Source organism: Gopherus flavomarginatus, chromosome 2 (assembly GCF_025201925.1).
Source record: "Gopherus flavomarginatus isolate rGopFla2 chromosome 2, rGopFla2.mat.asm, whole genome shotgun sequence".
NCBI classification, from domain to species: domain Eukaryota; kingdom Metazoa; phylum Chordata; order Testudines; family Testudinidae; genus Gopherus; species Gopherus flavomarginatus.
Window position 1 is genome coordinate 154,678,509 of NC_066618.1, and position 144,179 is coordinate 154,822,687.

The 144,179-nt window shown below is 45.0% G+C and overlaps 1 protein-coding gene across 2 annotated transcripts; it reads left to right on the forward strand.

Annotated features, from left to right (window-relative positions):
* Positions 1-2,303: 2,303 nt before the first annotated feature.
* Positions 2,304-117,075, forward strand: TACR1 (tachykinin receptor 1). Of its 2 annotated transcripts, XM_050940093.1 has the most exons (6): positions 2,304-3,021; positions 56,836-57,030; positions 105,332-105,482; positions 106,641-106,837; positions 109,726-110,039; positions 110,222-117,075. In XM_050940093.1, exons 1-5 carry the CDS (start codon positions 2,477-2,479, stop codon positions 110,015-110,017), a joined length of 1,380 nt encoding a protein of 459 aa, XP_050796050.1. In that variant the 5' UTR covers positions 2,304-2,476; the 3' UTR covers positions 110,018-110,039; positions 110,222-117,075. The 2 variants fall into 2 exon arrangements, with proteins under 2 accessions (XP_050796050.1, XP_050796049.1); XM_050940092.1 differs by having other exon boundaries at positions 109,726-117,075.
* Positions 117,076-144,179: the final 27,104 nt, after the last annotated feature.

A 144,179-nucleotide genomic window follows, 5' to 3' on the forward strand; every position in this document is an offset into this window, starting at 1 on the left:
TGATGATAAAAGCTGGACATCACCATATGATGTGAGCCAGATTCACTCTATCTGGAAAAGTTCCCCATTAAGTATCCTTTGCCATTGCACTGCTTCTGGTACGAGGGCCTAGAGCAGGGATGATGAGCTTCTGCTGCCATGGGCACAGCTGGTGAGTTCAACAAGCATCCATACTCATACGGGCAATGTCTAGCTGCAAGCTTCCCCCATCACACCCAGGAATGTAGCCTAGACCTGGCAGCATCAAAGCAGACACAGAAAGGGTCACTCATGTAAAATACCAGGGCAAATCTCCAAATAACTCCAGCAGACTCGGGGAAAATTTGGATCAGAGTTGTAGCTGAAGCCAATCTACATTATACACCCAAGTAGGTGGCTAACGAGTCTACAGGCCAGTGGCAAGGTAGAGGGAGGGCACAACAGAAAGGTGTTTATAGTACATCCTCCATAGCATGGCACTGGGCAAGCAACACAAGCAAAGGTCCTATCAAAAACACAGAAAGCCTAAATTTGGTCCATTAAAACCAGTTGAACATGAGAAAAAGCTGCAGAATCTGTGCGTGCATCTAAAGTGTGGGTTACAGCCCACAGATGCGTGTGCATTAACCACTGTCAGTTGGGGAGAGTAACAACGCCCTTGCAGAAGCTCTGCACAGGTAAGTGCAACATGTCCAATCACCTATGTACTGGGCACGTACAATGTCCATTCCCAGAATCAAGACTCCATACAGTGCAAGCAGTGATGCATGTGCAATCCCACTGGGCAGTATGTCTGGGAATTCTACCCACTCCCCAGAGAGACACCAATCAAATATCCACTGCAGAATCACAAAGGAGTCCCAGATTACAATTTAGTCTGCAGAAGAGAAGAATGAGGGGGGATTTGACAGCTGCTTTCAACTACCCGAAAGGGGGTTCCAAAGAGGACGGATCTAGACTGTTCTCAGTGGTACCATATGATAGAACAGGGAATGATGGTCTTAAGTTGCAGTGGGGGGGGTTTATGTTGAATATTAGGAAACACTATTTCACTAGGAGGGTGGTGAAGCACTGGAATGGGTTTCCTAGGGAGGTGGTGGAATCTCCTTCCTTAGAGTTTTTAAGGTCAGTCATGACAAAGCCCTGGCCGGGATGATTTAGTTGGGGGTTGATCCTGCTTTGAGGAGGGGGTTGGACTCGATGACCTGGTGAGGTCCCTTCCAACCCTGATATTCTATTACTCTGAGACCAGCATGCAGCTGAGATATCCAGGTGCACAACCTATCTCCGCTGTGCACAGTGCAGAGAGGCACTTGCCCAAGCAACCACCAGAGAGGGATACCATGTGGCATACCCAGACCCCTCTTTGGGGGACAGATTGATGCACAAAGCTCACTCCCTGCATAGCCTGCAAACCTCCCACACAGCCTGTATCGAGATGAATGCAGAAAGCTCCCTTCCCCAGGCACACTGTGCACAGAACAACAGATGTATATGCAAGTCTCCCTATCTCCCCCTCCCCCTACCCCCCGGGCACAGGGAATCTCTCCTTCCACTCCCAAGCCGCATGTGCCCATTGTTGGTCCCTTGCAATGGCATTTTCCAAACTGAGCTGGGAAAAGTCAGCTCCAGGAAGTGTCAGCAGGAGAACAGGGACAAGCTGCCTGCTGTCTGTACTGAACGGGGCTGCTGGAGGCGGGGGAGAGGGTTGTTTCCCTGTTAGGCTCAGGCACCTCCAGCCCAGACACTGTCAATTCCAGAGCGGCAGCCTCCGCTTCTGTCCCGCCAGCCACTAGATCAACCTGGGAGGGTCCCGCCTGCCAGAGCTGCCCGTGGCGGTCACATCTGGCCAGGTGTTGCACCGCTTACTACTACTCCCCCAGAGAGGGTGGTAGAGACCAGATTTAGGCACCAGCAGCCACCTCTGCCCAGCTAATGCAGCATGAGGCTGAACCAGGTTTCTTCCTCCAAGGATTAGCCGGCGGAAAGACCCGATTTCAGCCTCCCGAATCTGGCTGCCTTCAAACTGCATCGAAACCACCCAGCCCAAGCGCTGCAAGAACCGGCTTCGCGGCACCCCGATCCAGCCATATTCGGGTTCCGGATCCCCAGATCCTGACGTCTCTAGCAGGATCCTGGTCGAGCGAGCTTTTCCCCTCGCCCCTGGCTGGCTGCGGGGAAGGTCCCCTCCAGAGGTGATGCCCTCGCGGCCACATCTGCCCAGCTGCTGCGCCGCAGCTGGGAGGGAGGGTTCTGAGCGCCGGCTCTGCCCAGCTCCCCTGACGTGTCAGCGGTGCCTATATAAAACCCCTCTCAAGCCCAGCCCGGCGCTGGGACTCGGAGGGAGAGGTGATGAGAAACAACTCCCCTACCTCTCCCTGCGCATAGCTGTAGCTTGATCAGCGACTGAGATAGCTGTCCGGTTTCCTTTGGAGAACAATCAGCCACGGAGGCAGGCTCCAGAGACAGAATTTACAGATGTGCCCCACAATGACAGATGTGCTACAGCTGTAGCCGACTCCCTCTCGCTCCACCTAACCCAAACCTTCATGACCAGTTGCCATCTGGCTCTAGCACCGCTGGCCAAGGAGGACTCTCCCCCACACACCGCATTTTCTTGGAGCGGAGGAGAGAGGGGAAGATGGATGATGACTTGTATGCGGAGGAGAACATAACCTATCTATTGTCCCACAACAGGTCTGTCAATGAATCCGATGCCAACCAGTTCGCGCAGCCCGCTTGGCAGATCACCCTCTGGGCTGTCGCCTACTCTCTCATTGTGATCGTGGCGGTGGTGGGAAATATCGTGGTGATGTGGATCATCCTAGCGCACAAGAGGATGAGGACGGTGACCAATTATTTCCTGGTGAACCTGGCTTTTGCAGAAGCCTCCATGGCCGCCTTCAACACCGTCGTCAATTTCACCTATGGCATCCACAACGAGTGGTACTATGGGCTGCTCTACTGCAAGTTCCACAACTTCTTCCCCATCGCCGCAGTGTTTGCCAGCATCTACTCTATGACAGCCATCGCCGTGGACAGGTGAGACCAGTTGGGATTGCCAAGGAGCATGAGCCAGAAGGGCTGCGTGAGTAGGGTGGTGGTAGAAAGGGGTCCAGGAGTTGGTGGTGGGATTCTCAACTACAGGCAACAGTCACCACCTCTGTTTTCAGAGCATGGGTGGATTTTTTTTTAACCCGGTCCTTGCTCCTCTTTAGTTAACAGGTCATAAAACATAAGGCTGCAGGCACTAGACTATAAAGACCTCAGTCCAACCTGCCTGGCTATAATTCTGCAGCAGTCCAGTTTTGAGGCTCTGGATGGATCTGGGAGAGGGGGGAAATCAGGATATGTGAAAGAGCTGGCTCATGGGACATGAAAAAAATAAGAGCATTTATTATTCAGTTCCCTAGCGTTTGGGGCTCTCACACTTTATATGATAAAGTTCTGTAGTTCAGTAGCTCTCAACCTTTCAGGAGTCTGATTTCTCTTGTGTACCCCACCTTTCACCTCACTTAAAAACGACTTGCTTACAAAATGAGAGCAAAAAATACAAAAGTGTGACAGCCACAATGTTACTGAAAAATTGCTGATTGTTACCATATAATTATAAAATAAATCAACTGGAATAAAAATATTGTACTTACATTTCAATGCATAGTATATAGAGCAGTATAAACAAGTCATTGTATGACATTTTACTTTTGTACTGATTTTGCTAGTGCATTTTCTGTAGCCTGTTGTAAAACTGGGCAAATATCTAGATGAATTGATGTATCCCTGGAAGACCTCTGCGTACCCCCAGGGGTACATGTACCCGGGTTGAGACCCATGGCTGCAGTTCCTTCAGCTGCCTTAGCATTCTGTTGATTTCTCCTCCCCAAATATGGCAAAAGAGATAATGACCAGTTTTTTAAAAAAGCACTAGAGATAAGAGATAACTCCCTCCCCCACCCAGCCTGATAATTCTCTTCAGGAAAATGCTGTTAGCTTAATGAAAAGGTCTGTTTTAATTGAGCCCCAGAGAAGCCTGTGGCTATTTTCTTTTCTTTTTTAATCAGAGGAAATCTATAGTCTTTCCCTCTACAATTTCACTTCACTGTCTCATTTAATTTTCCTGATTTCCTCATTTCAGACTAAAATCTATATTTAAAACAGCATGGTATAATCCAATTACATGAGATATATTTATAGTTGAACATGCATGAGATATCTATGGGCCAGATATGATAGATCTTAACCATATTCCTGATTTCAGTTGGAGAAAGCCTATTTAAAGACCTCCAGTATTTAACCCTCTGTCTGGAAAAGGTTCTATTCAATATTTGCTGCTTTATATTGTTCTGAGACTGACTTGTGCAAATTTTAGAGCTGAGTACAAATGTGTTAACTAAAGGCAACTGGATTGTTGAAATAACGTTACTTTGATTACAAAGTTGGGGATGGAAAATGCTATTATCTATCACTGTTCTGTTTGTCCTGTGATTTGTGCAGCTTATGGTGAGTGATGGATACACCTGTTTTCTCTGTGGCTTGCCAGCACATACCAGCCTCTCGCTTACATTTTGTTCTCAGAACACAAATTCAGCAACCAGCCAATGTGTTGCTGAGGCAAGGAAGCAAATGTCCAGACTAGCACTTAGGGTTTAAACGCAGGTCAGTGGAGGGATGAATTGTGATCTAGTGGTTAAAGAAAAGGACTAGAGGTTAGGACTTAGGTTCATAGATTCTAGGGTCAGAAGGGACCAATGTGATCATCTAGTCCGACCCCCTGCACAAAGCAGGCCACAGAACCCTACCCATCCAGTTCTATAACAAACCTCTAACCTATGCCTGAGTTATTGAAGTCTTCAAATTGTGGTTTGAAGACCTCAAGCTGCAGAGAATCCACCAGCAAGTGACCCATGCCCCACACTGCAGGGGAAGGCAAAAAACCTCCAGGGCCTCTGCCAATCTGCCCCGGAGCTGAATTGGGTTTTGCTTTAGAAGATTTTTTTACTGACTTGCTCTGTGACTGAGGGCAAATCAGAGCCTGTCTCTGCCTCAGTTCACTCCTTTCTAAAATGATGATACATTTCATTTGTTGGTACTTCCTAGAAAATGTTGTGGTTCTTTGCTGACACTTGGTATCTAAAATTCAATATATAGAGAGAATGATGTTCTAGAATTTCCCTCTTTCTGTTCTTTTTCCTCATCTGCACGTTCTGCAGTAATTAGAATCGAGATCAAGTAAGATTATTTTTTTGCTGAGGGCATGTTGGCTAACTTGTTAGAATTAGACTGACTTGAAAAGTAAAATGCAAACTGTTAATGGAAATTTCTGAAGGCAATTGACAGTGATGTCATTACTCATTCATCTACAGCTTGTGAAATGTAGTTTAAGACTTGTTAGCTTGTTTTTAATGATGAGGAGACGGGAAGTCATTGACAAGTTTAATCTCTTTATCATGCCGGGCTTGAGAGAATGAGCCTGATTCTCCTCTCACTTTTCCCTGGAGTAAATCCAAAGTAACTCCGCTGAACTCAATGGAGTTACACTGGTGGAAATAAGAGGAGACTCAAACCCCAAATGGCAACGCCACCTGCAATTAGGAAAACATTATCCTAAGGCAGTGGTTTTCAATCTTTTTTAATTTGCAGACAGCTAAAAAAATTGATTGGAGGTGTGGACCCCTTTGGAAATCTTAGTCTGTGGACCTTCAGAGGTCCATGCATCACATGTTGAAAAATCACCCATCTACGGTAATGACAACCATAGTCTGTGGCCCTGCAGGCGTCTGTGGACCACAGGCTGAAAAGAACTGTCTTAAGATCATAGTTGCTCTGCATGGAAAATGAAGATCCCATTGCATTTTCTGCAAAAGAAGATGGGTTTTGTTTGCCCTAAGATCTTTGCCCAAATTCCTCCCTCCCCAAATATTATGTAGTTCGTGGTTCTCCTCCATCTCAAAAGTATCTGTATTTTAGGGGTGTTGTACCTACAGAGCAACACTGTGGAAAGAGATCCTTTGGCTTCAAAGCATTATAAATGTGACGCTCTAGTAGTAGCTTGTTTTTTCAGTTAGTGCACAGTTCTCAAATAACCATTGACTGCAAAGATAACTAGTTTGTAAAGAGAACCTTCCTAAAGAAAACTGGAAAATCTGCACTACTTGCCAATGAGTATTTTCAGTTAACGGAACACAAGTAGGTTATTGGAGGCCAGGGGCTGAACATCTGTTGAATTAACATTCCAGACTTTGACACACACAAATACTATAGAATTATTTCTGGACTCACTTTTGTTGGGGAAAGACAAGTTTTGGAGCTCCGCACAGCTCATGTTCACATCCTGAAGAAGAGCTTGTCTCTGTTACCCACAGAAGTTGGTTCAATAAAAGATATCATCTCACCCACCTTGTCTCTTTCATATCCTGGGACCAACATGGCTACAATAACACTGTAAACAATCATGGGATCTTGTCAGTTGCTTAATCTAGCACTCAGACAGTGGATCTAAATTTCAAAAGCTCCTAAGTGACTTAGCAGCCTGCATCCCATGACTTGTAATAAGACTCAGGCCATGTCTACACTTGAGAACTCAGAGCAGCATAGCTGTACTGATACATTTGTGCCAAGAGCGGATTTACCATGAAACAAACTGTGGGGTGGCATGGGCCCCCCAAAATGCAGGACAAATATCTGACACTCTGCCCCCGAGTCCCGGCCAGCAGTGCAGCAGGGCTCAGACAGACAGGCACGATGCCTGCATGCCATGGCTGGTGGCCCCATGCTGCTCCCGGAAATGGCTGACAGGTGGCACATCTCTGTGTGCCCCTGGCGGGGGTGGGAGGCAGTGTACGGAGCAGTGCACCGAGACCCGCTGCCCCCTCCCCGTAAGGGGAGTGCAGAGACTGCCATCAGCAGGGCAAATGCAGTTTCCTGCCCACTCTGCCTTCCTCCCTCCATGCTGCTTTGCTCCCAGAAACAGCTGGCATGTCCCTGCAGACCCTGTGTGTGTGTCTCTGTCTCTCTCTCTGTGCGCTGCCACCACCCCTAGCACTAACTCTGCAACTCCCATTGGCCGGGAATTGCAGCCAATGGGAGCTGCGGGGGTGGTGCCTGCAGGCAGTGGCACATGGAGATCCCCCGGACCTCCCTCCGCCTAGAACCCACTGCTGGAGGGGTGTGTGTGCTGATCGCTTTGGGAGCTGCATCACCCGAAGTATGCAGCGCTCCCCTGCCCCCTCCAGCACCCCAACCCCCTGCCCTAATCAAGGTACCTCACTTTATTTTCTATTCCTTTCCATTACTTATAATATAGGAGGAGATAAAAGAGAATGTTCTTTTTCTTGGCTGGGTCCTGGGTGGGGAGGGGGTGAAAATGAAGCTGCGCACAGGGCCCCACTAACTCTAAATCTGCCGCTGCTCTGTGCCACTGTAAGAGCTCCCATGTAGCCAGTCTATGCCGACAGGAGAGAGCTCTCCCATTGATGCAATTAACCCACTCCTAATAAGTAGTGGTAGCTATGTCAGCAGGAATGCGTCTCCTGCTGACTTAATGCCGTCCACTCCGGGGCTTCTGTCAGGGTAACTTATGTTGCTCAGGGGTGTGTTTTTTCACACCTCGCCCTGAGCAACAAAATTTATACTGACAAAAGTGTTGGTGTAGACATAACCTTAGTCTCTCAAGTACCTAAATCATTTTCCAAAAAGGCTCTTGGGCTTTTAAGGTGCTGTTGAAAATTGTACCTGGTAGCTTGCTAAATAACTAATTAAATTTAATGTACAGAAACTCTAGTGCATGTGGTATCAGTATGTATGTTCTTAGGTGCTGCATCACACAAGAATTAGGCTCAGGCAGTTCGAAGATGTGTGAGTTGAGGGAAAAAAGATACTGATCAAGGAAATCTGCAATGACAATAGGCAAATATAGTAAAGGCCGCAGTATTACACAATAAGATGCTGAGGGCAGTGAATTATCTGATTCATTTGTTGATGCCAAATCTCACATGAGTTATTGTTCTTTGGAATGTGGATTCAGGGTAGCCTCTGTTTCTTTTTTCCCTTTGGTCGAGAAACATGGATAACACTACAAAATCACTTGTTATCTTGCGATTGGATCTAGCATCAGTAATTAGATGAAATGGTGGGTGGGTGAAAACATTCATCTACTTCAGCCAGGTATTTCAATCCAGATTTGTGTGCTTGAGGAATCAGTTTTGAGTGTTGTGTGATGTTTCAAGACAAGAGCTTATCGCGTGGGTTAAATTAAGTATCTCATTCCAGTAAGGGCTAGGACAAATGCTTCCCATTCAAGCCGCAAACCTAAAGATAGCCCATGCATCGAGGATGAAAACATGTACCGGAATTCCACGTACCCTATAAGATTGACACAACCAGCGCCAGCTATGTAGTCTCAGCAAAGCAAGGGATGGTTTACAGCTAGGAAAATACACTTGAAATCAACTTATTTTCAGTAGATGCGGGGGGGGGGGGGGAATAAAAACGTACAGAATTGAATATGGTTTATATTCCCCAAGTGGAGTGATTCATCTCTGTCTGTAACTTGTATATGTAATCTAAAGGATGCTTGGCATATTAGCCATCAAGTTGGTCACAAGAACACTGCTTTACAAAAAGCTGTTAAGTCTATTTCAAAATGTGCCCTCTGTAAATAATTTCTATACCACATTTGCCAGAGGATGCGAAATTGTCTTCTAAAGAATGAACAAACCCTATGCGACAGTCAATCAGCAAACATTTTACAAGCTATGATGTTTATGTAAAATTCATGCATAATAGAACTTAGGTATACAGAACCCTAACTGTCAGGGTGGTTAAACACTGGAATAAATTGCCTAGGGAAGTTGTGGAATCTCCATCTCTGGAGATACTTAAGAGTAGGTTAGATAAATGTCTATCAGGGATGGTCTAGACAGTATTTGGTCCTGCCATGAGGGCAGGGGACTGGACTCGATGACCTCTCGAGGTCCCTTCCAGTCCTAGAGTCTATGAAAGTGGATTGTGCAAGTCGCTTTAAAAAAAATTATTTACTTGCAAATATAGTGCCTGTTTTTTTCAGAGGTGCCAAATTTCTAGTATAAGTTAACGGGAGCTGCAGGTGCTCTGAAAAAATCAGGCTGATTATCATCTCCTGTGGAAAATATCTTCAAGTGCCACAGCATTACAGCAAGGCTCGGAGCTAATTGTTACAGCAGATAAGGAGGCCTGCTCCTGAAAGGTAATAAGTGCATTCTTAACCGCTGCCAAATTTAATGGAATTGAGACCACTCAGCGCTACACAGGATTGGGCAGAAGCATTGCAAGGGCTCCACAGATACCTCCCTTTAGATTTTTGGTAAGAACCTGCTGCCCAAGTCTGGTGCTGTGCAGCATTTCATTTCTATGCAACTGGGAACACAGCAGTGCTTGCTATCTGCACAGTCATTTCCCAGATTCCAGTTTAAAATTCTTCCAGTGATAGAATTCAATACCAGGTAAATTAGTTAAAATGATAATTACAGACGGAATTATAAACACCGAGCTAGGAAAGGACAAGCCAGCACGGCTCCTGCCTAGAAAAATAATGCTTCTTCAATCTATTATGTGAGCTAAGAAAGCCCTGGTTCTCCTTTACTCACTAGTTAATACAGTTTATTTTGTCTTTTTAAAAGTCTTTGACAAAGTCCCTCAGAAACAACTGTTACATCAGATGGTGAGAAGTAAACTACCACCATGAACTAGAAACTGGCTGAGATGAAAGGAAAGAGTAGGAATAAGTATATGGCATCAGTGGTCAGTTTCCAGCATGGCTACAGGTTTGTAGCAGAAGGTCTCCAGGCTCTGAACTCAGATCAGTGTTTCAGTTTATTGGTCTGGAAGATAGGTGAGGTGGCAATGCTTGTACATGACAATAATTTGGATTCTAATTCTAGTGTGTTGAAAACAGTGTTAAAATTCTCCTGGGTTTTCCTGGGCCTGCTTGCAGGCTAGGGGACTTTATACAGAAGTGTGCAATCTAGGTCTTCAGCAGTCAGTTTGCAAAGAGCCAGTCTAGTTCACCAGTGGAGGAAGGCAGAGAGGTAAGTTTCCCCTCCCCCCACTTAACTTCCAGATACTCTACAAGGAAGAACCCGCAATGGGAGGAAAATGGCACATTGCCAATATCACTGCTAGCTCTTCCTCTGACTGCACCTGTGGGGGTCCTGGCCAGACAGGCTTCCTGACTCTGGAGATTTCTGCCCAGGACCTTGTTTCGACTTGCTGGGAATGCAACCTGCATGCCCCTACCAATGAAAGCCAGGCTGGGGGAACCATCTTGTGAGAAAGGTGTCTGTTGGTGGAGTCCCTCCAGAAGCAGGTAAGAGCTGCAGGAGGAGGTGGCTCATCTGCGCAGCCTCCAGGAGCGCGAGGATTTTATTGGCAGGATGCACCTGGAAACATCTGGAATAGAGGATGCTAGCTAGCCACAGATGGACTACAGTGGCACAGGAGTAGGTAGGAGAATCAGTTGCTCTATGGGGAGGAAACTGGCTGCTGGCTCACTCAGCAGTAGACACTGTTGCCCCCCACCGCCGGTCCCCTGTCCACTGAGGTGAAGAACTGGTATGTTGTACTGGCAACAGAAGGACAGGAGCAGATCCCAGTGGCTGAGTAGGAGCTGCCACCTGTCCCCAAGGCTGGGAGATCATGACCACTACATCCAACAGGAAGCAACATAGGGTGCTGGTGGTCAGGGACTCCCTTCTGGGGTGGTCAGAGGCATCCATCTGCTGACCTGACATCCTGGGAGATCTGTGCTTGCCTAGAGCCCATGGCTGAGACATTACAGAAAGGTTGCTGAGGCTCATCCATCCCTCTAGCTACTACCCCATGCTACTCATCCACATAGGCACTGATGATACTGCCTGCTATGACCCTGAGCCAATCAGCTGTGACTACAAGGCTTTGGGAGTGAGCATGAAAGGGCTGGGGTGCAGGTGGCTTACCCAGTTGAGGGTAAGGGTCCAAGCAGGGACACACGGCTACAAGATGGTGTTGATGGGAGGACTTTGGCTTCTGAAACATGGGATGCTGTTTTGGGAAGGAGGTCTGCTGGAAGAGATGGGGTCCACATAGTGCTTAATTTGTAATGAAATAGGTGCCAGGGCTCACACAGTTTTTTTTTGCATTCATAGCTGATGAAGCAAGCCCAGTTTGTAAGCACCTAGAGTATAACAGGGTTATAAGTAATAGCCAACGTGTATTTGCTAAGAGCAAACCATGGCAAAACAACATAACCTAACAAATTTCTTTGGCGGTAGCTGTGTATTTGTACACAACTGATGCACTCTGCTTGCTCCTGTAGTTCTGTCTTGTGACACTCTTTGTGCTGAAGTTTTTATACCCCTCAAAGACAAGGTATACACCACCTGCTGCTAGCATGTGTTCAATGAGATTCTGAAATTGGTCAAAAATTCCTTAACGATACTGCGTACTAGCCAATGTACAGTCCAAAGAACTGCAGAAACATCAATGACTGTGCAGGTAACTTCTTGTGAAGTATGTATACTTGACACCTCTGTCTGCAGCTGCTTCTTTAGATTTAGGTTAGTGGTTCTTCTTTGACAGGGCCACTGGCTTAGTGGATTGGGCGAAGTTGTAGACGTGATGTAGCTTGATTTTAGTAAGGCTTTTGACACAGTCCCATGTGACATTCTCATAAGCAAACTAGGGAAATATGATCTAGATGAAATTACTATGAGGTAGATGCAAAACTGGTTGAAAGACTGCGCTCATAGAGCAGTTATCAATGGTTCACTGTCAGACTGGAGGGACGTATCTAGTGGGGTTCCATAGGGATCTGTCACTATTCAATATTTTCAATTACTTAGATAATGGAGTGGAGAGGATGTTTATAAAATTTGCAGATGATGCCAAACTGGGAGGGGTTGCAAGCACTTTGGAGAACAGGATTAGAATTCAAAAGGACCCTGACAAATTGGAGAATTGGACTGAAATCAACAAGATGAAATTCAATAAAGACAAATGAAAAGTACTACCTCTAGAAAGAAAAAATCAAATGCACGACTACAAAATGGGGAATAACTGGCTAGGGGGCAGCACTGCTGAATAGGACTCGGGGGTTACAGTGGATCACAAATTGAATACGAGTCAACAGTGTGATGTAGTTGTGAAAAGGTTGATGTCACTCCAGGTTGTATTAATGAGAAACTGCTGAACTTGAATTAATATGCAAATTAGACATTATCATTTTAGGCTTGAGTAGAGACTGGGAATAGCTGAGCCATTACACACATTGAATCTATTTCCCCATGTTAAGTATTCTCACACCTCTTGTCAAACTGTCTGTAATGGGCTATCTTGATTATCACTTCAAAAGTTTTTTCTTTTAATTAGCCTCTTAGATTTGGTAGGACAACTCCCACCTTTTCATGTTCTCTGTATGTACATATATCTCCTCACTATATGTCCCATTCTATGCATCCGATGAAGTGGGCTGTAGCCCACGAAAGCTTATGCTCAAATAAATGTGTTAGTCTCTAAGGTGCCAAAAGTACTCCTGTTCTTTGTTTGTATTAACAGGAATGTTGTATGTAAGAAATGGGAAGCAATGGTCTTTTTCTACTAGGCACTGTGAGGAAGCAGCTGGAGTACAGGGTCCGGTTCTGGGTGTCACACTTTAAGAAAGACGTGGACAAATTGGAGAGAGTCCAGAGGAGAGAAACAAAAATGTAAAAAACAAACAAAAAAGTTGAAAACCTGACCTGTAAGGAAAAGTTTTAAAAAAATAAAATCCTGTAGTTCCCGGATCGGCGGGTAGTGATCGATCTATCAGGAATCAATTTATCGTGTCTAGTGTAGATCCCCGATAGCTCTGCTGTCTACTCCTGTACTCCATCGTGGATAGAGGTGGAAGTAGAGTCGATGGGGGAGTGGCGGCAGTCGACCCTGCGCCGTGAGGATGCGAGGTAAGTCAACCTAAGATACGTCGACTTCAGTGTAGCTGAAGTCGACGTATCTTAGGTCAATCCCCCCCAGTATAGACCAGGCCTAAATGAAGGGAAAAAAGACACTTATTTCTGTCAGTGAAGTAGTCAGCTCTGACTTTGAATACATATAGGGTACAATTGCCTCCTGTGCAGAAAGCCAATAGAAGACCTATGCACCACTGAAGTTCTATTTTGAGGACTTAGGTGGTGCAAATTTGTGCTGGCCTTGTGCACAGGGGTAAATTTCACCTAGGGAGCATATTTGAGTAGGATTTCCAATCATTTTTCTGAATATTTTGAGGTTTATTAACTTCAGCTCTGTTCCAACTCCTTTGTCCACCCACCTGCACACCCTGCTGTCACACCCGCTTTCAGTTTGACCCCCCGTGCTGTCATGGGATGTGCTGGAATTCAGCAAGCAAAATGAGAGGGCCATTAATGTCATACTATGCAGCTAAGTGAGAAGTTTAAAGGCTCTTCAATGTGCAAACAGCAATCAGAGAGGAAACAGTAAATCTGGATAAAGCTTTATTCCACCTATATGGCTAATAAAATTGTTACTGCCTGCAATCAGGAACTGAGGCTTCATTTTTTTGTTTGCACTGTTTGAACCAAAATGCACAAATACAGACTGGGGGATAACTGACTCAGCGGCAGCACTGCTGAGAAGGATCTTGGAGTCATGGTGGATCACTATCGCTACATGAGTCAGCAATGCGGTGCTGTTGAAAAAAGCAAATGAAATTTTGGGTGGGATTCACAGCGGTATAGCATGCGAGTCATGGGAGATGATAGTACCACTCTACCTAGCACTTCATTAGGCTTCAGCTGTGTCTGATTTTAGTCACCAGTGTATAGAACGGATGTAGAGAAACTGGAAAGGATCCAGAGGCGAGCAACAAAGGTGATCAAAGGGATGGAACACAAGCCATATGAGCAAAAGCTGAAGGAATTGGGCATGTTTAGTTTGGAAAAGAGGAGATTATGGGTGAACATAATAACAATCTTCAAATACTTGAAAGGCTGCCATAAAAAAGTTGTTCTCTCTTGCCACAGAGGGCAAAACAAGAGGAAATGGGTTCAAACTACAGCAGAGCAGATTTAGATTAAAACTCCGGAAAAACTTCCTAACTGTAAGAACAGTAGGACAAGGAAACAAACTGCCTAGGGAAGTCATGGAAGCTCTTTCATTGGAGGTTTTCAAAAAGAGACTGGGTAGTCTTGGATGGTTTTGACACAACAAACCCTGCATCTTGGCAAGGGGTTAGACTAGATGACCCTTGCGGTCCCTTCTAACTCTATGGTTCTATTATTCTATGACTGACTATGCAATTAAGTCAGTAACTGATTGCACCTTTGAAATCCCTTTTCTCAATCCCTAGACACTTTTAAATCGGTGTGTGACACATCACTTTTTCTTAGCCATAAAGCCCCCTCTTTTGACTGTTTAGCTTTCAAAGGCACTTTAATGAGGTACGTTTGAATCATGTAGCAACGTGGGTTTTATTAGGCCTCTCTCTAAAATGCAACACAGCGTCTGCACACAAGTAGCTGGGCTAATCTTGTGAATCAGCTGAATGTCAAATGTTTAATAATGAATTCATAGATGATCTTGCAGATTCTTTGAAAGGCGATAGATTCATCTGGCTGTAATTTGACGTAAAATGTCACCCTTGACTTGTTTAGTTAGTCATTGTAAGCCTCTGCGTAGCTCCTTTATCATCATGTCTTCATCAGTTTTTATTGTCAATCTGAATAGCACATAGGGCAAAAGATTGCAGTTGCACAGGTGCTGGAAAAGACGGTTACTCACCTTTGTAACTGTTGTTCTTCGAGATGTGTTGCTCACATCCATTCCAGTTAGGTGTGCGCGCCGCGCGTGCACGTTCGTCGGAAACTTTTTACCCTAGCAACTCCAGTGGGCCGGCAGGTCGCCCCCTGGAGTGGCGCCGCCATGGCGCCCAATATATATCCCTGCCGGCCCACCCGCTCCTCGGTTCCTTCTTGCCGGCTACTCCGACAGTGGGGAAGGAGGGCGGGTGTGGAATGGATGTGAGCAACACATCTCGAAGAACAACAGTTACAAAGGTGAGTAACCGTCTTTTCTTCTTCGAGTGATTGCTCACATCCATTCCAGTTAGGTGAATCCCAAGCCATACCTAGGCGGTGGGGTCGGAGCGAGAAGTCGCGGCATGGAGCACTGCAGATCCGAAGGCCGCATCCTCTCTTGACTGCTGGACCAGGGCGTAGTGGGAAGCAAAGGTGTGGACCGATGACCAGGTCGCTGCCCGACAGATTTCCTGGATGGGCACACGGGCGAGGAAAGCCAGCGACGACGCCTGCGCCCTGGTAGAATGCGCAGTCACACGGCCCGTAGGGACATGGGCCAAGTCATAGCAGGTCCTGATGCAGGACGTTACCCAAGAGGACAACCTCTGGGAGGAGATAGGAAGCCCTTTCATGCGGTCCGCTACTGCCACGAAAAGCTGGGGGGATTTGCAGAAGGGCTTGGTCCTCTCCACGTAGAACGCGAGAGCCCTACGGACATCAAGCGAGTGGAGCTGCTGCTCCCTGCCTGAGGAGTGAGGTTTCGGGAAAAAAACCGGGAGGAATATCTCTTGGTTGACGTGGAAGGCTGAGACCACCTTGGGGAGAAAAGCAGGGTGTGGTCTCAGCTGCACCTTGTCCTTGTGGAAGACCGTATATGGGGGGTCTACCACAAGAGCCCGGAGTTCCGACACCCGTCTAGCTGAGGTGATAGCTACTAGAAAGGCCGTCTTCCAAGAGAGGTAAAGCAGGGAGCAAGTAGCTAACGGCTCAAAGGGGGGCCCCATGAGCCGGGACAACACCAGGTTAAGATCCCAGGTTGGAGCAGGGGGACGGACGTTAGGGTATAAACGTTCCAGCCCCTTAAGGAATCTAGACACCGTCGGGTGAGAAAAAACAGAGCGACCATCCGCACCCGGGTGAAAGGTGGAGATAGCTGCTAGGTGGACTCGCAACGACGATATGGCCAGACCTTGCCCTTTGAGGGACCAAATGTAGTCTAAGATGTCGGCTACCGAAACTCCAATAGGGCGGAGATTTCTCTCCACGCACCAACAGGAGAAGCGCTTCCATTTGGCCAAATATGTCGCTCTTGTGGACGGCTTCCTGCTGCCCAAGAGCACCTCCCTCACCGGCGTGGAACAGCGCAGCTCAGAGCCAGTCAGCCACGCAGGAGCCACGCCGCTAGGTGCAGCGACTGCAGGTCCGGGTGACAGAGGGTCCCGTGCTCCTGGGTAATCAGGTCCGGATGAAGGGGCAGGGGAACTGGGTCGGCTATGGTCAGGTCCAGCAGCATGGAGTACCAGTGCTGTCTGGGCCATGCCGGGGCTACCATGATCACGTGAGCCCTGTCCCTGCGCACCTTCAGAAGGACCCTGTGGACCAAAGGGAATGGGGGAAACGCATAGTACAGGTGGGTCGACCACTGGATGAGGAAGGCATCCGCTATCGACCCGGGCTCCCTGCCCTGAAAGGAGCAGAACGCTTGGCACTTCCTGTTTCCCTTGGACGCGAAGAGGTCCACACGGGGATAACCCCACCTCCGGAAGATGGAGAGGGCGACATCTGGGCGAAGGGACCACTCGTGTGACAGGAAGGATCTGCTCAATCGATCCGCCAGCGTGTTCCGTACTCCGGGGAGGAAGGAAGCCATGAGGTGAATGGAGTGGGCTACACAAAAGTCCCAGAGTCGTATCGCCTCGTGGCACAGGGAGGAGGATCTGGTGCCGCCCTGCTTGTTGATATAATACATGGTCGTCGTGTTGTCGGTGAACACCGCGACACAGCGACCCTGAAGCTGATGACAGAACGTTTGACAAGCAAGACGGACCGCTCTCAACTCCCACATGTTGATGTGTAGCCCCACCTCCTCCTGGGACCACAGGCCCTGCGTCCTCAGGGTCCCTAGGTGGGCCCCCCAGCCGAGATCTGAGGCATCCGTTGTTAGGGACACCGAGGGCTGAGGTGGGTGGAAGGGGAGACCCGCACATAACACCGACTGGTCTAGCCACCAGCCGAGGGAATCTAATACCCTCTGGGGGATTGTGATTAACATATCTAGCGGCTGTCTTGTCGGCCTGTAATGACTGATGAGCCACAACTGGAGAGGCCTCATGCGGAGCCGAGCGTAATCGGTCACAAAAGTACAAGCCGCCATGTGGCCTAACAGGGTTAGACATGTCCTCACTGACGTTAAGGGGGCTGTCCGCAGCCGTTGCACGATCGCCGACAAGGCCTGGAACCGCTGCAATGGCAGCAAGGCCCTGCCTACAGTGGCGTCCAGGACGGCCCCGATGAATTCCACCCTTTGTGTGGGAACCAGGGTGGACTTGTCTGTGTTTACCAAGAGGCCCAGAGTGGCGAACATGTCGGTGATCACGCGGACATGGCTGCAGACTTGTTGTTCCGACGTGCCCCGAATCAACCAATCGTCCAGATACGGAAACACGTGGATACGACTGCGCCGAAGCTGCGCCACCACAACTGCCATGCATTTCGTAAACACCCTCGGGGCCGTGGACAAGCCAAATGGGAGGACTGCAAATTGATAATGAAGAGACCCCACAACGAAGCGAAGGAAACGTCTGTGACGTGGCCAGATGGCAATGTGAAAATACGCGTCCTGCATGTCGAGGGCGGCGTACCAGTCTCCCGGATCCAGGGATGGGATAATGGTCCCCAAGGATACCATGCGGAACTTCAACTTCACCAGGTACTTGTTGAGCTCTCGCAGGTCGAGGATAGGCCTGAGGCCCCCCTTGGCCTTGGGGATCAGGAAGTAGCGGGAATAAAACCCCTTGCCTTTCTCGTTCTCCGGCACCGCCTCTATAGCTCCTTTGCCGAGGAGCGTCTGCACCTCCTGCCGAAGGAATTGCTCGTGAGAGGGGTCCCTGAAGAGGGACGAGGAAGGGGGGCGGGGAGGAGGAAATGAAACAAACTGCAGGCGGTATCCCGACTGCACCGTGCGTAAGACCCAGCAGTCTGATGTTATTAGGGACCACGCTGGGAGGAAAAACGAAAGGCGGTTGGAAAACGGGGGGGAAGGATCCATTGGGGAAACTGTTACTGCGCCCTCGGGCGCACCTTCAAAATGAAGGCTTAGGTCCAGGCGGGGGCTTAGAGGAGCCTTGGTTCTGCCCCCCTTGGTTCCCCGAGTGCCTGCGCCTTCCGTTCCTGCCGCGGCGCCTGTTAAGGTCCTGCCGCTGGCGGAACTGGGAATACGGCCTGCGCTGTTGTTGCTGTTGCTGCGGCCGGAAGGGTCTGCGTTGCGTCACTGGTGTGTGCATCCCGAGTGACCGCATGATAACTCGGTTGTCTTTCAGACTCTTGAGTCTGGGGTCTGTCTTGTCCGAGAATAAGCCTTGGCCTTCGAAAGGAAGGTCCTGTATAGTGTGCTGGAGCTCCGGCGGAAGGCCAGAAACCTGCAGCCAGGAGAGGCGACGCATTGTTACCCCCGACGCGAGGGTACGGGCAGCCGAGTCCGCAGCGTCCAAAGAGGCTTGCAAGGACGTGCGTGCGACCTTCTTGCCTTCCTCCAAGATGGCCGTAAACTCTTGGCGAGCATCTTGTGGCAGCAGCTCCTTGAATTTATCTGCTGCCACCCAGGAGTTGAAGGCGTATCTGCTCAGCAGGGCCTGCTGGTTGGAGACCCTGAGCTGCAGCGCCCCAGCCGAGTACACCTTACGGCCGAGGAGGTCCATCCGCCTGGCCTCCCTGGATTTGGGGGCTGGAGCCTCCTGGCCGTGACGCTCTTTATCGTTTACCGATTGGACCACCAGGGAACACGGAGTCGGGTGCACGTGGAGGTACTCGTAGCCCTTAGAAGGAGCCATGTACTTCCTCTCGACGCCCTTCGCAGTGGGAGGAATGGAGGCCGGAGACTGCCAGATGGTGTTGGCGTTGGCCTGGATGGTTCGTACGAACGGCAGGGCGACTCTGGTGGGAGCGTCCGCCGAGAGGATGGTCACAATTGGATCCTCTATCTCCGAGACCTCCTCGGCTTGCAGACTCAGATTTTGAGCTACTCGCCTGAGGAGGTCCTGGTGCGCCCTGAGGTCCAGCGGGGGGGGGGCTGTTGGAGGAGGTCCCAGCCACCGCTTCATCCAGGGAGGAGGATGAGGAGACCCCCGGCAAGAGAGTGTCTAACGGCGGGTCTCCTTCGGCCCTCGCCTCTACCTCAGGAGCCAAAGCGGAGTCTTGATGCTTGGACCCTTCCTCCCCATCCGGGGAGGGAGGGGGGCGAGACAACGAGGCTTCAGGTGCCCTGCGCTCCGCAGTCGCCGGCCTAGCAGGGAGCTGTTGGGGGCCCTGGGCCTGATGATATGCCCAGGGTGTCCAGAATCCCCATTGTTGCGGGCCTTGGTCCTGCTGTGGCGGATCGCTGAACAGCGCCGCCTGCTGGTCGGTGCCCAGCGCATACCCACTGTCCGTTAGCGAAGATACGGACGGCTGTCTAGAGGGCCATGGCGGGGCGGACCCTGGATGGTAAGGGTCTGCGCGGGCCGGCACGGACGATCTTCTCGGTGCCGGGGACCGGTGCCGGGAGTCATATCGGTGCCGGGACCGGGACCGGGTTCTGTCACGGTGCCGGGATCTGGACCGGTACCGGGCGCCGCTTCGGTGCCGGGATCGGGACCTGCCACCAGCTCGGTGCCGGGAGGTCGACCGGGACCGGGACCTGCCACCAGCTCGGTGCCGGGAGGTCGACCGGTGCGGCGAATGATGTCTGGATCGGCTCCTGGAATCGCGGTGCCGGTATCGGCGGCTGGAGACCGACCGCGATCGTCTTGATGTCGACCGGCGCCGCGAGTGCGACCGGTACCGCTGAGGGGAGCGGTGCCGGGACTGCGAGCAGCGGCGGGATCTGGAGCGACCGTGGCGTCGGGACCTGGATCGAGAACGTGAGTCCCGAGACGGTGCCGACATCATAGGCTTGCCTCTGGACACGACCCGCACCGGAGGTACCGGGGGTGGCAGCTGAGTGGGCTCAGTCATGGCTATGAGGTCCCGTGCCGAGGCGAAGGTCTCTGGTGTGGATGGCACCACTATCTCAACCCCAGATGTCATGGGGGAGCTTGGCGGCACCGGACTCGACGGACCCGCCGGGCTCGGAGTCGACGGTGCCGGCGGCGCCGCGGCCGATGTTGTGGCCGGGCGCTCCAGTCGGGTCTGCCTGGCCGGAGTAATAGACTTCGACAGCCTAGGCTCTGTCCCCGGTGCCGGAGAAGGTCGGTGCCGGGGAGTCTTCTCGGTGCCGGTGCGATCCGGTGCCGGCGCCGAGATCACAGCCTGCAAAGCCGCCGGGTCAAGTGCCGCCTCCATAAGGAGAGTCTGGAGCCTTTGATCCCTCTCCTTCTTTGTCCTTGGCTTAAAAGCCTTGCAGATGCGGCACTTGTCAGATCTGTGCGATTCCCCCAGGCACTTCAGGCACGCGTCGTGGGGATCGCTGGTAGGCATGGGCTTCTTGCAGGCCGCACACTGCTTGAAGCCCGGCGAACCAGGCATGAGCCCGGTGCCGGGTGCCGGGAAGGGCTAAGCCCCCGGCGAAGAACTATTTACAAACTACTTAACTACTACTATCTACACTTAACAATCTAATTAACAACTACAATAGTGCTAGAGATAACGATAGAGAACAAGGAGAGCTAGGGACGTGGAGGACAGCTATGCCGCGCTCCACAGTTCCAACGACCGACACGGCGGTAAGAAGGAACTGAGGAGCGGGTGGGCCGGCAGGGATATATATTGGGCGCCATGGCGGCGCCACTCCAGGGGGCGACCTGCCGGCCCACTGGAGTTGCTAGGGTAAAAAGTTTCCGACGAACGTGCACGCGCGGCGCGCACACCTAACTGGAATGGATGTGAGCAATCACTCGAAGAAGAACTAGGGGTGCTGGAGGTGCTTCTGCACCCTCTGGCTTGAAGTTATTTCCATCATATCTAGGGTTTATAGTTTGGTTCAACGGCTCTCAGCATCCCCACTATACAAATTGTTCCAGCACCACTGAACACTGGTTCTATAAGCATGTAACACAAAGTGTATAAAGGCCATAGATGGAGAGGATGGGGTTAAAGGAATCCAAAGAGGGGTAACAGAATTAAACTGATCATAGGACAGAAGGGGCCATATGTTCTAGCTGCTTTATGCCATTTGCCGTATGGAGCAGCTGTAAACACTGTTTAACTTGCTGGAGCATTGCAAAGCAGCCAGAGGCTACTGGTGAATCTGGACTAAGGACCATAGGAGAATTCCTAACTATTAAAGTAATGTCTAAACTGCAATGTAAGCCCAGGATTAGTGGGATTCGAGTCAGCAGGTCTGTGTTAAGGAACCCTGGAATTGAATGTCTACATCGTATTTTAATCCAAGGTTAAAAATTTTCTGACCCGTGCTTAAACCTAGGACTCCAGTATCCACACTTGCAGTGTGCAGACCCAAGTCAAAGTAACCATATTCCTGAGGCCTGACTGCCACACCCCTCTGACATGTAGCCACTCTAGCCGTAGGAACATAGTGCACTGTGGGAAGACTTTACTGCCCGCCCTGCACATTGCCAGGAAGCACCTCGCTTTGCAAAAGGCTTGATGGGTTCACTTTCCATTGCAGACCCAGGAGGCTCTCTGATAGTGTGCTTACAGATTGGTGATCAGGAGAGAATGGGTTAAATGCTGACCAGAGCTGTGCCATATGCCAAGTGTGTGTGCTGGGGGGCTTCCATTTTCAATAGTGTAGATTGCAGATTGTTGGGATAGACAGGACGACAGAAGTTGTCCCATGTAATGGAGTACTTCCAGATGGCTCCAGGAACTTGAGTCCAGCAGGGCTACGGCTACACTGCTAAGTAACAGGGCTCAGACCCTGGGTTCTGGCCTGACTTGAGAATGGATCCCCCAGCCCTGCAAGGTCCTGGAACTCTGAGTCCAAACCAGGGTTAGCGCAACTGTAATATAGATGCAACAGTGGGGGGAGAAGGGGGAATATAGCCTTGAGCCCAGGCTCAAGCATGGGCTTACACTGCAGCAAAGACTTACAGTTAGGATAACGGACATGAGATTTGTGAGAGAAACAAAGCTGTGTTGGCTGGGGGCTGGAGAAGGTCACTTAACCAGGCTTTCTTTTAAGCATTGTGGTTCAGCAGACACCCAGCAGCCCACTGACCAGAAAATCCACACACCACAGAACTAGCTGGGAGTCAAAAAGGGCCCAGCAGGATTACAGCAGCTAGACACTCAGTCTCCAGGGCTACAGGATACAGACTAGAAAGGGCAAGGGATAGGGCCAGATCACTCTGCTAAGTGAATCTTCTCTCTGCTCTAATCAAGGTTCTGCTATGCTGATTCCTCATCTAGCTCCCCTTCTGCTTTCTGAGCAGTCACCCCTCCTCTTTTAGGGGAAGGGGGTCAGCACTGGGAAGAAGGAATCCCTAGATCCTGGCTTTGGCTGGGCACTGCCAGAGGACTTTGCTTCTGAAGCCAGATCACCCGCAGTGGTGCATCTGCAGTGCACTGTGTCGCACCAGACCACTGGCATAATTTGGCTGAGAAGCCAGCCTTGCTGGCCCAGGGAGGGTCATCCCAATGCCAGAGTGTTTCTGTACTCCAGCAGAGCTGCTCTACAGGTTCAGATGCGTCCTACCCTCCCCTGCTGCCAGTGTTGCAAGAAAAAAGAAAAAAAAAAGAGGCCAGGCCAGGGTGTGTCTCTATTTCACATTGATCCTAGGCTGCATCTTCTACCCCTGGCAGCTATCATGGTATGTCTACAATGCAGCGGGTGGCAATCCACTCAGCCCGGATAGACAGAGAGGCAATAGCTTGGCTTGAGCGAGTGTGGTAAAAATAGCAGCATGGGCGATGTGACATGGGTGGCGGCTTGGGCTAGCCACCTGAGCCCAAGCCCACCTGAGCCCCTGTGTCTGAGCTTGGATGCCTAGCCTGAGCCACTGCCCATGTTGCAATGTTCACACTGCTATTTTGAGCAGGTTAGCTTGTGCGGAGCTAGTGCAACTCTTCCTACCTAGGCTTGCATCCAACTCCACTGGAGATATACTGTTAATGGCTGGCATTAATTAAAGCCACCTTCCTTATGATTTTTTGGAAAAATCTAGTTAGGAATTATTGACCAAAAGCAATCTGTTTCCTCCTGGCCACTCTCATCAACCCAGGTAAAAGTGATTTTCTGCAAAAGAAATGGATTTTAAGAGTCATACTTAAATGTTACCATACCATTACCATGGTATCTGAGCATCTCACATCATTACTGTAGTTATCCTCGCAATGTAGTTGTAAAGCAAGAAAATGCCATTATCCCCATTTTACAGATAAAGCTACTGAGGCCCAGATTTATTAAGGTATTTAGGTACTTAACCCCTGGCCTACAGAGTCTGGGAGTTTCCCAAAGTCACACAGTCAATGAAAATCAGGAACTTGAACCTGGATCTCACATGATTGACGTTAGCACCTACCATCTGAGCCATCTTTCCTCAAATTCTAAGGGCAAATCCTTTAATATGTCAAGATGGGTTGAAATTTTAGTCCTACCAAAACTGACAGCATTCTCCAGACAAAAAAGAACAATAAACACCCACACCCCAAAAATCACTACACCCCAAGCAGAGACGCCTATAAATGGAGTTGAGATGATGCTTCTATGGAGACCACCAAGGACTTTCATTTTGGCAGTCAGATTCATAGGGATTTTAAAGTATCACATCAAAGGGAAGAGGACACATGGAACATCATCAGAGGGGGTAGAGAATTAAAGGACACTGCTGGCATTACAGCAAGATGTGGAAATGCATCGACAAACTCTCTGAAAGCAAGGCTGAGAGAATTAAAGCCTTTCTGTAGAGCTGTCAATTCAAAGAGATTCCTGTGAATGAGGAAGTTACCTGGGCAAACTTTACCCCTTGTAAAGGAATTGATGGATGACCTGGGAAAGCGTGAGGTCTGTTTTGTCTGATAGCAGCTGTGAGGAGGAGACTGAATGTTATTTTCAAAAGTGGAATGAAGGAACATGGAGTGAATCTATCAGGCTTCCAGGCTGTCTGCCAGTGATGAGCTCCTTCTCCTTGGACTCTCTATGTAGCTATGAGCCAGCAAACAGCATGTAAACAGTGGAACATTTCACAGAGTAATGAGTAGAGACAGAAGGTTATCTACAGCCCAGGGAGCCAGGAAGTTGAATTCCAGTTGTGGTTGTGACACTGACCCCCAGAGAGCCTGATAGAATGTTGGCTTAAGTGACTTGCCAAAAGCCGTAAGTGGTGCTAAATTTTGAGTTCTGCAAACTGTTGGATGCCCAACTTGAGACATCTAGAGGCTGATTTTCAGAGGTGTTCAGCACCGGTAGGTACAATTGACTTCAGCTGAAGCCATATGCGTTTAGCACTTCTGAGAATCAGGCTCCAAGTATTTGGGTTTAAACACCCAAAAGTATAAGGCCACTTGGAAAAACTTGGCCTAAAACTCTGCCTCCATTTTCCTGTCTATAAGATGGGGCTGTTACTAATTGTCTACCTCAAATAAGAGCAGCTAATCCTCACTTTTTCTACCAGTATAATTAATTATGATGGGGAAATTAACAGGCTAGGTTTAAAAACCCTGGCTCAAGAACCGAAGCCGAGCAAGGGCGGGAAACTCAAAGCTCTGGACAGAATATTTCCAAACAAAAAAAGTGTCTGACTGCAATAATTGAACAGCATAATCAGCAGATGAGCACGAACTTATTAGGGATCAGCTGTGGGCTGCAGTTTCTTTATACAAATAAGTTAGATAATAGTATTTGCACAGAAGATCTTGAGTTTTAGATGATATAGGAACCATGACGCAAAACAAATAAAAATCCATAATTAAATGGGTACACAATCAGATTGTATTATCACATATGTGTTTTGGAGCTAAAGTGAATCCTCTTGTACTAACTGCTTTACTTTGCTCCTGCCCACAAATCTGATCCACTGAATAGGCATGAAATTTTGGCAGTAAAGATCTGTTGTAGTTAGTACAATACAGTGTGCCGCTGCTGAAAATAACCTTTTAAAATCTTGTTTAAGCTGTATCTGTCACATACTTTAAAATTGTCCTTGGCTTCTGAACACCTGAGTAATACATTGCACTGCAGCATGTAAGTGCTGTGACAGAAAGTGATGTGTAAAATTGAAAGCGAAAACACTTCATTTTCTTTTCTTCCCCACCCGTCTAAAATAACCTCTAGTGATATGCCTTGCATCTACTCAGTTGGGATTTATTTTAACAGTCAGAATCTTTTACAGACGAAAATGCCTGCAGGGGCATTCAGTACAGCTAATATTCTGAGTGCAAAATAACAGAGATGTTTGCAAACTTTTCAGAAAAAATCTCAGGTCACTTTTGCTGGTATATAACATATTCATTTCTGTAGGGAGGTCAGGAGAACGTCCCTGAAAGCAATGGCAAATTGCTGTTGAGCAGAAAATGCTGCAACATATTGGTTAGGGAAGAGGTTTGAGGAAATGGCACAAATATCCCCTACAGCTGCTTTATGAATCGGCTTCAATGAAAGCTCAGTATCAGTCAGATCTCATTGCTTGAGGAAGAAAATAGAAATGAAAGCAGGCAGCATTGATGTTACTTCAGAGAGCAGCTGTACTGTCATTCGCGCTGGCTTTGAAAATGCTGTTTCACGTCTTTCATATTGTGTGCCTTGCAGAGACACACAGAGCAGAAGAACGGAATTACACCAAGAATAGGAAAGCCATCCTTAGTTAAAAAGCAAATGAGGCACTAGATTAAGTATGGAGCAGGGATTTGTACAGATGACTTTGACAGGCTTCTGTGAAGATCTTTATTTTCGCCTGTAGCTTCAGCAGCTATATCCCTTTGATAGCCACCTTAAGGTGGCTGAGAGATGGAACAATACGGCCATACCTTGAAGATATGAAAATCAAACAGAGGCAATCTGTCGTGAGCTCTTGAGTTCCTTGAACTTAAGATACTGGGAGGCAGGGAGACCAGCAGAATGCAAGAGTTTTGGGGCAACCGCAGTCTTAAGTTTATTCTGTTAAATACTAACAATGGAAGTTGTAAAGTATCAACAGGCCAGGCTGTAATCAGGGATGAGGCCTGTGGTCTAGTCCCTGGGATTATGTATGGCAGGGAGATGTGTATAGATGGCACTTGCAGGCTTCTATAGAGGCCCTTACATGTTTCTGAGCTCTGGCTAGATGACATTCCTGGGTTGACTTTGGCACAGCTGGTACCAGCTAATTGTAAGCATTCAACATCCGTGGTGTTATTGGCTTTGGAGTCTCTAATGCCACCTCCGTCCATTTACGTGAGTCATCAAGTACGTCAGAACCAGATGTCGCAACCTAACCCCATTCTGAGACTTTCATGAGACAAACGCAATGGATTCCATTCCAGTTCTGGGGTAGGAGCATTATGCACCAGTAACGAGTAGAAAGGAGAAAAATGTGAATTTTTGTTACTTTGACAAGGTACGTGCAATGGTGCAAAAATCTCAAAAACTAAATCACATCTTTCTGTTTGGATGCCAACAATGCAGAGCTATCATGTACTCTTCCCCTGCCTCGTTCTAGAATTACAAACCCATTCAAGGAGCACAGGGTAAGAACTCCAGCTGAAAATAAAGAGATTAGAAGGATAAAGCAATTGACTTTTGGCAAGGGAATAAACTCAGCAGATGGAACAAACTCCAATGGACACAGAAAAAGAGCTGGAATATGTGAGCTGCATAAGACCTAGGTTACTAGTTGAATCTAATGAGAAGACCTAGTTCTCAATAAAGAAACGTGTCAGGGAGAATAGGAAATTTGTGGGGGATTGTTTTGACTCACTGAAGCTTATCTCCAGTAGTGTAAATACCATACAAAGAATTCATAGAAAAAATCATTCACAGTCTTGGGAACATGTCCACAGTTACTCTCTGGTTAAAGGTTTTCTCTTTTCCTTTACATGCATATTTATAAAAATCCATGTTAATAAGCATGACACATTTTTTGTATTTATCTGCGGTTCAGAATGCACTGTAGGCTGATAATCCAAAAGGTCTTTTGTGAATCCAGATGAGGCTGTGAATGTACCTTGCTGAAGTAAAGAAAATACTCATTTTTCTCCTTTCTACCCTTTATTGGTGTATAATACAGTCTTCTTTTTTGTGGCACAAAAGTCTGGAAAACTAAATCACAGCAGAGAAGAGGGACCAGGGTTGTCGATACTTCACTTTGTATCAGATACTTGCTCCAGGGTGGAAATTGGATCCAAGTTCTGCTCTCTAACTACTGAAGATACGACACTAGGTCTGTTGCATCCATTTGCAAACACTTGATTCAAGAAGAATAAGTAGCTCAGTTGCCAGCAAGGATGAAACTGGCTCCCTTACGTGCTTTCGTTCAAAGGCATTCCAAATCTTTCATTTCCACTGTAAAAATTTGTATAGGGTACCATGGACAGGGGAAAGTAAAAAGTTTGCCAGAGTTAGAAGGGCCCAAATCAGACCCACTGAGCAGGATTCCTTCAAACTTTGGATCTAATGTTTGACTCTTATGTAGCCCTTGGAGATCTGCTGTTGAAAAGGAAAGTCTGTAAAATGAGGAGTGTGATACTGATCGGGAAACTGAGCCACCAAGAGAAAGTGTCTTGCTCAAGATCATGCAGCAGGTCACTGGCCAAACTAGCACTGAACCCAGGTCAATGCCATCTTGACTGACTCCTGCTGACTTACTACGTCCAGTCTTCAAGTTTGCCCCTTAATGAAGCAGCAGCCAGTTATGAACATTTGAGCTGATGGCTCTGGCCAATCCCTTGTTAAGGCCAAAACCTTCTGGAAAGTGGCCACTAATTTTGAATGCCTCAACTTTTAGGAGCCCTGGGGCTCATCTGCAGAAGTGTTGATTAGCCACAGCTTTGGTTAGAGCGGTGGCTGCTCAGTACTCCTGAAAAAATCAGGCCTATGGTGTCTGAAGCTAGGCACCTAAAAAGCTGTAGCACCTAAAATCTCTGGCCACTCCAGGAAACATTGGCCTATGACCTTTGGAAATGATACTATAAAAATCAGAGTGCAACAGATGAGCTGCATGCTGGCAGGCAGAAACTAAGATGCATACACAGACCTCCATGATCATGTGATGCCTGGAGTGCTTGGCATCAAAAAGCCCATTGCGTAATCACACATGTAGAAAAGAAAGCCCCTGTTTCTCATCTGAACATGTGCATTCATAACAAACAATACTGCATAGCATCCATACAGTGCTTTTTCATACCTAGATCTTAACATGCTTTACAAGGGGGGATGTGAATATTTGTGAAGAGAGTTAAGGTTATTGTGGTTGCAAAGCAAATCAATGGGAGATTTGGAAATAGAACCTGGGAATCTTGATTCTTGGCTTTAGTCTCAATTGCCATACTGTCCATATTCACTCTCCAGCAAATGTTTGAAATTTTAGCCTATGCTTTAACAATTGGTGGTTTGGGGGGGCGGTATTTTGGGGGAGGGGGGAGAGGAAGAGGATGGTAGTGGTATCTTGGTTTTTTCCCCTCATTGGAATATAGGGGAGTAATAGTGTCAGTGGTCCTTATTAATTTATGGCTTGGACACTGGTCCATGTATTTTTAGATTGTAAGCTCTTTAGATTAGAGGCTGTTACTGTCTATATGTCTATAGAGCACCCAGTACAACAGAAGCTATGCTGTTTTACAATAGCTGGAGATCTGGTCCTTTTTCTCTCTCTCTGGGGGCAGGGTTGTCCTGTGTCAAAGCAATATGCACAAACAAGCAGCGGTGTGTCTTGCCTCATTGTCACTGTTATGTTCAGAGGATACAGAGGTCAGCAATCCTTCTAGGCTGTAATCCAGACATTTGGTGAGCGGATATTAAGGGGCTAGAAGGGGGTCAGCTTTGCTATTAAACATCTGTTTTGGTGAAGATATATTACACCTAGCAGTTGCCTTTTGTCTGACACTGGAGTTGCTAGCTGTAGCAGCTGAGTATTTGTTCGCTGGTCCCTTCCTTGTGTGCCATAGTGTCACTTGGCTTTGACTATCCACTTTTATTTGTGCTTTTCTCTGAAGGCTCTACTTTGCTTTGCCAAACTGCAAGCCTTTCCTTGCTCCCTTCGCCCAGAGCTGGTCAGTAAAGACTCCTCTGAGCATGACAGGACACTGAAGTTCTACTAGGTTTGCTCTTTCTCTTTTCTCTGCAAGGGGGGATATGAGAGAGGTGTATAAAATCATGCGTGGTGTGGTGTGGAGAAAGTGAATAAGGAAAAGTTATTTACTTGTTGTTATTGTTGTTCATCTCCCTGTTTCAGCCCAAATTCCATTTTGGGGTAATGGCATCCCGCTGAACTGAAATTCCTCCTGAAGTTTTATTTGGATACAACATTCGTCTTTGTTTCCTGTCCTAAACTGTTGTACATTGTCGCCGTATGCTGCTAAACAGCTGCTGTATTTCAATGGTTGGTGCAATCATCCTTTATATATAGCACATGTATTAAGCCTGGTCTACACTACGCGTTTATACTGAATTTAGCAGCGTTACATCGATTTAACTCTGCACCCGTCCACACAACGAAGCCCTTTACATCGATATAAAGGGCTCTTAAAACCGATTTCTGTACTCCTCCCTGATGAGGGGAGTAGCGCTGAAATCAGTATTGCCATGTCGGATTAGGGTTAGTGTGGCTGCAATTCGACAGTATTGGCCTCCGGGCGGTATCCCACAGTGCACCATTGTGACTGTTATGGAAAGCAATCTGAACTCGAATGCACTGGCCAGGTAGACAGGAAAAGCCCCGCGAACTTTTGAATTTCATTTCCTGTTTGCCCAGCGTGGAGCTCTGATCAGTACAGGTGGCGAGGCAGTACCAAATCCAAAAAAAGCTCCAGCATGGACTGTACAGGAGATACTGGATCTAATTGCTGTATGGGGAGATGAATCTGTTCTATCAGAGCTCCATTACAGAAGACAAAATGACAAAGCATTTGAAAAAATCTCCAGGCTATGATAGACAGAGGCCACAGCAGGGACTCAGCACAGTGCTGCGTGACAAGCGTAACGGAAAGCCAAAGAATCAAATGGAAGCTCATGGAGGGAGGGAGGGGGGACTGAGGACTCCAGCTATCCCACAGTCCCCGCAGTTTCCAAAAAGCATTTGCATTCTTGGTTGAGCTCCCAATGCCTGAAGGGTCAAAAACATTTTCCCGGGTGGTTCAGGGTATATGTCGTCAATTTACCCCCTTCTCTCCGCCACTCCGAAAGAAAAGGGAAAAAAATCATTTCTCGCCTTTTTTAATGTCACTCTATGTCTACTGCATGCTGCTGGTAGATGAGGTGCTGCAGCGCTGAACAGCAGCATCCTCTCCCCTCCCCAGTGGCAAACGGTGCAAAATGACTGATATCCGTCGTCATCATCATCATGACGTGAATGTTCCTGGCTGGCCTTGGTGAGGTTGGCCGGGGGCGCCTGGGCAAAAATGGGAATGACTCCCGGTCATTCCCGGCAGATGGTACAAAAGGCTTGGTAACCATCCTCATCATAGCAGCTGGAGGCTGAGCTCCATCAGCCCCCACCCCACCTTTCATGTCTAATGAAGAATCTGTACTGCCTGGACTATCATAGCAGCGGGAGGCTGCCTCCCCCTCATTTTATCTCACTAAAAAGTCAGTGTTTCTTATTCCTGCATTCTTTATTACTTCATCACACAAATGGGGGGACATTGCCATGGTAGCCCAGGAGGGGTGGAGGAGAAGGGAAGCAACGGGTGGGGTTGTTGCAGGGGCACCCCCTAGAATGGCATCATCATTTCTGCGGGATCTCTGGGGCTCTGACCCCGAGCGGCTGTGCTCTCTGGTTCTCTAGTACACTTGCCCCATATTCTAGGCAGGACTGACTCTATTTTTAGATAAAACATAAAGGAGGGAATGACCCGGGGAGTCATTCCCATTTTTGTCCATGCGCCCCCGACCGACCTCAGCGAGGCCAGCCAGGAGCACCCATGACAGCAGCAGACGGTACAAAAGGACTGATAACCGTCATCACCAATTTCCAATTGCAAATGGTGCTATAGCTGGTAACCGTCTCTGCTACCTTGCAAAGGCAAATGAATGCTGCTGTGTAGCGCTGCAGTACCGCCTCTGTCAGCAGCATCCCGTACACATACATTGATAGTGACAAAAGGCTAAACGGGCTGCATGGTTGCCATGCTATGGCATCTGCCAGGGCAATCCAGGGAAAAAGGGCGCGAAATGATTGTCTGCCGTTGCTTTCACAGAGGAAGGATTGAGTGACGACATTTACCCAGAATCCCCTGTGACACTGTTTTTGCATTGGGATCTCAAACCAGAATTCCAATGGATGGGGGAGACTGTGGGAACTATGGGATAGCTACGGGATAGCTACCCACAGTGCAACGCTCCTGAAATTGACGCTAGCCTTGGTACATGGACGCACACCACCAAAATAATGTGCTTAGTGTGGCCACTTGTACTCAACTTTATACAATCTGTTTTAAAAAAACCAGTTTATGTAAAATCAGAATAATCCCGTAGTGTAGACATACCCTTAGTGTGTGAAGCACTTCAGGAGCTTTTGGGATGAAAGATGCTTTATAAATGAAGATTTTATTATTAGATTCATTTTGCCTCCATAGCGGTGAAAATAACTGCCTTCTGTTAGTTATCCAGAATGCTCTTGATTTCTAGATGCAAGGAATACATAACTGTACCACCCTGAATTTTATTTGTATTTAATAAACAAATGTACCCTCAGCTGTCCGGATGTAACCCTACACTCCAGGGATATTTTATTGTCATGGTAACAACTGAAAAAAAACCAATAAAATATTTCAATAATGGAAAACAGCATTGCTGACATAATTTTTTTTAAAGCAGGAAAATATGTGGCCTGATAGGTTGTGCACCCAATGTCAGTCCAGTTGAATTTAACATGGCAGACATAGGTGAATCCACTCTGGCTGCAGCTAGTTCCAGTGCATGTCTCTATGTGAGGATGGATTTCTCTGCAGCAGACTCCAGCCAGGATTCTGATGGCCAGATAGTGGTAACATCAACTTGTGAGCTGCTAGGTAGCCATTCCTCTGGACTAGAGTATAGGATTCTTGCTAAGCTTTTTAAAGTCATGCTTCAGTAGTGTATAGGGACTGTAGACTGGTTCTCCGCACAGGAGGAATTTCACCCTTGGTAAACAATAGGTTTGCCATCCTTCCAGGATTGTCCTGGAGTCTCCAGGAATTAAAGATTAATCCTTAATTAAAGAAGTCGTGTGATGAAACCTCAAGGAATATGGCCAACCAAAACTGGCAACACTAGTAAACAGCTGATCAGAATTGTGGGCAGGTCTTGAATTTTTCTTGACCCATCTGGTATAACTGAGATAAATGTACTTTACACTGTAATAAAAATGCTCTCTCTTCTTTACTTTGATATAATCATTGCTCAAACCAGCTCTTTTTGGGGCTTGTGCATATGGCATTTTGAATATAACGAGTTTCAACAACACCCTATATAAATACAATACAAGCTGATAGCAATTAGAACTAGAACAGCTCAGATTTTGTCCTTTTGTATTGACAGAGAGGATGAGATGTAATTTTCCACACATGGTTGAAGAAAAACATACAATCTCCGCCTCGTGACATGTACCCTTTCTCTCTGTTTAACTGCCAAAGCAAATATTAAGTAGAGTCAAGGGAGACACAGCCAAGATAGACTATAATAAGCAGTTTTCAAATATGCTGTTTTGGTTCTGGATTCACAGCATCTCTCTTCCTCCATCCGTGGCTGGTAACATTCCCAGAGAAAACAACTGAATTTCCAAATACACACCATACATTGTTGGCAGCCTTTGGGATGAGATTTTGCCCTCAGCCAAATGCCAGCAAGTACCTGGGAACTTTCAGTGGAGACAGAGGTTGTTTGGCAGAGGAGGAATCTGTTAGCAAAGAAGCTGATGTGCTGCAGAATTTGTCTTGTGCTGCTTGCTCCTTTCGTGGTTTGGTCATGGGATGGGATGAGCAGAGACTAACACAGCTGTGAAACATACTCCTGTAATGTCTTTGAGGTGAGCAGAGTTCAGGGTGTTATTGACAGAGCTATGTGAATAGCTAACTAATTTTTCAGTTCACTGGCCAAACCGAAAAAAAAATCAGGAAAGAAAATTCAGGGTGGACCTGAAATGAAAAGCTTTGGAATTTTTCAGAAAACCAAAAAAGGTGAAAAAAATTTAACTTCAGGTAGAACAAAACATTTTGCTCTCACTTTTCTTTTTACTCTGAATTTTTTTTAATGAAATTGAAGTACCTTTCAAAATGAAAAGCATCAACAAATTTAAATACTTTGTTTAAAAAGATCAATTAAATATTTAGATTTTTTCCAAATTTTTTTTAGGGAAAGGGAGCTGGATTTCCTGACCAAAACAATTCAATGAATTCAACACAAATTTGTGAAATGCTTCAGTTAACTGAAATCTGCATTTTCTGGGGGGGGGGGAGAGGAGGAAAAAAGTTTAGTCCAAAAGATTTTGCCAGCTCTAATTATTAATCAAGAGGGTTCCCAAGCAACCTTGTACAAAAAAGCCCCGAGGGCCTGATTCTGCTCTGAAACTGCTGTAAATTCAGTAACTCCACCGAAGTTAGTGAGACTGATTTATACCTGTCTCGTCCAATGTGTAGCAAAATGGATGTGAAATGCTCCTGAATCAGAATTCTCCACTGCCTCACACGGAGGGTAGCATTTTACACCTCACTTTGTACAGGTGGAAACCACTCCTCGGGGGGAAGGCAGGGGTGAATCAATTTACATTGTTATAAGAGAGAGAAGACACCAGCCCTGCGCAGAGCAGGTAACTTCTCATGCAACAGGAAGAAAGTATAACTAATAACATAGGTTTCATAGGGGATTTTGGGAAGTCAGGTAGAGTTCAATTGCTGGTGTGGTTTGCAGAGAGGGGTTGAAATATTCATGCTAATACAACAGATGCAGAGACCTTCCCCATAACTATACTGAGAGAGAGCCATGCTACACTGATTTTTCTCCCTTCTAAGCTGCTTTTAGAGCAACTTATGGAATAGAGCAAAACCCTCTCTACTAAAAGTCCAGCATCCTGAGGGCACACAGGGAGATCAGTATCCTGGTACTGCACTCTGTAGATTTACCTAAACCAAACAGTGCTGCACAAAGGTGTATGTTGGTTTTTAAACAACCCTGATTGAATATAGTGTTTTACCCACTGACAGGTTCTCTTCCCTTAAGGTGAAACTAAGGAAACCATTGGAAGTTTCATCTGTAACAAAGAGTCTCAACTATACATCCCTTTAATAGGGCAGTGTCTTAGAGCAAACCAACAGGGCTGTGCACACAAAATTTGAAGGGCTGGGACATGAACTAATAGCAGAATCATTAGCCTCCTTCTTAAAAACTATTTTTCCTTATCAGAGGCTGGAACTTGTATTGTTGAGCTCAGTAAAAGGGCTGGTTCAATTTAAATTCTGGTTTCTGTCTTTGATCATGGCTTGACTCCCATTATAAACCCAGCCCTGTGAATAACTTTTGAATGCTGTTTTGTGCACGACAGCAAAGCCCCCTCTTGCCATGTGCTCTTCATGTAGGAAGGCTCAGGCTGAGACCCATCTCCACATGAAGTAAGTTGGACAGCTGTGGACCTGTTCACAGAGGGGCCTATATCCTGTCTCCAACAAGCTCCGTCCTAGAGTTTGTCAACTGAGGAGCCTCACACCCCCTTTATCCCTCTTCTCAGACTTGGAGTGACTTCCTTATCTTGGAGTGAGGGTATTTCAGCCTCCCTACTCTCCCCTCAGGTCACTCCAAGGTCACTTGTTCACTGAGAACTGGAGGGAACCCACTAAGGGCTAGATAGAGAAGGAACCTGGGCTCCTAACTTGGGGTCATGAATTCCACTGGCCCGCAGGGCATCTAGGAGTTAGGCATTACAATGCTGAACCCTAAAGCCCATTGTGAATCTATCTTACCACAGAACACGAAGCATCCTCCAGATACCAACCTGGGCTGGATTCAGACTGGGGAGCAACAAGTGAAGAGAATCATAGACTATCAGGGTTGGAAGGGACCTCAGGAGGTCATCTAGTCCAACACCCTGCCCAAAGCAGGACCAATCCCCAGACAGATTTTTACGCCAGTTCCCTAAATGGCCCCCTCCACGATTGAACTCACAACCCTGGGTTTAGCAGACCTATGCTCAAACCACTGAAAGGCTCCGTATCCTTTTATCCTCCCCTGAGCAGCAGCCCTTTCTCAAACTCTGCTAGGCTAGTTAAGAAGGGAAGCTGTGCTTTTCATACACAAACACCTTTGTGGTCCCTTGAGTACACACCTGTTCACTTCCATAGTGGGCTGGGGCACTAGTGCATTCAGACCTCACATTCACCCCCAGGGAGGGGTGCTTAGCCTTATTTTACAGTGGAGTAACTGCAGAAGTGCACGAGGATTAACGGCCTGTTTTCCAGAGGGGCCGAGTACCCTCAACCCTCGCTGAATGCAGTGTTTGCTGGAGATGCTCAACATGTTGGAAAACAAGCCCTGTAACATGCTGATAGTCTGTAGCAGAGTCAGCACTCCGATCACTCAGGCCGGTGCCTTTATCATATGACTTCCTCCTCCTCTTTTGTGCGAACAAGTGAAATGCAGGATCTGGCTGTGACTTATTCTTTCTTTTACTGTTTGTCTAGATATTTATGGCCATCACTAGCACAGTATCTGAGCACCTCACAACCATTAACACAGTCACCTTCACCACCCTCCTATGCACTAGGAACACATTTTATAGATGGGGAAACTGAGGCGCAGAACCCATAAAGGTTTGTCTACACTATTTTGGAGTGAGCCTTCCAGCCTGGTGGACAGACAGATGGTCTAGCAGGGCTCATGCTGGTGCTCCATAAAAAGCTGTGTAGCCAATGATTTGAAGTTAGGGAGTGGCCTCTGAAACTTAGGGAGGGGGATGGGCTTCAGAGGCTTGCTCCAAAATATTGGGTAGACATACCCACTCTGAATTCCATCCAGTGCCTTACCCACAAGGCAGTCCTTCTGAATCTGCCCTAACTGCTTCAACCTCCTTTTTGCTTTCCTGCACTTGCCATCAGGCCATATCTATCCACCCAAGTTCTGCACATCACAGACGTTCTGTACTCTGCCTGTGAAATCTAATTTCCATTTTAATGGAAACTTGCTCATTTAAAAAAAAAAGCTGCAGAGATTTTTTTAGAGCAAAATTGCAATTGACGTGTTATTTTTCCCCAGTAATAAATTATTGACATTGATTTGGTTTCAGTACATGCCACGGTCAGTTATCTGACATCTAATCTTTAGATGGCGGGGGGAGTTGGTCTCTCTTTTCCCTTTGAATCAGATGTTTTCATGTCAGCTCGGCTTGAAAATAAATTTAAAATTCATGTCCTTCCTCCCACGGGGGCCTCTGGAAAAACAAACCATCAACTGTGCAGGAATGAGCTTTCCAGGTGAACCCTGCCCCCAAACAACCCTCTTTTCATTCGCGAAGGGTGAACATTACAAAAAATTACACACACAAGTTACAAAAAGGGTACAAATCCTCATGCTTCAGAGCATACGTCAACCTCTGGCTAATGGGGGTCAGGAGGAAACTTTCTTTGGGGCCAAGTTATTCTAAACTGCCTATTGCAGAGTATCTTGCACCTTTCTTCAAAGCAGCTGGTACTGGCCAAACCAGGGATGGTGCTAGTTATGGCAGAGCCCATACAACGGACTTTGTACAATAGGATGTGCGCCCTCCATGCCTCATGCAGCCTAGACATCCTATCTTAGCTTCTGCAGCTCAGAGTGCTTTGTTAAAGCAAAGAGATGGGAGTCTCAGCCCGTGTTTGGTGCCAAGCCTCACTCCTTCACAGCTGGCCTCAAGTCCGACCCCCACTCATCACTCTTTGGAGCAGGGTCCTTGTTTTCCTACACGTGTTAGATGCTTTATCCGATGGCTGGTACTATATAAATAACCCTGCTAGGGGAGTGAACACTTTGCCATAGAGAGGGAGAGAGTCATCTAGTGTTTTAGAGCCAAAGATAGGGAGACAATGTTTTGGGCTCTATCCTTGCTTTGGGAGGAAGCGTGGTCTCAGTGATTAAATCAGGTTGCCTGGGAATCAGTAGTCCTGAATTTCAATCCCCTGAGTCATTGTATGGCACTGGGCAAGTCACCCAACTCCACTGTGCCTCAGTTAGCCATTCAGTAAAATAGGCATAGCAGCACCTACCTCAAAGGGTGTTCTGAGGCTTAATATTTTCTGTGAGGCTTTGAATGAAATGCATGATAGCAGTGCTAAATATTATTAGGTGGCTCTATTGAGTCACCGCAGCCAGAGCGAGCTCAGGCAGGTGTAAACGTGAAGGGAAATGGTTCGAGGAGAAGTGAAATTTGGGCAAGGCTGTGGAAAAGGAGGGAATAAAATGTTTGTTCTAGTCCCTTTAATCTCTTGCTGTATGATGTGTTAAACAACAGATGAGAACAAAACGGGACGAGGGAGAGGGAAAGCAGTTAGTGCAGAAGAGAGTTGGCCTTTTTCTTGAAAACTTTGTCCATATTTTTCAACTCTCATTGAAATGTCAGGTTTTTGACCAGCTCTAATAAAGAATCGTACTGAGGGGCTTATTTAAGATTTTCCTTGCCAAGAGATCACAGCCATAGACCGAAGCCATGATGTCACTACTGTAAGATATAGGATCGGATCACTAACACATTAATAATTAGCATCTTGTGTTGCAGAGTCTGAGAGCACTTTATAGAAACTAACTAGCTGAGCTGACCGATGCCTCCCTTTCTGTGGTGTTTTATCCCCATTTTAAAGAAGGAGAAACTAAACCATGTGTCAGGGAAGTGAGTTACAAGAGGTCATCCCCATAGAACTGCGGTTTTCAAACTTTTTGAGGTCAGGCCCCCGCTTTGAGTTACAATTTTTGGTTGAGCCCCCCAACCCAGACAAAAATAAACACAATACCTGCCCCTCCCCCCTCAGGCTTTCAGGGTGGGGGAAGGTGCATGCGACACGCTCTGGGGGAGGAGACTGCCAGGAGCGGAAATTAATGTGGCCATGGTGGATGTGGACACCGACTCCCAGCGGTGGAGATGGTACTCCCTCCCTGAGCCCAAGCCGCCTGGTATTGCAGCTCAATGACATCGCCCCCCTAGACATTCCTCCGTGCCCCCATAGTAGGGCACATCCCACCGTTTGAAAACCTATGTCTTAATTACTTATGCTAAATGATCTGTTCGACTTTGTCGTTAGCTGTGACACTATGAGTACCTTTCCCAGACCAGAGGAAGAACTCTATGCAGCTCGAAAGCTTTTCTGTCACTCCAACAGAAGCTGGTCCAATACAAGATACCACCTCAGCCACCTTGTCTATCTTCTATCCTGGGACCGCCATGGTGATAACCAAACTGCATACGAAGCCAGTCACTCCGTGGCAGAACTGGGACAGAATGCTCTGGAATTCCCTGCTCTGAGCCCTACATGACCCCTCCAGTTTGCGTTTTCCTCCCTGAAATACATTTTGGTTAAGCTCAATAAACCCCCAAAGCAGAAAAGTGTTGGAAAAGAAGTTTTTACTTAAAAAACAAACAAACAACAAAACAAAATTTAGCATTTGTGGAGTGTTGAAAATTATTTGAGATAGGTGGTGGCTTTTCTGCAACCTCATCCCTGGGAGAAAGAGATGCAAGAGAGACTGAGATTTAACAAAAACAACGAGGAGTCCGGTGGCACCTGAAAGACTAACAGATTTATTTAGGCATAAGCTTTTGTGGGTAAAAACCCACTTCTTCAGATGCATAAGCTTTTGTGGGTAAAAAAACCCCACTTCTGCATCTGAAGAAGTGGGTTTTTTACCCATGAAAGTTTATGCCCAAATAAATCTGTTAGTCTTTAAGATGCCACCAGACTCCTCGTTGTTTTTGTGGATACAGACTAACCGGCTACCCCTCTGATACAAGAGTTAACAGAAGTCCAGAAAAACTAATTTTTGAAAATACCGATAAAACCCAATTTTGATTCCCCAGGAAAAAAAAAAGAGCCATCATGTTCCAAAAGTAAACACTGAAAATCAGAAATAATCGTAAGAACAAACACCGCTCAGAACATACCCAGGAACTGTGTTTATGTTGAATTGCTGTCTCTTGGCAACTCAGGGTGTGAATATCTATATGTACCTATCTATTGCACATTCCATGGCAACGAGCTGCAAGCACAGGATTAGTACTGCTCTGGGTCGTGTCCCTTGGGTCAGAGAAGAGACAGATGCAGTTTGCTATGAGTACACAGAGGGATTCTTCATTGAGGCTGCTGGACACAGACCAACCGTGTGGTTCTTTCTGGGCCTGTAACTCCCAGAGTAAGAGCTTGTCCTACCTAATGTCACCAAACAGGGTCTTCCCTAAATCCTGGGTTGGGCAAAGTTGGGAAAGAGAAGGGACTGCTAACTGTACTGTGCAAGGCAGAGCTGAGATGAAAAAGCAGCAAGGCTAGGAGACAGGAAATTCCCATTCCGATACACACAGATGAAAACTACTCTATAGAGATGGGCCTAACCCATAAAAGCCTGGATTCCCTTCCTGTAGTTCAGGAGTGTCCAGTTCTGGGGTTTTGCTTCAGACCAATCTCTGAGTGCTGCAGAAAAAATAAAATAATGGCATGTTCAACAGTTTTCATATAGAAACAAAGAAAGCCTGGTTTACCTCCCACTCACATTGGTGTAAATCAGGAGTAGCTCCACTGAAGCCAATGGGGTTAACGAGGTGTGAGGAGAATCTAGGCGAGAAGATGAGAAAGAGCTGTGCATTTCACACACTGTATTGCAAGGACCTGCCCAGGTGAGAATCAGATACCTAATTCTAAGGGTACAAGGCACCCTGTGATTACAGCTCAAACTGCCATAGCTGAGGTAACTTTAATCTCTCTAGCTCCAGTCCCAGAGCAGCGAAGCTGCGGCAGTGTGGAACCCTGGGAAATCGCTCAAGGAACTAGCCTGTGTGCTATCAGTACCTGAGTTAGTTAGAGTAAAGCTAGCTCTAGCATGTCTACTCCAGTTGTGAAACACACTCTTGATTATAGTACAGACATATCCTTATACAGAAGAAGCTATATACCCTCTCCCAATATGTTTCTATAGAAATTTATCTTTAAACGCTGTAGAATTCTACCTCCAGGATACAATTCTCTAGGAATGAATTCACTAGTTACTAAATTCAATAGTCCTGTTCCATAACTTGCCAGAACGTCTGGTGCATGGGCAGGGAGAGGTCAGCTGTGAAGCTGGCGGGGAGAATGTGATACTTCTCTCTCACAAATGCAAGCAAGCTGACAGCCCTGGTTCTTAGCTCTTATTGTGGTGTTAAGGAAGTTGCAGGATGACATTTTCCCCCTTGTATTTCTCATCAAATGTTCATGTCAAGAAGGGAAAAAAAGAGGCGGTTGTGATAATTATATCATTATTCTCTGCACAGTGATATAGTTATTTATATAATTACAAGATACTTTAATATGAAATAGTGGTATAATTTTTTCTCATCATATGTTTAGACATTTCCATCTAACTGAAATGCTTTCATGGCCTCCATTACCATAGTATTGGAGCATCTCCTAAGCCTTTTATTGTATTTATATGCTCAACACCTATGTGTGGGAAAATATCTCAATTTTCTTTCAAATGGGTTGTTGAGGCCCAGAGATGCTAAGGGTAAAAAACCCCACCTGACTGACGTAGGATCCTAAATCCCATTTTCAAAAGCTGGTCCTTAGGCTCCCAGCTGTCTTAGTCCCATTGACATGCCACAAGACTTAGGTTGTAGGAGCCTAAGGGAATGTCCACACTAGAAATGTTACAGTGGCACAACTGCTGATGCACAGCTGTGCCGCTGGGGTTCTTGTCACTATAGTAAATCCACTTCTCAGAGATGGTAGCTAGGCTGATCATAGAATCATAGAATATCAGGAAAGGAAGAGACATCAGGAGGTCATCTTGTCCAACCTCTTGCTCAAAGCAGGACCAAGACCAACTAAACCATCCCAGCCAGGGCTTTGTTAAACTGGGCCTTAAAAATCTCTAAGGATGGAGATTCCACCACCTCCCTAGGTAACCCATTCCAGTGCTTTACCACCCTACTAGTGAAAAAGCATTTCCTAATATCCTAGACCTCCCCCACTGTAACTTGAGACCATTGCTCCTTGTTTTGTCATCTGCCACCACGAAGAACAGCTAAGTTCCATCCTCTTTGGAACCCTCCTTTAGGTAGTTGAAGGCTGCTATCAAATCCCCCCTCACTCTTCTCTTCTGCAGACTAAATAAGCCCAGTTCCCTCAGCCTCTCCTCGTAGGTCATGTGCCCCAGCCACCTGACCATTTTCATTGCCCTCTGCTGAACTCTCTCTCTACCTTTCTATAGTGAGGGGCCTAAAACTGGACACAATATTCCAGATGTGGCCTCACCAGTGCCAAATAGAGGGGAATAATCACTTCCCTCGATCTGCTGGCAATGCTCAGGGCCGCTCAGAGGGGGAGGCAAGTGGGGCAATTTGCCCCAGGCCCCGCAGGGGCCCTCATGAGAGTTTTTTGGGGCCCCTGGAGCAAGATTTCTTCACTTGCTCCTGGGGCCCTGGAAAACTCTTGTGGGGCCCAGGCCCCCGGAGCTTTTGCTCCAGGTCTTTGGCGGCAATTCAGCGGCAGGGGGTCCTTCCGCCCCAGCGCCCGCTGCCAAAGTGCCGGGTATTTGGCAGCAAGTTGGCAGCGGTGGCCCCCCGTCACCGAAGACCCCAGGCCCCCTGAATCCTCTGGGCGGCCCTGGCAATGCTCCTACTAATGCAGCCCAATACGTCATTACCCTTCTTGGCAACAAGGGCACACTGCTGACTCCTATCCAGCTTCTCGTCCACTGTAATCCCTAGATCCTTTTCTGCAGAACTGCTGCCTAGCCACTCGGTTACCACCCCGTAGCAGTGCATGGGATTCTTCCATCCTAAGTGCAGGACTCTGCACTTGTCCTTATTGAACCTCATCAGCTTTCTTTGGGCCCAATCCTCCAATTTGTCTAGGTCACTCTGGACCCTATCCCTACCCTCCAGCATATCTACCTCTCCCCACAGCTTAGTGTCATCTGCGAACTTGCTGAGGGTGCAGTCCATCCCTTCATCCAGATCATTAATAAAGATGTTGAACAAAACCAGTCCCAGGAAAAATTCTTCCATTGACTTAGTGCTGTCTATATTGAAGCTTAGGTTGGTTTAACTACATTTCTGAAGGATGTGAATTTTCACATCCCGGAGTGATGCAGCTAGGTGGACCTAACTTTCTAGCGTAGACCAGCCCTGAGTGACAGCCTAAGGTCCTTGCTCAGAGCAAGGAGTTGAACCTGGGGTCTCTTAAGTCCCAAGGCTATCCCCTACCCATCCTTTCTCCTGCCTATATTGCTTTTCCTCACCATTATGCCTATGCAGTATTGTAGAATTACCTCTTTTCCCCCTCTGTCTCTCACACTCTCTATGTGCGTTTTCCTCCTCTGTATGACTTGCCACATTTATTGTGGCGTCTTGCCTCTATCAGGAGCCCTACAGCAGCCAGTGTCATAGACAAATAGATGACAATTAAAGGGATCTCTGGACAATTTGGCTGGATTTTATTTAATCATAATGACAATTATTTGCCCTTTTCATCATCTGGAAGGTTTTCACAGCTGCGAAGCACTTTAATTGAGGAGGAAAGTTCTCTTGAGTGTGTTGCCAGAAATTCAATTTGAGATATAAAAGCGGTTTGTTACGTCTGACTGCAATCAGCTATTAACGAATGAAGCTGCATAGCCCAGCAAACAATGGGTCTGCTTTACATCATGATTTCAAATCCTTTAAAGTTGTATTTGAACACTGAGCAAGGGAAGTAAATGCCCAATTTTCAAACTCAAAGCCAAAATTTTCATACTTGGATTAACCCACAATAAATCCATAACTAGGCACCTAAATGAAGAAAGCCTCACCTTCAGAGGGGCTGAAAATGCTTCTCTTGCATTACAGTCATAGGAACTTTTGCTCTAGGAATTATCTTGGGAAGTTGTCTGGCCTGTGTTACGGAGGAAGTCAGACTAGATGATCATAATGGTTACTTCTCTTTCTGGAATCTATGAAAATTGCAGGTGCTGAACACTTCTGAAAATCAGGTCACTTAAGTACCTACATTTTGGCACCCAAGTTTCAAATTTTTGGCTTTAAAGCCAAAGGTATGTAGGTGACCACAAGGTATGTAGGTTTCTGACTCCCATAGATTTCAATGGAAATGAGGGGCCTAAATTCCCTTTGAGGATCTGGGACTCAAGTCCTAAATTTTCAAAAGCAACTAAGGATTCCAGGCACCTTCATTCTTGTCTCCCAACTCCAAAGGCCTTAAAAAGGGGCCCAATTTTCAGAAATGCTGAGCATCCTCATTCTCAAATCCGACCCCTTTAATGCATCTCAGGCTGAACAACTGCAAGCTGGGGCAACCAAGTCCAGGGACACTTTTGACAAAGTCAGCGCTAAAGGGTGGAAAGCTTCTTGAAGTGCCTCCATGACTCCAAAGCTCCAGTCCCATTGACTATCAATGGTATTCATCATGGTGAATCACCTGGATGGCTTCAGAAAAATCTCTTCCTTAAAGTAGATGGAACTTGATAAGTTTCTGAGGGGGATAGAATGGTGGGGTTGTCTGTGATAGCAGGGACTGAACTTGATGACCCAGGAGCTCACTTGCAGTCCAATGTTATGATTTTCCAAAAGAGCTGAGGGATCTGCAGGACATACTGAAGCTGAAGATGTCGCCATCTTTCCAAATCAGGCCATTGAGTGCCCAACTTTAGGTGCCCGGGCATAGATTAGCCAGGTGCCTAACTCACATTGGAAGTCAAGGGAAGATAGGCCCCTAATTCTAAGAGAGCAGAAGGAGTGAGGGAGCTGCCTGCAGGAGACTCAAAGCCTGGAGCTGGCTTGCTGTATGAGCCAGCCAGAAACATATGGCGCAAGGAAGAAACCTTGAGCAGCTGGCTCCTTATAAAGGGAGCTGAAGCAGTCCTTGAGGGGTGCTGACTCTGGGAAATCTGTGAGGGAGTAGTCAGCCCTGAGCAGGGCTGCTGCAACCCCAACCCCAAAGCAGGTTGCCTCTTAAGAACTGATAAAGAGACTTTTCCTCTCACCCAGGCTCTGAGGTAAGAGCCAGGCCCTGGAACAGATTGTTGAGCCTGAGATTTCCCTCTGGAGTTTGTTTTATTTGAGTCAACCCAGACCCCAATAAGGGCTTTGTTTGGATGAGCAACACGTGAAGTTTGGGTAAAGAGGCCTAGAAGAGGGAGAATAAAAAGTGGGGCAAGGCAGAGGCACCCCAGTCATGAGGGGGCACACAGGTGGCAGCCAACTTGTTTACGGTGCCTTCAAAAATACCTCCTCTCCCCTATGCAGCTGAAAACAGAGTCCTAGGGTCCAAATTTTCAAAAGTGGCCACTGATTTTGGCCACCTCAATTTAGGTGTCCAGTTTGAGCAACCATGGGCCTGATTTTCAGAGGTGCTGAGAACTGGTAGCTTCTGTCGACTTCACGTGGGGTTATGGGAGTGTCAAACCTTAGTCCCAGATTTGGACCTTAGCGTCCAAAATATGGGGGTTAGCATGAAAACCTCCAAGCTTAGTTACCAGCTTGGACCTGGTACTTGCTGCCACCACCCAAAAAATTAGAGTGTTTTGGGGCACTCTGGTCCCCCTGAAAAACCTTCCCTGGGGACCCCAAGACCCAAATCCCTTGAGTCTCACAACAAAGGGAAATAATCCTTTTTCCCTTCCCCCCTCCAGGTGCTCCTGGAGAGATACACAGACACAAGCTCTGTGAATCCAAACAGAGTGACTCCCCCTCTCCATTCCCAGTCCTGGAAACAAAAGCTCTTTCCTCTTCACCCAGAGGGAATGCAAAATCAGGCTAGCAAATCCAACACACACAGATCTCCCCCTGATTTCTTCCTCCCACCAATTCCCTGGTGAGTACAGACTCAATTTCCCTGAAATTTCCCAGAAAAGAAAACTCCAACAGGTCTCAAAAAGAAAGCTTTATATAAAAAGAAAGAAAATACATACAAATGGTCTCTCTGTATTAAGGTGACAAAATACAGGGTCAATTGCTTAGAAGAAATATGAATAAACAGCCTTATTCAAAAAGAATACAAATCAAAGCACTCCAGCACTTATATTCATGCAAATACCAAAGAAAAGAAACCATATAACTTACTATCTGATCTCTTTGTCCTTACACTTAGAAACAGAAGACTAGAAAGCAGAAACTACTTCTCCAAAGCTCAGAGAAAGCAGGCAGACAGACAACAAAGACCTCAGACACAAAATTCCCTCCACCCAAAGTTGAAAAAATCTGGTTTCCTGATTGGTCCTCTGGTCAGGTGCTTCAGGTGAAAGAGACATTAACCCTTAGCTATCTGTTTATGACACGCCCCCCAAATTGCAGACAGTGGGGAAGCTCACTGGCAGCGATTTCCTTCTAGAACTTTAAAATAAACAGATTACTACAACACATGCACCTTTACATATACCACTAAGTATATAACTAACAGACTTTTACATATTAAGAACACTTTTTAACTACTGAATTCTGGGAAACTCTCACGGGAGAGTGCATCAGCAACTTTGTTAGAAGCTCCTGTGATGTGTTGAATTTCAAAATCAAAATCTTGGAGAGCTAAACTCCAACGAAGAAGTTTCTTGTTGTTCCCTTTGGCAGTATGAAGCCACTTTAGTGCAGCATGGTCAGTTTGTAGTTGGAACCGCCGTCCTCAAACATATGGGCGTAGCTTTTCCAGGGCGTACACAATGGCATAGCATTCCTTTTCACTGACTGACCAGTGACTTTCCCTCTCAGACAGTTTCTTGCTGAGAAACACGACAGGATGGAAGTTGTGATCTGTTGCTTCCTGCATGAGCACTGCTCCTATACCACGCTCAGATGCATCCGTGGTTACTAGGAATGGCTTGTCAAAGTCCGGGGCCCTGAGCACAGGGTCAGACATGAGCGTTGCCTTAAGCTGGGTAAAGGCCTTTTGACACTCATCAGTCCACTTAACTGCATTTGGCTGGGTCTTTTTGGTCAGGTCGGTCAATGGGGCAGCGATTTGGCTGTAGTGTGGTACAAATCGCCTGTAGTATCCGGCCAAGCCTAAGAAGGATTGGACCTGCTTCTTGGACCGTGGGACAGGCCACTTTTGGATAGCATCCACCTTGGCCTGTAGGGGGTTTATGGTTCCTCGACCCACCTGGTGCCCCAGGTAAGTCACTCTGTTTTGGCCTATTTGACACTTTTTGGCCTTAACAGTTAGTCCGGCCTGCCTGATGCGCTCAAAGACCTTTTCCAGGTGTAGTAGGTGTTCGGGCCAGGAGTCTGAAAAAATGGCCACATCATCGAGGTAGGCAACTGCAAATTCTCCCAGTCCAGCTAGTAGACCATCTACCAGCCTCTGGAAGGTGGCGGGTGCATTTTGAAGGCCGAAAGGAAGGACATTGAATTCATACACCCCCGCATGGGTGACGAATGCTGACCTCTCCTTGGCAGGTTCATCTTGCCAGTACCCCTTGGTTCAAGGGGTTCATCTTGCCAGTACCCCTTGGTTAAGTCTATTGTAGAGATGAACTGGGCATGTCCCAACTTCTCCAATAGCTCATCGGTGCGTGGCATTGGATAGTTGTCCGGACGAGTTACCGCATTTAGCTTACGGTAGTCCACGCAAAAGCGTATTTCCCCATCTGGTTTGGGTATCAGAACCACTGGAGATGCCCATGCACTGGTAGATGAGCGGATTATACCCATCTGTAGCATGTTCTGGATCTCCCGTTCTATAGCAGCTTGGGCATGAGGAGACACCCGGTAGGGTGGGGTTCTGATTGGGTGAGCATTACCTGTATCAATGGAGTGGTATGCCCGTTCAGTTCGTCCTGGGGTGGCTGAGAACAATGGGGCGAAGCTAGCGCACAGCTCCTTGATTTGTCGCCGTTGCAGACATTCCAGGGTGGTTGAAAGGTTCACCTCTTCCACGCCACCGTCTTTTTTCCCGTCGTAGTAGACACCGTCAGGCCACTCAGCCTCATCTCCCTGGACTGTAAACTGACAAACATGTAAGTCTCTGGAATAGAAAGGCTTGAGAGAATTAACATGGTACACTTTAGGCTTTAGTGAGGAATTGGGAAATGCTATGAGGTAGTTTACAGTTCCCAGGCGCTCTTGGATCGTGAATGGCCCTTCCCATGATGCTTCCATCTTATGGGCCTGTTGCGCCTTCAAGACCATAACCTGGTCTCCTACCTTGAAGGAACGTTCTCTGGCATGTCTGTCATACCAGGCCTTTTGCTCTTCTTGAGCATCCTTTAGGTTCTCTCTAGCAAGGGCTAAAGAGTGTCGGAGGGTGCTTTGAAGGTTGCTTACAAAGTCCAGATTGTTAGTTCCTGAAGAAGGCGTAAACCCCTCCCATTGCTGCTTCACCAACTGTAATGGTCCCTTAACCTCGTGACCATACACAAGTTCAAATGGTGAAAACCCTAAACTGGGATGTGGTACAGCCCTGTAGGCAAACAGCAACTGCTGCAACACTAGGTCCCAATTATTGGAGAATTCGTTGATGAATTTTCATATCATGGCCCCCAAAGTTCCATTGAACCTTTCCACCAGGCCATTGGTTTGATGGTGGTATGGGGTGGCAACCAAGTGATTCACCCCATGAGTTTCCCACAGTTTTTCCATGGTCCCTGCCAGGAAATTAGACCCTGAATCTGTAAGGATGTCGGAGGGCCAACCTACCCTGGCAAAGATGTCTGTTAGGGCCAGGCACACAGTGTTAGCCCTGGTGTTGCCTAGAGCGACTGCTTCTGGCCATCGGGTAGCAAAGTCCACTAAAGTCAGTACGTACTGCTTTCCTCTGGGTGTCTTTTTTGGGAAAGGACCCAGAATATCCACAGCTACTCGCTGAAATGGGACCTCAATTATGGGGAGTGGCTGGAGAGGGGCCTTGACCTGGTCTTGAGGCTTTCCCACTGTTTGGCATACCTCACAAGACCGGACATACTTGGCAACGTCCTTGCCCATCCCCTCCCAGTGGAAGGACTTCCCCAACCGGTCCTTGGTTCTGTTTACCCCAGCATGGCCACTGGGATGATCATGGGCTAAGCTTAAGAGCTTCCCCTGGTACTTAGTTGGAACCACCAACTGTTTTTGCGGCTGCCATTCTTCCCGGTGTCCACCAGAAAGAATTTCCTTGTATAAAAGTCCTTGGTGTATAACAAACCGGGATCGATTAGAAGAGCTGAGAGGCGGTGGGGTGCTCCGTGCTGCCGCCCAAGCTTTCTGAAGGCTGTCATCCGCTTCCTGCTCAGTCTGGAACTGTTCCCTTGAGGCTGGGGTCACCAGTTCTTCCTCAGACTGTGGACTTGGGCTTGGTCCCTCTGGAAGCGATGTAGGTGATGGGGTTGTTTCCGTTGCTGGTGTACCACTCTCCGCTGGTGCACCTGAGGGTATTTCAGGCTCTGGCTGAGCCTTTTGGGTATGGCTGTCTGTTGTTTCTGCCAGTTCTGGCTCGCTGGCGCCCACTGGCGTTGAGTTTGAAGATGGGGTTGCAATTGCTGGTGCTGGTTGCTGTTCCAGTTCTGGGCCTAGGACTGGAGGTGTTGTGGCTGTTTCAGTGGTTGGCATGGAATCCGGGTCCATTACCTCTGTCTGGGTCTCTGGTAACCCAGACGGGGCCTCTGTGGACGGTTCAGGAACAGGAATGGGTCTGGATTAGAAGAGCTGAGAGGCGGTGGGGTGCTCCGTGCCGCCGCCCAAGCTTTCTGAAGGCTGTCATCTGCTTCCTGCTCAGTCTGGAACTGTTCCCTTGAGGCTGGGGTCACCAGTTCTTCCTCAGACTGTGGACTTGGGCTTGGTCCCTCTGGAAGCGATGTAGGTGATGGGGTTGTTTCCGTTGTTGCCTGGTTTGGCTACGGGTAACCATTCCCACTCTCTTGGCCCGCCTCACCTGGTTGGCCAAGTCTTCCCCCAGTAGCATGGGGATAGGATAATTGTCATAGACTGCAAAAGTCCACATTCCTGACCAGCCTTTGTACTGGACAGGCAGTTGAGCTGTAGGCAAGTCTACAGCTTGTGACATGAAGGGGTAAATTGTAACTTTGGGTTGATGAATTTGGGGTCAACGAAGGATTGGTGGATAGCTGACACTTGTGCCCCCGTGTCTCTCCACGCAGTAACCTTCTTTCCGCCCACTCTCAAATTTTCCCTTCGCTCCAAGGGTATTTGAGAGGCATCTGGGCCTGGGGATCTTTGGTGTGATGGTGGTGTAATGAATTGCACTCGCATGGTGTTCTTGGGACAGTTGGCCTTGATATGTCCCAGTTCATTACACTTAAAGCATCTTCCATCGGATGGGTCACTGGGCCGAGGTGAGTTACTGGAGACTGGTGAGGTGGAAGAGTAGGGCGTCTGTGGCTTTACTTGGGTTGTATGTGGGGTCTTTGGCTGTCCTCGGTTGTAGGGTTTATGGTCGGTGTGCCCCCGGGGTATTCGTTCCCCTTGACAGTAGCTTTCTTGCTTTCTGCCACTTCCATCCATTTGGCTCCAATCTCCCCCGCCTCAGCGAGATCTTTGGGTTTTCCATCTTGTATGTACCGTGTGATGTCTTCAGGAACACCATCCAAGAACTGCTCCATTTGTATGAGGAGGTGCAGTTCTTCCAAGGTTTGAACGTTGTGTCCTGTTATCCAGGCCTCATAGTTTTTTGCAACGTAGTAGGCGTGTTTGGGAAATGACACCTCTGGTTTCCACTTTTGGGTTCTGAAGCGCCGACGGGCATGATCTGGGGTTATCCCCATTCTGTATCTGGCCTTGGTTTGAAAAAGTTTATAGTCATTCATTTGCTGCTTAGGCATTTCAGCTGCCACCTCTGCTAAAGGTCCACTGAGCTGTGATCTCAATTCTACCATGTACTGGTCTTCGGGGATGCTGTACCCAAGACAGGTTCTTTCAAAATTTTCCAAGAAGGCCTCGGTGTCATCCCCTGCCTTGTAGGTGGGAAATTTCCTGTGCTGTGGAGCAATAATTGGCGCCGGGTTGTTAGGGTTGGCTGGCACATGCAGCCCAGCTTTTGCCAAGTCCAGTTCATGTTTTCTCTGTTTTTCCTTCTCTTCATTTTCTTTTTGTTGTTTTTCCATTTCTTTTTGTTGTTTTTCCATTTCTTTTTGTTGTTTTTCCATGTCTCGGCGGTGGGCCGCCTCTTCTTCTTCTTGCTTCCTTCTGTGGGCCAACTCTTCTTCTGCTTGCTTCCTTCGGTGGGCCACCTCTTCTTCTTCTAGTTTTCTTTTGTGTGCTGCCTCTTTGGCTGCCTGTTCTCTTTGGTAGGCTGCCTGTTCTCTTTGGTAGGCTGCCTGTTCTCTTTGGTAGGCTGCCTCTCTGATCTGCTCTTCTCTTTCTTTCATCTCCATCTCTTTTTGTTTTATTTCCAGTTGTCGCCTGTGTTCAGCTTCTCTGAATTGTTCTTCGGCCTCAATTTTTGCCTTAGAAGTCATGATTCCTGTTTTCTTGTGTTGGGGTGCCCTCCGGTGTTTATCTTCTGAACTGCAGGTTCTCTGTTGCCTCCTGAAGTCTGCCTAGCAACAGTGCCTTTAGCTAATCTTCAATGTTAAGTAAACCTGAAAAACCACTTTATTTGCATGTATATAGTGCTGGTAATGACTCTCAATGGGAGAGCTATTGCATGACAAAAGACCCGTAACAGCTCCTTAATGGCTTCTTGCTTAATATGCAAGCCACAAACTGCCAGAGAGAGCAGAAAAAAAAATTCTCTCTGGTTCCCTTTTAAAACCAAACTGTTTCTCTCTGCTAAAAAGCCCCTAGCAGAGAAAAGAAAAATAAAATATTTCTACTGGCTTCTGGATTCTGTCTATCCCGTAGCCGCTGCACACCATATCATAACTGTAGTCCCAGATTTGGACCTTAGCGTCCAAAATATGGGGGTTAGCATGAAAACCTCCAAGCTTAGTTACCAGCTTGGACCTGGTACTTGCTGCCACCACCCAAAAAATTAGAGTGTTTTGGGGCACTCTGGTCCCCCTGAAAAACCTTCCCTGGGGACCCCAAGACCCAAATCCCTTGAGTCTCACAACAAAGGGAAATAATCCTTTTTCCCTTCCCCCCTCCAGGTGCTCCTGGAGAGATACACAGACACAAGCTCTGTGAATCCAAACAGAGTGACTCCCCCTCTCCGTTCCCAGTCCTGGAAACAAAAGCTCTTTCCTCTTCACCCAGAGGGAATGCAAAATCAGGCTAGCAAATCCAACACACACAGATCTCCCCCTGATTTCTTCCTCCCACCAATTCCCTGGTGAGTACAGACTCAATTTCCCTGAAATTTCCCAGAAAAGAAAACTCCAACAGGTCTCAAAAAGAAAGCTTTATATAAAAAGAAAGAAAATACATACAAATGGTCTCTCTGTATTAAGGTGACAAAATACAGGGTCAATTGCTTAGAAGAAATATGAATAAACAGCCTTATTCAAAAAGAATACAAATCAAAGCACTCCAGCACTTATATTCATGCAAATACCAAAGAAAAGAAACCATATAACTTACTATCTGATCTCTTTGTCCTTACACTTAGAAACAGAAGACTAGAAAGCAGAAACTACTTCTCCAAAGCTCAGAGAAAGCAGGCAGACAGACAACAAAGACCTCAGACACAAAATTCCCTCCACCCAAAGTTGAAAAAATCTGGTTTCCTGATTGGTCCTCTGGTCAGGTGCTTCAGGTGAAAGAGACATTAACCCTTAGCTATCTGTTTATGACAGGGAGTTCGATCCTCTTGCAAATCAAGCCTCCAGTGTCTCAGGCTGGTGCCATAAATACTGAGACACTCTGACTCAATGGCCCCAGTAAAGAGTGGGAATAAATAATGTATAGTGTAGCTTGGCTGGCTGATGACAGAGGGACATAACAGTCAACAAGAATTCAAAAGGCATCCAGAAGGAAGAGGAATTCTTTTGGAGTGGCCCCAGCAAACAAAGCTAGGAATAATGAGGTGAAAATAAGAAAAGGCAAATTTCAGCTGTGTAGGTGGAAAAATTCCTTCCCAGTGAGATTCATTAGATTGTTAAATATTCTCCCCAGAGCAGTCTTGGAAGCCCCACTTACTTGCATCTTTAGAACTAGATTTGAATTCAGGTACCAAATGGCTGACGGGGACTTCAGATGGATAATTATCAGGCTGGATAAGCTGTGAGAGACTGATAAGGCTTTGTGGTACCCATGGGAAGAGGCACATAGCTGGCAAGGTGCGTCTCCTGCATGTTTCTACATAAATCTCTCTTTATTTTTCCCGCCACTGCGGGTCAATTTCTCATGGAAGGGCAATACATTGTCCATTTTAATTTTGCAAAAGAAAACTCAACTCCTGCCCATTAAACACCAAATGCAGCAGCTCAGAGTGTTTGTGAGCTGATGGGGTGGAAGAATTCGGCTCTGACAGCAAGCTTAGGGGATAAAATCAGCAGTAGTAGGGCTGACAGACCACATAGTAATGCAGGGCATTTATTACAAAAAGCTCCATGTTGCAGAGCTTGTATTTCTGCAGCTCTAAATAATTCCAGTGTAATCCCATTCCCATGATTCCTCCTCTGTGATTGGATTCTTTATCATTTCATGCTGTCAATGGGTTCATTTTCATAAAAACACAGAATTTTGTCTCAGGACCTTAGTCCTGAAAGGTGTGGATTGTTCTTATAGGACACTGACTGCCCTCAATTCTCTACCATCAGTGGGAGTTGAGGGTGCTCAGCACCTAACAGATGTGCTCAGGACCTTGCAGCATCAAACCCTACATGTGTTTACAATGGAAACCAGTACTAAGTCACCTCAGACTTGCCATGTGCTACCATGCAGTGAGGTCACAGCTCATTTCAGTCCATTAAAACACAACAGTCCTTTGTGGTAATAGCAACCATAAGTGGTAGCAACCATATAGAAAGCACTAACGTTTTGAGTCATTATTGCAAACTCGAGGTGAGCTCAAAGCAAACTCCTAAATCCAGTTTTTAATTGGGGAGGGGAGGGGAGGAGAGAAGGGAGATATTTGCATCAGAACTTGCCTTCATACACAGAAGGTGAAGAATGGCCCCTATCTTCAGAAAGGCCTGACTCCAGACTCCAGATCTGAATACGCCTCCAAATTTGGGGCGTTCAAAGACTGGATCCAAGTGTTATGGTTTGAGCCTACCTCTGCTGTAAAATGCTGCCAGGTCCATTTTACAGGGAAATTCATGGACCATCAAGGAGGCAGTACTTGTTGTTTCTTTCTGACACCTCCTCCTCTCTTCTTTGGGAAACTTAAATGTCCAAGGGCTTTGAAGGCAAACACATCCAGTCCGCAGAGAGACAAGGATTGTATTGTAAGCTCCTTGGGGCAGGGGCTGTCTTTGTTCTGTGTTTACACAACACCTAGCACAACGGGGCCCAGGTCCATGACCAGGGCTTCTAGGAGCTGTGATACAAATAATAGATAGTGATACAGATGCAGCCACATAAGGCCTGGGAATGCATGTGAGGTATGAACATGGGGGCAGAATAAAGAAAAGGAAACCTTGAAACTTGAGCTATTCTACATCCCAATCCCATAGGGAGGAAAACCAAAAACAAAGGAGAACGGGGGGGTGGGGGGAAAGAGATAAACATCACAGTCTTAAAATGGCTAGAACAACAATAGAAGGTAACTTTGCCCAAGGCGTCACTGAAGTATTGAATAGAAGGGGCCAAGTTTTCCTCTTGGTTATGCTGCTGCGATTCCATTGCAGCCATGGGGCAGTGCTACTGGAGAAGAGGGGAGTTTGACTCAGCCTGGGATGCAGAAGTTGAGTCTCCGACCAGTAAACAAGAGAAACATTTCCCATCTGGGAGAAAAGGGAGAGTTTATCTTTCCTCCATTTGACGCAAGACGTGTGTTGTTTAATAACTTCTTGTTTTACATTGATCAGCCTGTCCCTTCTGCATAACTCATGAATTCCTATGGAGACAGTGGCTTCTCCTGAGGCTGTTTAGTAGCTAGAGAGATTCAGGGCAACTCGGGGTCCATAATACAGAAAATAGAGACTGTGCCTATCTCCTGTTTTATTCTGGGAGGGTTTAAAAGCCCTCGCTGAGCTACAGAAATATTTACATTTGACTTGTGATATCAGAGAGCTACTTTTACTTGTAGGCAAGTGAAGTGGCAGGAAGCAAAAATCTGGCAGAGTACAGAGTTACTGGATGTACAGATGGTGAGACTCCTCTGCATGTGTCTTTCATTCTCCAAGTATGAGATGACATATGCACCAGTATGCATGCTGAAACTGAGTCACTTTCCTTGGACCAGAAAATGACATATATTTTTCCCAAGCACTTGGGGCAAGAGGGAATTTTTGCCATGCCCAGTTAACCCTTCCAGAATGGCTGGCTAGCAACTGCCTACGTGCACTGATCAGCCTTTGAAGAAATGCTGCATTGTTGTTTTGTGATGTCATTCCATTTCAAGGGAGCTGTGGCAAACAGACAGAGAGGTTGCTCTCTGTCTTAATCTCGCTAACTAGAGTCAATTCTTGCCTCTAGGAAGTGGGGCATTAGAGTTTTGGCTGAGATTCCTGAAAACAGGATTACCTGTGACTATCTCTGTTCAAGGATTGGTGTATATTGCATAAATAAACAGTTGCATTAACAATACACCCAGACACTGCATCACTGGTTTCTCCTCTTAACAGGAAGCCAACCTGCAAGGTGTCACCATCTGCTACTTCAGGGCAGCTAGCAGCAACACTATTTTTTCCTTCAATATTTCACATATTATCCCTGCTTTTTGAGATCTTATGAAATCATTTATTATTGTAATTATTTAAAGAAAACCACCAAAAAACATCTACGAGATAGATTTTTCCCCTTTCCTCCTATTTGGCTTTATTCTAAAGAAAAAATAACTAATCAGTGAGTTCCTTGAACAAAACTCTGGGAAATTGCAACCTGCCTAGAGGTATTAATGTTGATTACAAAATATACATTCAAGTAACAGAGGTTTTCAGACAGAGAAAGGAGTAATGGCTCTGGCTGCAATTTAGCACCACATTTAATATGAACACATGCTTGACCAACTCAGCAGACACAAATTTTTATTATGGAATTAGGCACAAAATAGCCCCTCTTTTTGTATGGCAAAAGTATCAGATGCACTGAGGTTCGGGCTTGACAAAAATTGAATACCTGAAGTCAGGAAAAGGAATTAGCACTATATGATAAAATAAATTGCATGTGATTATATACTCACAATGAACAAGGAAGTAAGGGAAATGAACAATTAAAACAGTCAGATCAGCAGCTCTCAGCCTATTTCCCCCCTAAACTTCTAGCAGCATGAATCCACCAAGAAAAAACATGTGATTATTACTTATATACCCTGGGAGACACCTCAAAATTGTCAGTGATATCTGTAACCCATGCCTATGAACTGCAGCCACAGGAAAGGCTGAGACGGTTACCTCATTCCTATTCCCGGGGAGGTATTCAAAGAGGAAGGATGATCCAGTGGTTAAGGCAACAGGCTACAACTCAGCCAAGTTGATTCAATTCCCAGCTTTGCCATGGTCTTCCTGCTAGAATCAAAGAATATCAGGGTAGGAAGAGACCTCAGGAGATATCTAGTCCAACCCCCTGCTCAAAGCAAGGCCAATCCCCAACTGAATCATGCCCTAGGTCTGGCTTGTTAAAAGGATTTAATTACCTCACTGTCATTGATTTCAGTGGGAGATAAGTACCTAAATACCTTTTTAAAATCTGGCTCCTTCTCACTATGGTGTCTCTATGCTTCACTTCACTATCTGTGCAATGGGGATAACAACATATCCCTACCTCACAGAGTTGCAGTGTGGATAGAAATTATTAGATGATCCAATACTACATTGACGGGGGTCTTAAAGTACCTACAGATTCATCCCTTTGTCTCTCTGCTGAGATTACTCATTAGTGCCAGTTGAAAAGATAACTATGACATGGATACTTATCTGTTAGGAACTGGATTAAGCAATCACTTTGTACTGGTCACCGAACAGCTTCCAGATGTAGTGCTGGGCGCACTATTTGTTGAACGTCTCCTCTGTTCCGATTTATGATTGTGGTGATTGTCACATTTATTCCTTACTCAAAATTATGCAAAGAACTCCTGCAAATCATTCTTTATCCCAAACTGGCTAGAACTAGAAAGGGAAATCAAGCTCTATGTGCTTCTGTGGGAAAGAGCCTCCTCAAAATGGTAAAAAGCTATTAAAGGAGGAGTTTGAAAAAAAAAAAGACATGAGAAAACACCAGTCAATTGAGAAACCACCAACTTTATGCCACCAAATCACTATCAAACAAGCCAAGAAGCAGGACTATTTTGGTGGGGGGGGGGGGTGTATCATGGGGGTGTCTAACATGTGTTTTCCATCCTCCCTCTGCTGCTTGGTCCATATAGAGGCTAACAGAGATAGTACTTCAGCTTAAATAGTGCTTTAATGCTGCAGGTCATGAGTTTGAACCCCGTGAGCAGAGATCATTATAAAACAAACAGACCTCAGCTATTCTTGTTCTGCCAGATTCTGCTACCTGTAATCCATAGAGAAGATCCTTTACTATGTTAACAGTCTCATTGAATAAGAATCCGTGTCTTTTACGTCCCACGTTGCATGGCTACATTTTTAAAGCCCTTCTCTCTCTCTCTGTTACAGGTACATGGCTATTATTCATCCATTGCAACCCAGATTATCAGCCACAGCCACCAAGGTGGTCATCATTGTTATTTGGTCCCTGGCTTTATTGCTGGCGTTCCCGCAGGGTTATTACTCGACGACAATACAGTTTCCCAACAGGGTGGTGTGTCTGGTGGACTGGTCGGAGTATGACACCAGGGCGTATGAAAAAACGTGAGTCTTTCCTTTTCCTGCAGCGAAAAGCAAGGCAGAGAGGGAGGCTACACAGTATAGAAAGGATGCACTCCACAGAGGGGAAAAACAATGTGAAATATACAGACACAGAAGCAGCTGGGGAGAAATGGGTGACCAGATGTCCCAATTTTATAGGGACAGTCCCGATTTTGGGGTCTTTCTCTTATATAGGCTCCTATTACCCCCCACCCCATCCCAATTTTTCACACTTGCTGTCTGGTAACCCTAGGGGAGAGATGGAAAAGGGTGCAGGCTCCTGGCAATCACAGGACATTTGGTTGGGGGGGACACACCCATCTGATTTCAATGCATGCAATGTACTCAGTGTTGTGGGAGGAAGGTTCCTACCTTCCCATGCAAATATTCCCACTATTATATTCCATGATGAAAAAGTCTTCCTGCTCCTAAGTTTGCTGAGCCCCTGAAGCAAGATTCAGTATCATGGCAATACATCTCTACCTCAATATAACATGACCCGATATAATACAAATTCAGATATAACATGGTAAAGCAGTGCTCCGGGGGGCAGAGCTGCACACTCTGGTGGATCAAAGCAAGTTCAATATAACGTGGTTTCACCTATAATGTGGTAAGATTTTTTGGCTCCCGAGGACAGCGTTGTATCAAGGTAGAGGTGTATTTTAGCCTGTATACACTGTAGCATTTCCTTCACTTGAGAATCTCAGAACACTTAAAGGAGGTTATCATTATCACCAGTTGAGGAAACTGGCACAGAGAACTGAGGGGACTTGTCCTAGAGGCAGAATGGTGGAGCCATGCACAAAACTCAGGTCTCTTGACTCTGCATCTATTGACTTAACCACTGGACCGTACAGCCTCTGATCTAACACAAGCATCCAATTCCATTTACAACCCAGCATATAAGTGTACAGGTAGTTACCAATTTTCTTCTTTTAATTCTAGAAAGGTGGTAAGTAAACCCTAAGAAATCCCACGGTACTGCATCCATTGCATGTTTACTTTACAAAACAATAGATGTATTATCTCTTTCAGACAAGGTACAGGCACTTAAGGTCAAGAACTTTTAAATATTCTCGCTCACGGACCCATTCTTAGGCAGTTGAATAGGAGGGAGGGAAATGAGGTCAGTACAGAACAATAGGTTGGTTTTCTCTGAAGGCCTTCCATACAAATATTGACCAAGCTTGTCTGCAAAAGAAAGTCATATTGGCTTATCATGACAAAGATGCTGTTGCTGGTAATGTATTTTATCCCTGTCGAACTAACTGGGCCACAATTATCCATGCTCTAATTCCAGAGCTACACCAAAGACAAATTTGGCTCATTGGACCAATCTGCTATTCAGTAGTCCTATGCAGGAACTGTAAATTTCCATTTTGCAGAGAAATTCCCCACTTTTGAAATGTGCTTTTCAAATTTCAAAGAATCCATGAAATGATGTTTTTTTAAATTGTTTCAGGTTAATTGAAATAAGACAATATTATTTAGATTTTTTGGAATGTTATATTATTTTACATTATATTATAAAAATAACTTTTGAAACAAATGTTGTTTCAAAATGAAAAATGAAAATGTTCCATTCAGCTGAGATAAAAATGTTCTGTATGCTTCATTTAGATTTTTCCCCCTAAATACAATTTTCATTGAAATGGACACATTCCCACAGAACATTTAGACAAAGCAACATTTTCTAATGGAAAAATTCTGTTGGAAAATTTTTGATTAATTTTCTACAATTTAACTTCTATGATCATCTTGGGAAGAACAGTCAACTAAATGGAGATAAAAACAAAAATAAATAAAACCAACATGCATTATTGGTGACCAGATTCTGATAACTCATGGGTAAAGGGCTATTCAGAGCGAGAAAGGGTCTCATTGATTGCATTTGTGGATTAAGGAACTGTTCAGCATAAGGTCCCTAGGTAACTAAATCCTATTGCGTGTCATCTTGGGATACATGGAAATATAAATTAAACTGGATGTGATACAACCAATGATCAAAATGCTACACCATAGCCATTGCTGTGCTTGGCTGCTTTCTGTCCTCTAAAGCTAATTCTTGATGGAAATTTCATTGAAGGTATGATAGGACATGATATTCTGTCTCTATGGATGCAGATGGATTCTGCATTGCTCTTAGGGCATTATTTATGGTTGCAGTTTAATACAGCTTTATTTTGTGTGGCACTTTTCATGTGAACTGTGTCTTAAAATGCTTCACAGAGTGAGTACAATTCCAGTATGAAATGGCAAAATGGAGCTATGTCAGGAAAGACACTGACAAAATGGAAGAAATTCAGGGACAAGTAACTAAAATGATTAAGAGTTTGGATTGAAGGAGGAGAGATGAAAAGAGTTTGGTATGGACGGCTTGGCTAAGTAATAACTGAAAGGGGCTCACGCTGAAGTAAATACAGAGGCAGTAGAAGAATTGGCGAGGGTGGTCCAAGGGTGGAAAGCTAGGAGTAATGGTGCAAAGTTAGGAAAAGGAAATACTTCATTGTCATGTGGAATGTTAGACTGTGGAAAGGCCTCACAAAGAAGGCCATGCAAACTTGGCAAAGCACCCAAAACTGTACAGTGCTGTACAGAAGAGTTCTGCGTTGGCTGGGAGGGATGGAACTGCCAACTGAAAAGGTCCTTTCCAGTGCTTATGTCCATGATTATGTGGCAACAGCAGCCATTTCCCCAATATACCTGACCCTTTCCTATCTTGTAATGCAGATATGCTCTCTTGGAGTGCATGGGCTCCTCCAAGATGCTATTGTGGCATTATCACCTTGCCCTGCAGGGTTTAAGATCTGCTGAAACTAAGCTCACAGAAGTTCAGATTCATAGGACACCTAAAAGAGCTGGGTTTACTTATAAAACAAAAATCCTGTGGAGGAAGACAATAGGTTATATTAAAAACGACTCTGAAAATCCTATAGAATTCAATAGCAAATGAAATCCTTCTTAAGGGTGTTTTGAACCATCTTGTAAAATTTTATAGCAGGGATAGGATTCTCTTTTAAATTCGCCAGCATGGGTAAGAGAAAGGGGATGGCTCCCTATATAAACTTCTGCAGGAATTTTCAATAAGGCTTGAGCAATCTATTTCTAAACCATCAACCAGCCCTAATTAGTACAAATCAGCCCTTTGGCCTTACGCTGCCCCCATACTTGGGACCAATCTTGAAGAGGGTCAGACTCAAGGTCAGAAGGGACCACTGTGATCATTTAGTCCAGGGATTCTGTACCTTTTTTTTTTTCCTGAGGACCCCACAACATGCTTAAAAAATGCCATGGCCCACCTGTGCCACAAAAACTCTTTTTCTGCATATCCAGTACATTAAAAGCCAGGGCTGGTGTTAGGTAGTAACAAGCAGGGCAATTGCCCAGGCCCCACACCACAGAACTAAGTTGTTCTGGCTTTGGCTTTTAGCCACTGGTGGAGTTTGGGCTTCAGCTTTTTCCCCTGGGCCCAGTCCCTTTTCTCGGGTTTATTTTGGTGTACCCCCTGAAACCTACTCATAGCCCCCTAGTAGGCCCCAGATCCCTGGTTGAGAACCACTTATCTAGCCTGACCTCGTGAATAACACGGGGCAGGGAACTTCCTCCAACTAATTCCCAGAGCAGAGATTTTAGAAAATCATCCAATCTTGATTTAAAAGTTGTCAGTGATGGAGAATCCACCATGACCCTTGGTAAATTGTTCCAGTGGTCAATTACTCTCACTGTTAAAAATTTACACCTTATTTTCAGTGTGAATTTGTCTAGCTTCAATTTCCAGCCATTGGCTTGTATTAGAGCTTCCTCTGCTAGATGAAGAACCCATTATTAAATAATTATTCCACATGTAGATGCTAATAGACTAATCAAGTCATCCCTTAACCTTCTTTTTGTTAAGCTAAATAGATTGAGCTCTTTGAATCTATCACTATAAGGGATGTTTTCTGTGTTTTCTTTAACCATTCTCGTGGGTCTTCTCTGAACCCTCTCCAATTTATCAGCTTCCTTCTTGAATTGCGGACTCCAGAACTGGACACAGTATTCCAGCAGTGGCCATACCAGTGCCAAATACAGAGGTAAAATAATCTCTCAGCTCCTACTTGAAATTGCCCTTTTTATACTCCCCAGGATCATATTAACTCTTTTAGCCACTGGGTCACACTGAGAGCTCCAGACTGCCTCCTTAATTTTCACTTAAACCACTTGTGAGTGAATAATATAACCATCCCAAACTCACGCCAATAAACAAACATTTTAACATCAAATCACCTGGGTGCTCTCTATGCCTGTGTGTATTATAAAGCCTGAGCAAGACTGGCAGGTGAAAGATCTGGTAGAAGTTTTTCTAGCATGAATATATTTTCCTCCCACTGAGGTTCCTTCTAATTATTTCTAATATTTCAAAAGATTTTGGGTGACCCCACTGCTTTGACAGCGCTACAGCCGTTTTTGTTTTGCCCTTTGATGTCAGAGAGGCTGGCTGTTTCACTTCCCTTCTGTAGAAGCTTAATCAGAGGGTGAAGTAAAATGTCATGAGTTCAAAAAGACACTAGCAATCTAAAATCCAGAGGAATGATCAGCTAGGTTTCAGGTTGCTAAACTCATTATCAAACTGGTTGGTTGGCTGAAGCAAAGCAACTATTTCTCTAAGAGCCATTTAAAGGGTATCAAATCCTGATGCAGAGCCCCAAATCAGACAGGTAATGGCCCAGAGTTCATAGTAGAGATGATCTAGTCAATTATACTGACTGAGGAACTTCAAACGTTGGGAGGTTCAGATAATTAGTATTATTTGTATTTATGCACCTAGAGTCCTGATTTAGGCCCCTTGTGTAGGCACTGTGCAAATACATAGCAAGACAGTCATCGCTGAGAGAGCTTGTAGTCTAAATAGACAAAATGGAATGGGTAGGAGGCATAGGGACTCACCCAAGATTACACAGAAGGTTAGTGGCAGAACTGGGACTAGAATCCAGATGTCCTGTCTCCCAACCCAATGCCCTTTCTACTTGACAACACTGTCTCATGCTAGTTCACTGATTGAATCCTTTGAGAAGTGCCACTGTGAGGCAGATTAATCTATCGATGTGCTATATGAGCTAACGTATCTATATTATTGCTACTGCACAGATTATATTACACATGCAGCTCCTTACACATCATAATCTCTGGATTTGTGACAGTGAAAAGTTTGGGGAAGCCATGAAGCTTTTTGCTGGATTGTCTTGGATGGCTGGAATTACATGTGCCTCAGTGTACAATTCATGCAGAAAAATAAATTAAGCATAGCTCTCAATATTTCCTTAGCTACATTCTTTCGGCTCTACAAGCCGCAAACAAGTACTACAAATAGATGAATTTATCTGATCATGGTTTTGTAAAGAGAGACAATGTCTCTCGCTTTGAATGCCAGACACTGGGAAATTTGTTCTCTTGTCAATCTGTCAACCGGAAGGTTCAATGTGCCCCATGTGTTTCATCCTCTAATTGCATTTTGTTAGTTACAGTGGCAATACACTGGCTTAGAGGCTCTGGGCAATTTTCTTATGAGGATGGTGAGTAGCAAACAAGTTACTAAGGAGGAGAATGTTAATTATGCCTTTCATGATAAAATTAGCCTCTGCTAAGATGAAAATGCTCTGAAATTCCAAGCACAGCTATTCACAGTTATACCAGCTTTGACTCTACCTGCTACAGCAGAACTTGGTTGCATAATGTATAACAAGCTGTGATATTATTATTATTAATTATTCATATTACCGTAGCACCTAGGAGCTGTAGTCATGGACCAGGACCCCTTTGTGCTAGGTGTGGTATGAACACAGAACAAAAAGATGGTTCCTTGCCTCTGCAGCTTCTGATCTAAGTACAAGACAAAAGACAACAGGAGAAAATAGGACAGACATGGAAGCACAAGGAAAGAATTCTGGTCAGCCCAATAGGGAGTGGTCTCACCACCCCATCTTCCTAATCTTCGTCAAGCTTTTTGTAGGTATCACAGCAAAGAAGAGTTTTAAGGAGGGGTTTTCAGGGGGTTCATGAGGAGCTTTATGGGGAGCTCCTCCCAAGAATGAGGGACAGCATGGGAGAAAGCAAGAAGGTGTAACGATGGAGGCTGGCATTGTGGGCTGAGAGTCAGCATCTTGATAGCAAATACAGGATGATACGTAGGGTGTCTCTCTCTCTCTCGCACATGTGCTACAGCATGTGCAGAGCAACATTCTCTAGAGACAGTTGTAGGGCCACAAGCCATTTCAAAGCTTCTTCTGTGACATTGGAGATATCATCCAATTCACTTTTGGATCCATATTTGGGGCACTGTGTTGATGTGTTGGATGGTTTGGATGATAGATAGGGTGGGGATAGCTCTGTGAAGACTTGCTGGAATTGGGTAGTATTTGGTTACTTCACTTCATGGGATTATGGCCTTGATATGTCAAGGGAGCCTAAGACAGTGAGTTTCCCAAATCCTTTAGGCTCCTTTCAAAAACCCAGCCTAAATACACAGTACCCCTGGCATTGAGTAATGAAGGGAAGCAGAGGCAATGCATGGGGGACAGGCTGGATCACATCCCCCTGCCCTCAGATTTGATGCTTGGCTTGTACTGACATGAACACTGCTGAAGCCAGTTGCCCACACCCTTCCCCCCAACTATTGTCAGGCTTGGGTTGTGTCTGCAGGGAAGCTTGCCCTGCCTCTTCCCACCCTATACACTCTTTGTGCAAAGTCGAGTTGCTCAGGCTCTGATCACAAACTCATCTGATGGGGGTGGAAGGAAGAAACTGAAAGCAAAGATCAGCTTCCTATGAAATGCCGCCATATTCACCTCCAGCCTGTCATACATTTTCAGTGACTGACTTATTGGCAGGTGGCATATAGCTGGCTTGTTACCTTATTCAGGAGCATGCACTGTAGTCTAATTACGCCAATGGGTTTTCAGAATTTGGCAGGTCATTAACTTAAGTCTTCAGACTCAGCTTGGAGGCAGAGTGAGGATCCAATACTTGTTAACAGCTTGGGGGCCTTAATCACCACATCACTGAACAGAATATTTCTTGCATTAATAAATACCCAGAGCGAGGGAGCCTGGACTCTGAACAGCCTCATTTCTCCATGAATCCTTTGCCTTTGATGAAATGAAGCACTTCCACAGGTACAGCTGGGACAAAATCCTGACTTCTGTTACATAGGCAAGTGTCCATTGACTGCCCTTAGGAAGGGGGACAAGGCAGTAGCAGCCTTGGATACTGCTTGCCTGACACTCCAGTCCCTTTTTAATATCACAGTGTAGGTAATAGAGCAGAGGTTCTCAAACTGGGGTACGTGGTAGAATTTAGTCTGCGGGGGATGCATGAGATGCATTAGGGAAGCAGTGGGGTGGCTGGGTGGCTGGAAAGCAGTGACTGCTGTCTTGGTGCCCAGCTCTGAGGGTAGCATCGCCAGCAACAGCAGCAGAGAAGTAAGTGTGGCATTGCCATACCATGCCACTCTTACTTCTCCGCTGCTGCTGCTGGCGGCAGCGCTGCCTTCAGAGCTAGGTGCCCAGCCAGCAGCTTCTGCTCTCCACTTTGCCTTCAGAGTCAGGTGACCAAGAGTGGTGGCTGACGGCTGGGTGCCTGGAGAACGTGAACTACTACAGACAAGGAGTGGGGTGGGGTGGGGGTGGAGAGCAATCAAATAAGTTTGAAAACCACGGTGTTAGAGGATAAGGGAAGTCTTAGACTTAGATAAGCCCAAAATATAGGTGTCAGTCTGAAGTGAATGAGGATTTTATGCTTCTCAGTGCACAATGATTGATTCTGTTGCTCTTTCTAATGCATAGTGAGAGATGCTGGACAATGTATTGTTTTAATACAGGTCATACACCTAGAAGCAAAGAATGTGTGCAATAATTACAAGATAGGCGACTCTCTCCTGGGAAGCAGTGTAGCCTGATTTAGGGTGTACTAATAATATTAATTTGGATAATATGGGACTTTAATTTATTAATTTTATTATTAATTAATTATTAATATTAATAGTATGATTAGAAGATAAAAGTGTACTAATAATATTAATTTGGATAATATGAGAATTTAATTTATTAATTTTATTATTAATTAATTATTAATACTAATCTGTTTGATTAGAAGATAAAGGTTCTTGTCCTGAATCAGACTCCACAGAATTTACAAAAGGCCCTCGGGGGTATGACAGGAAGCTAACACTGTGACAGATATAGCCTTAAAGACGTTTTAGTAAAATCAATAACAGTAAGTAAATGGTAAAATACTCAGAGTTACAAAGTGATAATTGCATTACTGCTATTTAAAAGATACATATGATAATATAGTATTATATGCCACAAAGCGTGGGTTAATATACTCACACCTTTCCTTACCACCCTAGTGGTAAGAGACACAGGATCAGCCTTGCAATTCAGGTTTCTCAATTCTTGAGTGAGGGATGCAGTGCTTAGGAAAAGCTAATGCTACTTAGGGTTTACTTGACTGACTTATATTTAAAATCAAAACCTAATAAACAAAAAGAATAAGAATAAAACTTAGGGAAACCAAGCTTAGTCTAGTTCCTTTGAAATTTAAAGTTTAAGAATCAGGGCGTAGCCATGTTAGTCTGTATCCACAAAAACAACAAGGAGTCTGGTGTCACCTTAAAGATTAACAGATTTATTTGGGCATAAGCTTTGGTGGATAAAAAACCCACTTCTTCAGACGCATGGCAAAGTTTAAGAAGAACTAGTATAGCCCACTAATAGTAACAGTCATCGTAAATAGAACAGATAGAGAGATAGTGTAGAAATAGAATGTAAGTGAGATTGATAGAGAGGAGTGCTCTAGCGAGGGGGGTCACCTCTTTTATAGGGCACAAGTGCCAGAAATCCTTCCTCCTATGCTTCATTCCTCATCCACAAAATGTTAGGGTATGCTTACCCCATAGGCTAGTATGTTTGTGTGTACTGATGACATGTTCATATGCACGTATGTTTCCTTATGGTGTACTTGTTAAGTCTGTGAGTACAACATTGAACCCCCCCCATGCCATTCTCCATTGTCTATTGGTCTAGATAAAAGGTCATAGACATAGGCGCGGGTACTTATCTATTTAGGTAACAAGGTATAGGTCACCTTTACTTTCTGGGTAAAAGGTCTTAATATAGATATGCTAATTTTGCCTTAGCTTAACATACAGGATATAGCCTGTAGATCTCCTGCATTACAGCCAAACTTACTTTAATATAAATTTATAAACTTATTACAATAAACCAAATACTTAAATGATAAGAAAAAAGATACATATATATAGGCAAGCAAGCAGGTTAGTCCTATAGGCTACAGCAGTGACTCTGAAAAAGACCAGGGGCTATAGTGGATAATCAACTGAACATACACCCCCAGTGCGATGCTGCGACCAAAGAGGCTAATGCAATCTTTGGTTGTGTAAGCAGGGGAGCAGAGAAGGTATATTACTTCTGTGTTTGGCATTGGTGCAACTGCTACTGGAGCCAGTTCTGGTGTCCACAATTCAAGAAGGATGTTAATTGGAGAGGGTTCAGAGAGCAGCCATGAGAGTGATTAAAGGATTGGAAAACCTGATTTATGAGAGATTTAAGGAGTTCTATCTGCTTTGTTTAGCAAGGAGAAGGCTAAGGGATGATTTGGTCACAGTCAAGAAGTTCCTGTATGGGGAATAGAGGGCTCTTCAATCTAGCAGAGAAAGGTAAACAAGATCCAATAGCTGGAAATTGAAGCTAGACAAATTCAGACTAGCAATAAGGTGCAATTTTTTAACAGTTAGAGTAATTAACCATTAGAACAATTTACCAAGGGTTTGTGGTAGACATTTTTAAAATCAAGACTGATGTTTTTCTAAACTATAAATTCAAGTTCAAAACTGGAATTGAGGGAAGTTCTATGACCTGTGTTTATACAGCAGGTCAGACTAGATGATCGAAGTGGTCCTTTCTGGATTTATAATCTATTAATCTTTCCACAAAACACTCTGCACATGTCAGTGTGACAGCAAAAAGCACATGCTTTGCTCTTGCACCTGTGACTGCATTGTTACCTCTCAGCTTGGACACAGAGTGAATTCTTTGATAATCTCTCTGCAGAGAGGTGTCAGAACATAAATACCACATGTGTGCTAATCTCTACCAGAGACTTCAGAGTAACAGAACACTTTCTCCAGTCTGCCTCAATTCCTTGCACGGTAACCACTTTGGATATTGTCAGCTTACATCGAGGTGATCTTATCCAACTAGGCCCAGGGTCATGCACACACTTCCTTTCCGCCTCCCCACTCAACTTCAGTTATCAACACAGGACATGCACAAGTGTACAATAGTCTGTCTTCTGGGGGTGAAACGATGGAGCACTGTTTAAAAGGAAGCAATCAAGGAAGTATCTTGGGGCTTGTCTACAGGGAGAAATTGACCAGCATAGCTATCCCAGAGTAGCTCCCCTTGTGGACACTACTTCAGAATAACTGTCATTTTATTCTGGAATAATTACTTCACTTTGGTGGCAGAGTGATTATTCCAGAATAAAATCTCTTTTTCCAGAATAGCGTCCACACAGGGGAGCTACACTGGAATAGCTACAGCAGAATAGCTATTCTGGAGTAGCTATGCCAGTCAGTTTCCTCTGTGTAGACAAGGCCTTGGTGCTAAAAGCAGCGGATGGAGTCAGGACGTCTGGGTTCTTTTCCTGGCTCAGCCAATAGGACTTCCCTCAGAACTCATCCAAGACTCAGCTTCTTCTGCAAAATGGGAATATTAATTAACATATAAGCATTGGAGAGTTTAACAACCTCACATGAAAGGTATTGCATCACACACTATGCAGATACCTGCTGTGAAGCCAGTTCAGTAGCTGTGCTTGAAATTGCTACATAATTGAGGCCCTTATCCAAGCCCTGAAACTAAATTATCCTCTCAGTTGGACCATTAAAAATGCATCGACTCAAATAGAATTAAACTAGCATTACAGAAGAATGTATTTCAGTGACCCTTTTGCATCTCAGCCTGGTAGCGCTACTAAACCAGTGTTCTCTAGTTATGAAGGACGGGCAAGGATGCGAGTGAAACAAGACTTTGGATGATTAAGGAGCCATGTTGACTGATTCCAACATGAGTCCTATTTAGCCTAGAGATTTTGCTACATAGCTTGAATTGGAGATCCTCAGGATTCCAGTAGATACACAGAGGACACCCTGTCTTTGGGTAGAAAAAAAATCTGTCGGGGAGCAATCCGCACAGCTCCAGGTTGAACTACAATCAATTGCAGGCTGCTGTCATCAGAGGCTTCCTACACACTGCTCTGAGTGCTCGCAAACAAAATGAGACTTCCCAATTATGTGTTGTTCATACTACAATGTCATAAGAACGGCCATACTAGCTCAGACCAATAGTCAATCTAGCCCAGTATCCTGTTTTCCAACAATGACAGGTGTGTCAGGGGGAGAAAACAGAACAGGGTAATTTATTGAGTGATCCCTCCCTTGTTGTCCAGTCCCAGCTGATGGAGGACAAGTTTGGGCTGCTTTTCCATGCAGATTGTTTGCAACTCTGTTTTCTTGGGAGAATTGGGAAAATTTGAGCATCCTTTTCAGGAACTGACTAAATCCATTCTCCCCACTATTTCTTTCAAACAAAAGCCTTTCTGATCCTGTTAAGAATTCATCCCAGATACTCTGGCACTCTTCATGGTTGTCTAGTGTCTCATCAGCTGAAGAAAAATATCCAGCTAAGCGCTCTAGGCCTCTGGCTTTGAATGGGCATAACCATCTCTCCTTGCATTGGGATCACTCCCATTTAAAACCTAAGTATCTTCACCGAGGCTGTTAGGAAACCAGTGATGCTTTGTGAACGTGTCACATTTTTCTATCAATTCCTTGTAGAAATATCTAGGGTTGATATTGCAGAAAATACAAGACAACTTATTGGTGACTGCATGGGGGTTTGTCCTTCAATTAGCACTGGGTGAAGGTGTTTCGTTATCCCTGCCTTCAGGCTGTTTTTTTCATCCAAAACGCTATGCCAATCTGGAGTTACAAATGATGAAGACCATGGGGCTTAACAGTGGCTCTGATGAACCTGGACAGCACTAAGAAAGGGAAGGACATGCCCTGCATGAGTGACCATGCCTACAGGTGTGATACCTTTCAAAGGAGCAACACTTAAAGATTGGGAGACATGCAGGAAGGGAGTCCCTGGGCTACCCCAGCGTAGCCCGTGTCCTTCACCACACAGCCATCCAGGAAATCGATGGGCCACCATTCTGCTACTGTCCTTGCCGAGTGCGCTAGCTGACCCTTCCCCTAACTGAGCTCAGGGCCCCATTGTGCTAGGTACTGTACAGACATCCAGCCAGAGCGAGTTTATAATCTAAATAGACAGGCCCAGACAAAGGCTTGGAGAATGGAAGGATTATGGGGGAGCACAGCAAACTGCCTTAGGTCAAGAGTTAGAGAGATGGGAACTGAGCTCAGGCCTGAGTCCTAGACCAGCAGATTAACCTGCTGGGAAAGGCTCTCTAGGTCCTCTCCCCAACTAGTACACCCTACGACAGCTGAGCAGATGGAATCTAGCTACCAGTGTTTTGGTGAATCCTGATGTACGTCCAAGCAGCTTTAAGAGGCTGTTTTGTACAGGCCATTTGTCCTGCAGCCCACCATGCAATTGCACTGAAAGATTCTTCTCTGAAACACTGCTGTTCATCTCATACTGAACTAAGTGCATACCCTAATGGCGCAGTAAACAGCAAACCTCTCCAGCGTGATTCAGTGCATGATGGAGCAGCATTTTCCCCTGCAGGAGGCAAACCTTTGAGTCCCCTCAGCTGCAGGAAATCAACCAGGTGGCTGGAAAAGCGTTAGAAGCAAATGAACTGGCACAGCTAGATAATAATGGGGATAGATAATAAAACAGAAAATATCATAATGCCGCTATACAAATCCATGCTATGCCCACACCTGGAATACTGCAGTTCTGGTCACCCGATCTCAAAAACGATACATCAGATTGGAAAAGGTACAGAGAAGAGCAACAAAAATGATCAGGGATATGGAACAGCTTCTATATAAGGAGAGATTTAAAAGACTGAGTATCAGAGGGGTAGCCGTGTTAGTCTGGATCTGTAAAAGCAGCAAAGAATCCTCTGGCACCTTATAGACTAACAGATGTGTTGGAGCATGAGCTTTCGTGGGTGAATACCCACTTCGACAGATGCATGTAGTGGAAATTTCCAGGGGCAGGTATATATATGCAGGTAAGCTAGAGATAATGAGGTTAGTTCAATCAGGGAGGATGAGGCCCTGTTCTAGCAGTTGAGGTGTGAAAACCAAGGGAGGAGAAACTGGTTTTGTAATTGGCAAGCCATTCACAGTCTTCGTTTAATCCTGAGCTGATGGTGTCAAATTTGCAGATGAACTGAAGCTCAGCAGTTTCTCTTTGAAGTCTGGTCCTGAAGTTTTTTTGCTGCAGGATGGCCACCTTAAGGTCTGCTATAGTGTGGCCAGGGAGGTTGAAGTGTTCTCCTACAGGTTTTTGTATATTGCCATTCCTAATATCTGATTTGTGTCCGTTTATCTTTTTCTGTAGCAACTGTCCAGTTTGGCCGATGTACATAGCAGAGAGGCATTGCTGGCATATGATGGCGTATATTACATTGGTGGACGTGCAGGTGAATGAACGGTGATGGTGTGGCTGATCTGGTTAGGTCCTGTGATGGTGTTGCAGGTGTAGATATGTGGGCAGAGTTGGCATCGAGGTTTGTTGCATCGAGTGGTTCCTGAGCTAGAGTTCCTATGGTGCGGTGTGCAGTTACTGGTGAGAATATGTTTCAGGTTGGCAGGTTGCCTGTGGGCGAGGACTGGCCTGCCATCCAAGGCCTGTGAAAGTGTGGGATCATTGTCCAGAATGGGTTGTAGATCCCTGATGATGCGTTGGAGAGGTTTTAGCTGGGGACTGTATGTGATGGCCTATGGAGTCCTGTTGGTTTCTTTCTTGGGTTTGTCTTGCAGTAGGAGGCTTCTGGGTACACGTCTGGCTCTGTTGATCTGTTTCCTTATTTCCTCGTGCGGGTATTGTAGTTTTGAGAATGTTTGGTGGAGATTTTGTAGGTGTTGGTCTCTGTCTGAGGGGTTAGAGCAGATGCGGTTGTACCTCAGTGCTTGGCTGTAGACAATGGATCGTGTGATGTGCCCGGGATGGAAGCTGGAGGCATGAAGGTAGGCATAGCGGTTGGTAGGTTTTCAGTATAGGGTGGTGGTAATGTGACCATCACTTATTTGCACCCTGGTGTCTAGGAAGTGGACCTCCCGTGTAGATTGGTCCACGCTGAGGTTGATGGTGGGGTGGAAGCTGTTGAAATCGTGGTGGAATTTTTCCAGAGTCTCCTTCCCATGGGTCCAGATGATGAAGATGTCATCAGTGTAGCGTACGTAGAGAAGGGGCGTGAGTGGACGAGAGCTGAGGAAGCGTTGTTCCAGGTCGGCCATAAAAATATTGGACAGTCGCTACGGAAAAGGATAAACGGACACAAATCAGATATTAGGAATGGCAATATACAAAAACCTGAGGAGAACACTTCAACCTCCCTGGCCACACTATAGCAGACCTTAAGGTGGCCATCCTGCAGCAAAAAAACTTCAGGACCAGACTTCAAAGAGAAACTGCTGAGCTTCAGTTCATCTGCAAATTTGACACCATCAGCTCAGGATTAAACGAAGACTGTGAATGGCTTGCCAATTACAAAACCAGTTTCTCCTCCCTTGGTTTTCACACCTCAACTGCTAGAACAGGGCCTCATCCTCCCTGATTGAACTACCTCATTATCTCTAGCTTACCTGCATATATATACCTGCCCCTGGAAATTTCCACTGCATGCATCTGACGAAGTGGGTATTCACCCACGAAAGCTCATGCTCCAAAACGTCTGTTAGTCTATAAGGTGCCACAGGATTCTTTGCTGCTTTTAAAAGACTGAGACTGTTCCACTTAGAAAAGAGATAACTAAGGAGGGATAGGATAGCGGTCTGTAAAAATCATGAATGATGTGAAGAAAGTGAATAGGGAAGTGTTATTTCCCCATTCACATAACACAAGAACCAGGGGTCACTCAATGAAATGAATAGGCAGCAGGTTTAAAACAAACATAAGGAAATACTTCTTCACACAACACACAGTCTACCTGTGGAACTTGGTGCCAGGGGTTTATGTGAAGGCCAGAAGTATAACTGGGTTAAAAAAAGAATTAGATATGTTGCTGGATGACAGGTCCATCAATGGATATTAGCTAAGAAGTATAGATTCACAGACTCTAGGACTGGAAGGGACCTCGAGAGGTCATCGAGTCCAGTCCCCTGCCCTCATGGCAGGACCAAACACTGTCTAGACCATCTCTGATAGACATTTATCTAACCTACTCTTAAATATCTCCAGAGATGGAGATTCCACAACCTCCCTAGGCAATTTATTCCAGTGTTTAACTACCCTGACAGTTAGGAACTTTTTCCTAATGTCCAACCTAAATCTCCCTTGCTGCAGTTTAAGCCCATTGCTTCTTGTTCTATCATTAAAGGCTGAGGTGAACAAGTTTTCTCCCTCCTCCTGATGACACCCTTTTAGATATCTGAAAACTGTTATCATGTCCCCTCTCAGTCTTCTCCTTTCCAAACTAAATAAACCCAATTCTTTCAGCCTTCCTTCATGGGTCATGTTCTCAAGACCTTTAATCATTCTTGTTGCTCTTCTCTGGACCCTCTCCAATTTCTCCACATCTTTCTTGAAATGCGGTGCCCAGAACTAGACACAATACTCCAGTTGAGGCCTAACCAGCGCAGAGTAGAGCGGAAGAATGACTTCTTGGGTCTTGTTTACAACACACCTGTTAATCCATCCCAGAATCACGTTTGCTTTTTTTGCAACAGTATCACACTGTTGACTCATATTAAGCTTGTGGTCCACTATGACCCCTAGATCTCTTTCTGCCATACTCCTTGCTAGACAGTCTCTTCCCATTCTGTATGTGTGAAACTGATTGTTCCTTCCTAAGTGGAGCACTTTGCATTTGTCTTTATTGAACTTCATTCGGTTTACCTCAGACCATTTCTCCAATTTGTCCAGATCATTTTGAATTTTGACCCTGTGCTCCAAAGCAGTTGCAATCCCTCCCAGTTTGGTATCATCTGCAAACTTAATAAGCATACATTCTATGCCAACATCTAAGTTGTTGATGAAGATATTGAACAGAGCCGGTCCCAAAACAGACCGCTGTGGAATCCCACTTGTTATACCTTTCCAGCAGGATTGGGAGTCATTAATAACTACTCTCTGAGTACAGTTATCCAGCCAGTTATGCACCCACCTTATAGTAGCCCCATCTAAATTGTATTTGCCTAGTTTATCGATAAGGATATCATGCAAGACCGTATCAAATGCCTTACTAAAGTCTAGGTGTACCACATCCACCGCTTCTCCCTTATTCACAAGACTCGTTATCCTATCAAAGAAAGCTATCAGATAGGTTTGACACGATTTGTTCTATACAAATCCATGCTGGCTATTCCCTATCACCCTACCACCTTCCAAGTATTTGCAGATGATTTCTTTAATTACTTGCTCCATTATCTTCCCTGGCACAGAAATTAAACTAACTGGTCTGTAGTTTCCTGGGTTGTTTTTATTTCCGTTTATATAGATGGGCACTATATTTGCCTTTTTCCAGTCTTCTGGAATCTCTCCCGTCTCCCATGACTTTCCAAAGATAATAGCTAGAGGCTCAGATACCTCCTCTATTAACTCCTTGAGTATTCTAGGATGCATTTCATCAGGCCCTGGTGACTTGCAGGCATCTAACGTTTCTAAGTGATTTTTAACTTGCTCTTTTTTTATTTTATCTTCTAAACCTACCCCCTTCCCATAAGTATTCACTATGTTAGACATTCCTTCAGACTTCTCAGTGAAGACCGAAACAAAGAAGTCATTAAGCATCTCTGCCATTTCCAAGTTTCCTGTTACTGTTTCTCCCTCCTCACTGAGCAGTGGGCCTACCCTGTCCTTGGTCTTCCTCTTGCTTCTTATGTATTGATAAAAAGTCTTCTTGTTTCCCTTTATTCCCATAGCTAGTTTGAGCTCATTTTGTACCTTTGCCTTTCTAATCTTGCCCCTGCATTCCTGTGTTGTTTGCCTATATTCATCCTTTGTAATCTGACCTAGTTTCCATTTTTATATGACTCCTTTTTATTTTGTAGGTCATGCAAGATCTCGTGGTTAAGCCAAGGTGGTCTTTTGCCACATTTTCTATCTTTCCTACCCATCGGAATAGCTTGCTTTTGGGCTCTTAATAGTGTCCCTTTGAAAAACTGCCAACTCTCCTCAGTTGTTTTTCTCCTCAGTCTTGATTCCCATGGGACCTTACCTATCAGCTCTCTTAGCTTACCAAAATCCTCCTTCCTGAAATCCATTGTCTCTATTTTGCTGTACTCCCTTCTACCCTTCCTTAGAATTGCAAACTCTATGCAGTGTAGTTGTGTCAAACAACATGGGTCTCTCTTTCACCAACAGAAGTTTGTCCAATAAAAGATATTACCTTATCCACCTTCTCTCTCTGATTAGCTAAGATGGTCAGGGATGCCATCTCATGTTCCAAGTATCCCTAAACCTCTGACTGCCAGAAGCTGGTACTGGAGGACAGAGGATGGATCACTCAATAATTGCCCTGTTCATTCCCTTTGAAGGATCTGGCACTGGCCACTCTTTAAAGACAGGATACTGGGCTAGAGAGACCATGGGTCTGACACAGTATGGCTGTTCTAATGTTCTTAGCAGGTTGGCATGCTGAGCACAGAATATTTCATTGTCAGTTACACCCTCTGCCAAAACTAGAGCTGCACTGAAGGCTGGACTGGGAAATTCCAAGCTTCCTCATACCAGAGCTGATCACACTGAGGAGGATCTCTGGTTCATCTAGATCAGCATTCTGCAGCCAACGGTGGTCAGCACTGGATGCTTTAGAAGGTGGCATATAAATTATACAATATACCTGCTAATTGCAACACTACACCATGGGGGAAATGTGGGTGAGGGGGCAGATTTCTTCCTGAACCCAAGTGGTGATCTGTGCCCTCAGATTATACCTTGGAAGTGTAAGGCTTGGTGGCAAGTGTCACTGCAGACACTACTCTTCCTCATACAGGGTGAAACTAATCTCTGGTATACAGTATTGATAATTTGCTGATAATTAATAATGAATTGATAACCAATAATTGATTAGAAATTTTAACTGTGATTAGAGGTTTAAGGAGAGGGGTTCAGTCAAGTCTGGATTAGTTCATCAACAACAAACCTTGGATAAATCCATTTGATTGGTTTTATTGATTTAATAGCAAAGCCAGCTCACACACACAGAAGCATACAGTTACCAACATCTCCTGTAGCTCTCCGAGAGCCTACATCCAAGCTGCATGGTTCTACTTCCTCATGATGATTTAGGGTAAGTATAACCTTTCTTGCCCTTCTTGTTTATCACTCTAATCCTTACCCAGTTCCTTCTTTGGGCACATACTTCTTAGGTTATTTTCTCCAGATAGTTGCTCATTGTTTATCCCCTTATTTGGGCAATTTTATCTGTTGTATCTTTTGCACACATTATTTGCACAGCTATTTTTAAAAATACACCACAGATTACTGCTCAGCAAAATGTCAGTTCTTAGAGTTACCTTTACTACAAGCCATCTTTGGACTTCTGCTCCCAGGCAAGACTTAAATTCTCTCTCTAGCCTATCTTAAATGGCAACAGAAGGCTGGCAGTGCTAGGTCCTCCACACCACGGAAGCCCCACATAAGGTTTCATGCATCTTCCCCAGGCTCTGCATGCTGCCAAACTAGTCCCTTGGCCGGCTCATGCTGGGGCAGAGCAGGAGGTCACCTTGACAGTGGCCTTGGAAGTGGCTACAGACTGTCATTATGTGGATCTACTAGCCCCAGGTCCATTGCAACCAAGACAGGGAGATGTGACTACTATCAAGTTCTCAGACTGAAAAAAACCTGGGGCAGGGGCGGGAGCGGGGCTGGGGGGCAGAGAGATGAGAGGAGGTGGTACACAGGGGGTGAGGGGTCACATGGCAACCTAGTGTCCTGGTTTTTGCCTGGAGGGGGCTGAATTTTGCCTCTTTCCACTGGCGTAGAGCCAGGGGCGGCTCCAGGCCCCAGCACGCCAAGCGTGTGCTTGGGGCGGCAAGCCACGGGGGGTGCTCTGTCAGTGCAGTGAGGGCAGCAGACCCTCCACAGGCACTGTCTTTCTTGGGGCGGCAAAATGCCTAGAGCCACCCCTGCGTAGAGCCCTGATGGAATGAATAAGGTTTAATCTGCAATTCATCTGGATGTGAATGAGTGGTGAGGATTTCAGCACCTGCCCTTGGAAGACAGTTTTGCTGGTCATAGATTATAAAGCCAGACAGGCCCATAGTCTGACTTCCCGCATAACACAGGCCATTAGACTTCCCAAAGTAATTCCCTTTTGAACAAGAGCAGATCTTTTAGAAAAACAGCAGGTCAATTACCCTCACTGTTAAAATTTGCACCTTCTTTCTAGTCTGGAGTCGTCCAGGTTTGTCTTCCAGCCATTGGATCTTGTTATACCTTTCTCTGCTAGACTGAAGAGATGTCTTATCAAATTTCTGTTCCCCAGGAAGGAGCTTATGTTGATCAAGTCACCCCTTAGCCTTCTCTTTGTTAAAGAAAAGAGATGGAACCCCTTGAGCCTGTCATAAGTCAGGTTTTCCAATCCTTTAATCCTTCCCCTGGCTGCTCCCTGAACACTCTCCATTCCCCACCCCCCTCCACTGGAAGGTCTATATGTGGTGTTTTGATGCCTGTATATTTAGAATTATTATTCTGCACCCTGGTATATTGGATACATCCTTCTATAAACATGAAGTAATAGGCATTACCTTTGGGTACAGCTCCTCTTTTGTTAGTTCATTTATGTATAAAATGGACCTAAACCCTGCCTCCTAGAGGGATGCATGAAATGATTAATACTGATTGATGTTGGCCAAATGCTCCAGTTGCTTGCATGAACGATCTGTAGGAATGCAAAGCAAGTTGAAACGGCACACATTGCTCCGAGCAAAAAGGCACCCGTCCTGATTGAACCCAGTCTCCTTAGTTCCACACAGGCCTGTCACTATTGCAGAGATGCAGCTACATCAGCGAATGGCGCTCATGTAAAATATTGTCTTCATACAAAGATATTAAACCTAATTCTCCCCGGGAAATCATTGCGGTTATAGTGGTGTGGATCTGAAATAATGTAGCAAAAGAAAGAATCAGGGCCATTCATCTCCTGCTGGTTTTAAGTTCCCTGCGCTGTTACAATCTTGTGTCCCTGATCTCCCTTGCAATTGGGCTTTGGCAGGCTGTGAGGCCTGTCGGTCCCAGTTCTAGCACTGCCCTAGTAATGGGAAGCCAGTGTTAATTCCGGACGCTGTTTTGCTTTTCCTAAAATAACCTTGAAGAGGCAGGTGGCTAGGCTGGTGTCAAATGCCACTCTGACACTGTGGAACGACTTGGGTTTCTTTAAGGAAGGAAATGCTGTCACTGCTAGCTTGTTTGCAGTCCCAGGGTTGAGATAATGGGCAGAGAGCTTGAAATGGGAGAGGAAGAAAGAGAGGCAAGACAGGTGGGGACAGAGCTCCACTACTACCATACTGGAGCGCTCCTGATTGTAACAAGTCACAGATACATCATTTAGTCTTGCAGTGTTCATGGCACTGAACCATGGCTACATAGTATTCTTGAATCATGCTTTGGTCTTTTGTGGCCCAAACTGGGTGTTTAGTTGGAATGCACTTTGGTCCTCTCTCCACTGCAAGATCCAGCCATGTACTCACCAAGATGGGGGTTACCCTGTCATAACCAGGTTCCCCATTATGGAAGAAATTGAAATAATAATTGGAACCAAAGCAATATCCGATGCCTTGTGTTGGTAGCTGGAACAGTCTCCCCAACAGAACAGTTACAGCAGATCTAAATTTGGCCCTTTATGTCTGACAGTTTTCATTTATCAGAATCCACTTTAGGGACAAATCCAGATAAATAGACTATGCGCTGGGGCTCTCTGTTTGGGTCAGAATCTTCCTGGCATAGGCCACATAGCATCTTTGTCAATGTACCTCTCCTCCGCTGCAGATGATATTGGCCAGTGGCTTTACGTAGCCATGGAGATGCCTTGTTAATGCACAACATGAACAGTTAAATTTTATGGTGCGTTTGTTAGAATAACTGCAAGAGAGCATGAATCATAGTTATGTACCATGACCACAAAGAAGGCTATCAAAAAATCAATAAGTTATTTGCTTTAAATTAAATGATCTGTTTGGTTTTTTTTCCTCCCTATTAATAGTCATTTTTCTTGTTCTTTGGGTTTGTATATTCTGAGTACACAGAAAATCAGAAAAGGGAAAACAGCTAGCAATGCAATTCCGTTCTAACCAGAACTATTCTACAGCATAGACTGGCATAGTCCTGTCAAGACTTTCTTACAGACCTTTACTCAAAGGAGAAATCCCATTAACTTCAGTGGGGCTACTGATGTCAGTGAGTTTGCAGGATAGGGCTTCTATAAGGCACTATTCATCTCAGAATTAACTCAGGAGGAAGTTAAACAGCAGCTATTAAATCAGACATTTAAAATCAGCATCTGAGAGTTTTAAAAGAGTTGGTTGAGGAGGAATCTGGACTGTTAATGTGACTTTCAATACATCTTGGAATGCTGGGGAAGTTCTAGAAGACTAGAAGAAAGCTAATGCTGTGCCAATGTTTAACAAGGATGATGTTTTTCTAAAAGATCATTCCTGTTTGAACTAGAGCATAATTCATAAATGTTCTTTACAGGACTGTCTTATGCAGGAGGTCAGACTAGAGGATCACACCAGCCCCTTATGAATCTACTTTTCTTTTGCTTTTGTTCCCTTAGATTTGGTGATATTTATCATCCCGCTTGGCATTTCATATCCCATATCATATCCCATATCATATCTTTTCAGAAAAAAACCCAACCCAATTCACATAACTCACAAACGTTAGGACAATTAGTAAAGATGACAGGAAAGAAAAGGCTATAATAGAAACATTGTCTCTGGTAGCCAGACACAGGGCAAGTAGGCAATATCATATACTTCATGCAGGGAGGTGGATCACAAAAGGAAAGAGCTTCTTTATCTAAGGAGATACCTTATTTGGGAAGATAACTAAACTTGAACAATTCTAATAATAATGTAACAAACCCGGTCACCTATCACTTCCTAGTTGTCAATAAGCTACACACCACGGCCACTTGGAATTTCAAGGCAGTGAGGACAGAACTTGGATCCTGCTATTCCAAAAGAGCATTCATCTACCACTTGAGCTAAAGGAGAATCTCTCAGTTGGCTGCTAGCAGCATAGGACCTATGACACACAGGTGAACAGTTCTAATTCCATCCAGTACAGGGCAAGGGTGCACATGCACACTAGCCAGTTTATTCTCCTCTTTGCATTTACAAAGAACCTTTCATAAAAGGTCAGAATATTTCTCAGGTATGAATGAATAAGACAAATAAAGACTCACTACCATGGTGAGGCGAAGTAGTTATAATGACTAACCTAGATATGTATCAACAAAAGCACAGAGAGGAGGTCTGCTTGGGTCTCATTTTTTAAAGCCCAACCCAAACCCAACTAGCCCACAACTGATCAGAATCCATCTTGAGCGTTGAGTCATTTTCAGACCCAATCTGAACCCAACACTTGCCCTGGAATGTGTGTCACTCCTGCCATCTCTGCCTTGTCTTTGGGGCCTGGCCCCATGCCCACAATCCTCCTCTGGCTGCCTCCTGCCCCTGGGGTTGGCTTGTGCGCCCCAATCCTGCCCTCTTCTATGCTGTGCATGCTGCACAGTGAGAGACATTGCAACTCTCAGGCATGCTCACGCCACAGCATATTCAACAGAGAGATGGCAGCAGCCAGCTGAGAGCACAACATGCAGCCACTGCTGGGCTGACCACAACAGGCAGGAGGAATTCATCAGAGATTACCTATCCCAAGCCCAAGAGGGTCAAATAACTTTCAGACCCAACCCGAACCCAACACTTGTAATTGGGTTGGGGTTGGATTGCAAGGGTCTAGTGTAGAGAATTAAATGACTTGACCGAGATCATTTTAAATTAGTGGCAGAGGTGGCATGGAATCCAAGAGTCCTGACTCAAAGTCCCTTACTCCATTTAGCAGACTACTCTGTTAGTAGGGATACTGAGAAAATAAATCTTAACCTCTTTCTTTACAGAAGTTAAGCCCCTCTTGAGAGGATAAAATACTGTGCCTGTGTAGGTCTCTCTGAATTAACACCATTTTGGTATCTACTTAGAACTTAATCTTACCATTGTTAACAAATTATAATAAACAATTGACTTTGTTTTTAAACTGAGGTCTAATCTATTCCAGTTTCATTAGCTGCTGATTCAATACTTTTAAATTTAGGAGAAGGGAAAGATGGTTGTACGTGACTGCCAAGAAAAATAAGCTTATTTTTCTTTCATTTGCAAAATAAAAGGACAGATTCTTAGTGATTTACAGTTCACAATCTGGAGTCTTCCGAATGCCAGACCAGCTGGTTAAGTGATGTTCTCTTGCCGCTCTCATTCTTTTTCAGTTGCCTCTTTGCACTTTTGCAAGCTTCATATCCATTTTTAAAAATATCGATTTCCTCAGGCACCTGCTTTATAGTGGTAACTCCACTGAATTCTATGAGGTAACTGCCGATTATCAGACCAACGAAGATGAGACAAGAACTTGGCCCATTGTTGCCAAGTTACATGTGTATTCGACTCGTGATTTGTTGATGCTCTGACCAGGAAAGAAGAATTTGAGAGTCACAGCCTCAAAATGCAACCAAAGTCTGCATGATTGTGCACTTGGTTGTCCATTTGTGCCACCATGGATGCCCCCAGAAAATTCTGTGGGCACATTTTAAAAGCCGTTTTTAACCATCTGGCCTTTAGCATCTGAAGTTTTTCATTTAAGATTTAATTTGGCATAAAACCAGCATGGGTCCAAATCCCTGGCTGGCTGTGGTATCTGGACAATGAGAAAGATGGGGAAATGGGTAGTGGAACTTAGTTTAAAAGTTATTAGTGTCTGTCTTGCCTACTTACAGTGTGGGCTTCTTATGGCTCTTACATGTATGCACCCAGCACTTCATCTCACTCGGGGCTGCTAGTTACTGCTGTAAAACAAATAAGATAATAACTCACCTGCTAAAGGCCCGATTCTGCAAGTGCCGGACACCTGCTAATTCCACCAAAGTTAACGACAGCAAAGGGCTGTTATAGGTCTGGGCCTGATTCTGAATTAAGCCCCCCTGTGGCTATTTCAGGGTGCAGTGCAACATGAACAAGTCTTTCACAAATGGGCTGTCATGAGACACATGTTTGATCAATTTAATAGGCAGTCTCTACACTTGGAGAGTAGAGTTATGTTTGGCACTACCAACCACCTGCTGTTCAAACTTGTCAGATCAACATCTTTTCTCTTGATAAGAGCCAGTGACTGATCCTTATTGAAAGGAGCTGCATTAGGGTAGATTAAATATTCTTTGGGCCACAGAACAAGAAAGGCTGACTCTGCAGACCAGTGGTTAGTGCATTCAGATGAAAGACTCTGCTCTGAGACATAGTAGGGACTTGAAAGTGAGCTCCTACATATCTGGTGCTCTAAACATGGGACTATTTGGGGGTGCATCTCTCTCCTTCCCTGCCACCTGGGTTTTTCCATGAGAAGGTCTCAGTTTCATCCCAGTGCAGAGAGAGTGAGTGAGAGAGAGAGATTGTGTGTGTGTGTGTGTGTAAATGCACACCTCTCTCATTGAGGGCCAGGATGCTCTAGAGCAGTGGTTCTCAAATGTTTTCTTTTGCGGACCACTCAAAAGTTGGTGAGGGTCTCGGCGGACCACTTAATAATCTTTCCAAATGTTGTTTGTACTGTTAGCTCCCTATTGTAAAACACTTTGGTTAAAAGTGCTATATAAAAAAAAAACACAACAATAATTAACTTTTTTTGTTCTACAAATAAAACCACACAACTCATATTTTAATATCAGTAGTCTTACCTTTCTAATGTGATGGATGTGTCCCTCTCCCCCGTCATGGCAGCTTCTGAGCTGGGGCTGGAAAGGAGGGAAGTGTCTTTCACACCACAGCAGCCACATAGCTGGGGCTGGGAAGGAGGACCATCTCTCCCTGGCAGCTGCAGCCCTGGAGCTTGGGAAGTCGCCTCTTCCTCTGGCTGCCGCAGCTCTGTACATCCCTAAATCCCCCCACCCCCTCTTCTCACCCCACTGCCCCCTCCCACCTACCATCTATTCCCCCCAAGGCCACCACCTCACCTTACATGTGAGACTTCTCCAGGGTCCAGGCACCTAATTAGTGGAGCTGCCCAGGCGTGGCTCCACTAATTAGGTGGGTAGCCCTTTAATTGCGGTCACCCAGGTGCGCAACTTAGAGGGAACTATCCATGGACCACCTGAATGGAGCTCTCAGACTGCCACAGTTTGAGAACATGTGGTCTAAAGCAGTGGGCATGGAAAGCTTAGCTTGACTCAAAGACTGGGGGCCTACATTTCCAAAGGTGACTAGTGATTTTGGTTGGCACCGTTTCTGTGCACTCCGCTTCAGACACCTTAAAATGGACCTCATTTGCAGAGGGTAGATGCTCATCTCTTTGGAAAATTGGGCCTCTCTCAAGTTAAGCAACCAAAAAGTGAGCTGCCTAAACTCACTAATTGAATTCTAAAACATTAGGCCTGGCTGTATCTATAGCTGCAAAGGAGAGGCAGCTGGACCAAACCTGAATGGAGCTGTGACCCTGCATACCAGGTCACAACACCTGGAGTAGGGAGCAGAGCCCAGGCCTATGGGCCAGGAGCTGCCATAGGAAATAGGGGTGCTGCCATACCTCCTGCCTTGAAGTAGTAACAACAACTCAAACACATGGTTTCTGCTTTCAGCACCCCCACGATAAAAACTGTTCCCGCATCCCTGGGAGTGGCCGCTGTGGGATGAGTGCAGGGTGGGCTCACTGTACAACCATCAAATGCCTCCCTCAGTGATCATTTTTTGGAAGTGGGGGGGGCTCTGTTTCAGATTTTGCCCCAACCCTGAAAAACCTCTGTGCAGCCCCAGCTATCAGCTGTTACAGCCCTCAGCTGCAGACCCCTGGCACTTTAACTCATGCTTTTAGCTGCAAAGGTTCCCCAGTTCAATCCCCAGTCCATCAGCCAAGAAGACAGCCATCACACCAGTATTCTTAAAAAACAGCAATTGGGATTTGTTTGTGCATTTGAAAATAGCTGCTTCCTGAGATAACGACACAGCTAAAAGAGGCTAAACCTTGCATTTTTATGGATGAAAATTCACATCTGTGCAGCATGTGCACGCTATAAAACCATCACAATGCAATTCCTGGGGAAACAAAACAACAACTCTGCTCTCTGGATCCCAAATCCATTGTAAATAGGTTTTTTCAAACCGCCTCACTCAACTAGGCTTAATATTTGCCTCCAAGAAAGGAAGGAGGGAGAGACAGAGCGAGCGCACTCACTAACTCTCAGGCGAACTGAATGATTCTTCTCTGATGAATAGAGCCCTGGAATAATTTTCTGTGAATGCACATGCTGTTCCACTTGCTATTTTTTTTTTTTAGATAATAGCAATACAGAAAGAGTCCCATGTTAATTTCTAGCAGTGGCTAAGTAAACACTAAATATCTGAACCTCCAAGCTGAAATACAATCTGCATGCTGGCCTGTGCATGCAGAAAGAGATGAAGGGCCACTGCGGCCTTTTTTATAGGACTTTTGCTGGAACAATAAAGACATTCAAGTACTGCAACTGAAATCCTTCTCATCTTTGCCCAGTGCAGTATTTCCTCACTATCATGAGTGTGCATTAACGTCATGGGGTTCCTTTCACTGGTCAGTGTATTTTATAGCTTCCGTGTTGACGAAGGGAACCTGGCTTCCTACTCATCATCCCTGGAACTATGCTTAAACTCAGACCTGGCTGCTAGAGAGGACAGTTCAATCTCCTTAGATTTTCTGCTGAGAAATTCACCAAGCAAATTTCACCCACGTCTAGCCATTTACACTAGTCCCCGTTCTTCAAAAGCAACATAACATTCAGAGAAAAGACACAGGAAATTCCAAATGGCTACCTGTTGTCAATCCTGAGTAACATGGGTCTGAAAAGTTACAACACTCTTGCTCCAAAAGGAGCAAATTTCCACCCCCCTACACCTTCTATGGCTCCTTTTTAAAAGGGACACCTAATTTCTGTCTGACGTCATTCACGGAGTCAAGTACATCCTCCCTTGTTGCACTGGGATATTTCTGCTGCCACTGAGCAATTGGATTCAGCTCTTTGAGACTGCTATAGACCCTGCGTTTAAAGGGGAACGCAACGCAACCGTAATTGTGGTGCCGCGAAGACGCCTCTGTAATGAACCAAATAGAAAACAGCCCTACAAAATCCAACGTAAATTGGATTAGTACTTCACGGAGATGAGGCCAAATGAGATTTCACATACAAAACGAGTAGAAAATGGCCCTCTAATTGATACTGCACCAAACCTATCCCTGGAGCAGCTCCGCTGGAGCTAGTGAAGGTACACCAGGGATGAATCTGACCCAGTAATTATGTGCTAAACCCTGGAGTTATTATTCAGTCAAAGCTCCCATTAAGACTTAACAAGAGTCTTGGTCCAAGCAAGAACTGAATATGGTTTACAGTGTTTGGCCTAAAAAGACTTAGACATTGATACAGCACCTTCTGTCTGAGGAGCTCTGATTGAGGTCTGTAAAATCATGACTGGTGTAGAGAAAGTAGATAAGGAAGTGTTGTTTACTACTTCTCACAACACAGGAACTAGGGGTCACCAAATGAAATTAATAGGCAGCAGGTTTAAAACAAGTAAAAGGAAGTATTTCTTCACACAAATGCACAACCTGTGAAACTCCTTGACAGGGGATGTTGTGAAGGCCAAGACCATAACAGGGTTAAAAAAAGAACTAGATAAATTCATGGAGGATAGGTCCATCAACGGCTATTATCCAGGATGGTCAGGGATGGTGTCCCCAGCCTCTGCCTGCCAGAAGCTGGGAATGAGTGACAGGGGATGGATCACTTGATGATTTTCTGTTCTGTTCATTCCCTCTAGGGCACCTGGCACTGGCCACTGTTGGAAGACAGGACACTGGGCTAGATGGACCTTTGGTCTGACCCAGTAGGGCCATTCTTATGTTCTTATGAGCTCAGAGTACTTTATAGACACTTACATCTTCCAGGTGAGGGAAGTGAGCATTCTACTCAGAGATGGAGAGATTATCATGCACAGGTTAATGGGAAGATTGTGTGCTCCCCTCACTGCTCTCCAGATACACTGGACTGAGGGACAGTAGACAAAGGCTCCATCCACAGTTTCTGAAGCAGTGATCTCAGCCCCACAGTGGATACAGTACTAACGATTCTGGCATTACGCGCTAGCTAACAATCTTGATACATGACGTCACAAGCTGCACAGGGTTAAAGAGGAACAACATCTACTTTGTGGCAGTGGACACTCTAAGACACGCAGCAAGCGACATCAGTCAGTCTCTCCCTGAGCAGGTTGGGAGGGGAATCAGCCGACCTCGAAAGTGTACAGTCACCCCTGCTCAGAGTCGGCACGAGGTCTATTCACCATTTAAGCCCTCATGGCCTTCTGAACAGGGATGAATTTCACCTAGCCTGAATGCTGGGAAGAAAGTTTGCCCTAAGTGAATTGTCGAAGGACATGTAACACATAGGCAGGAACAGACCCCAGGGACCCAATAACTAAAGACAAAGAGAAATTTGGCAGAAAGATGCCATATATGGAGTGGAGGGTGACTGGATATGTTTTCAAATGACGGCTTGTGATTAGAACGCGAGGATGGATCTGCAGGAGTATTGTACCAAAAAAAGCAAACCGCATATGCTGCCTCGCTACAATGGGCTGATCAAAAACATGTTTGTAAAGGCTTGGATGAGCATACAGCGAAGAGACTCTGCTTTACTTTGCATTGCCTGTTTAGCTGAACCCTTGCATGCTTGATTTGCATGGCTGTTCATTAAACACCAACACAGTCAAAGCAGAGGGCATCTCCTGAGGGTTAGTGACCACCTGGGAGAGTCGATTAACTCTAGCTAGTGGTTTGTGCCCCCAGAAATGCCCTGTGCCAAGATCATGGATCTATTTTGCTAGCCCGGATCTTTTTAATAGACAAAGTGCTTTGCAGCCACTCCCTTCTGCTCCTTCTTGTTAGTTTCATTCCTTCACACAAACAGGACCAGGTTAAGTTTGTGCAGCACTGCTTTTGCTTGTCCACTCCCATGTGGTGAGAGTGTTATTTAGGAATAGTTTGAGGTTTTTGACATTGTCTGGATCAGATGCAATGATACATTCATTCGTTATAAATACGTGCATTTTACCAGTTAGGTTTTGGTGTCCATGCTTTAAATGTTATCAGTAGCAACTGTGAGATAGAGCCTCAGCTGTTGACTTTAGTGACGGTGTTCACCCACTGAGGATACCTTGATCAAATGGCATTAGATCTACACCACAAACTCTACCCCACTTCTGGAAATGGCAAACTAGTTTTCGAACTATCCGAGTAGGTGGATGTTAAGGGGGAAGCAAAATTCAGCTTTAAAACAGAAATTTAGCTGCCACCTTAACCATGAAGCAATTAGTGGTTGCTCCATACTTTGTCTTTCAAGTAGCATCACCTGCTTCCTGGATTATGGGAGAGCCCGTGGGTGGGAGCTCCTTAAAATATTGGCTGCACCTCACTGATATGTTCAAAGGCCTTTGGCATCAGTAAATCAAAAGGTGAGAATGAAGATGAGAAAAGGTACCAGCAGGCTAATGCAGTCACTGTTTATTTTAAACCAAACATCATTCCCAGCTGTGAGTTCTGAAATATGATGGTTTGAATTTTCCCCCCATAGAAAAGTACAAGAAGGAAAAATAAGCTGACGTTGTGGAGGCTTGAACTGCACTGTTCAGTCTCCATGAATATCTAGGCCACTGTAATTAGTAAGTTCTAATTGCATTACATTTCTAATGACAATTAAAATTCGCTTCTACTGACATTAATGTCCTAACCTGTAAGTAATAGATGAGTGACAGTTGGAGAACAGAATGCACTGCTGAGTTCATGAAACCATCTTCCTCCATGCTGTATTAATTACTTTATGTAGCTCCTGAGGCTGGGCAATGAGAGCAAAATACTTGACACTGGTGTCTCTTTGCACTGTAAGCAAGCCTGTGTTGACTGTCTGGGGACTTTTCTAAACAGAGAGTCAGGCCATGTCTTCACTACCACTTATGTCAGCAAAACTTATGTTACTTGGAAGGGGGAATCTAGGGTACAAATTGTGGACTTGCAACTCAGATCCCCTCTATTTCCTAAACCCCAAATTCTGCCCTCCCCCCACCCCAAAGCGCCTGGGTGCCGCTGCTCCACACCTCCAGAAAATCAGGGTTGTATTCCACTTCAGAACATCCACACAGAGCGCATGCTGCATCTCTCATCAGGAGATTTGGCTCCCACGTGAAAACATAAGAAACTGCTTAAAACCTTTACTCATTTCTTACCTTTAGTTGTTTGCTGTGATGCTGAGATTCTGATGCCATCATGGCATGGCACCTGAGGTTTGTTTAACCTCTGCAACAAAGATGTGTTTAGGAATAATAATGCTACATATAATTCATGCTGTTGGGAAGTTTGCTCACTGCTTTGAGCTTTTATTCAATCACACAATTTTCTGTTCTGTAAAACACACACAGTCATTCTGAACCTACAGGATAACATCTGGCACTGAAATTAACCACACTGGTATGGAACTTGGGTGATTACAGACTGCAATCATGATCCATTAAGAGTGTCTGCCACGCAGACTTGACAGCAAGCTGCATAAAACACAGCAGCCACTTGCACAGACACAGCAACAGGGCCTCTATGGCAGAGTAGTTGATTTAAACACCCTCCTGACACGGGTGTAAATGACTTACTCCTCTGCAATGCCGTGGAGGAACAGGCCACATGGTATATTAAAAACAAAGGTGATCAGCCAGAAAAGATTCAATAGCCCCTGCCAGCTTGTCATGGTATAATTCCCCACTCTGAACCTTAGCGTCCAAAAGATGGGGTACCAGCATGAATTCCTCTAAGCTCAATTACCAGCTTAGAACCTGTAGCGCTGCCACCAACCAGGAATTCCAGTGCCTGGTACACTCTGGTCCCCACAAAACCTTGCCCGGGGACCCCCAAGACCCAGACCCTCTGGATCTTAACACAAGGAAAGTAAACCCTTTCCCCAACCGTTGCCTCTCCCAGGCTTCCCCTCCCTGGACTACCATGGAAGATCACTGTGATTCAAACTCCTTGAATCACAAAACAGAGAGGACAATTCACCTTCCTCCCTCCTTCTCTCTCCCCCTCCAGACTCTCCCTGAGAGAGACAGTAATCCTAACACAGAGAGAAATCAGCCTCTCTCTCCCTCTTCCCTCCTTTCTCCCCACCAATTCCCTGGTGAATCCAGACCCAGTCTCCTGGGGTCTCACCAGAATAAAAAAAACAATTAGGTTCTTAAACAAGAAAAGCTTTTAATCAAAGAAAGAAAAAACAGTAAAAATTATCTTTGTAAATTTTAAAAAAATGGAATAGGTACAGAGTCTTTCAGCTATAGACACCGGGAATACCCTCCCAGCCTAAGTATACAAGTACAAATTAAAATCTTTTCAGCAAAATACCAATTTGAACTCCTTTCAGCCAAATACACATTTGAACTTCTTCCAACCAAATACACATTTGCAAATAAAGAAAACAAACATAAGACAAACTCGCTTTATCTACCTAGTACTCACTATTTTGAATCTATAAGAACCTGTATCGGAGAGATTGGAGAGAAACCTGGTTGCACGTCTGATCCCTCTGAGCCCCCAAGAGTGAACAACAACCAAAACTAACAGCACAGCACAAAAACTTCCCTCCCTCAAGATTTGAAAGTATCCTGTCCTCTGATTGGTCCTCTGGTCAGGTGACAGACAGGCTTACTGAACTTGTTAACCCTTTACAGTCAAAGAGATATAAAGTACTTCTGTGCTATTAACTTTTCTTATCTGTTTATGACACAGCTATAAGAGCACCAGAAGAACATAGATCCATCTTTGTTATCCAGCCAAGCTGTCCATTTTCAAATATTCGCCAGGCCAACCTTGTCAGGCACCTGTACCAGTTCACTAGCTCCTCAGCTGATGTAAATTGGTGTCACGCCACTGAGGTAAATAGCTGCATCAATTGACAAGCACGGAGAATCTGGCCCCAAGACATGGCTGAGCCAACAGAATTCTACTGCTTCCCAGTTGTTTGGAACCAGTTCCTTCTTATATGGTACAAGGTTTGAGAGGCATTTGTTTCCATGCCTCTCTTTTCCTCTGCGTAGGGCAAAGTGCACTCTTGATAGGCTTTCCATAAAGAGCTGAAACGTGGCAGAATTCTTCAGAAGCTCGACAGAGTAAGTATTTCAAAGAGAACAGCTATCTCTGCTGCTGTAGTTTGGATGAATGCTTACTGGGACACTGGATAAAATTTCCAGCTCAGCTAAGCCTGTTGGATCAGCTCCAAAAGTTTGGAGCTTCATAATAAACGTAATGGAGCAATCACTTTCTTGATAAATTCTGCTCAAGCAAAACACCAGCCCACCCTATGTGTTGTGTTAGGCCACACTGATCGCTCTACGTGATTGGAAACAAAGAGCTTCGAAACTACTCTTCATGAGCCAGATTCTGAACCCAAGTTGAATGGCATCTTATTCCACAAACAGTCCCAATTAAGTGCTTTTGAAAATCTCATAATGTACCCTATCTCCATGTTTAGATGCCTAAATCCTTTTGAAAATCAGGCCCTGTCATAAACAGATAGCTAAGGGTTAATATAACTGGAGTAATTCATGTCTCTTTTGCCTGTAAAGAGTTAACAAGTTCAGTGAGCCTGGCTGTCACCTAACCAGAGGACCAATCAGGGGACAGGATACTTTCAAATCTTGAGGGAGGGAAGTTTTTGTGTGTGCTGTTAGTTTTTGGTTGTTGTTCTCTCTGGGTTCTGAGAGTGACCAGACGTGCAACCAGGTTTCTCTCCAATCTCCCTGATACAGGTTCTTATAGATTCAAAATAGTTAGTACTAGGTGATAAGGCGAGTTAGGCTTATGTTTGTTTTCTTTATTTGCAAATGTGTATTTGGCTGGAAGGAGTTCAAATTTGTATTTTGTTGAAAGGATTTTACTTTGTACTTAGGCTGGGAGGGTATTCCCAGTGTCTATAGCTGAAGGACCCTGTAACATATTCCATCTTAAATTTACAAAGATAATTTTTACTGGTTTTTCTTTCTTTAATTAAAAGCTTTTCTTGTTTAAGAACCTGATTGTTTTTTTATTCTGGTGAGATCCCAGGGGACTGGGTCTGGATCCACCAGGGAACTGGTGGGGAGAAAGGAGGGAAGGGGGAGAGAAAGGTTAATTTTCTCTCTGTGTTAGGATTACTTTCTTTCTCAGGGAGAGTCCTGGGAGGGGGAGAGAGAAGGAGGGGGGGAGGGTGAATTTTCCTCTCTGTTTTAAGATTCAAGGAGTTTGAATCACAGTGATCTTCCAGGGTAACCCAGGGAGGGGAAGTCTGGGAGAGGCAACGGTGAGGGAAAGGGTTTACTTTCCTTGTGTTAAGATCCAGAGGGACTGGGTCTTGGGGGTCCCCGGGCAAGGTTTTGGGGGGGACTGGAGTGTACCAGGCACTGGAATTCCTGGTTGGTGGCAGCGCTACAAGTACTAAGCTGATAATTGAGCTTAGAGGAATTCATGCTGGTACCCCATTCTTTGGACGCTAAGGTTCAGAGTGGGGAATTATACCGTGACAGGCCCTTAGTCGATAACATGGCCCACTCTTCCTAGCTTGTCCCAGACTGCCTTATGAATCTTGTGGGACAAAGTGGGTGAGGTGATCTCTTTTATTGGACCAGTGGTGTGAGAGACAAACTGCCAAGCTACACAGAGCTCCTCTTTAGGTCTGGGAAAGGTACGCTGAGAGTTACAGCTAAATACAAGGTAGAACAGATAGTTTAGCATAAGTAGTTAGAGCGTATTTCATTCAAGGTGAAGTGTAGCCAGAGGGTAACAGATTGTTATAAAAGCCATAAATCCAGTGTCTTTGCTAGGCACTATAAATCATGGTCTTAATAAAGTTATTTACTTAAGCTCCTAGGCTCATCTTTTGAAAGTGTTCTGCATGTTTCCTTTGAGGATGGGAACTGAAAGATGACTTTATAGCTGACCTCTGTGTGAAAAGAGATCCCCCACAGGAGATAGGGTATTTTTGACTTTTATCATTTTCCTGAGCAAGTTCATTTGAGAGTGTAGCGATTGTCTGGTTTCACCCACATAGTTATTGGCAGTGGTGAGCTGGAGCTGGTTCGCACCAGTTCATGCAAACTGGTTTTTAAATTTAGAAGCCAGTTTAGAACTGGTCGTTAAAGGAGCAGACAAACTCCAGCCCGTGAGACCGTCCTGTCCGGCCCGCCTGAGCTCCCGGCTGGGGATGCTCCTCCGGCCCCTCCCCCCTCTCACAGAGCCTCAGCGTGTCGCACCATCAGCATCAGTGCTCTGGACCACTCCTGGGCAGCTCTGCAGCTCCTGCCCTTTGAGTGGCATGGTAAGGCGGTGGGTTTGCGAGCTCCAGCGGGCCGCATGGCATTCATACATGTTGCTCTGAGCAGCATGGTAAGGGGGCCTGGCCAGGGCTGGGAGAAGGGGTTGGATAAGGGGCAGGGAGTGGTTGGAGGGGGCAGAGGTTCTGGGGGGGGCAGTCAGGGGATGGGGAATGGGGGGAGTTGGGTAGGCGTGGAAGTTCTGGGGGTCTGTTGGGGTGGTGATGGATGGGGTCGGGCCAATCAGGGGACAGGGAGTGGGGTGAATTGGCTAGGGGCTGGGGTCCTGGGGGGCAGTTAGTGTGTGGGGTCTTGGGAAGGGATGGTCAGGGGACAAGGAGCAGGGGGGGTGGATGGGTTGCGGGTTCTGAGGTGGCAGTCGGGGGCAGGACGTGGGTGGGGGTCAGATGGGGGGGACAGGTTTTTTTGGGAGGCACAGCCTTGCCTATCCAGCCCCCAATACAATTTTTCAACCCCGATGTGCAGGGTCAGCTTTAGAAAGTGCGGGGCCTGATTCAAACAGTTTCGACAGGGCCCTGGCAGGGATGACTTAAAAAAAAATATGCAAAAAAAATCACTTGGGGCTTGTACTCACCGGGCAGTGCTCTGAGTCTTCGGTGGCAATTCGGTGGCAGGTCCTTCACTCGCTCCGGGTCTTCAGTGGCACTGAAGGACCCGCCACCAAAGTGCCACCGAAGACCCAGAGTGAGTGAAGGACCCGCTGCTGAAGTGCTGCCGAAGACCCGGCAGGGAACTGGTTGTTAAGATTTTGGCAGCTCATCACTGGTTATTGAGGTGTTTAGCATACTGGATGAGGTGCACCACATGTTGTGATAGGCATGTGAAGGACCCATGGATCTCAAAAGGTGTGTTGTGGGGGGTGTTGATCATTGTAGCAGTGGAGCTGCAGGTTTTACATCGGTTGTTCTGGCAGGGGCTGGTGCCACTTTGAGTTGGTGGGTCTTGGTTTGTGGGGAGCTGACTTCTGACGATGAACTTGGAGAGGCTGGCGGGGGGCGGTTGTTTGAAGGCCAGAAGAAGGGGTTCAGGAAAGATTTCTTTCAGAGTGGTTGTGGTTTGATGAAATCTTGTTTGGGTTCCAGTGTGGGGCAGCGAGTGACAATTAGGGATGTGCATTAAACTAGGGCTGTATTAAAGCAGATTCTCTCTGAGTATTTAGATGGCCTGTTCCATGATGCAATCTACTTCTCTGATGGAGTGCCGTTGTCTGGTGAAGGCTGTTTTGAGTGTGTTAAGGTGTATATCCCGGACTTTCTCCTTGGAGCACATTTTGTCATACCGGAGATCCTGGCCATAGATAACAGATTTCATGGCGTGTTTGGGATGGATATCAGATCTTTGAAGGTAAGTGTGGTGATCTGTGGGTTTCTTGTATATGGTTGTCTGCAGGGTTCCACTGCTGAAGCTGATTGTGGTGTCCAGGGAGTTGATGCTTCTGTTGGGAGTTCTTAGAAAGAGAGTTTAATGGAGGAGTGATGGCTCTTGACATTGTGGTGGAAATTTCTGAGGGAGTTTAAGTCGTATGTCCAGAGGATGCAAATATCTTCATATATCTTAAGTGTATCATTGGTTTTGAGGTGCATTTGAATCTTGTGTCTCTGTCATATATCTTTCCCCACTTCAGTGGAAGTTGCAGGGTTTGGGGGCATCTCAGGATCAGGCTCCACGTTACTAAGAAGGAGGTAAACAATTTCGATAAAATGACCAAACTGCATCTTCATCCAAACATCTGAACAGAACCAGGTTTTAAAAAGTTCAGTGAAGTTTTTTTCCTTCTCCACCGTTTCTGTTCTTCTTGGAACTAGTTGGGATTTGGAAATATTCCAAGAAATGGTCTCCTTGCAAGAATTCTGCCTTGGCTAGCGGAAGAGCTGGAAGTCTTGCAAAAAAGCCTGTTATCTTACTTCCAGTCCAATTTTGAAAGCTCCAGATTATCAGATAAATTCCAGACAAGCATCTGGAGTTTCAGCCTCATGCACAAATTCAACTTCCCAATGAGTTTGAAGTTGTCCCACTGCTAGGAAATACACACGCTGTACATTCCAATTGCTGTGAATGATGGACCCAAAATGAGCATCATACAAATTATAACAGTGATGCACTTGGACATAGTAGAGACCAGCCTCGATGTGGTTACATAAGGAAATGACAATCCCTGTTTGTCTTACCAGAAGAGAAATCTAATCGTCACTCGCTTGTAAAGTGCATGTCACATCCCCCTCCGGTGGCAGGTCCACAAGGAGGATCAAGGCCTACTGTTGGCTAATGGAGTTATTCCTTTAGCTGAAGTGGTAGAAGGCTGTGCTGAAAGTCCAAGCTCAATGCTTGCCCAAGACCAGTGGTGTGGACAGTCAAACGAAGGCCTCTCCTAACACCTGTGATTTTACTAACTGAGATAACCAGACATCCTCAGCACAGTACTGCTTACCAAGGAGACAAATCTTTGAATCACATCAAACTCCACGTGATGTCAGACACTGGTTCAAAGGAGCAGTGGGTGCATTTGTACAATACCAGCAACAGAGATTGTATTTACCTGCTAAGGAAGATATTTTCTGTAATTTAGCGCAATGAGAAGGGATTGAAGCTGGGGAGGAAGGAGGATGCAGAGAATAGGGGAGTGAAAGAAAGAAGGAATTCTGTTCTTATATTTAATACTGGGCCTCTTTCTGGTATCCTAATGGTTCTTTGGATTGCCTGGCTAGCTACTGACAAAGGCCTCAATTCAGTAACGCCCTTAAACACCTGCTGAAGTACTTTGCTGAATCACAGCCTTTAAAGTGCCTGATTCTGAAGCTGATGGGAAGAACTCAGGATCGAGCCCAGGTTGAAGATGGCTCCATTAGTTCGTATGGCTCCATTAGTTCCTCAGAACTGTCTAGCAATTACGTGGGGCGAGGCACAGAACATCACCACGAAGGCAAGTCTGGATTAATGCAGGGGCTTTAGGGGCTGCAGCCCAAGGCCTCGGGCTAAGGGGGGCCCTGCAGGATGGATGCAGCCCACTGCTTCTTTTCATCTGGCCCATGGCAAGTCTCCACACCGCGGAACGGACACCAGTCCCCAAACCTCAGCATCCTCCCCTCCCTGGGCTTGGATCTATCAGTGTCAGGTCGCCAATGTGCCCCTTTGGGGCATTCAGGGAATTTCTGCACACGGCCCCTGACCCCAGCGCCAGCTCCACAACTCCCATTGGCCAGGAACCGTGGCCAACGGGAGCTGTGGGGGCAGTGCCTGTGGGCACATGTCGGCCACCTCAGGGAGCAGACCAGCACGTAACCAGGGCAGGCACGGATCCTGCCTTAGTCCTGCTGTGCCACAGCCCAGGAGCCACCCAAGGTAAGTGCCTCTTGGCCAGAGCCTGCACCCTGCACTGTCTCTCACACCCCAATCCTCTGACCCAGCCCTGAGCCCACTCCAACCCCTGGGGGGCCCCGAAAAATCTAATAGCCCTGGGCCCACAAGAGAGTTAACCTGGTCCTGCATGAAGGTGCTAAGTACCTCCGCTTCCAGGGGAAACCACAGAAGCTCAGTGCCTCTGATTCAGGCCTTAGTCTGTCCCAGAAAGGGCCCCATGAATCTAGACGCTGGGCAATTCCTACTTCGCCTCGGAGCTCACAGCTGCTGTGCCTGTGATGCTAGGAACAGCCTGCCTCTATCTGCAATGTTCCCTCACTTTCTGAAATCCAGGCTCAAAGCCGCAACAGAAAACTCCCAGCCGTGGGTGTCTGAGGCTGTGACACAGAGAGGTTCCGTTGCAGGCTGTTGCTCTAGGAAGGGAGATGATAATTCATGAGACTTGAAGAATGTTGCTCATTCAATTCCAAGCTCTTCTCAAATGCTGGGATTTTACTGGCAGAGCTTGCTGTGCTACAAGGCTAATTCTCAGGGTAACTTTCTGCTCTAGGATAGGCAAGCCAAGGCTCGACTATATCTTGCTCTCTCTCAAACACGAGACCTGAGCACACAGGAAGAGCCGACTATCAGCTATGATTAAGAATAATAAACCTCTGAAAGCAGAACCATAAACCCACGAGAAGCCAGGGTGGAGTCAGGCTCTGATTTACCTTGTGGCCAGCTTAGACCTGCAAACACTGGTCGATGTAGTTTTCACAGCCCTAGGTTCCCACCAGGACCCAACAATTCCCTTCCTCCCCCACATCCTACCCTCACCCCCATAATTGCTCCACAGGTAGAATTCATAAAACAAGTCTCAACTGGATACAGATTATATGCCTCACACATGCCATTTCTCCTAGTGTCTTCGAGGAGTGGGTGGGGGAGACACTTCCCTCAGCCTTGGGAGATTGGGACAACAGCTGAGAGCCATAACAGCTCCTTCCTCAATTCAGGAAGATCTGCGGTACGGCTGGAGCTGCTAAACAAAAAAATAGCTTAACAGTGGTCTGCCAAATATGCAGTTTAATCAAAATCAGAACATTTCATGTCAATTTCAACAAGATTTTCAATGGGGAAAAAAATCTAAAATGAATCATTTTGACTGTCTCATTTTGATAATGTCAAAAGGTTTTAATCAAGTAAAAACCTTTTGTTTCAACTGTAATGTTTCAGTGCATTTCAGTTTGAATATCATAACATACTGATTTAAATATACTGTATTTAGTATTTTAATTGAATGGAAAAGCCAAACCAGACTGTATTAAAATGATCAAGTTAAAACTACATGTTTTGACATCTTTGAAACAAGGTGATTTGATTATCCTGAATAAAAATAGTTCTGAATTATTGTTTTGGGGGAAATTTTAAAATTCTGGCTTTTGTTCCAATTTGGAAAGGAAAAAAATTAAGTGTCAGAATTTCCCTCAGAACAGAAATTCCTGTTTCCGGCCAGATGTAATCTTAGAGCCCACAAAGCACTGGCATTCTCTAGCATCCATACTCTATACATTATGGGGCATTTTATCCAGTGTGGACTGCTGGCTAGCCTGACCTATGTTTAGCTACAGAACAAAGGTCTAGGGAGTGTCTATGCCATTGCCGCAAGTACAGCAGCTGCTTTGGTAGGAGTAGGCTGTTTCACCACTCCAGTGCTCTGTGAGAGGAAGACCAAAACCCCAACCTTCAAGCAATACAGCAGGGCTTGGCGTGGTATCAACCCTGAGAGCCCAGTTTGTGTAACCCCGACGGGGTTTGATCACTGTTAGCTAGGGATATGAGAAAGAGAATTTTAACCAGACTCTGTACAGCTGTGTTGGGATATGTTAGAGTTAAATTAAAACCTACTCTGGGTGACCGCTATCATGGTATTAGAAAGTGAGGCACAGGCAAGCACCATGTAGTAGGGAGAAAGGCACGGGCACACAGCCATTCTTTTCCCTTCCCTTCTGCTTGTTAAGGATAGATAAGCATTGCAGCCGCATAAGGAATGTGATTGTTTAAAGAATATCCTTTGAGTAAAGAAGTGTTATCTCCCCCTCCCTTCTTTTCCCAGCTACAAAGATGAGCTCGGGATCATGGCCCCTTCCTCCCTCTCCTGTGAACTGCTGATTAAGGGAACATGTGACTACATTTACTGCAAAGAAATGTAGCTTCACGGTAAAAATTTCTGTATAACATGTTTAATGTTGTAAACAGGGGCGGGTATAATGAAATTCAGTATATAGCTATTAATATTCATTATATGGGAGTTCGTATTATCGAATAAGTGTTTTGGGGGTGTTGTAGTAAATGTGGGTATTTACATATTAATATAAATAAAGAAGTGTGATGTAATTAACTCAGTGCTTACTCGACAATTGGGTCGAGGGGAGCAAATTCCGCAATAAAGAAGCCCGTCTACTCAATCTGCCTCTGGGTTCCCCTGCTCTTCTTCTAACAGGCTGATTCCCATTTCTCTTTGTAATATTTGAGCTTAGACCCCAAGCAGTATTTATGGCATAAAGAGCATTTCTCTGCGCTTAGATACCTCAGTGACAGATACTTTATAAATACAGATGGATGGATAAAGGGTCACAGACAAGACACAGATGTGCCTGTGAGAGTATACAAACTGGTTTGCTATTCAGTTTTGAGCAAAAAGAAAATTACTAGTAGGCAGCAACCAAGTTAGTTATTGCAATAAATGTGTGACAATAGTGCTGAGAAGAGATCGAAGTCTATCCCTTGACCCCAATCATCTGACCTGACTCTGGGATATGAAAGGTCACAGGCCGGGACTAGCCTCTGATGCCACTGGTTGCTAACAGAGTTATCCTAGTTTTCATTGATCCCATTTAAAGGCATTTCACTTAAGAAAATCATCATTAAAAAATTCCTGCAAAGCCATTCTTGGCATTCAGTGACCCAAGCAGGGTACAGATCACTTTCTTTTCTCGCCCATTTTTGGATGTGCTGTTAAGAGCCAAGGCTGAGTTATAAATCACAGAGCCATGGTGACAGGTTTAATAACATCCCACCGCTTCACTAGTTTGCAGCTAGCAAGCAAGCAGATTTTTCTCTTCCAATTCATTCTACGTTTAATTACATATTTTTCTAGAATCCCACATTAAAAAACACGTCTGAGCCTGTCAACAAATTACACCCTGGGCTATCTGGAACAGTATTCATGGGATCACACTCAACCCAAAGAGATGGGAATTCCTAGTTAATTACCAGTACAGCTTTCTACCTGACACTACCAAGATGTACCAATCTCAAACATGTAACCACATCTCCAGCCTCTCAACTCCACTGGCTTTTCTGATTTAGGAAAAAAAACAACTACCGTAATGTCTCTTTCAGACTCGGGCCTTTGGTGCAGATACCAGGGCCGGCTCCAGGGGGTTTGCCGCCCCAAGCAGCCAAAAAAAAAAAAAAAAAGCCACAATTGCGATCTGCGGCAATTCAGCGGGAGGTCCTTCGCTCCAAGCGGGAGTGAAGGACCCTCCGCCGAATTGCCGCTGAATGCCTGAAAGTGCCGCCCCCTTCAGAGTTGCCACCTCCAGCACCTGCTTGATAAGCTGGTGCCTGGAACCGGCCCTGGCAGAGACTGTGTTTATTTCTGTTTTTGCCAGGTACGCTATAGTTCTTCTAATGATGAATCACCTCTTTAACTATTCACTGCTCAACTGTTGGAATATTTCCCTTCGTAACACAAGAACGGCTGTACTGCATCTTCCGACAGTGGCTGGAGCCAGCTGCTTCTAGGGGAATGAACAAAACAGAGCAATCCTTTCTCTGTTGTCCGGTCCCAACTTCTGACAGTCTGGGGTTTTGGAACACCCAGAGCATGGGTGTCCCTTACCCTAAAATAAGTCTACACTGTAGCCAGAGGTGCAAATAGCAGCTGGTGTAGATGTACCTGTGCTAACTATTCAACAGCTAGCTTTCTAAAAATAGCAGTGAAGACACTGTAATGTGGGCCGCACAAGCCATCTGTCTCCTCTAGGTACATACTTCCTAGGGCAGCTGGTACTGAAGCCGGTGCTAAAGCAGCCCCACTTCTGATTTTAGTGAGCTAGCTACTGTACAGCTGGGGAGTCCAACTACACGAGCTGCCATTCATACCCCAGACTACTCATAGTGCCTTGTTTTATGGCATTTCCTATTCAGTGGGGAGTCAGTGTTCTGCTGTATGTCATTGTAATGGTGCTTCCTGTGGAGATTATTAGATGAAAGGCCCTATAGCTGAGTGCTTCCTACATGCTAATTAAGTCACACAATGTCCCAATGATGCCCGAATCAAAACTCTGATCTGAACTATCCCCAACTCTGAGTGACTTCAGAATCTGAGCCCTGATCGCAGATTTAGAGCTGGCTCCTGTCTCTATAATGGACCAACGCAAAGCCCTGCCTATTGGAGCACCTCCCAGCTTTGAGCTGCTGGATGATGGTTTACTAGACTTGAGGCTTGTCTCCATCCCAGGCATTGCTATCTGTTTTCCCAAAGGATAAACTGAGGCACAAAGAGGGGAAGACCAACAATTTAAGAAGTGGCTGTGGATTGTGGGTGTCCAACTTGAGAGACTTTATGCCTGATTTTTAGAGACGGGAGCTGCCGTTGCTCAGTGTCTTTGAATCAGGCCCAGGTGGCCACGTCAAGCACACAAAACCTGAGACACTCATTGAACATGGTGCCTTTGGAGGCCAAGGATATGCGCTGGATCAGGATCAGAGCTGGGGATTAAACCCAAGAGTTCTTGAGCTAAAGACCAGACCATGCTTTTCCTTTTTTATTCCTCTCTTCACTCCATCCCTGTGAGACAGGGACTCTGGTGATAGACACCTCTTTCCACCGCAGTCTGGCTCTTCTTTGCTGTATTCTCTAATCACAGACCTTCACAAAAACTCTCTGCTTGTCCCCTTCTTCCCTTGTTAGGGTTGTGAAGCAATACCCTCCAGGGGCAGGGAAGACCTAAAATGCAGCTTCCTTAAAGCTATTGTCTCATCACACCATACAGCGTGACATGGTCATGCTCCCCAGCTGCTCTGCTGGCCTCCCTGCAGCCTGCATCCACAGTGGACCCAGTGGACTCTCCTCCTGCACTGACGTAAATCAGAAAGTAGCCCGTATAGTCCAACCGGTGTGAGAATTGGATTAGGCCGGCTGTCCATGTATTCTCCTTTCGTATTAAGCAAGATGCAGATCCCTAAACTTAGCCATGCACAGCATGGCCCAGATCCTCAGAGGTATTCAGGCTCCCATCTTACATTGACATCAGTGGAAGTTAGGAGCATAAATTATCTTTGAGGACTTGGGCCTACGTGTATAGCACCAACTCCCCTGTACACTGCACCACATCCCTCATCCTTAATTCTTCAAGTCAGTTGCTCCTGGCAACAGATACTCGATTGACACCCCCCCCAGAGACTAATGCACATGTATCATTACAAGCTTTCCCCATTTTTCCCAGCTGATCCATGTGCCTCCTTAGACATGCGGTGAGAAAGGTGGCCTTTGTGACACAGCTCCTCACCCATTAAGAACTTGATCAGGACCCCCAAAGTATAAACTGGGCAGAGACATCCAACTCATGTCACATCAGCCACTGAACTGCCATCAAGTGAACTCATGGCTTTATTTATTTTACTTATAATTTTGCTGGGGCACTTTGAATTGCCCACTGGATTTGTAACTGAGGGAGTCAGGCCAATATCTTCATATGTTTTGCAACAGAGGTGGTTTTTTAAAAAAAAATTTTTTTTTTAAAAGAGTTGTAATCTTGTGCAAAATAAATTTTTATTTGCACAGGGCTGTGATCACAGTGCAGACCTGTAATGATTAGTCTTCAGCCACTAGAGGGTGCTTCTAGCTTTGCTTTCCTGATCTATTGCCTTCCGGAATTGCTAATATATGGGGGAAAGGGGATGCTGGAAGTCCTTTGAAGCAATAACGATCTTAGAAATACACCATTCTGTAGATGACATCATTTTATGTTGCCATTTCCGTACCCTCAGGAAAAATCTGATGCTTTTAGACAAAGCTTGAGTGAAAGGGCAGTCAGAGGAACCTCTCTTTGTTTTTAGATGGAGTGGTTAAGTTTATAGCTTAAAAAAAACCCACATTACATTTATCAACCTGGAATAGGCCCAAATCCCCTGAATTACCCTGCTGTAGATTTCAGAAGAGCCTAAATCTCATTGACTTTCAATGGGACTTCCACTCCCACACCATCTAGGCACTGTGCAAAATCTTCCCCTTGATTAAATCTACTTCTGGAAATAGAGTTACTCTATTCCATTCTATACAGGTACTTAGACAGTGCTCATCGCCGCTGTATCTGAGTGCCTTCCAGCCAGGCATTAAACCAGAGTGACTAACAGCTCTGGTTTTATACCATTGTATTCGAGATCGTTACTTGCCCTAACGGGCCTGATTTTTAAACTGACTTTTAAAACAACCAGTTGGACTTCAATAGATTTTCTCCTGACATGCATCCAATAACTGAACCAAGGGCTCTGTGTCTTTTAGTGGTTAGAGTAAGAGTGGGAGTGGGCACTTCTGGCTCTGTTAGCCTTGCCAAAAGATTGCTGTATGGTGAGACTTGAAGGCAACTCACAGACCCAAACCATACCCATGGACACCTGTGCATGGCTCCCACTAACACCCAATGGAAATCACACACACCTGAGTGAGGAATTTATCCTTAATGCTTCCTGGTGCCCGTTTCCAGTTGTATAACGGATCTAACATAACCAATGCTACTTGAGAGCAGTGCTGAGATTTAATACTTGTAATGCACTTGGTAATCATCAGGTCATGTTTAGATACCAAACACAGCAAGTGACAAGAGCTAATGCAATATCTGGTTTCCAAAAGCTGAAGTCCCATTGCACCATCCAAGATCAGGGGCAGACAATGTAAACAAGGCAATAGATCCTGGAGAAATGCTTGAACTGGGCAACAGCTTCCAGGGAACCGCCATTGGTTTTCATTTTTGGATTCCAAATATCTTTGCTGTCCAAATATATGATTTTGCCCTTGAAGGCATGAGAGGAACAATGTAAACTTAGAAGGCAGGAAACTGCAACCGTTATAAATACAGCAGAGCATTTGGAAAACTCTTGTGGGAAGAAGCATCTTGCATCAACTGTAAACTAGAAGAGGAACCAGAAACAAAATTTTCCTAAGTAATTTTTGAAAATGGGGCATAAGAGCTCTCTTACGTTCATGGCATACACACAGAGAAGTTAGATAAAAAAAGATTCTTGCTGGAAGGTTCCAACATAACACTCCTTTGTTTCTTGGTATTCAGAACCCAAACACAGAAGAACCTCAAAACAGAGACATAAAGCAGGCTACTCCTTAAAACAGAGAGCCACAACTAACCCAGTCTTACTTGAGGCTGGCTTTTCTGAAGACTGCCTTTGATAGTTGCATGCTTCCCTACAGAGCCCCCGAGCCTGCAAGCAGGAACAGGAAAACTCTCTGCCTTTAAAGCTTGCAGTTCCAACACAGTCCTAGGTATACCACAGGCTCCTAATTAGCATAGGCACTTCTGAAAATTTCACCTCAAGCAGCAAAGTACAGATCTGAATTTCCCCAGAGTTTGGGGATACACAGCAATCAGGAAATGGATGGTTACAGATTACTAACACAAGTTTAAAAAAAAAAAAAGCCAGTTGAATTTTCCTCAGTGTCCTATGGAGGAAGCATGATCTTGTGGCCAAGGCACTGGACTGAAGTTCAGGAAACATGGATTCAGTTCCTGGCTCTTATGTAGCCTTGAGTAAGTTACTTAGTATCTCTATATCTCAGTTCCCTACCTGTAAAATGGGGATAAGTCTTCCTTTTTCCCTGATGGGCATTTAGATCGTAAGCTCTTCAGGACCAGGGCTGCATCTTACTATGTGTATGTACAGCATCGAGCACAATGAAGTACTAATGTTGGTTGCTGCTGTAACACAAAGAATAATGTTACACCCTATCTCTACATGGAGTTCTCTTTTAGCTCCATGTTTATTTCTCTTTATACCAAGCTTGGCCTAAAGAAACCATCACATTCTGTTTCAAGTGACTTGATAACTAGCTCAGTGCCCCCTAGGTAGGTGAATTCTCAATGGTGTACTTCTTCCAGTCTCAGTTGATAAAGGGATGTAGAAGAGAATAAGTCAAAGCCTGGGGCCATGTTTTAAAAACTTCTTTCAGATTTGGAATGTACAGTGTTTTGAGGTCATCTGTGGATTAGCTAAACCTCTGTGTAGGGAAGGCTGGGTGAGGAATGGGCTTTATAGGCTTTTTGTAAGAGGTAGAGCTGGTCAAATTTTTTTCCAATGGAACAGTTTTCTGTTGGAAAATGCTGATTCCACACAACCAAAATGTTTCATGGGAATGCATCATTTTATCAACAATTTTGTGGGAAGTCAATGAAATGTTTTGTTTTGAATTATGGTACATTATATTTTGACTTTTATAAATTATAAACATCACAATGAAATGTGTTTCAGTCAATGCAAAACTTTTTGGAATATTTTGCACAAAAAAAAGAAGAGATTTTTTACTTTGTTCCGATTTGGGACGAAAACAGATTTTGAAATACCAGAATTACCGGTGGGACTGAAGGGGAGCTCTGGTAGGCTGGATTAGAGAATGGGGTTTCAAGAAGATGTTATATGGAGGAAGGTGCAAAGACAAGTAGGATTCTGCATTCTAGGGAAGGAAGTGCCCTGTCCAATTAGAACACAGTTTGTAAAGTGCATTCTTTCCTTTTTCTTGGAAAGATTCTAATGTCAGTCACAACTAAAACACAGCAACTCAGTTCAGCATGGAACGTGGCATTGCTTCCATGGGGAACTGAAGACAGGCAGCAACATTCCAGTTCTGCTTGTGAGTTCACTCAAATGTTTGCATGGATGCCACTTGTAACATTTTGACAGCAAGAATGACAGCATGTACGGGGGCTGGAGATCTCCTTTCTGGACAGCTGCTTATTCAGGCTGGCTCTGCCTGTGTTCCTATCAGGGATGGGCATGGCCTGATTGATAGCCGGCTGGGGTGTGAAGCCCTTTCTTTGTATGGGATAATAGAATCTCTCTTCAATAAAATGATGACGACATGAAGCAGTGTCAGCTCTAGAAACAGCTCATGATTCACTGCCTTAAAAAAAAAATCACAGCTCAAGAGGATACCCCAACAATAATAGACTTCAGGAGGTCTTGAGATTAGCTGCAGCTGAGAACAGAAATTGACTGGACTCTGGAGACTAAACTGATTTGTAGACTGCTCACATCTAGTGGCCCCAAGCACAGAAATTAAGTAAAGAGACAGCCTCCATCCCAAAGAATGTGTGTCCAGGATTGTCAAAAGGGAATTGGATTTTAGTGGGAATTGGAGGCCTAATTCTCTCAAGCTGTTTGGAAAAGCCCAGCCTTCAAGGTGTATGAAAAGATCCAACAGGTGGAAGAAGCAAACTAACAGGTAGTTTAAACTAGGCTGTCACAGAGCACTCCCTCAGCTACCCAGTGCATCACATTGCCTGGCCCATTTGAGCCTCACAACATACACACAGTCTGTTCCTTTTCCCTATATCTACCTTTAACCTTCAGATTCCAGGCACTGCAAAACACAGTACAGGGATGTGTCAGGAAAAGCATGGCACCGAGCTTTTTCTACAATACCCAGCTGACTCTCTGAGCTCCCCCTTTACTTCCTGTTCCTGCCAATTTGATTTGCCCCTTATAGGGCTAAATATCTCATTAGCCTAATCAGTGCCCCACAAATGTCAACAATCCCTATCACACTAGGTTAACTGATTCCAGTTAAGCCTGCAAACTTCTCGGTCACTCAATTATCTCAGTGACCTGGGTGCTACACTACACCCAGCCTTAACATTTTTCATGTAATGTTTTCAGGAGGGTGCCGAATGCTTTGCCGAAATCCAATGGCCAGACTTTCCAGCTGTATTGAGCACTCACAAATCCTGTTGATGTCAGTGAGAACTGCTGGTGCTCAGCACATCAGAGAATCAGACCCCAAATATCCTGCATGTTTTTCTGTGTGCTCAACAGCATTTTACCATGACAAACTTTCAGGTATCATTTCTGCGTGACTGTGCTGATCTACCTCCTGCCGCTCCTGGTGATAGGATGTGCCTACACGGTGGTTGGTATCACTCTGTGGGCTAGTGAGATACCTGGCGATTCTTCTGACCGCTACCACGAGCAAGTGTCTGCCAAGCGAAAGGTAAGCAGCTTTCCGACCTCATGGCAGAATAATTGGGGAGTGGGTGTGCAAAGGCGATTGAACAAACTTGGGTCTATGGTTATTTATTCTCTCTCAGCCATTCTTTAAATGGAATGTAACATATACATAGTGGCCAAACTTTTCAACAGTGGCCACCAACCCTGGGTGCCTTTTTTTGGGGGTGTACAACTTAACATCCAGAGTCTTGATTTTTAAAAGGGTTGAGACTTTCAAGCACAGATTAAATCAATGAGAGCTGCAGTTGCTCAGTGCCTTTGAAAAATCAGGTCCAACCAGATGCCAGCTGGATACCCAAAAACTCAGGCGCCAAAAAGGAGAGGTACATTTTTAACAATGTGGTTCTGAGTGTTCTGATACCAAACTGAAATTAAGGTGTGTGTTATATTTTGGAGACACTGGATGGCTCAGATAACTGATAATGGGATCATGCTCGGGACAGAGCCATCATTTCCAATCCAATCCCAGACAGCAGTAGCCAAAAGTCATTAATATAGGGCAAAGAGGAAGGGAGGAAATCATAGAATCATAGTATATTAGGGTTGGAAGAGACCTCAGGAGGTCATCCAGTCCAACCCCCTGCTCAAAGCAGGACCAACACCAACTAAATCAGCCCAGCCAGGGCTTTGTCAAGCCTCACCTTAAAAACCTCTAAGGAAGGAGATTCCACCACCTTCCTAGGAAATCCATTCCAGTGCTTCACCACCCTCCTAGTGAAACAGTGTTTCCTAATATCCAACCTAGACGTCCCCCACTGCAACTTGAAACGATTGCTTCTTGTTCTGTCATCTGCCACCCAATATGTTTGGGTTCAATCCATTTCCTAAAGACATGTATCCAAAACCCCCACCATTCTCACAACAAAAATAATTGGCTCCCCTGGTTGAAAATCACAATAGAAAGACCAAGGGTTGAATGAAGGAGAAGACCACTACTTACTCCTTGAAGCAGTCCCTTCCAGGGCAGAGTTGAAGCACGTTTGCCTTGCCTATCTATTTTCCTTTGGATAAACAGAGAACTTCTCTTCTGAGGATGGCCACCCCACCATTCTTCTCATGGTGGCTTCTGTTCTATTAGGTATGCTTTGCTCAAAGGGTACAGTGTAAACTTCTGCTATAACCAGGGGTCACTCTCGTACAGGTGGTGAAGATGATGATCGTTGTGGTATGCACATTCGCTGTCTGCTGGCTGCCCTACCACATCTACTTCCTCTTGCGTTTTTTTAACCCTGATTGGTACCAGCAGAAGTTTATCCAGCAGGTCTACTTAGCAGTCATGTGGCTGGCCATGAGCTCCACCATGTATAACCCAATCATCTACTGCTGCCTCAACGACAGGTGAGTTATGAGCTTGGCTACTGACTGAGTGCAATAAAGGGAAGGTGTGGGGATGGTTCACCTACAGAAGAGGACCCTAGACATGGTGGTGAGTTGCAGTTTAGCAGGGAGCTAACATATCAGGGGTGGCTGTTCAAATTACTCAGAAAATTGTTTAGGTTTTCCTACAGCCGGAGTGTACCAAATTAACAGCTACACCAGGGCTTCTCCCTACCACAGTTTCTTAAATTAAGAGGCTGATTTTCCCAAGTACTGAGCACCTACATCTTCATCGGAAGTCAATGGGAACTGCAGATATTGAGCATCTCTGAATAATCAGGCATTACATTTTCAAAGGCTTTAGGCAGCCAAAATCAAATAAAAACTCCAAGCTCTTCCCAGCACAGTTTTCCCTTGTCAATAGGGCTACAGCAGAGACTGTAGATCAGACTCACCAGCATATGCATTTGTTATAGTTCCTCTAGGATCCAATAGTACAGTCTAGTGGAGAATAACGCTGTTCCCCATCTTACTAAGATGAAAATCCCTGCTAGAGCTGGGGTATATCCAAATCTTTATTCAGTAAAAAAAAAAGAGGGGGGCATAATCAAATCGCTTTAATAACTGTCAGCTTGTATTTTCTTAAATGAAAAAATTCAGCATGAAATAAGTTCTCATTTTGACAATTTGCTTTTCCTTTAAAAGGAAACGCTTTCCATTTTTCTCCATGGGGGTGAAAAGGTGCTTGGCTGTTCCTCACTCTCTCTTCCTTATCCCCTACTTTTCCAGGGGCAAGAAGGAGGAAGAAAAGTTAAAGGGGGCAACCCCAACATTCAAAATGAAATATTTTCCTGTCAAACAATCTTTAGGCAAATCTTAATTCCTGAAATATCAAAACAAAGCAATCCAGTTTTGAAACATTTTGCAAAAATACCAACAAATATCAGCAGGCTCTAATCCATGCCCAGAGACCCTCTTGCTGCCCGTCTGGGTCTGTATTTGTAAAGGGACCCATCACCATGGCATGAGTGGCAGTCTCTGGGTTAATAGATTATACTGATCCTACCCTCCCCCCATAGCTATAATCCCTGCTTTATATAGAGACACATGTAAGTGCATTTAAATAAAATTGTTACTGTTCTAGTAAATACAAGAATTTAAAACTGGGCCAATCCTGAAGTGACTAGTCCAGGGGTAGGCAACCTATGGCACGTGTGCCGAAGGTGGCGTGCAAGCTGATTTTCAGTGGCACTCACACTGCCCGGGTCCTGGCTACCAGTCTGGAGGGCTCTGCATTTTAATTTAATTTTAAATGAAGCTTCTTAAACATTTTAAAAATCTTATTTACTTTACATACAACAATAGCTTAGTTATATGTTATAGACTTATAGAAAGAGACCTTCTAAAAACGTTAAAATGTATTACTGGCACGCGAATCCTTAAATTAGAGTGAATAAATGAAGACACAGCATAGCACTTCTGAAAGGTTGCCAACCCCTAGTCTAGTCGGTCAAATTCCTATGGCTCAAGTTGGTATTTGGACGGAGTCAGGTTTTCAGGATTTGATCCAATGTTAAACTTGTATATAATGTTATAGATTCATGCAAATTGAGTACGGCACACTTCAGGCTCCCAAGAGTTTGCAATCTAAACTTGGCGAGAAACACATCAAACATTGGTAAAGCCCTTAATCAGTATTGTTACGTAAACAGATGTGTAAAGGCCATCAAGTGCTCTACCCTTGGAAATAAGAACTTGGAATGCGAAGAGGGACTGGGTAAATCAGAACTAGTTCTGAATAAATTTGTCATTTATACGCCCCAACTGCAAAAGAGTTTTGCATGCCTCTCTCTTTTACCAAGTACAATAGCGAGACAGTGATGGTGGATTGACAGTTGGCAGTGCAGTCCAGTGGTTACACTGGGGTGGATTAGGGATCACAACACAAGACACTGTTCTCAGCTTTGCCACTAACTGGTGTTGTGATGCTGGGGGAAGTTTGATGTCTCTGTCTCTGTTCTTCTACTGGAGATAGGAGCATAGTATGGATTGTTTGATTCACTGGAATATTTATTTATTAAGCACCAAAATGAAGAATACTTAATAAGAGCTTTTAGATCCTGGATTAAAAGGTGTTGTATGATAATACCTAGTTCTTATGTAGCACTTGGCATCCAAAAGATCTCAAAGTGCTTTTCCAATGGATAGAAAACTCCAAAGTGGGGAATAACTGGCTAGGCACTTGTACATCTTAGAACAGGGGTCGGCAACCTTTCAGAAGTGCTGTGCTGAGTCTTCATTTATTCACTCCAATTTAAGGTTTTGTGTGCTGTTAATACGCTAAGAGCTGTTGTAAAAAGGACAGTGATCAATTGTTCTCCATGTCCACTGAAGGTAGGGCAAGAAGCAAGGGGCTTAGGGTGACTAGACAGCAAATGTGAAAAATTGGGACGGGGTGGCGGGGTAATAGGAGCCTATATAAGAAAGGCCACTTTTAAGAACAGGTTGGATAAACACCTGTCCAGGATGGTCTAGGTTTACTTCAAAGTGCCTCAGTGCAGGGGGTATGGACTGGATGACCTCTCGAGGGCCCTTCCAACCTGACATTTCTAGGGTTCTCTGATATCCCAATGCCCACTTTACAGAAGGATAAACCGAGACACAGAAGGGAAGTGACTTAAAGATCACATGGTAAGTCAGCAGCAGAGCTGGGAACAGAATGAGGCAGCATGGTCTAGTGAACAGAATACTGGACCATAGGGGTATTAAGGTTTGAGAGTTGGTCACACTTCCTGCATCAATGCATATGTTGGGTCAGGTGTCTCCTCCTATGGATTGCATTGAAAACGTTCTGTAACCAGCTCAGCACGTGCTAGGCCTAACATCCCTGCACTTGGCTGTCTTCTCAGATTCCGCATTGGCTTTAAGCACGCTTTCCGGTGGTGCCCTTTCATCAATGCTAGGAAATACGAAGGGCTGGAAATGAAGTCAGCCAGGTACCTCCAGACCCAGAGCAGCATGTACAAGGTCAGCCGGATGGAGACAACTGTATCCTCCGTCACCGGCAACACTGAGGAAGACATTGAAGAGAGCAACAAAATTAAGCGCCTGTCCGTGGATATGACATCCAATGGCTCCTCCCGCAGTGACTCTAAAACCGTCTCCGAGAGCTTCAGCTTCTATTCCAACACAATCTCCTAAGCTGCCATCCAACTGAGCAAGGGTCAGAAAATATTGCTTATACCTGCGCCCTAGATCTCCATTAACCATATATCCAGGTGTACTTGTATTCACCTTTTCCTGATGAAGATGCTATGCATTGGTTGCGGCAGTGTGCCTGTCTGACCCAGTGTAATTACATCTGTTAATATCAATAATATCTTCTCTCTCCATGGTATCTTGCAGTCGTTTGCTGGACTGAAGGCTTAACCGATGCTGTTCACTGAAAGCAGATATTAATTTATGATACAGCATTGCAGAAAAAAGATGGTAGGTATCAGAACTTGGCCTTCAGTGCTGCTGTTCATTCTCAAGCTATGCTTTGCCATTGATTGTGTCTGAATGCAATATAGATTTCCACTGGGGGTGGAGGGGTCCATCTCCTTTCCCCACTATTTTTGTTATCATATCTCCTCTCTTACTTGCCATTCACTTGTTGCTGATTAACAAAATGGAGAAATGGTACCAAAAGAGGAAGCTAGAGCTGGTGACATATGAAACAAACAATACACGTCCACTAGCTTAGTAGGCAACACTGCAGCAAAGGCTGCCTCTCTTGCACATGGTATGTTAAACACAGATGATTTCAGTTCCTTTTAGGTGAAGAAAAGATTGAGCTCTTGAGGTTTATTGCTACCATGCCTTTCTTTTTATTCTCCACTACTCAGCTATACTGAGTATATGTCAAGGTATACGCTTACTTCTCTCAAGGATCCTATCTGTAGTGTCGTCCAGCAGAGTTTACTGGATTCAGGTTAAAGTTGACCATGTGACCTGTTCAGCTTCTTTTGCTCTTACAGCTGAAAAGATTCTAGCACAACCCCTGATTTCCTCTGGGTCTCCTAGACTCACTCGTTGCACAATCCTAACCTCATGATGCAAAGACTTCAAGATCTAGGACTGCAGAATCAAGCCAGAACCTTAGGTGTTTGCTCTAGCTGGCTGGCTCTGGGGGTTTCAGATACAGCTCAATACATTGGCCTCGCTCTAATTTCTTCACAAAGCTAATTTGACACTCTAGAGCTTGGGAATGCCTTTGTTTAAAGTTCTATATGGGGTTTGTGGCTTCTATCACCATTATCTGGATAGTCCAAGAGACGCACAATACCAAATTCACTACTATGCTCTTCCCTTTTTAAACCCCCCCCAACGCCCACCAAATTATTCTTAATATATAAAGGGAAATACAGCAAGAAACAAAATGTCTGGGTTAGCCCTAATTGTCAGGAAATAAATATAGTTTGCAAACAGGCCCTATACCGTCAGCAGTGCACCCCTCCCAGCCCCTCAAAACATGCTTGGGTACTGCTCCTATACATGGCTTGGGTTTTCCTTGGATGTTTCCCAGTTAAGTGCTGAACTGGCCTGACTATGCTTCATTTGGGACACTAGAGCAGTAGGACCCTCAGAGAGTGCCAAGAGACATCTGTCTCCAACACATGTAATTGCGATCAGACAGTAGAGATGGCAAAAAGCATATTTTGAATGAATGAAACTTCATCAGTGTGCATGTGGGGCTATACCAGGGATAACAAGAGAGGTAGCAGTAGATAGTATATGTAGTCAGATGTAGGTTTAACAATGCCAGCAGAAAGTAATTTTGTAAATAAGCATGGAATTGGGGCTTAAGAGGAAAGAATATTAGGTATCATCTAATACCAATATCTGATGTAACTGAAAGCTAAAAGGAATGTCTAACACATTTACAAAAACAAAACCTACTAAAAAGGAAGTGATATACTTCTATTGTGGAAGATGCTTTTCAGTGCATGCCTTGCATTTCAACACCATTACGGTAGAACCTCAGAGTTACGAACTGACCAGTTAACCACACATTTCATTTGGAACTGAAAGTACACAATCAGGCAGCAGCATAGACCAAAAAAACCCGCAACCAAACAGACACACAAAAAGCAAATACAGTATAGTACTGTGTTAAATGTAAACTACTATAATAAAAGGAAATCAGTATTTTCCTTCTGCATAGTATAGTTTCAAAGCTCTATTGAGTCAGTGTTCAGTTGTAAACTTTTGAAAGAACCACCATAATGTTTTGTTCAGAGTTACAAACATTTCAGAGTTATGACCAACCTCCATTCCTGAGGTGTTCATAACTCTGAGGTTCTACTGTAGTTGCAGTTTGTAAAACTCTGATTCGTTGTAAGAGACTGAAATACCTTGCAGATACCTGGGTGGGTCTAACTGTGGGGTGCCTATCCTTTGGTTAAAATCGACTGAAATGTATGAAATTAAGTCAGAGATTAAATTTGGGAGGTACTCTATTATGCAGCCTGTAAACTGACCACAGGAAGCTACAGCTGTTAAATAAATCCCCATCCCAAACTGTTTTTATAGATGGTAGAAATACCTTTATTTAATTTAAGTAAGGATACCATTAGTAAGTCCACAGATTTCTCCAGTGGTTTTTGCTAGGTAGAAATAGCAAAAGCCATCATATACTATTTTAGTCTACATTCTGCTAAGCACTGCCGCTGGAAAACAGCTCTTCTGGATATCATATAAGTCGGCCATTCTTTATTGTGGTGACCGTATAAGGTTATAGGGTGCCACACTTCATGCATACACTTGCTACAGTACCACCTCCCATATATTATCAACCTCTCCTTTCATCCAAGTCCTGCATGAGATGATCTCTCATGCTTCCTGTTCCGTAGGACAAGATCTCACATTCATTTTCCTGCTGCTGCTGCCTTATTCTTCAAATAATTTTCTAGTAGCTTGCATGATGTGGGAAAAAGGAAGGGTCACAGATGGAGGAGAGATTTTTTTTATTTTTTTTTTGCATGCAGACTTCAGACCCACTCCTTGAAGTCTGACCCTATATTTACACTACTCGGTATCACGCTATTGTACAACATTCAAGTACCCAGTGCACAGCATGAGCCTGGTAAACTGAAATGCCTTAGTGGGACAGTAGCAATGTAGTTTAACTTGCAAGCGATGAGTTTTTGCTCTGTCAATGTTCTGTGGAATTTATCTAATTGGAGGTTTTTAAATGGATGTTGGATAATACCCTTTTTTGCAAAATTTATCAGAGCTGCACTGCATTAAGAAGGTACTGTAAAAGCAGGAGTGCATTTTTATGCCAGTTCAGAGCGAAAGGCTGGTTGACTTATTCAGACAAGCAGCCCCAAAAGAAACATTAAATTGAAGTAAAGCTCTACGTGAGTACATACACGAGTAAGGCAAGCAAGATTTGGCTTATACTCCCATCATCATAAACACAAAATTTGTGCTGGGCTGGTACCTACAGGTTGACCTTAAAAAAAACCACACACACCTAACCACCCTACATTCCTGCATGCTTTACGCTATAGTTGTTCCATACTTACAAGGCACACGAGGAGAACAAGAATTATTGGTTTCTTTTTTCAGTGGCCTACTTACAGTAAGTTTACAACCAACACAATATGTTAAAGATGGGAGCGCCCTAAGGACACGCATAGGGATAATAAAGTCGCCATAGTTCACAGCATAAGATACTTCTTGTTCATACTGTACAACTTTACAAGCAACTCCATTCATACCCAAGTGTTTTTACTTGAAGTAATAACACAGTGAGAAAGTAGTAAGTAACATTACAGTTTTTGTGGTGAAATTAAAAATGATGGAATACACAATCATCAATATACCTATGCTGTAACTGTTTACAAAAGAGTTTTGACTGGTTTACAAGGTTAGGTCAGGGGGTCATTCTTATTAACATGTGTGTAAACTATATCATAGGTGCAGGGTCAGAATCTTAAAATGAGGCATCCTGCAACGTCCAACTGTTCATTCGAAAAATGGTTTTATCAGTCTTTTGAAATAAAGTGGGCCAGATGCTTAAGTGGTGTAAATGGGTATAATGCCAATTACTTCAGTGGAGCCTCAAGCATTTAGACCAGCTCAGGATTTGGCCCAGTGACAAGGACATTTCCAAGGACTAAGCCACCAAAGGTATTTCTTTCTATTCACTGGGGACTGGGTTAGTAAAAACCAAAGTGTTCAGTATAAAATGGGCATAGTTAAAAGCTAGAGGGAGTCCAGAGCCAAACTTTCCTGAAAATGGAAGGTTATTTGAATTGGGGGGTTGGCCTTAGCCTGTTATAGAGACTCTGTAGAATTAGGATCTAGAGTTCGGCTTTTGGTTCAGGTCCACATCTATTAGAAATAAATAGGATGTATGTACATGTATGCAACAAGTTAGCTAGCTCAGAGGACCCTCTTGTGCAATGAGATAGGGATATCAGGGCTGCCCAGAGGATTCAGGGGGAGTGGGATATTTGGCGGTGGGGGGCCCCCACTTCGGCAGTAATTTGACGGCGCGGGGTCCTTCCGCTCTGGGACCCGCCGCCAAAGTGCCCCGAAGACCCATGGCGGGGGCCTCCACCACCAAATTGCCACCGAAGACCTGGCACTTTGGCAGCAGGTCCCGGGGCGGAAGGACCCCCCGCCGCCGAATTGCCGCCGAAGATCTGGAGTGGAAAAAACTCTGGGGGCCCGGGCCCCGCAAGAGTTTTCCAGGGCCCCCGGAGTGAGTGAAGGACCCTGTTCCAGGGGCCCCAAAAAACTCTCATGGGGGCCCCTGCGGCCCGGGGCCTGGGGCAAATTGCCCCCCCTCTGAGCGGCCCTGAGGGATATTGGCATGTAAATCTTCTACGCTGACTGAAGAGCTCATGAAAGAGACATGGGGAACCTCCTTCCCCCCGCCCTCAATACACTATGAGTCTAAATACTTTCCTTTCAAATAGTGTAACTGTAGTGCAGAGTCCTTGGGCTTTATCTGTTTCAGGTTTACTCTCACTTCTTTTATCAGAAATCCAATTCAAAAGCATGATGATTTCTTTCCTGGCTTTCTGCAATGTTGAATAATAATATTCTGAAATAGTCACATAGGAGATCTATTCCTCCTTTGTTACCCATACATATTACTCCTACTGACATTAATGGAAGCTGCATGTTCTCTCCTGAGACAGCGAAGAGATGCATGAGTATAATAAACAAGCAATATATTTACTAATTAAGCACACTACACGCTGGAGTGTCAGGACTAATACAGCTTTTTCTATTTATTCAAAATTTAAGGCTGCCAAGCAGACTTGACTCCAAAACACCTCAAACCATCCCCAAAACATTGGAAAGGGGAGGGGATTTCTGCAAACCAAACCTAGGTTTTCAAGCAACCCCTATCTTTGTAGAGGAACCAAACAAAAATACTGTGTCTGAACACCCAAAACTGAAATTAGCGTCTAAAATATTCTCCTTTGGGAACAGGTATGATGAGTCCCATCCCTCTAGGGGCTGGGGTATGGTATCCAGTTGTGCATCTGATGACAGACTTGTGCTGAAAATTGGTAGCACTTGTACCTTGAAACTGTTTCCCCCGTCTTGCCTGGGCCCTAAAATAGATAAGTACAATAGGACAGATTCGTGGAGTTCAGGGGCTGTTCTTCAGGGCCAGTCCTCACACACAGAGGCCCAACAAGATGACATACACATCACAATGTCAAAATGAAGCAACGTCACAACCTCATGATATAAAGACGTCATCTCAGATGGTCAAAATCAATGTCAGCAGAACAACTCCAGAACACGGTGCATTTGCTTTAGCTGGCTGTCTCTGGGGGTGGCTTCAGATAGGCCAATGGATTGACCCTTAACTCAAGTTCCCACACAAAGCTGATTAGATCTTCTAGCCCCAACTGTGGGCTATACCAATTCACTAACACATTCTTCCCTATGTATCCCCAGACACCCGCCACGTTACTGTCAGTAATCAGCACACATACAGCAAGAAGAAAATTATTAGCTCCATTTTATTTGCCACAGTCTAGAATAAGTTTGCAGAAACGGAAAGGAGGTAGCTCAAGTGATAACCCAAACTGCCTTCACTTGTGGCCCATGCAAGAGAAATGCACTTAGCCACAGATCATCCTGTCCAGTGCACAGAGCTATCATGGTCTTCAGACTACCATTACCAGCCACACAATGATCCAAAACCAGCTGCTTGGCTCATCTTGAGGCATTAGAGTTTCTACCATGCCATCCCAACAGCTCCCATTCCTGTATGGAAGAGGAGTGTCTGCAGTCTGCTACATTTATGCAATATAGGTGAAGCCCACTAGCTCTTGGCAAACTGCCCGCAAGGCCCTAAGCTGGGAAAGCACAGTTGCCTCTTAGCTAGAATAATCTTGCAGGATTTTATAACCGCAACGGGCTTCATGGACCTATTCTACAAGATTCAATTTCTTCCTGTCGTTAGAGAGAGATATCCAAACTCAAATCTTTTAATGTCACGTTCATGATTTCCCCACCCCACACCCTATATAAAGAGTGTCACAGCCCAAGACTCAAAGATTTATCACCTTGTCAATCCATTCACAAAATCCACAGGCCAGTATTTTAAACTATCTGAAATGGTTTGCACGCAGATGGCTGAATCACAGTAAAACCTCTAGACTGAGCTTCATGATGCCCTGGAAAAGGGGGTTATAAATCTGAACAACAGCCGGAGAAAGGTAAAAGACCACACTTGGCTTTCCCTGAGAGATCGGGTTTTTTTTGGCCTTCCTCTGAAGCGTGGGGCCTGGGTCACTTGCTCGTTTGAACTAGAGTAAATGGTGCATTCTCTGTAATTTGAAGTCTTTAAATCAAGATTTGAGGACATCAGTAACTCAGCCAGAGGTTATGGGCCTATTACAGGAGTGCGTGGGTGTGGTTCTGTGGCCTGCAGTGAGTATGAGGTCAGGCTAGATGATCATGATGGTTTCATTCTGGCCTTAAAGGCGATAGTCTGAGTCTAAGCTTTCAGCCCTGGACAAAGTGATTCTAATTCTGTGCAATATGATACATTCAGAAAAAAAAATCACAGTGTGAAGTACCAATGGCTTGTGATGTTCAACTCATGGTCCAGCTAATGATTACAGTATTGTATGACGTGCATTCTGTGGTTAATGTCTATGTAAAACAAAAAAATTGTTGATTTTGTTTACTGTTAAGTCAAAACATATTTTCATAAATAAACATTTATTTCATGAGGCTGTGTTGCAAACCGGGTGCTGGATATACAGCGATTTTAGCTGCGTGGGGGTTGTTGGTGATGCCAGTCAAGAACTGGAAAGATGGGTGGGTGGGAGGTATTCTCTCTGGGTTTGAATGAAGGGGTGGTCACTTTCACTGAATTTAAAGACCTTGACACACAAGAGCAATAAGAGATGCTGCAGAACTCACAGAGTCCCAAGGAGTAATGATACATCTGTCATTACTTACTGTAACCTATGAACAGCTAGGGGAAGGGAATCAGGGGAACCGCCGTATTACAGTAGCTCAACATTCCATTAAGAGCAACACGTTGTGTCTAACATTTTTAAATGGAATGTACTTACCAGCTCCTTTCTTTACATGAAGAGCTTAAGTAGGACAACTGGGAAGACCCTTCTGGCAGTATCCTGTAACAACACAATTATTTTCAATTTTGTAGCGCCAGCAAGCTTAGACGTATAAGATCTGACAGAGCATATAAGCAAGTGTATGAGACAAATAGGACAACTCATGTGCTTAAAGTTAAACATGAGATTAAGGGCTTTGCCGGACTGGGGTCTTACACAAACGAAAGAGTAACACCACTGAGATGCAATATAATTATGGGACCAAATCCAGCCCTAGTGCGAGTAGGCACAATTCCCATTGACTTCAACAACAGTTGCATCTATTTATGCCGGGGCTGAATCTGGTCCTTTGTGTCGTGGGTGATTCCACTAAAATGTTAATACCGTGATGCTAATCAGCTCTCAGGTTTCGTGCGGGAAGCCTGCTTAAGCTTCCATAGCTTTCTCAAGCACACCGGACATGATCCTGGCAATCTACCCTGACCTGGCATGAATATATCATCCTCTTGCTAGTATGGTCGCTTCTGTGCTTGTACCATGATATCTTTTCTTACAGTTACTTCTAAAAATGGGACCGCAACCAGGGCTGGCCCTAAACCAAATGGTACCCCAGTCAAAGAGGGTCTTCGCCCTCCCCTCCATTTGTTAAACTTTAGAATACCTTATTTTTTATTGCATTTGTAGCCCATTTCACAACTTTGATGTATGATTTATTCTGGTCACATAAGATAAATTTGCACACTAGGATCTGTAAATCTGTATTTACGGAAAGTCTCAGAAAGTCTGGAAGCTTCCACAAGAGTCTACAAAGGTCCAGAACATTCTAGGAGGTTAGTGAAGAATGAACCCACACACAGAATAGCTGAAATATGTGACTTCAAACATTCTAAATTTCCCATTGACCACTAAGAACAAAAACAGCCCACTGAGCCTGGCATCCTCCAAACCCGGCACCCCAGGGTCACCTGCCTCTAAATCCGGTCTTGACCACAACAGTCAGTGCAGTCCTCATATTTAAGTGGTTTTCTGTAGATGTACCACTCATGACTATTCCCATTAAGGGAGAAAACAGCCCCATCTTCATACCTTAAGACAGCATAGGCTGTATTGCTATCAGTAGCTGACTATTCCTATTACACACGCACTGCCCCTTTTAATTATCTCCAGCAGATTGTAATTTACAATTTTTAATTGAACTAGTGCTGCAAAGGTTAACTTGACTGGCATCTCCGCTGAAGTCCCAGCCGCACACATGCTCATATACCTAGCTTTTGGCAGATCCCTTTTCATTACAGGTCACTTCACTGGGGGATGGGAGGAAGGCAGATCCCTAACGTATTTTTGCCATGGAACAGCTTTGGGCTGGCCATGCTATGAGAGAACATCACAGCTGAGGGAAGATTACATCTCCTCGATGCATGTTCTTCATTAGCTACATGTCAGGTGGGGAACAGGGGACTGTAGAAATGATTCTCCACCTTATGTGATTGGAGCTTGCTTAGAGTGAGGGGACGTGAGTGCAGGAAGCCAGAGGCAGATCCCTGCTTAGCTGTCACCCAGTCCCAATGCAAGTTAGAGCCACACAGAAGCAGCTCTAGCTTACACCACTTGCATAAAGAACCTTATGCTGCCAGAAGCTATAGGATAGTGGAGCTCCAACTTGCCTGCAATATGTCACACTCCCAATCCCCTTATGGCAGAGCTGTCCCGAAGAGCTTTACATCTGTGGAGAGGTCCCTTGCACCGTGAGTTCTCCACTGGCTAGCTATCTACAGTCATTAAGGACACTCTGCATCACTTTCAGAATGCTTAATGCAAAGCAGCCATGCTGGGCCATAGAATCCAGTCCTACATGCTATGACAGAGCATCTTGCTTTTTTGGTTTTGATCTTCTTACTGACGATACCTCTACCCAGTGGTCGTGCTCAAATGCTGGAAGAATTCCTCCTTAAGAGGCCAGCCTAGGCTTCTCTCATCCCACGCTGGCCTCAAAGCAGAATTCAAATTCCCTTTCTTCTCAGAGGGACAAGTTATTACCCAAATTAGCTGGGATGGAGCAAATGTAATTAGTCTCAGCCTATGTGAAAGCAAAGGTACTATGGTGCAACTCTGTCTCCCTCTAGTGCTAAGGCCATGTACAGTGGTTTGTGTGTCTGCTAAATCTAATAGATGTGTATCTAGATTTTTTAAAGGTATTTAGGCACTTTAAGTTGGAGATAGGTGCCCAGCGGGGTTTTCAGAGGGCTTAGTTCCCTAGTTCTCATTGAAATCAATGGAAGTTAGGCACATCTGAAAAATTTCACTGGGCACAATCTACATTTTAAAGTGTCTAAATACCTTTAAAAACCCAGCCTGTGGTCCTTTAGCTCAAGAAATAGGACCTTTTCCTCTGAGGTCCAGAGAGCCTAGGGTCAGTCCCCCTGGACCGAAAGGATTGTGAACATCTGGTTCCTTCCAGCTTAGTCACAAAATGGCTTAATCTAGTTCCCCCACTATACTGAATTCAATTCGATCCTCAGAGGTCTTTCTTCCCATCCTCTTTTACAACGTTGGCCAATGTATTACCTTATCAATATGGGTTATTCACACCCATATATTAATATGCATTACACACACAATATCAATATAACAGGATATTGTATATGTATTTCTAGCAGTTGGCCTGTCTTTTTATAACCTGGTTCACATAGCGCTAAGTATCCCATAACACTTTGCAAAGCTGAAAATCATCTTTGGCATTAGAAAATGCAAAATTTATCAAAGGTAAAATACATAATTGTTCTGTCTCAGTACAAACTGGGGAGGTACCGTCACTGAACAGTACCTCAGATGCTTGTATTCAAAACTTAGTTAAGAGAGGTACAGAACAACAAGTTAAGGAACCAGTACAAACGGATGGGTTGGATTTTAGTGATGTGTAAAGAGTTTTGTAACCTGTACAATCATCCTATAAATACTGCTAGTTGAAATGTGTAACTTTGGAAGCACATCTTCTGCATAAGGCAAATTCAACACCTCTACATGAGATAGGTGCAATATAATACCAGTTTCTGGAAATCTTTTTTCCTGTACTATACTACTATTGACTTTTGGCAAAAAACCTGTTGATATTTGTTATTTTGTCTCTTGAATATATTCCACACCTAACGGAACCATGATCAAGCAACTGACCATACAATTTATCAACTGTACATTCCTTTGGGTTGGGCTAAACTAAGCCTAGAGGCTCTGGCTCTTAGCAAAAGGCTCCTGAACTAGAACATCTGTCCCTGTAAATGCAAGATTGTTCCCTAGCGTGAGCTGGCCAACCACAAATAAAGTCCTGTGGATCACTGAACAAGAGTCAATGCTTTCCAGCGGAAGCCATATGGGTATCAAAGTATTCACTGCTCTCACAATCTTACCATTCCGATCTTGCTGGCAAAGGGTATGATGCATTTCCCTCTAGCAGCTGGTTCATTAGAAGATAACAGCCTACTATGGCTACCAGTTAAGGGATTTATTCCTTTAGTTCAAGAGATAGAGAGCTGCACACTGAGAATCCTTCCCTACTCATGCCCTAGGTAGTAGGTCATTAAATGTACACACTAGATGAACCATTTCCAAATCAATTCACCAATGGTAGCAATATTTGAATGATAGGGAGCTGATGGGGGTAGGTTCTGCAGCAATTTATTCCCACTTGCCCTGGGCCAGACGCACTTTCAATTCAGCACCGCCTGCTCCTCAGGTGATACTCCACAGGCATGTCCCAGATCTCTTTCTTGGATCACTATTTACTCAGTCTATGGCTACACTGCAGAGCTTACTGTGGCCCAGCTGTGCCGATGCAGCTGCACTGCTGTAGTGCTGCTAGTGTAGACGCTCTCCACCTCTGCAAGTGGTGGTAGCTATATTGGTGGGAGAAGCTCTCCTGTTAATATAGCACTGTTCACACCGGCACTTAGGTCAGTGCAACTTGGGATGTGAATAAGACACCCCCCTTCAGCAACGTAACTTATACTTACTTAAGCTGTAGTATATAAGTAGCCTTAGTCTCCCCTTGGTTCCTTCTCTTTATTATTCTCTTTTCTATACATCCCAGATTTTGTACCTATAACCTCGCCTACTGACTGTTGGGATATGCTACACAGCAGGTCACAGGACATGTCAGTGCAGAGACAGGTGCATATAAGTTTTCACACCCAGAAGAATCTAAAGTCTGATTCCCCAGTGCCTGGCACATTTATACAAATCTGAATGGGAGTACTGGACATCCTCACTGGACTGCTGCAAATTACTGTACACCATGCAGAGCAATGGAGGAAAAAAATGGCCCTGGAATTTAATCATAAGGCAGGGGAATGCTAGTTCCCAGTTATTTTTGGAGCACGCTGAATAATGCAGAAGCCTCAGGGGTATCATAGATTGACCTGGCTCCAGCCCAGTTGGCAGTGTTCTATAGTATGTACCCTGTTAGAGGATTCCTTTTGCAAAGCAGACATTTGCAGGGCAATAAATAATGTATTTGCTGACTACTTATCACTCCACCAAATGAATTAATACATAGTGTTACTGAACTGCACAGTCAGCCATCTGGGGTGTTCGTAAGGTTTGCTTTCAACTCTGCTATGAAGCCCTAAACTTCTCAAAGCCTTGTTCTACTTGCCTGATCCCAAGGCAATATGTTGTTAACCCTTTCCTGCACTGACTGGGTGCTAGGTAGAAGCACTTCTCCCCATTTCAACAGGGGCCTCATAGGCACATTGAACAGGAACTGTGCTCCAATGGATTTCTGCAGAGCCCTGCGAGAAAGCCCCCCTTGCGGTAGAAAAGCAATTAAGCAATTCTTCCCCAGGGCTGTCTTCAAGAGGAAGAGACAGAGGCGTTGAAGACTGACCAAGCAAGTCAGGAAAACATCATGACCAACAGTAGCAAAGGCTGCTGACACAATTAAAATGGTTAGCCATTAAAGACAGAAGAGTCTCTCCTGAAAATCTTTACTCCAGTTGATCCTTTTTGCATCAGCTCCTCCTTAATAATCCTATTGAAGTCTGTTGGCTGAGATCTGTTTCTGAAAGACAGATTGAATGAGTCAAATTTTCTCTGGGGGCAGGTTACCTCATCATTACCCACTTTTTGTCCTGTCCGCTGATACAGCTGGGATTGGAATGTTATGGAGTGTCCCATGTGTTATGTTTCCTGGCATACATACAGAGACCCAACTCTCTTGGATGGTTTAGACACAACAAATCCTGCATCTTGGCAGGTGGTTAGACTAGATGACCCTTGTGATCCCTTCAAAACCTATGGTTCTATGATTCTACGCTAGATAAAAACAAAATGCTCTTGATGAAAGGTTGCAATGTAACATGACTTTGTTTCTTAGAATTCAGAACAATAGTACACAAGAACCCGCAACCAGAGAGGGAGAAAACGGGCTGCTCTCTAAACTCATCCCACCTTACTTAAGGCTGGCTCTCTGCAGAACTGACTGCTGAGGACACAGATCCTTCATTTCCCTCCAGAGCCCCCTAGCTTGGAAGCAAGACCAGGAAGACTCTCAGAAATTTAAAGTGACAGATTGCACAGTTTTAATACCCCCACATGATCCAGTTTGGCAATCCCTACATTCTGATCAGCAAGATGTGAGGCGACCCATCACCTTACTCTGCCTGTCCCTATGCCCTCTTCATTTCTCTCCTGCCCCTTGTTTGAAGTTTAAAAATATCTCTCCTGCCTCTTCAGGGACATGGAGAGTCTGGGCTTTTTGAAAGTGTCTTTCATTCCACATAACTGATTCCCTCTGTAGTTAACAACACCATTCTGCCTCTGGGAGACCACCAACCATTCAGAGCAAAGCATTAAATATTTCATAGAAGATGGGAGGGAAGGATTTTGTTGGAGCAGAACTTGCTGGGGGGGGGGTCTGAATTTAATTGATCACTGCTTCATTTTAAAGGATGATTGAGAAAGAAGAAATTTGAATGACAGCTCTTAACTCAACAGTCCAGCCTCCAAGACAACTCATTCATATTAAGGAGGAGCAAACCCAGAGACTTCAGGTTTTGGGGGCAGGGGATGAGATTTTCACTCCTGATATGGCACCTATACACCACTCTAACAGTGTAGTGAGAACATAAGAACGGCCATACTGGGTCAGACCAAAGGTTCTTCTAGCCCAGTATCCTGTCTTCCAATGCCAGCTGTCCCAGAGGGATCAACAGAACAGGGAATCATCAAGTAATCCATTCCCAGCTTCTGGCAAACAAGGGCTAGGGACTCCTCTCAAAGAATTCTAGTAGATTGGTGAGGCATGATTTCCCTTTACAAAACCATGTTGACTCTTCCCCATCAAACTATATTCATCTATGTGTCTGACAATTTTGTTCTTTACTATAATTTCAACCAGTTTGCCCAGTACTGAAGTCAGGTTTACCAGCCTGAAATTACCAGGGTCACCTCTGGAGCCCTTTTTAAATATTGGCATCACATTAGCTATCCTCCAGTCATTTGGTATAGAAGCCGATTTAAATGATAGGTTACAGATGGGTGAATACCAGCTGATCTTGGTGACTTATTACCATTTAGTTTATCACTAAACTAAAGAGGCTTTCAACAGTCTCCTGCCAGCCAGTAGCGAACTGCCCCACTGGAGGCAATACATAAAATAGCTCTAGGCCTGGATTAGTCTCCTCAGGAGACTTGAATGGAGAAGACAGAAAGGTGACTTAGCCCTCCCTCCTCCAGAGCTGAGAGTTCTTTGCTCTGCCTCCAAGAGCAGCAGGGTATCATCTTGGGTGTTTTAATCTTTAGGACCCTGGCTTGAGTCCTTGTGGATGGAGGGGAGCCACTTGAGACTTGCCTACACTGGGATTAAACTGTGCCAGAATGCATGGTAATGGACATGATGTTAAACTCTCCTACAGACAAAGGACTTTAGGTCGCCCCCTAGGGTTAAAACACAACTATCTGGCATGATGTTAAACATGATCATGCTAGTCTACATCAAGCACAGAACCATGTTTAACATAATATTCCCACGTAGTGTAATTTTCCCTGCAGCATTAGGGAGAGGAAGATGCTGAGAAGGCTGAGCCAAGAGGGGATTTCTGAGGTGCAATGGTGGTTTAGTGGATAGGATAATACAGTAGGCTCCAGAAAACACAGGTTCAAATCCCAGGGTTCTCTCAAGCTTCTGGTGGTTTCTTAGGAAACTAACAATCACTCTTTAACTCTGGAAAAGGGGGATAAGCTCCTCCCTTTTCAGGTTTTATTTTTTTTCACATTTCCCAGGAAGGTATCCACATTTATTACAAAACTTAGAAAGTGGGTGAAAAATAAGTGTGAAAAATTAAGTTAATAGTGTTCTGGGTAAATACCAGGATTGATACTGTGGGGGACAGGAAGACAAAAAAAAAAAGAAAGCAACAAAGAAAAGTAAGAGTATTGATGGTAAGAGTGGTTTAATGCTGTGGTTTGTTTTGTGAACTGTACATTACTAATATGAACACACATGCATGCGTACATAACTTCTGCTACATTGCCTCAAACGGACAGCCTCACATGTACACTTAGACTATTTATGATTAACACACACACCTATCTAATGGGATGTATTGGATTTTCTTAGCAGTCAGTATTTTCACGTACTTGAGTGCTCCAAACTTAGTGTGAAGAAAAAGTATTTGTAAAGAATAATTAATAACTTTTGTACAGCCCAGGAATTTTTCAGTAAAAAAATAAAATAAAATAAAATCAATAAATTAAAAAAAATAATCAGTAAATACTGAAAACAAAGGGCCTTGCCTATGGCACTGGGCTGCTGTGAGGGTCAAAATCCATTGCTAACTGTGAGGCGGCTGGATTAAAAAAAATTATTAACACTAATATTAAAAAAGTATATAGTACACAGGTTAAGAAAAGAGTGTCTGTACGTCTGGGTACAGTGCTTAGATTATCCAAATACAAAATATTAGAGGGGTAGCTGTGTTTTTGTGCAAACAGACTAACAACTAGGAGTCCGGTAGCACCTTAAAGACTAACAGATTTATTTGGACATAAGCTTTCATCGGTAAAAAAACCCACTTTTTTAGATACATGGAGACTGTATTTTTAACCACGAAAGCTTATGCTCAAATAAATCTGTTAGTCTTTAAGGTACCACCGGACTCCTCGTTGTTTTTGTGGATACAGACTAACACGGCTACCCCCGATACTTGACATTCTCTCAATACTCGCTTGTTACTGGGGTCCCATGTGCCCAGGGCTCCGACGATCAGCGCCCCTAGCTCTCAAGGTTTCAGCCAGAGGGGCATAAATACTACTGTGATAAAGTAACCAGATAGCATAGAATCTGCCTGACCTTGTCTCCTCTCGACAAGAAAAGCCCATTTCCTCCTACAACTCAACTGAGCCTGGTAGGGGCAGGCTGGACCCATTGGATGGGTACACCTACACTACAGGATTATTCCGATTTTACATAAACTGCTTTTGTAAAACAGATTGTATAAAGTCGAGTGCATGGGGCCACACAAAGCACAATAATTCAGTGGTGTGCGTCCATGTACCAAGGCTAGCATCGATTTCTGGAGCGTTGCACTGTGGGTGGCTATCCCGTAGCTATCCCATAGTTCCCAGTCGCCCTCGCCCATTGGAATTCTGGGTTGAGATCCCAATGCATGATGGGGCCAAAACAGTGTCGCGAGTGATTCTGGGTAAATGTCGTCACCCATTCCTTCCTCTGTGAAAGCAACGGCAGACAATCATTTCGAGCCCTTTTTCTCTGGATTGCCCTGGCAGACGCCATAGCAGGGCAACCACGGAGCCCGTTTTGCCTTTTGTCATTGTCACCGTATGTGTACTGGATGCCGCTGACAGAGGCGGTACTGCAGCACTACACAGGCGCATTCATTTGCCTTTGCAAGGTAGCAGAGACGGTTACCAGTAGTTCTGTACCGTCTGCTGTGCCATTGTAAATTGGGGATGAGATGATGGTTATCACTCGTTCTGTACCGTCTGCTGCTGTCATGGGTGCTCCTGGCTGACCTTCGCTGAGGTCGGCCGGGGGCGCAAAGACAAAAATGGGAATGACTCCCTGGGTCATTTCCTCCTTTATGTTGTATCTAAAAATAGAGTCAGCCCTGCCTAGAATATGGGGCAAGTGTACTAGAGAACCAGTGTATCAGAGAATCAGAGAGCACAGCCGCTCCATGTCAGATCCCGCAGAAATGATGAGCTGCATGCCATTCTAGAGGGTGTCTGTGCAACAACTCCACCCGTTGCTTCCCTCCTCCCCTAACCCTTCTGGGCTACCATTGCAGGGTCCCTCCATTTCTGTGATGGAGTAATAAAGAATGCAGGAATAAGAAACATTGACTTTTTAGTGAGATAAAATGAGGCGGAGGCAGCATCCCACTGCTATGATAGTCCAGGCAGTACAGAATCTTTTCTTTAGACATGAAAAGGGTGGGAGGGGGCTGATGGAGTTCAGCCCTCAGTTGCTATGATGAGGATGATTACCAGCCATTCTGTACCATCTGCTGGGAATAACCGGGAGTCATTCCTATTTTTACCCAGGCGCCGCCGGCCGACCTCACCTGAGGCCAGCCAGGAGCACTCACGGGCTGATGACGAGGACGGTTACCAGTCCTACTGCACTGTACCGTCTGCTACCGGGGAAGGGAGGGAAGAGGATGCTACTGTTCATTGCCCCAGCACCGTGTCTACCAGCAGCATGCAGTAGACATACAGTGACATTGAAAAAAGTCAACAAATGATTTTTTTCCCTTTTCTTTCATGGGGTGGGGGAGGAGGAGTAAATTGACGAGCTATACCCTGAACCAACCCGGACAACGTGTTTGACCCTACAGGCATTGAGAGCTCATCCAAGAATGCAAATGCTTTTCGGAGACTGTTGGGATTGTGGGATAGCTGGAGTCCTCAGTCCCCCCTCCCTCCCTCCATGAGCGTCCATTTGATTCTTTGGCTTTCCGTTACATTTGTCACACAGTACTGTGCTGTGGACTCTGCCTCATAGATTTTTTTCAAATGCTTTGTCATTTCGTCTTCTGTAACGGAGCTCTATGAGGAGATTTGTCTCCTCATACAGCGATCAGATCCAGTATCTCCCGTACGGTCCATGCTGGAGCTCTTTTTGGATTTGGGACTGCATCGCCACCTGTGCTGATCAGAGCTCCACGCTGGGCAAACAGGAAATGCAATTCAAAAGTTTGCGGGGCTTTTCCTGTCTACCTGGCCAGTGCATCTGAGTTCAGACTGCTTTCCAGAGCAGTCACAATGGTGCACTGTGGGATATCGCCCGGAGGCCAATACCGTCGATTTGTGGCCACACTAACCCTAATCTGACATGGTAATACCAATTTCAGCGCTACTCCTCTCGTTGGGGAGCAGTACAGAAACCGGTTTAAAGAGCCCTTTATATCGATATAAAGGGCATCGTTGCATGGACGGGTGCAGCGTTAAATCGATTTAACGCTGCTAAAATTGGTATAAAAGCATAGTGTAGACCAGACCGATGACATGCATTGCCAGCAGTGTGGGCACGTGCACAGAGACTGTTGGAATGCCCCTCCCTTCAGACATCACCTTTTACCTTGTGTTTATACACGCAACACTCCGTACCTGCACAGAGCAGCAAAAAACCCTTAAGGTAGGTCTGCGCTGCAATAAAAAATCTGCAGCGCCAGGTCTCAAGATGTGTCTGCACTGCAAATAAAAACCCACAGCTGACCTGTGCCAAATGACTCAGGCTTGTGGGGCTGTTTCATTGCAGTGTAGACTTCTAGGCTGGGGCTGGGAACCTGAGCTCTGGGACCCTCCCAATTCGAGGGTCCTACAGCTGGAGCTTGGAAGTCTACATTGCAATGAAACAGCCCCGAGCCAGACTGCGGCTCAGGTCCAAACTCAGGCCAGCTACAAGTGTCTAATTGCAGTGTAGACATACTCTCAGACTAGAGCCTGGGTCAACTGACACAGGCTCATGGGGCTCAGGCCTGGAGCCTGGGCTCCGAGACCCTTCCCCTTCGTGGGGCCTGTGACCAATTGTCTTCACTGCAATTTTTAAGCCCAAATCAGCTGACCCAGTCCAGCTGCAGTTGTGCCGCAGGTCTTTTGTTGCAGTGTAGAAACACCCTTGGAGAGCGTGTGGGTCGGGGGGCAGAAAGGGAAGTAGTTTGCAGGCAAGAGAGAAAGCAAGAGGTAAAAGAAACATCACTGCAGAAGAGACCCTGTTATCTAAAGGATGCTAAGAATGGAGCAATCTGCCCTTGCCGACTCTTTCATTAACTTTGTGGGCGCAATCAGCTGGCAAGCTGGCAATCAGCTGATCTTTCACAAGCCCTTTCAAGAAGCTATGTTTTGATGGATATAGAACTGCCTCGAGTGGGATTCAGTTTGCAGGTCTAACCTGCAAATTAGTTGAGGTTTTTTTTTTAATGTGCACAAGCTCCAAGGATGGTGTTGAGCTAATGAATTATGGCACTGAATTCTCCCAGGAGAGCACATACACCTGCAAAGAGTCTGTGGCCCACACAGGCAATCGCTTGCAAATTTTTTTGCTTAAACTCCTGTTGGCTTCAGTGGGGAATTTTTGCAGGCAGAACAATTATAGGATCAGGCCTACGTCTCGAACAAACGCTAAGGCTATATCTACACTGGAGCTTGAGGGATAAAATCCAGTTCACGTAGACGCACCCACACTAGCTTGATCAGAGCTAGGGTGCTAAAAATAGAAGTGTAACCCCAGCTAAGCGAGTGGTGGGGGGCTAGCCACCCTGAGTACGTTCCTATATTCTCGGACAAGATTGTACTCAGAGTGGTTAGTCCTGCTGCTGCTCACACCACCCCAGCTACATGGCTACTTTTTGCATGCTTGCTCAACCAGAGCTAACACAGGGGTGGAAATTACCCCTCCAACTCCACTGTAAATGCACACTAAATAAGTGCCATGTTTAGAGCTTTTCAGGAACCAGAATTGCTGTTCTGCAGGATAACGCCTTCATTTCGATCCTCATTTTCATTCTGAATTGGAATAAAGCCTAAGAGTTTCAAAATTTCCTGCAAAATTAAACTTTTGAGAAAAAAATTCACGTTAAGTCAATCAAAATGTTCCTTTTTTAAAATTTTGTATAATTTATCAAATAGATTTTGGAACAAAATGGCACTTCAGTGTGAAAAATCAAAATGAAATGTTTTGACATTATCCACATGCTGTGCTTAGATTATTTTTTCTACAAAGAAATTCCATTGAAATTGGCAAATTCTCGCAGAAAGTTGCGACGTTGATGAAAGGGAATTTTCCCGAAAAAAACATTTCATCGGAATTTTTTCAACCAGTTCTAGGCATGCTGTATAGTTTACATTTATATGCCAATAAGTATTTCCAGAGAAAGCCCTTATCTACATTGCAGATTAACTGTCATTTTAGGCCATCCACCAATGCAAAATTCTAGTGCAGACAAGGTAAATGGCAATTTGCACTGCTGCAGCTAACCTCTCTTTCAAACAAGGATTCTCTGCACTCGTGTGAGCTCTGCCTGCTAGACATTTGCAGAATGGCAGCAACCTTGTTCCCTGACTCCAGTGTCAAATAGGGCCATCAGTGTCAAACAGGGCCAGCTCTAGGGTTTTTGCTGTGACAAGCAGCAGAAAAAAAAAAAAGAAAGAAAAAAAAAAGCCGCGATTGTGATCGTCAGTAGCTCCACCGCACCGCTTTCTTCTTCAGCGGCAATTCGGCGACAGGTTCTTCCCTCCGAGAGGGACCGAGGGACCTGCCGCTGAATTGCCGCCAAAGAGCCCGATATGCAGCCCCTTCTCCTTGGCCGCCCCAAGCACCTGCTTGCTGAGCTGGTGTCAAAGAACTCTGAGTAACTGTACTTGAATCAGGGGTTTGCTTCTGTTTCCTGGGAGCTGACTGGCTAATCTTGGGATAGAAAGAACAAGAAACCCTGGGCCCGTGGTGTTGTGGCGGACTCTCAGGACCAGAGTCTGAGGGACCCAGGCCTGAGCTGCATTCACATTGCAAAGTTATTGAATTTGGACCTGACCCTCAGTCTGTCTCGGGTTCCAACCCACTTTCTTGCTGGCCCGAATTAGACAGAATTGTGTGTAGATGGAAGAGGGGGTTGATGTTGAGCCTGAGTTTGAGCTTAGGCTTCTGCTGCAGTGTAGACATACGCAAAGAGGCCTGATTTTCAAAAGAACTCAGCAGCACCTAGCAGCTCTTATTACAAACACATTAATAGGAGTATGTACAGTAGCACCTACAAGTCTGAAACGCCATTCTGGTTCGATGCTGAATGGAAGCTGCATTATGCACAGATATTTGTTTCCCTACATGGTTTCCCTTAAAAGTGAAGTCCAAGAATAGCACGTCTCTTCAAAATTCACTGTTTTAGATCCAGGATACAATCATTTGAGGTATATATTTTATTTAAATCAATGTCTCATCATGTCTATACCCAGTTTTTAAACACATACCCCTACATTGAGTAAAATGTCTGGGCTGTGCTTATTGGAAAGAATTATCCATCAAGTCTCCACTGCAAAATTGATAGGATGCAAAATCATATGAGCTCACTGGAATTCACACTACATCAACCCTGCCTGGTTTGAAGTCTATGGAGGAAGGAAGTTGCATTCTCAATGAAATAATTACATTCAGGAGCGCAGTTATTGTGCCATTCAGAAAATATTAGAGTTTGTCTAGTCTTAAGACCATAGGATTTGCAGAACAGATCTCTTGGTTGTATAGCCTGATTATGCAAAAAGCTTCCTCACAGCAAAATATATTTAAACGATGGGATATTCTCCCAATGGAATGGAATTGGAAACCACATTGCTTTGGGCATTACGTACAGAACAAACAAAGCACTAGAAAATTTATTGCACAAAACTACCCTACCACCCCCCACCCACCCCCATCTCTACAGCTAGTATAGGCCTTGCTTAAATCGGGATCCTTGAAATGGAATGTTGAATGCCCACAAGTCTGAACATGCTTATCTGGGGTTGAGGCAGCTCAGCACCTCACAGGCTCTGCTCCTTAGTGAATGAGATGTGACGAGATCGCTCAGAACCCAGGGTAGTGTGACTGGCACAGGTCTCAGAAACTCCTAAGTGAGAGGAAGCATCATCCAGTGGATAGATAAGGACAATGGGACCTAGAGTCAAGAGAGCTGGAGTCTAATTCCAGCTCAGCCAGTTTGCTTGGGGAAGTCTCTGCTCCTCCATCTACAAAAATGGGGTAATGACACATTCTTCTTGTTGAGGGGTGTTTTGAGATCTCCTAGCTCAAAAGCACAAAATAAATTATGAAGTGTGTCCTAGTGAATAGAGCACAGGGCTGGGACTCAGGATACCTAAATTCTATTCCCAGCTCTGTCACTATCCTGCTGGGTGACCTTGAACCAAGTTGCTGTGCCTCAGTTTCCCCATCTGTAAAATGGAGGTAATGAGACTGACCTTCCTAGTAAAGTGCTTTGGGATCTGTTGATGTAAAAGCTAAGGATTATTATTATTATTGTTATTACATTTCAGGAAGTAGAATGTCTCTGACTTTTAACCAAGTGATCTCATATTATGAGCATTCGCAAGGCTTGAAGAGCCACACCTTGAAGGGATAAATAATTGCTAATTGCTGCACCATCTCGTGTGTGTGTGTGTGTGTGTAATTAAGATTGATATAGTGAGCTGCATATAACCCCTTAAAAGCGCTGAGAAGTTATATAAATACAGGGAAGCTGTCAGTCCGTTTGCTTCTCCTATCTAATCTGTGTCCTAGACTGCAAACCCCCTAGCGCAGAGGCTTTCTGTATTATTTGTTTATACAGCACCTCTACAATGGTCCTCACTGGGCCCCTCTGCCTCTACTGCAATAGAAATAATAAATCCTATTTGCTAGGCATTTTTAATATGCCTAGCACCATGGTTTCTCAGTATGGGACACCCTACCCCACAAACCAGCTGGCTGTGGCAAGAACAGACTCCAGGAGAGGGTAGCACATCCGTGCTCCATGGAATCTTTGCAGCCAGAAAGCAAACAGCAGAAGGCTCTTCTCTCTATGCAGATTCTGCTCAGCTCTGAAAGGGTGAGTAGTTTGCTTCCTCCGGACCAGAAAGGCAATACCTCCATGCGTTTCCTTTTGCAAGCCTGCCAGGGGGAAGAGATTTGCACTCTGGCTAAAGAAGCTCTTGCAATAAGCACATTAATTTGGCAAGAGGTCACTGGTGTTGAGAGAGAATGAAGGGGGCAGTTTTCTACACTGGAAACAATTTCAACTTCTTTGCTGCTCCCAGGACTGGTATGCCAAGCCACAGGTGTTTTTAAACAGGTGCAGAGCTGAATGCATCGTTAAGCTAGAGGTTGTAGCAGGGGCGTAGCCACGGGTGGGCCTGGGTGGGCTGCAGCCCACCCGCTCAGCATTGAGGCCCACCCAAATCCAAGCGGGGGTGTAGTGCTGCCACAGCAGCCCAGAGTGTCACTCGGGCATCTGCAATCCAGGACAGAGATCTGCGCCCACTCTTCAGAAAGCTACGCTCCGGCAGCTCTGCCTGGCCATTTTCTGAGCCGCCCCATGCACGTGCCCAGCTTGGCAGGTGAAGTCTTGTGCTGAGCACACTAGGCTAGGAAGAGGGTGTGGCGTCGGTGGAGAGGATGAGCTAGCACAGTCTGTCATTGCCCATCCTCCTGAAAGTCAGGGCCCCCCCGAATTTCCATTCCTAGCTACGCCACTGGTTTATAGCCTGATATACATCTGGTACGGTTAGTCAGGTTTTGTTAGTGGAGATTAACAAGCCAGAGGTCCTGTTTTCCCAGGAAGTGACTTCTTCCAATTTACCCTGCTAATAGATTGTGACTTTTCTTCACAGATAAGGACCCTACCATAATTACCCAGGCTTTCTCCCCTCCAGATTAATAATATATGGAGATATACGTATCTCATAAACCCTGAAGAGTCATCAAGTCCAGCCCCATGCCTTCACTAGCAGGACCAAGTACTGATTTTGCCTCAGATCCCTAGGTGGCCCCCTCAAGGATTGGATCAGTGCAAAGAACACTCTGTGTAGAGTGCTAAAACAAGACCTAGGCAGCACCTGAGTTCTGTTGTGAAGGCCTACATAGGCCACCCCATGGTGCACATCTTCAAAACCAGTAAAGAACTTTAGTTACTGCAGTATGTTGCTGTCCTTCTAAGGCCCAATCCCACAAAATGCCAAGCACCTTCAATTGCTATTGAAGTGAGATTTCTGCATGCTCAGCATCTCCACAAGACACTCACTGGCTCAGGCCTTACACCCTGGAACAGAGATGGTCAAAAAGCATGCAAGGCAATCTCTTCTTCTAGGAGACTCCACCCTTAATTCCCAAGGAACAACTCTGTTTTAGTAATGGACTTCCAACAGAGACTAAGGGAGAGAGAAAACTCTCTTGCTGCTCTCCAGCTTCCTTCTCCAAGAAGCATTGCCTTCATATAGAACCTTGTATAACTCAAAACTCTTAAACACTACCACCACTGAATGTCTTCCCAAAACTGAACGTTTGCTCGTATGCTAAAAAAAAGAACTTGGCAGCTTTGTAACAGTGCCACCTAGTGACACCTGCCCTAATAATATTTACTAGTCACTTTCCAGTATTTCCCTACTGTGTATAAAGCTGTACACACATACAAACAGTCCCCACCCCTCAAAAATTACAGTCATATAATATTTGCTTTAGTACTATCAAAAGCCCCATGTATCTTACCACTACAGTATAACTTCACAGCATGAAACAGTTTTATGTAGAGTTTGAAAAGGGATAAGCAAAAATGTTTCGCAAGACTGACTTGCTATGTATTACAAATTCATTCTCTCTTATAACAACCAATAGGCCACTTTATTCAAATGTAACCGAGCAGAGTTGAGCGTTCAGAGTCTTGACAAGTCTGGATTTGTCATTGGCTTCTAGAATAAATGGGCACAGCTGAACGTTAAAGCCCACATATACATTTAAGAAGATATTAAACACTGCAATGCTTATTTTATAGATGTCAGGAAGAAGAATCAGTCTTCAAAGGACGCGTAACTTGTGTTAGATTTAGAACACAAATTCATAGCTGGGGTGAATTCATGCAGCTCTGATGCCCAGTTCAAGCTATGTGAATATGCCAATTTGCACCAGTTGAGAACCGAACTAATAGTTCTATAAATCAGATGTCCAGGCACAGAAACCGGAGCTGTCACATTACCTATAACTCTGGGTTTATTATTCACAACACAGCAAAATTCCTTTCAGGCACAGACCATGTTTTTGTTGTGTGTGGACAGCTCATAGATTCAAGGACTGGAAGGGACCTCGAGAGGTCATCGAGTCCAGTCCCCTGCCCTCATGGCAGGACCAAATACTGTCTAGACTATCCCTTATAGACATTTATCTAACCTACTCTTAAATATCTCCAGAGATGGAGATTCCACAACCTCCCTAGGCAATTTATTCCATTGTTTAACTACCCTGACAGTTAGGAACTTTTTCCTAATGTCCAACCTAAATCTCCCTTGCTGCAGTTTAAGCCCATTGCTTCTTGTTCTATCATTAGAGGCTGAGATGAACAAGTTTTCTCTCTCCTCCTGCCGACACCCTTTTAGATACCTGAAAACTGCTATCATGTCCCCTCTCAGTCTTCTCTTTTCCAAACTAAATAAACCCAATTCTTTCAGCCTTCCTTCATAGGTCATGTTCTCAAGACCTTTAATCATTCTTGCTGCTCTTCTCTGGACCCTCTCCAATTTCTCCACATCTTTCTTGAAATGCAGTGCCCAGAACTAGACACAATACTCCAGTTGAGGCCTAACCAGCACAGAGTAGAGCGGAAGAATGACTTCTCGTGTCTTATTTACAAGACACTTGTTAATGCATCCCAGAATCACGTTTGCTTTTTTTGCAACAGTATCACACTGTTGACTCATACTTAGCTTGTGGTCCACTATGACTCCTAGATCTCTTTCTGCCATACTCCTTCCTAGACAGCCTCTTCTCATTCTGTATGTGTGAAACTGATTGTTCCTTCCTAAGTGGAACACTTTGCATTTGTCTTTATTGAACTTCATCCGATTTACCTCAGACTATTTCTCCAAATTGTCCAGATCATTTTGAATTTTATACAAATAAAATTCTATACAATTCTATACAATTCTGTCTATACAATAGGTGCCTTTGATCACAAGTAGTAAATATCAGAAAAATTTAGGGATATGCAAAACACTTCCATTAGCAAGGGGAGATTAATTTTATGTGATAGTTTCAGAGTCTAGTTATGGCCTGTTAAATTTGGGGCACATTTTCAAAATGACCTTTCCCCTACCTCTGAATTTCTGTGCTCTGAACTGGATCTGTAGCAAACATGTGTGCTCTTAAAAGTATCTGACGTTACCTGTGAATAACACAAATGGAACAGAGGAATTTGGGGGCAGCACTAATTGAAGGGAAATGGGCAGAGCCAGGAGCATGGGACGGAGATGAGTGGAGAATTATATTAACACCCGAACATCACAATGTGTTTTACAAACATTAGCTAAGACTAAGGATGCACCTGGTATTGGCCACTGTTGGAAGACAGGACACTGGACTAGATTGACCTTTGGCCTGACCCAGTTAGCAGAGATTCAGATGCTGAGAGCCCCAGCTGCAGTCCCTGGGATCTGATGGCGCTCAGCACCTCTGGGGTGTGTGTGTGTAGGGGGGGGGAAATAATCAGGTCCTGGCGGTTAATTAGGCTTCTAAAAACTTGAGGCATCCCAAAATAGGGGATGATTTTGAAAATTGTTGGCCTGAGAGAATTGCTCAAGGCTACACAGCAGGTCAGTGGCAGAAAAGGGCGGAGAATTCAGGAAACCAATACCCTTTGCTTTCAAACCATTAGATCACAGGCAAGGTACCAAAAAGGAAGAGCTTCTGAACCTAATCTAAGATACCGTAAGGTTAAATCTAAATGCAAGAATTATTGGCCTGAACGGAAAACCAAGGTTCTTCCTTTAGAAAAATGAACTGCCAAAATGCCAATTCACTTCTTCTATGAGGGCATTTTGATCCTAAGGTACGGTTGAATAAAACCAAATAGACTTTGGGTTTACTATTATGTGGCCTTGACCCTGATCTTTGAATGATTTTACATTGTGTGAAACTAAATGTTGGCATGTGGAAATGGCAGAGAACAAAGATACAGATGGATTGTTGGCTGACAGCTTATGAGAAACTCCTCAGAGAATTGTTTTGTGCAAAGGAAAAAGGGTTTTGTTTTTGTTTTTTTGATTGTTACATTTCTGACAGAGAAACCACAAAGGAAAATCATATTTCAATTGCTGAAAAGTCATTTATATCCAAGGGAAGATCAAAGACATTGCCAGATTCTGTAAAAGAGTGATTTAAAGAAGCAACAAAACAAATTAACTTGGTGTTCAAACTAAACCATCAATCATATCTAGGAACTGTCAAAAACAAGAACAACATAATTTTGACTGAATCCAAACTGCATGGAAAATTTTAACAGAGAAAAATGCACAGGGATTAATTTTCTACATGCTTGGAGAACTAGCTCCAATTTAGCGAATTACAGTGCAGCCACTTATTTGCCTTGAAACTTCGTCTGCCTTATTTCCAAGCAGAGTCCACTTCTACTAATCATAAAAATTCATATCCACCTACCATCAGTTCATTTGCGAAGTTACTACCGAGCTCCAGAAAACATGATTGATCCCAGCAGAGAATCACTAGCAAGCAGTGGGCTGCTTCTATTTTGGTCCCCAGATATCATTGTGTTTGTGAGTACTTATACTGTTTATTGGAACCTCATTGCTATGTGCCCTTTCTGCGGATGGAAGCTGACCAAAGAGATACCAGCTTCATACCAACCTGATTCACAAGGGAGTGGGGTTCCTCCAGACTCATTTAAAAAAGAAAAGAAAAGAAAAATGTGCTGCCCCGATCACGCTACGGGCCAGATAGATTAGTCATTGCCTTATAGTGTGTCTTGGTCTTAACCTCTCCCAGGGTATCATCCTCTTTATGCCGGGCATAGAGCTGAATCCATCAGCTCGGTCTTGCTTCTGCAGCAGTCCCAATTGGCCAGGGGCAGATGGAGACATGGCCAAGGGTGACCTGTGTCCTAGAGGCCACTGCGCCGTGGCCACAAGTAAGAGCAGCCCCTGGAACTGCTCTACCCTGCACTGAGAGCTGACTCAGCCCCTAGGAACTCCTTAACAGGGAGACCCAACCACCTGCCCTCTGCCCCCATATTAACACAGGGATAGATCTGCTGCTATGGGACCACAAGTGTAGTATCCTGCCTCCAGCACTGGCCAATATCACATGTTTCTAAAGGAAGGGGAAAAACTAATGCATCTAAATCAATCATACAGTGCTATACATGTTGCTGTGCCTGGGTGGAGAATTCCTCCCGGACACCTCCAATGACTAGCTACGTAAGAGCTAGTTTACATTATTTTATCCTGCACGCTGTCAGTGATGTGGGTCATAAAATTATCCAGTCCTTTCAAATCAAGCAAAAGCACAGCCAATGTATTGGAGTCTTATTCTTCACTTTGATTACACAGTCTGACGTTGAGATTTTGCAGGATGACTAGGGAGTTAAGTCACAAGACTACATGAACTAGATCCCAGCTGTTGAGCACCAAGTAATGGTATTCCAAAAAATTATTAAAATGCATAAACTAGAGAAACACGAAAACACAGGGGCCAAATCTTAAGTTCACTCTCAAATGTCCATTCAGGGATGTGATTCCCACTATTTCACAGCCGTATGAGGTTCTTTGCCAGGCCTTAGCGGATGCCATAATGAAAAACAAAATAATCACAATGACTAACTGGCTGTTTTATTATTAAAGGGGGGAAATTAAACACAAACAATACACAAACAATGTTTATTTTAGTTACAAATTCTTTTGTATGTCTGTCTGCAGAAAGCCATGAGGAATTACTCCTTTGAGAGTGACCCTGCCTCTGGTAGCTCTAGATAGGACCAAAGTATATAATTCTGAAGTCTCAGATCATCTCTAAAATGTAGAGTCTTTTAGCTCTTTCTTGTATTAAGTCCAATGTCTGAAATATTCCTTGAGTTTTATTAGAACTACAACTCATTAACCACGTTTCAAACTAGTTTCTTAGCTTTGAACTAGTCTTTTTGAACTTAGGTGATTCTTAAAGAGCCTGTAGCTTAAATAGTCCTCCAAAAAGGCATTGATTTGTCTTAAGAACCACCTCTTCAAGCATTATCTTTTTGAGTTTGGTAGGGAATTTGCTTAAGTGCTGCTAGGTAACTAATTAATTGCCCAATCAATACCTTGTACTCAAATGGCTTCTAATATTAGCAGTCAGGGATAGTATATATGTGCATACAACATACTATTCTTTATATAACAATGACATCAGGCCATTATTGTAAAGCTTGCTTTTAAATACAAAAAACATTTACAAATAAACATCTCAAGGAAGCTTATGCTATTTTTAAGGATTTAAGAAATAAAAGTTTTCTACAAAAGGTGTCCCAACTATGCATGTAACTTTAAGGGAAATATGAATTCGTTTTTAACAGGAATATTCTGAAAATTCTGGTGTGTCAATTTAAAACTGAAGTTTTTCTTTATGAAGCTGGAGAAAGGAGGCACCTGTCTTAGCTTTTGTGCCCTTGACATGCCAGATGCTATACATCTCTTCCCTTCGAGATCTTAGAGAAAGGAGAATCTTCACATTTCTTAACAACGGGAGGTGGCTAGTTCTTTGAGAAGGCATTCCTGTTGGGGGTTTGCCTTTTAACCAAAGGGTTCCCAAAATTACAAAATCAACAGTAGCTTCGCAATTAAAAGCTCCTAACAAAGTGTGAGAGCATCCTTAGGCCAGAGGGCAAGGGGCTCACTCACTGGTATCGGACAGTGAGCGTCATTTGGGTCAGTGGACCCCAATTAACTTATGCAATAATATGGATCTAATAGGGGTTGCATACAGTATCACTGGAAAAAACCACCACCACCACATTGATCATTAATATTCTTGCGTGGTGTATGTTTGGTAAATGCCAAAAGGTCTGTACAAATATGAAAGAAATTCGGGACTAAACTGTGGTTGAATCAGACAAGTCTGTAGAGCACACAAACAGCCCTCCGCCCCACCCCTTTTGCCCCCTAAGACAAAAAGGCTGAATCCTCCATCCAGGTGCAAGCACATACAACTGACAATCACAGCCAAGTGGCCATTCATAGAATCATAGAATATCAGGGTTGGAAGGGACCTCAGGAGGTATCTAGTCCAACTCCCTGCTTAAAGCAGGACCAATTCCCAACTAAATCATCCCAGCCAGGGCTTTGTCAAGCCTGACCTTAAAAACCTCTAAGGAAGGAGATTCCACCACCTCCCTAGGGAACCCATTCCAGTGCTTCACCACCCTCCTAGTGAAAAAGTTTTTCCTAACATCCAACCTAAACCTCCCCCACTGCAACTTGAGACCATTACTCCTTGTTCTGTCATCTGGTACCACTGAGAACAGTGTAGATCAGGGGTCGGCAACCTTTCAGAAGTGGTTGCCGAGTCTTCATTTATTCACTCTAATTTAAGGTTTCATGTGCCAGTAATACATTTTAACATTTTGAGAAGGTCTCTTTTTAAGTCTATAATATATAATTAAACTATTGTTGTATGTAAAGTAAATAAGGTTTTTTAAATGTTTAAGAAGCTTCATTTAAAATTAAATTAAAATGCTGAGCCCCCCAGACTGGTGGCCAGGGCTGGGCAGTGTGAGTGACACTGAAAATCAGCTTGCGTGCCACGTTTGGCATGCGTGCCATAGGTTGCCCACCCCTGGTCTAGATCCATCCTCTTTGGAACCCCCTTTCAGGTAGATGAAAGCAGCTATCAAATCCCCCCTCATTCTTCTCTTCTGCAAACTAAACAATCCTAGTTCCCTCAGCCTCTCCTCATAAGTTATGTGCTCCAGTCCCCTAATCATTTTTGCTGCCCTCCGCTGGACTCTTTCCAATTTTTCCACATCCTTCTTTTAGTGTGGGGCCCAAAACTGGACACAGTACTCCAGATGAGGCCTCACCAATGCCAAATAGAGGGAAACGATCACATCCCTCAATCTGCTGGAGGCTGCAGGGACAGACTAGTTTGCCTGGTAGAAAGCACCAGCGGGGAAGAAGCCAGCACGACTCCCTGGTACCTTTCCTCACAGCTGTTGTATATTACTAATTGCCAATCCCCAAATATTTCTTCCTATTTAATGAAAGTGCAGAAAAATTTATTCAAACCTGACATAAGTTTTTTTTTTGTTTTTTTTACTAACCATTTTTGCATCAAACATTGAGGTTTACCGCCTACAACTCCCACTGGAAATGAATGAAAGTTGTGTAGCTAAATCCCCTAGCTGGATTAGAAAATGTCAGCCTGACACGGTGTATTGCAGTTGTGACTTATTTTGCTTTGCGTGAAAAGCTGCTTCAGATCTCTAGGAGCCTGCTTTCTGCAGCAGCAACTGCCGTTCTGCAAAGCAGACCTCATGTAGAGGCTCCTTGTTTATGGTTATTACAGAATTCTCTTCAGTTCTGCTTTATAAATTAGCTCTGTAAAAGATTAGCAGCCATCAAGAGCCTCTTCATTTATTTCTCATAGTGTACCTTCCAGTTCTGCTCTGGATGTCTACAGAACTACATCTCTCACACTGAATCAATATTGTTCTTTCCATACTATTTTCTGCCTGAGGCTTTTGTGAACTCTGAACAGGGACTTGAAGTTCCCATCCTTCCATGAGTTTTCTTCTTGTCCCCAGTGATACTGTATTTCCCTGAACAATACTGTCAGTTCACAGCCTCATCAGAGAGGCCTTTCTCCAAGCAGTTGCATAAAATATATGTAATTTCTCCCTCCTCATTCCCCCGTCATCCCTCTTTTCCGTCAATCTTCCTGGGCTTGGAGCTTTGCCAAAACCAGCCAACCTTCAAAGCGGATGTAAGATCTTTGTTAACTCTAGAATAAGCTCCACAAACAGGGTTTCTGATGTCATGGATCACTGATTCCCACTCGGGGAGATAGCCCTGAAAAGCACAACGGTGAGGAACAGAAGAGATGCCTGCATGAAACTTGGAGGAAAGAGCACAGGTTGCAGGAGGAAAGAGTTTGGAAGATGCACTAGAAAGTCAGTCTGTTTGCACGTGGCTGGGAAATTAACTGCAGTTGCAGAACCTCTGTAAATAGTTCTCTAAATAAAGACTCAATTTAGTTCTACAAGCCTGGAGCCCTCTCGTGTTATTATCCAGCATAGGGTGCATGAAACAAAAAGAAGAGTGAGGAGACTTTTGCTGAAGACCTTGGAGATCTTAAAACTGCCCCAGGGATTATTGAAAAGAATAAGTTTTCAATGCCTTCTCTGTGCTGGGATTTTAGCCACTGGTGTAAATAATGCAACCACAGTCAGGGTATGTCTACACTACAGGATTATTCCGATTTTACATAAACCGGTTTTGTAAAACAGATTGTATAAAGCCGAGTGCATGTGGCCACACAAAACACAATAATTCGGTGGTGTGCGTCCATGTACCGAGGTTAGCGTCTATTTCTGGAGCGTTGCACTGTGGGTAGCTATCCCGTAGCTATCCCATAGTTCCCGCAGTCGTCCTCGCCCATTGGAATTCTGGGTTGAGATCCCAATGCATAATGGGGCCAAAACAGTGTCGCGGGTGATTCTGGGTAAATGTCGTCACTCATTCCTTCCTCTGTGAAAGCAACGGCAGACAATCATTTCGCGCCCTTTTTCCCTGGATTACCCTGGCTGATGCCATAGCATGGCAACCATGGAGCCCGTTTTGCCTTTTGTCACTGTCACCGTATGTGTACTGGATGCTGCTGACAGGGGCGGTACTGCAGTGCTACACAGCAGCATTCATTTGCCTTTGCAAGGTAGCAGAGACGGTTACCCTCCCTATTGTACCATCTGCCATGCCATTGTAAATTGGCAATGAGACAACGGTTATCAGTCGTTCTGTACCATCTGCTGCTGTCATGGGTGCTCCTGGCTGGCCTTGCTGAGGTCGGCTGAGGGCACAAAGACAAAAATGGGAATGAGTCCTCGGGTCATTCCCTTCTTTAAGTTTTATCTAAAAATAGATTCAGCCCTGCCTAGAATATGGGGCAAGTGTACTAGAGAACCAGAGAACCAGAGAGCACAGCCGCTCCATGTCAGATTCCGCAGAAATGATGAGCTGCATGCCATTCTAGGGGGTGCCCCTGCAACAGCCCCATCCATTGCTTCCCTCCTCCCACAACCCTCCTGGGCTACCGTTGCAGTGTCCCCCCATTTGTGTGATGAAGTAATAGAGAATGCAGGAATAAGAAACACTGACTTTTTAGTAAGATTAAATGAGGGGGAGGCAGCCTCCAGCTGCTATAATAGCCCAGGCAGGACATTAAACGGTGGAAGGGGAGAAGAGTCCAGCCTCTCGCTGCTATGCTAGTCCAGGCAGTACAGAATCTTTTCCTTAGATATGAAAGGGGGGTGCTGATGGAGCTCAACCCCTAGTTGCTATGATGAAGACGGTTACCAGCCGTTCTGTACCATCTGTCGGGAATGACCGGGAGTCATTCCTATTTTTACCCAGGTGCCCCCAGCCAACCTCACCTGAGGCCAGCCAGGAGCACTCACAGAATGATGAGAACGGCTATCAGTCATTTTGTACAGTACCGTCTGCCACCGGGGTGGGGAGGGAAGAGGATGCTGCTGTTCAGTGCCACAGCACTGCGTCTACCAGCAGCATGCAGTAGACATATGGTGACATTGAAAAAAAGTCAAGAAACGATTTTTTTCCCTTTTCTTTCAAGGGGGGAGGGTGGGTAAATTGACGAGACATACCCTGAACCACCCTGGACAATGTGTTTGACCCTACAGGCATTGGGAGCTCAACCAAGAATGCAAATACTTTTCGGAGACTGCGGGGACTGTGGGACAGCTGGAGTCCTCAGTACCCCCTCCCTCCCTCCCTCTGTGAGCATCCATTTGATTCTTTGGCTTTCCATTACACTTGTCATGCAGCACTGTGTTGAGTCCCTGCTGTGGCCTCTGTCTATCATAGCTTGGAGATTTTCTCAAATGCTTTGTCATTTTGTCTTCTGTAACGGAGCTCTGATAGAACAGATTTGTCTCCCCATACAGTGATCAGATCCAGAATCTCCCGTACGGTCCATGCTGGAGCTCTTTTTGGATTTGGGACTGCATTGCCACCCGTGCTGGTCAGAGCTCCACACTGGGCAAACAGGAAATGCAATTCAAAAGTTCGCGGGGCTTTTCCTGTCTACCTGGCCAGTGCATCCGAGTTCAGATTGCTTTCCAGAGAGGTCACAATGGTGCACTGTGGGATACTGCCTGGAGGCCAATACCGTCAATTTGCGGCCACACTAACCCTAATCTGACATGGCAATACCGATTTCAGTGCTACTCCTCTCATTGGGGAGGAGTACAGAAACCGGTTTAAAGAGCCCTTTATATCGATATAAAGGGCCTTGTTGTGTGGACAGGTGCAGGGTTAAATGGGTTTAACACTGCTAAATTCGGTTTAAATGCATAGTGTAGACCAGGCCTCACAATAGTGTCTAAAAGTCCAATGTAGACAATATTGGTGTGACACCAACTGGGGTAGGGTCTGGCTCCCCTGTGTGGGAACACAATGAGGAGCAGAAAGTCCTCTCCATTACATCAGGTAGCCAGAATACTACGCTA

What these genes read in the sequence shown, in the direction of transcription:
- TACR1 (XM_050940092.1), top strand. Translation starts at nt 2,477, where the DNA reads ATGTGCTACAGCTGTAGCCGACTCCCTCTCGCTCCACCTAACCCAAAC. An exon ending in ACCAGGGCGTATGAAAAAAC is followed by an intron (nt 57,031 to 105,331) that starts GTGAGTCTTTCC and finishes ACAAACTTTCAG; the next exon opens with GTATCATTTCTGCGTGACTG. An exon ending in TACTGCTGCCTCAACGACAG is followed by an intron (nt 106,838 to 109,725) that starts GTGAGTTATGAG and finishes CTGTCTTCTCAG; the next exon opens with ATTCCGCATTGGCTTTAAGC.